At 39.8% G+C, this 144179-nt stretch overlaps 3 protein-coding genes and 1 non-coding gene across 6 annotated transcripts; 2 read left to right on the top strand and 2 right to left on the bottom strand.

Annotated features, from left to right (window-relative positions):
• Positions 1 to 50414: 50414 nt before the first annotated feature.
• LOC131223033 (peroxisome biogenesis protein 2) lies at positions 50415 to 80736 on the bottom strand. Of its 2 annotated transcripts, none has more exons than XM_058218313.1 (8): positions 80489 to 80736; positions 79189 to 79302; positions 78925 to 79081; positions 66245 to 66381; positions 66054 to 66154; positions 54925 to 55042; positions 52075 to 52241; positions 50415 to 50852 (listed from the first exon to the last, which is right to left on the bottom strand). In XM_058218313.1, exons 1-8 carry the CDS (start codon positions 80612 to 80614, stop codon positions 50726 to 50728), a joined length of 1047 nt encoding a protein of 348 aa, XP_058074296.1. In that variant the 5' UTR covers positions 80615 to 80736; the 3' UTR covers positions 50415 to 50725. The 2 variants fall into 2 exon arrangements, with proteins under 2 accessions (XP_058074296.1, XP_058074297.1); XM_058218314.1 differs by having other exon boundaries at positions 79189 to 79321; positions 80489 to 80624.
• Positions 80737 to 94795: 14059 nt separating this feature from the next.
• Positions 94796 to 111948, bottom strand: LOC131223032 (eukaryotic translation initiation factor 2 subunit alpha homolog). Its single transcript, XM_058218312.1, has 7 exons — positions 111372 to 111948; positions 107339 to 107395; positions 107171 to 107257; positions 106930 to 107076; positions 106733 to 106837; positions 97441 to 97539; positions 94796 to 95179 (listed from the first exon to the last, which is right to left on the bottom strand). Exons 1-7 carry the CDS (start codon positions 111753 to 111755, stop codon positions 95027 to 95029), a joined length of 1032 nt encoding a protein of 343 aa, XP_058074295.1. The 5' UTR covers positions 111756 to 111948; the 3' UTR covers positions 94796 to 95026.
• A 3403-nt stretch (positions 111949 to 115351) lies between these two features.
• On the top strand, positions 115352 to 115433 carry TRNAS-CGA (transfer RNA serine (anticodon CGA)). Its single transcript has one exon. It is a non-coding gene; the product is annotated as a tRNA-Ser (tRNA).
• A 5338-nt stretch (positions 115434 to 120771) lies between these two features.
• On the top strand, positions 120772 to 134923 carry LOC131223031 (uncharacterized). Of its 2 annotated transcripts, none has more exons than XM_058218311.1 (12): positions 120772 to 120932; positions 123003 to 123130; positions 123658 to 123720; positions 125565 to 125686; positions 125830 to 125945; positions 126123 to 126930; positions 127938 to 128669; positions 129478 to 129699; positions 129827 to 129922; positions 130416 to 130610; positions 130770 to 130883; positions 134493 to 134923. In XM_058218311.1, exons 1-12 carry the CDS (start codon positions 120829 to 120831, stop codon positions 134751 to 134753), a joined length of 2961 nt encoding a protein of 986 aa, XP_058074294.1. In that variant the 5' UTR covers positions 120772 to 120828; the 3' UTR covers positions 134754 to 134923. The 2 variants fall into 2 exon arrangements, with proteins under 2 accessions (XP_058074294.1, XP_058074293.1); XM_058218310.1 differs by having other exon boundaries at positions 125830 to 125951.
• Positions 134924 to 144179: the final 9256 nt, after the last annotated feature.

Genomic DNA, 144179 nt, shown 5'->3' with positions numbered 1-144179 from the left:
CGAAGCTAGAGAACATCTATGCGAAGAAGTCTCTTAAAACTCGTTTGTATCAGAAGTTACAGTTATTCAATTTAAAGATGGTGGATGGGGCTGACGTTAAGGCCACATCAATAACTTTAATATGCTTGTTTACAACCTATTATATGTGGAGGAAATGATAAAAGATAATGATCAAGCATGTATACTACTGAATTCGCATGGAAAATTGGATCTCCTTGCATAATCCCTCTACTTGATTCAAAGAATTCTACAGGTTTTCCATTAACAAGAACAGAATACCAGCATTCCTTCCAACAATTTAGAATCGAGCTAATCCACCTGTCATTAAACCCAAACTTCCACAAGACCTTCTCGATGAAAGACTATTCCAATCTGTCATAGGCTTTCTCCACAACTAGCTTTATCACCAGATTGCCTACCTAATTTTCAAATAAATCTCATTTTCAGCTTTTATGGCGAGCATGAGAGGTAGAACATTATGGACGGGGTAGATCGGATGCATAGTAAACATGGGCCCCATAGAATCTGGGTACCATCACAGGTATCATATGAGTGCACCTCTAACATATATGACAATGATACCATGATACTCTACTCTTCAAGTGGGCTGCACTCATTTTATAAAAATGGATGGTTTCAATTCAAATCACAAATGGCCTTTAACCAAAGTACACTTGTAGCCCCTTGAGGATTAGACCAACCTTTCTTTGGGGACATGAAATCTTCGCTTAGAACCCTATTGTTACATGTTCGGATCTCTCACCCATATGCACTATATTGGCATGTTTCTTATGATTTGGCTCTTTAAGATAGCGTGTTTAGAATTAGCATTATTCCTTGCTTGCTGCAACACATTATTGCATTAATGAAATGCATCAGTCGATGCTATAATAATAGCAATGTCCGCGAACCTTTCAAATGGCACATGGGGTTACCTATTTTCGATCTGAACCATTCATTCATTCATACAACTAGGAGCAAGCTATGGGGCAAAAAATAATGTTATTAAACATATTTACACCTGACCAATCACAGCCAAATCGAATGGTTCAGAAGGTGTCACATGACAGTTGTGCCACACGTGGTGTAAAAGGACTCCAAGAGGAAGAGTTAGAGACCTACACATTTGGGAGCTTCAAATGCTAGGGTATAATCAAAAGTATAACTTTATAAAGAGTAACATTAAAGTAAGTCTTTCTATAGGCATTAAATGCTAGTCCTATATATATATATATATATATATAAAAGCTTTGCAAAAGGAAAAGTTCAATCACGTCAAGACTCTAGCAAAGCTTCTTACAGATATTCCGGAATGGTAAGGGGTCTTATAATCTCTTGCACATGTGGCATGATACAATTGGCGATGCTTACATAGAAATTAAAAAAGATTTAGATGACTAATTATCCAAATCTTTCACAATGCAGAAACTTTCAGCGATCACTGCCCTTCCTAGTCTATATAAAGAGCACTCGACGAAGAGCTAAAAGCACTAATCAAGCAATCACAACCCCTCTCATAGCACAATGTTGTCTTATCTTAGTTTTAGTTTTAGTTTTCTTATTTCTTTCTAGCCCCATTGTAAAAAGTCTAAAGTTTAATATAGCTTAAATCACTGTTGTCCAACACCATCATTATAGTATGCCTAAAAGTAATTTAAATATCCACTACCAACCATTATCAGATTTCAATTAATCGAGTCCATACTTGAAAGATCACATTGGTCACGTCTTGCTGACCATCCATCCGCCTTGATTGTTTGTCCACACAGGTGATTGTAGGTATTTATCTTTTATTCTTTTTCTCTGCATTTTTATGTCATCATTGATTATTCTAGCCTTTATTTTTAATTTTAATAGTTGATTATTGCACTACAGAGAAACTTGAGAACCGCGATCGCTATTGAAAGAAAAGTCTTTAGCTCAAGGAAAAACAATTGCATTTAGAATGACTAACCCTCCCCTTCTGAATCACATGATTGTTACAATATTGGTAGGTCGACAATCACGTCAACCTTCACAAGTCTGGTCCTATAACTAATTTGGCACATGGAATCACAAATGTTCAATTGAACTCGAATCAAGTACGACTCTGGCATGCCCAACACTATTTTAATCACCTTGTGTCTGATTTAATTGTAAGAAGACAATCCTACACTTCCTATCAATAGCATGAAAATGGACAGTTAAGATTGACTAAAGAAAAAATAGGTCCAATCATCATCTTGAAACATCCAGTAGATCTATGCCAATCTATTTTTTTATATTCCAAAGTAACACTTTGATTCAATGAGCTAGTCTAACCACGTAATTTATGACTTGTAAAATAGTCAATTGAACAAATTGTCCCCATTCAAAGGTTAGGATCATCCAAGCGGTGTGATTCTTGCACCATAGCTTACTCCTAGCTGTTTGAATAAATGAATGTTCAAATGGACAACAGGTCACCCTATGTACCACTTAAAAGGTTTGGGGATGTTGTTGACTCCCTTGAAAGTGGGGACATTAGCAAAACTTTTGCCCCACAAATAGTTTTTGACAATGCATACTTCTTCACTTAAGAGATGTGAAAATGGCATTTTAAATGAAGTTATAGGAATTTTGAAATTTTAAAAATATATGTTATTAGCATCACGTAGTTAAGATTTCACCTGCAAATGCCACTAAAAAAAAAAAAAAAAATCATTATGCCACCAATTTTCACTCTCCCCGAAGTGGCCTAGCTAGTATAGTCTACCATATTGTTTTACCAACCGCATAAAACTCCCAAGATCTATGGAACCCACCATATTTTATATGCAAATTAATTTGTACATCGGGCGAGAACACACATTTTAATAGTACATGCAAAAGATCAGCCTGGTAAAAATTCTTATAGGCGATATAAATGGAAACAATATATAAAACCTCTAAGTTCACACCGAGTGATCAACCTAATATTTGGGTTAGGCTGATTTTTCTATTATGACTTCATCTTAGTGAATTACACTTGATTAATGGTTTTCAATGAAAGATACATACCATAATAGCCTAATAAACAAACCCATAGTTAGCATCCCATCCCATTATCTCCCGTGGTGTAGCCCATCTGAGTTGCTGATGTCACTGATTTTTTATTCGATTGACTAGAATGGAGAGAAGAACTTGATGGATGAATGGGATTTTACAAATACAACATGATTGGCTCTACAAGCTTTATTACAAGTGCTGAGTAAAAGGTAAAAGTGGCGATTAGAGGTGTACACGAAACAAGCTAGCTCGGTTAACTCGCTCGACTCAACTTTTTTTTTTTTAATGAGAACCATCCATATATTATATAAACAGAGGAAATTACAACCTGACACCCCAAGGCCCTCCAAAAATGAGGAAACTTGGCCAACAAAACAAAGCCGAACCTACACAAACAAAATCTCCATGGGACCCAGAAACACGTGACCCGAGCCCGAGAAGACAAAATCTAGCCTATTGACATTCGGACTACTTAAGGAAAAAAGGACCTGAGAGAAGCCTATCATAAGACTAAGAATAGAAAGGAACCAAAAAAACTAACACCGATCTAACCACTAGGAGGACCAAGGCGAATCGCCCCAAGGCCCAGCCTATCAAGGAAAAGGCTACCTTTGACATGTCTCGGGAGGAGTGTCGAACGACGAAAAAACGAGGAAACTTGGGATTCATTGCGCATATGGGCCATTCCATCTGTAGAGCCGTTTACTTCTCGAAAAATGTGCTGAAAAATAATTTGGCCTAAGGATCACCATCTAAGAATTCTCTCTATCCAATAGGCCCATTTCCAGGAGGGGCATGCCATGCCATTCAGAAAATCAACCACCAATTTTGAATCTGATTCAACTCGAAAAAGCTTAATTCAACTTGGTTCGAAGTTGAGTTCGAGCCGAGTTGAGCTGATTTTTTGAGCTCAAAAATGAGTTTCAGCCGAGTTCAAGCTGGCCCTAGCTCGAGTCGACTTAGATCGAACCCAGCTCGAATCGAACTCAGATCGAACCAATTCAATGACTCAGTTACTTTGATATTGATGTTGCTCACCAAGTGTTTGATGAAATGACTCAAAAAAGTGTGGCCAGTGGCAAGGAAGGTATGTATATGAAACCAACACCCAATTTTTCCTGATTTTTATGTTGCTTAGAAGGTGTTTGATAAAATACCTGTAAAACCATTGTTGTTGTCTCAAATACTGTGAGATTTTGAAGGTGCAATCCAGGTGTTTGTGAAAATGTTGTAATGGCGAACTTGGCTCGATCTTGGGTTGAATTGGCCCCCAGCTGCTGACCAAATCGAGCCGAGTTGGCCAGTCAGGCTCGAGGACCGAGCCGAGCCGAGTTCGAGCTGAGGTTAGCTAGTGGCCAAGCTGAGGGCAGCTCGACTCAGTTCGGTTCGGTTCGACTCGATGTACACCCTTATTGGTGATGCAGAAGATTCCAACCTCCAAGAGTTAATTTTCCAATTGTGTTTGGGTAAATGGCAACTAAATTACCTACCTGGGATTCATTCGCAAACCAAAACCTACCTAGTATTCATACACTGCTCCATTTTATTGTAATTCAAAACTAAGGTACCCCTTATTATAAAGAAGCAATTAGGTCCAACTCCATGGTTCTTTGGTAGGTAAAATCTGTTTCAACATTGAAATCATGAGATGGAGTGCCCATGTGGTGTGGGTGTGTGAATAAAAAGGAGAGGGAGGAAACAGTTGGAATGTGATGCTTACCATTAATTTATACAAGGGATATTATATTGTTTATATGACATCCAATCTATTCATTTGATATTTCTTGTAATGCAGGAAAAATTATCCAAAAATGACGGTATTGTAATACTTGGGTGGGCCACATCATGTAAATTTGGAGGCTTTTGGTATAAGTTTAGGAATCAAGGTCAAGAAAGTATGGTTTACGTGATGTACAGTGTGGATTTTATGTACTGCATGGATTTTATGGGAAGCAGATTGGCTAGTGTACCACACACCAGTTATCTAGCCAGTGTATTGACGTCAGCAAGTTCTGTGAGTCCCATCATGAGGTATGTATTATATCCAAACCGTCCATCCATTTGGCCCGCTCATCGTAAGGCTTGAGCCAAAAAATAAGATAGATCTAAAGATCAAGTGGACCACATTGAAAAAAGCAGTGGAGGAATGAATGTTTACCATTGAAACCCTTTTGGTGGTCACAGAAGTTTTGAATCAATATGATATTTGTTTTTCATCTTCATCCAGGTCTTTGTGACCTTACGAACAGATTGGATGGAAAATAAACATTATGGTGGGCCCTACAAATGTTTTAATGGTGAAAATCAATGTCCCACTACTATCTGTGGTGTGGTCTAGTTGAGCTTTGGATATGATTCATTTTTTGTCTCATGCTCTAAAATTATCTCAAAAAATGGATGAATGGTGTAGATATAATAAATACATCATTTTGGGGGCCATGCAACTTTGATCTCCTTTGAACCATTCATATAACTCAGAGCTCGAGGAGCATCAACGCTTGTCTTCACATGACATGTACCCACACCAGCTATATAGCTGGTGTCTGGTACACTAGTCAATCTGCTTCCAATTTTATGGGAAGAAGATTGGCTGGTGTAGCACACACTAGCAACCTGCTGATGGGCAAACATGTCATGTGAACAAACGGTTCAAAGTAGATCAAAGTTATGTGGGCCCCACAATGATGTATTTATCATATCTACACTACTCATACAAGATCATTATAAATATGAGTAATTTCCAAGGCTTAAGTGGACCACGCCACAAATAGCAGTGGGATAAAAATTCTCACCATTAAAACATTCATAGGGCCCACCGTAACGTTTACTTTCCATCCAATCTGTTCATAAGGTCACACAGGCCTGGAGAAAAAAAAAAACAAATATCATATTGATCCAAAATTTCTGTGACCCCGAAAAGGGTTTCAATGGCAGGCGTTTAATCCTTCACTGCTTTTAACCGTGTTGTCCACTTGATTTTTAGATCTGTATTATGTTTCAGCTCAAGCATTACCACGAGCTCACCAAGTGGACGAACGGTTTAGATATAACTCATACCTCATGATGGGACCCACATAACTTGGTGACGTCAACACATCAGCCAATCCGCTTCCGATTTTACGTAGTTTCAGTCGTCTACCCAACGTTAGTGAAAGTAACCCAGCAGTACCCGCGCGGTCCCATGCCTTTTTTAAACTTTCCCCTCTATCCGATCTTTCTCTTACCTCCTTTCCTGCATGTGACTCGCACGTGCCACCGTAGCATATGTACACACGCAGACATCCAAGGAGAAAATGCCGGAGATGTGCAAAACTGCACATGCCATTTGAGAAAGAGACGGCACGCTTTTCAATAAGGCAAAAAAACATTTTCGGGAGTTATTTAATACTCTGCATACTATCACACTTGATACTCAGGCGCTCGAAAATGTTACACGTGGCATACATGAATAGGTAGGAACCGGAATAGACATTCTCTGGCCTAAAAGATCAACCTGTTCCGGTCACCATCAGGTAGGCAGACTTGTGCAGTGAATATAGAGTAGGACATTTTCCTTAACAATCCAGTTTTACTCAAGAAGTGGGGCCCACCTTAGGTGTATGGCCCACAGGATAAATGGCCTGATCTATCATATGGTCTCCACGTGTGGCTGAACCGCGAAACATAAATCTCAATCTGACGCAAGCGATTAGACTTTAGAATTCCTCTTGCAATTGTCCATAACGTGAAATGGATTTTGGTAAGCGGGAAGTGTGTCTCCTGCTTCTCTGAGGACAAGGACTTGATGTGCATGAGATCCAGACCGTCCATCAGGTACCACATCTCTATTTTCACCTTGATCCCGAAATCTGGATGATCCGACAGTTACGTAGGCCATCCGAGACGGAATCATACCTAAAACCTCTAAAATTCACATGTTATGGCCTACCTGTATTTCAGAATAGCTTGAATTTTGGATAATGCTTTCATTCTGATGATTTAAGTCAGATGAATGGACTTGATGAAATATAGACACCAGAGTTGGACTTATGTAGAACTAACGGTGAGCATTCCATCCAAACCTTTTCCTTATCTGTTACCTACCTGAGTTCTTTTTCATCATGAATTCAATGTCACAAGATAAATGAGAGACAGAATACCTGATGAACGGTTTGGATCTACTGAAAGTTCCATCTACGTGGCAGTAAGAGAAGTCCCGGCGTACGTACGCTAATTACTGTAGCGAAGTTGATTTATATATATTTCTCACATTCCTTCACTTGGGCATAAACAAACGGGAAGCCGTACTCTGCTAAAATCTTTGTCGGAGGCGCCATGTCTTTTCCTACGCACCCCCTCTCTCTTTTCTCTCTCCTTCTCTGCTCCTTTTCATCCTCCTTTTTTTCCTTTGTCTTCTTTCGCAACCTTCCACGAAGAAACTCCTCTCCTCTTTTGTCTTTTCTTCCTGTTCATTCTCTCTCTCTCTCGTTTTGCTTAGTGGCAACCCACTGGGTCCCACATTCTGAATGATCCAATGATCGGAACCGTCCATGTTATGGATTCTATAGTATACGGGTCACCCAAAATAAAAATATCATTCATGAATGGTTGTGACAGTCACCATCTGTAGATGTGTTTTAAAAGTCAAAAGAAAATTTTCAGTGGCTCGCATTGGACTCTAAAATCTGATCCTGAGTGGACCGTGGTTATAGTATATAAGTTACTTGTTGTACTGACAATAATTGGACGGCTCAAATCGTCTATCTCAACATGTGGGCCTAGTCAATACTCTGTGGGCCCCACTGATGTAGTGTTTTATCCACGATGTATATTCATTTTGCCGAATCATTTTAGAGCACGAGCCAAAAAAAAATAATGCATATCCAAAGTTCGAGTAAACCACGCTGCGGGAAGTAGTGGAGTGATGATTCTTACGTCTGAAGCCCACCATGATTTTTATTTTCCATCCAACATGTTCTTCAGATTACAAAGACATGTACGAATGTAAAACATAAATATCATCTTTATACAAGCAGCCCTTAAAGATGTTTTCAATGGTAGGCGTTTAATCCCCTCTATTTCCTGTAATGTGGTCCACTTGATCTTTAGATTTGTCTCATTTTTTGGGATCATGCCCTAAAATTAACTGGAAAAACGGATGGACAAAGTGGATGAAATACATACATCATGGTGGGGTCCACAGAGTTTTGCCATGTATACACAGTACGTAAATTGGTGTTGTGATCGGTGCGGTGTTCTACACCACGCAATCCGAGTCCGCATTCATCACCGTTCCAGTGATTGCAATGAGTGATCCACGTCATGGATAGGGCATGGCCAGAAAATCGTACTCATCTCACAATCCTAACCGTTTGATCAGATGTAAGTTGAAAAGATGTCAGCATTCCAAATTCAAATGGAAATATCAGATGGTTAAGACCGTCCGTCGGTGCGATATTTTGGCAAAGCTCTATCCATGTTGGGGTATACGATTTGGATGGTCTAGATTGACATAATCTATGCCACGATACATAGATTGTTAGGGGGCCTTGTCATTTAAAAGGAATCTTGGCATTATCCAACCGTCTACATTGGATGGTTCACAGGCAAAAATTGACCTGAACAATCCTAAACATGGGATCGGCAACCCCACCAAATGGACGGTAGAAACATGAGCAGCGGTTCCCCATTCAGGTCCTCAAATCAGGCGGTTGGATCGTCCAATCTGAATGTTTTTTTGGCAATGACCCATCGGTGATGGGGCCCACCAGATGTACAATCCCGATCATCCTTACGTAACATGGTTGAGCCCAATCCTCGCATGTCGTCCTGTATAACAAGCATGTGGAAGTTTGCGTGAGTTTGCACGAGTACACGTGCCAACCTAGCAGCTTTGTTGTACATCTGAGCGAGCATGAGGTAGACCTAGCTACCGTAAAAATGAGATGGCACAAAACTTAGATTGGTCAACACAACAGGTGGGCCATCCAATATATTCCTAAACCACGGACAGGTAACAAAAACTTGCCAATGGTCTCCATTCATAAGCATGCCCATGTATCCCAATTGAAGAGTATACTGTCCTTGTCTTTGTGCTAGGTCATCTTCATGGTGGCCCACCTTATGCAAGGTTGAGATGTCACCCGCACATGGTAGGTTGGCAGGTGTGCTGTACGTAAAGGTGCATGAGTACCTATATTTTCCTTTTCACCTATTATTGGCTCTGGACTGATCTGCACTCGAGACGTTTGCTACCCGGCATTGTGTCGATGGATCACGTATGTAAGACATCTGAGCCTGCAACAAGTGGGATGGATGGTGTATATCCTCGCCAAAATATCAGGCTGGTGTTACATTAAACCCTCCACAGCAACCGCACCACATCCGAGCCAATACGTGTTGGTTTAAGCCGGCCTAGAAGTAAGAAGAGCTCGATGCCCCACTTAAATACAAATCCGCTTCCGATTTTACGTAGTTTCAGTCGTCTACCCAACGTTAGTGAAAGTAACCCAGCAGTACCCGCGCGGTCCCATGCCTTTTTTAAACTTTCCCCTCTATCCGATCTTTCTCTTACCTCCTTTCCTGCATGTGACTCGCACGTGCCACCGTAGCATATGTACACACGCAGACATCCAAGGAGAAAATGCCGGAGATGTGCAAAACTGCACATGCCATTTGAGAAAGAGACGGCACGCTTTTCAATAAGGCAAAAAAACATTTTCGGGAGTTATTTAATACTCTGCATACTATCACACTTGATACTCAGGCGCTCGAAAATGTTACACGTGGCATACATGAATAGGTAGGAACCGGAATAGACATTCTCTGGCCTAAAAGATCAACCAGTTCCGGTCACCATCAGGTAGGCAGACTTGTACAGTGAATATAGAGTAGGACAATTTCCTTAACAATCCAGTTTTACTCAAGAAGTGGGGCCCACCTTAGGTTAATGGCCCACAGGATAAATGGCCTGATCTATCATATGGTCTCCACGTGTGGCTGAACCGCGAAACATAAATCTCAATCTGACGCAAGCGATTAGACTTTAGAATTCCTCTTGCAATTGTCCATAACGTGAAATGGATTTTGGTAAGTAGGAAGCGTGTCTACTGCTTCTCTGAGGACAATGACTTGATGTGCATGAGATCCAGACCGTCCATCAGGTACAACATCTCTATTTTCATCTTGATCCCGAAATCAGGATGATTCGACAGTTACGTAGGCCATCCGAGACGGAATCATACCTAAAACCTCTAAAATTCACATGTTATGGCCTACCTGTATTTCAGAATAGCTTGAATTTTGGATAATTCTTTCATTCTGATGATTTAAGTCAGATGAATGGACTTGATGAAATATAAACACCAGAGTTGGACTTATGTAGAACTAACGGTGACCATTCCATCCAAACTTTTTCCTTATCTGTTGCCTACCTGAGTACTGTTTCATCATGAATTCAATGTTACAAGATAAATGAGAGACAGAATACCTGATGAACGGTTTGGATCTACTGAAAGTTCAATCCACGTGGCAGTAAGCGAAGTCCCGGCGTACGTACGCTGATTACTGTAGCGGAGTTGATTTATATATATATTTCTCACATTCCTTCACTTGGGCATAAACAAACGGGAAGCCGTACTCTGCTAAAATCTTTGTCGGAGGCGCCATGTCTTTTCCTACGCACCCCCTCTCTCTTTTCTCTCTCCTTCTCTGCTCCTTTTCATCCTCCTTTTTTTCCTTTGTCTTCTTTTGCAACCTTCCACGAAGAAACTCCTCTCCTCTTTTGTCTTTTCTTCCTGTTCATTCTCTCTCTCTCTCTCTCTCTCTCTCTCTCTCTTGTTTTGCTTAGTGGCAACCCACTGGGTCCCACATTCTGATTGATCCAATGATCGGAACCGTCCATGTTTTGGATTCTATAGTATACGGGTCACCCAAAATAAAAATATCATTCATGAATGGTTGTGACAGTCACCATCTGTAGATGTGTTTTAAAAGTCAAAGGAAAATTTTCAGTGGCTCGCATTCGACTCTAAAATCTGATCCTGAGTGGACCGTGGTTATAGTATATAAGTTACTTGTTGTACTGACAATAATTGGACGGCTCAAATCGTCTATCTCAACATGTGGGCCTAGTCAATACTCTGTGGGCCCCACCATGATGTAGTTTTTTATCCACGATGTATATTCATTTTGCCGAATCATTTTTGAGCACGCTCAAGAAGTCCACACCGCGGGAAGTAGTGGAGTGATGATTCTTACGTCTAAGTCCCACCATGATTTTTCTTTTCCATCCAACCTGTTGATAAGATCGCAAGGACATGTGCGAATGTAAAACATAAATATCATCTTTATCCAAAACTTCGGTAGCCCTTAAAGATGTTTTCAATGGTAGGCATTCAATCCCCACTATTTCTTGTAGTGTGGTCCACTTGAGCTTTGGATTTGTCTCATTTTTTGGGATGGTCTAGATTGACATAATCTATGCCATGATACATCGGTTGTTAGGGGGCCCTCAATACGGCTATGTACCCATTCGACCTTTATTGCATTTATTGACCACCGAACGATTATAAGTACCGACCCAACTAGCCTCAAAGAAAGGCCCAACCACAATCAACAATTCAACTAATCAATAGTTCAACTCGGTCTATAGGACATCGGCCAATCTGACCTGGAGGTCAGCCTCGACCGCAACAATTTACTTCTCGTATCGACGAATTAGAAGAGATGTCAACAGGCAAACATATCTGGAAACAACAATTAGTGGATATTGGTATTGTCACTACACAACAAGCAAAGGATGGGGGATTCAGTGTCTACCGCAATCTCCTTGGAAGCCGACCACTAGGAGATCTCCTTTAATGCAAGGAGGATTATTCATTGAGATCTTCGCCGAGAATCAAGCTGAAGATAACACCTTGGGTTCCAGGGATGATCCCATCTATGATACACAACTAAGTGGTAGATTCATTGCCATGTACATAATTAGCATTGAATGTCAACTATAAATAAGAGCCTTATCAACAGTGAAAGGTACATGCACAAAAACTCTAAGTTCTGTTAGACCTAGATTGTCTTCTCTAACTTTGGCATCGGAGGGTCCTCTGTTGTAACTAGGGTCTCCATGGTTGTTTGCTTTTGCAGGTGCGCGGCGATTTGGTGAAGACATCTAGATTACAACATCAACAACTACTGTCCAACGTCGATCGCTACAGTACCATAGAATTAAATTAAATGTCCACAACTTAAATTGATGGATTCTCGATCAACTAAGTTCTTACTTAGGTAATCACACTTCTCTGGATACATCATGTCTACCATTTACTTAAATCATAAGATCTTATAAATGGATTAGGTATTTATCTCTTGTTTGTTTATTTCTACATGTTACTTTTCTTAATATGTGGATTGTAATGTTCCACATGTTTAAATATTAATAAAAATCAACATTGTGTAGACTTTCTTTTATTTATTTGTTCATTTTTATTCTCTTGAGAAATTTATTGCAATTACAGGTGAAAGAATAAATCTTTAAATATAAGTAAAAAAGAATCTATCAAAAAAGACCACCTCTTACCCTTTCGCAAATCATCGAACCATTGATCACAACCGATGGTTAAGAGAATAGCTGAATCGTACATCGAGTCCCTAATCAATATAACTCAACGATGGGCACTAGCGTTCAATCAAACATTAAGTTGAGTACAACTCTGGCACGTTTGCACAAGCTATTGATCACACATGTAACCTTGTATTTGATTGAATTCAGCCAACCAGGTGGGTCACAGCATGCCAAATAAATGAACTAATGGCTAGAAAAATAATTAACGCTCAGTTTGCTTTGTACGTAGGGCCCACCGAGAAAATGGAATTGTCTGATTTTTTTTATAAGAAAACTAAGCATTATTTCCAACCTCGAGGAACGCTCAGATCTCACACACGTGTTCTTCTTGTGGATGCGTAGGGCCCTACACGCGTGTGGAATTAGCAAACCAAAACAAAATATTTTCAGACCTGAGTGTCTGGCCAGACGATCTAAACTATGGCCTCACCAAAAAAAAAAAAAAAAACACTTTAGTCCACCTGAACAGCTTGGATGTGCTGGTGGAGGGATGCGGGCCGCCTCCGAATCTTCTAGAAAATTGTTGCACGCAGAGAGTGCAACATCCGAGCTCTGTGGGACCCACCTTGTTGTTTTCGTGATATCTACTTCGTCCATCAGGTGCTCACCTTCATTTTCATCCTGCATCCAAACGTTCAGTCCTATTCAAAACTAAGGTGGGCCACACAATTGGAAACAATGTAATATCAAGATCCAAAATCATGTGGTGTTGCCCCTCCTGAGTTTTGGATCAGCTTACTTTTAGTCACGTACTTTTATCCTGAGGGAGCGCACCAGAATAAAAGGTCGAATGGGTACATAGAAAATACAGTGGGTCCCACAAGCAATGCATGGTGAGTCTCCATCCCCACTGTTCCCTGTAGCATGGCCCATCTAAGCTCTGATTTGGCTGATTTTTTGTCCAAGTGTCTAATATCAAGTATTCAACCTGATAGACGGAATGGATTTCACATAAACAACACGGTGGACCCACAGAGCTCAGGTATTCCACGCACTGCGTGCAACAGGTGTTGCAGATATGACTCAGTCCCTTTATTTTCTGTCTGGTTCCACTTTTTTTTTCTTTTGCTTGCTTTCCTCTCATTGCTTTAAATCACAGAGGACAGTGTCTTTTGTTCTTTGTACCTGAATTTAAATAAGTTTACATTGATGAAAAGAAATATTTTAGCAGAGACTTTAAAATCCAAGGTCAGGTGGTGGGGATCTCGTGGTCCTTTATTCATATGGACTTAGATAAGTGTCACGATGCACATATACCATGCAATCTTTGCTGGATTCAAACCGTTGATCGGCACTATATATAGTGCATGGGGCTGGTCCCAAAATCCTTCTGGATTGAAAGTTCCTAGACATTCAATCTTTGGCCCATTTTTCTAGATCATTATTGATTTTTTCTTTGCTTTCTGTTTGTGGACCACTGATTGAATGGTTGCTACCTTTTGATGTAGAAGATTCTTTGTTATACCTATCCATATTGGGTCCCATCGTATCAATGATATGGACTACATCCATGGGCCGCGTTTGCATGGAATTAGAACGTCAGAAGGGATTGTTAAGTAGACACAAGACTTGTAGCTGGGATATATATATATATATATATATATATATATATATATGTGTGTGTGTGTGTGTGTGTGTGTGTGTGTGTGTGTGTGTAGCTCATTGTAGTTCTAATCCGATCACGTGAGAACCTTTTAAAAACTCATCACACATGATGTGAGCCTAAAATCTAAATGGTCCACATGATGCAGCATCCATAAAACTCCCAAAGCCCAACTGTTACATTGATCCAAATTTTTAATAGACCATGATTATAATAAAATAGTTTGATCCTTCCTTGATTTGCATCTCTCTTTAACATGGTACAATGGAATTTTGAATAAGGGTAAAAATTGATCCTGAGAGGTTCATGAGGTGCTGACTGTGTTAGATTGAAATCTCAAAAATCAGCCAATACATAACTTAGCTGGGTCATACCAAAGAAACAATTAGGGACAGGAAGTGATCACCCACCAAAGAAACTTCAACATGGATGTGGGGTCCACCATGGTGTGTATAAGCGATCCTAACTATTCATCCGGTGAAACCCACCAGGATGACAGGACAAACCAAAACTAAGGCCATTCCAAGAATTAGCTGGGCCACACCACACGAATATATATGTTCTAATAGTAATTGCGCATTTCTCCCTGTGGTGTGTCCCACCTGATTTTTGGATCCATATGAGTTTTGGTCCATAGGGGTGGGCTCTACCTCTCCAGATTCATGGTTTGGATTCCACATAGACACCACAGGTGGGCCCCAACAGCTCAACGGTATGGTAATTACCATAGATTCGGACGTAGGTGACACTGCCCATCACCATTATCAGTACTCCACAGTCCACATGCATAATTGCACGAAATTCAAAAATAATAATTTCTATTGAAAAAGTTTTTTAAACTAAGCCACAATGTGATGTACGCTACCTCCATACGCTCCTCTGCATGCTGACGCGCGCGTGTCAACCTGACACATATATAGGGCATCCGAGCCGTGTATCAGATGTGACCCATATTAGCTAATGGTGAAAGATTCAAGGACGCCAACTATCCCGTGGGTCACACATGCCCAGAAACAAGATACAACCAGAATTTTCTCACCGTTCATTGTTTTGATACATACATGTCCCATCTGACAGTTCAATGGCCTCTTCTTTAATCAAGTCATGATCTAAACAATGAATCCCACTTGATCCACGGTTGAGATCTCCTATACATGCACTAAAAAGTTGGCACGTGTGTCCATGTGTGGATATGCACGTGGAAGGTTGGCATTGCGACCAACAAACCTGTGCTGAAAGTGTAGGTACGACTGAAAGAGCATCCATTTTACACCAGCAGCTTTGGATTAACCCATGCATGCGTTGCTTACAGGATTCCTCTGCAAACACTTTCCATTTCCTAGATATTCTCTATTCATCTTTATCATCTCTAGGACACTGAGGTGAATTGAAGCACACGTGCCAATGTGGCACACGAATGCCAGATTCAAAGCAAATACTTTGTGGGTCCGCCTGAGAACACTCCCTGGTCCATAAATCAGACCAACCCACTTACCAGGTGGGCCACACCTGAATGAGGAAAATGGACATTTTGAAAGAAAATCACCAACAGACTGTATTCAACGTCCCCCACTTACTGCACCTGATGAGTGGACAGGGCTGGGTTTTGGGATTGGGTTTGATCATGCATGTTAAGCCCCGGACGCCCCATATCTCATACACGTGTGAAGATTGCCATGGCTTCCATGACCCACCTCTTCAATCTCCCCGCACGGCAATCACTTTAGCATTTCTCTTACACTTTTAAGACTCCCTAACCCTAAAAACCAGATTAGACATAGCTAGCATAGCTACAAAGCATGCTATAAGTAGCCACTTTCTCCCTATTTGAACAAAGCACAAAAGATCATTTGTCCCTTGCAACATTTTATAGGGGTAATACACAAATGGGGCCCATGGTCCAGCAATCCAAGCCGTTTATCTAATGAACCCCACTGTTGATAGCCCATTAACCAGAAACCTCCCCAATTGAAAAACTCTAACCTATCTATATAGGTGGCCAGTAATTAGACGGTTAAGAGAGAAAATACAGAAACTGTCCACATTCAGCCAAGAAAAGGACCAGTTTTGACAATTTTTTATTTATGGACCATATATGTTGGGTCTTATCATATGGATATTGGTTTAGTGAACCATGGCCACACTTGTACGGACTAAAACCCGAAAGTCACCATACAAACTCTCAGCCAAGCATTGTATCATATCTCGTTAAAAGTCTATATGAGGTTTGATCATACCTTTGTGTAGGTCTACGTGACTTCCATTCACCTTATTCACTTTCTCTTTAGTCAAGTGCACGAAATTCATATGCTTGAGAATCTCTAAAATGCTAAGCATCTTTTTTATTTTTTCCATTTGATATCTCAAAAGATCTATCATAGTCCTTTAAGTTTTAATGGGCATTAGTGATAGGAATGTTGCTACTCTAGTGGACAACCATACGACATGTTAATATCAAACCATGCCCTGTATCTTGCTATTGTCGGCTCCGTAAATTAGGGTTACCATGTTTATCAAATTCCAAATTGATTTGTCAATACTTGAATTAGATAAGTTCCAACCTTTCAATTTTCCATGTTTTGAGGTGCGCCACTTGCTATAGAATCCGTGACTCATCGATGCAACATTTGGGTCACTGGTCTGGTTGATTTTACTCGAGTGAAGAGTTCTTCGGCTATCGTTAAAACCCTAGACATAGGTATGCTGGTGCCATTCACAAGCTAGGGAGATTTCATTAAGGTTGCCTACTAGGATTTGCTAGCAGTAACGACAAAAGCTTGATCACTAACCAATCCTACAATGAGTATCCTACAATGAGTGGACAACCATATGACAAGTTGATATTGAACCATGGCTGGAATCTTGCTATTGTCGGCTCCCTAAATTAGGGTTACCATGTTTATCTAATTCCAAATTGATTTGTCAAGACCTGAATTCAATAAGTTCCAATCTTTCAATTTCCATGTTTGGAGGTGGGCCACTCGCTATAGACACCGTGACTCGTTGATGCGACATTTGGGTCACTGGTCTGATTGATTTTTACTTGAGTGAAGACTTCTTCGGACATCATTAAAAACCCTAGACATATAGCTACACTGGTTCCATCCACAAGCTCTGAAGATTTCATTAAGGTTGCCTACTAGTATTTACTAGTAGCAACGACAAAAGCTCGATCACTAGCCAATCCAACAATGAGTGGCAAATTATTCAATATTCTTTAATTGCTAAAACCCATAGCAATTCTAAGCTCTGTGGTGATTAGTTGGTGTGTTTTGGAATGATGATCACATTTACTTAGCTAACCAAATTAATGTAGCCCAATATTGAGAAAAGGTTATGCTGTTCTTAAAACTGATTTTGGTATTGAAAGCAACAGTAGATGCTGGGTGTCGGAAGATCACTTGCAATGATGAAATGACACAGTAGCGGCATCCATACAAAATACAAAATAGTATCTAGGAATAGACTTTACTAAAGCATATGGAAGAAAATGACATGTCAGATATCCGAAGCACTACAAGTGGCTTGTTTGATGGCTTTGCAATCACGCTTGTTGAAGCGTCTTAATTAAAGTTAAATTACCACATTGAAAAAGACTTTTTCCCTCTCTCTCATATTTTTTATGACCCTCATTGTTATAGAATCACACTGTTAAATCTCAAATATTTAGGTGTATTTGATTGCACCAAAATTCATGAAATTTGTACCAAACTAGACTGATTAATCATGAAACTTCATGATATTTGGTGCAACCAAACTCATATATGTAAATTTTGCTATTTGAATTTGCAAATCTATCACCATTGTTAGGTAAGTTATTCCTTTAGAAAATCTATATGCACTTTCCTTGAGATATGGAGTAGCATGTTAGCAATCCCAAGTCACATTCAAGGAAATGATTTTTGGCTATGTAAAGAAAGTTGCACCATTTTACGGACACTAGGGCAAACACATTAATGTTACAGGCAAGATTAGATAAAGAAACTCCTTGAGAAGCAGGTAATGGCCATATCTTGCAGATTTTTGCCATACAAGAGCAGTATTTTTATTTATTTATTTTCACTTTCCATAAAGAAATGACCATATCTTGCAGATTTTTGCCATACAAGAGCATTTAACAGTTTTGATAAGCCTACAATATCTCCTCTACATACTGCCATACTTGTGTAGAGAACATCCAAGCCATGCATTTAATAGACCCACCATGCGGATTGGCCTTAGATATGAAAAACAAAAAAAACAAAAAAAAAAAAACAAAAAAAGAAAAAGAAAAACAAATATAGACCACTGGCATCATCGGCACAATGGTCATCATGGTCATATTGTCAGGATCCATGAGAAAAAGCTGTGGCCAAAGTCTGATAAGGACTACTAACCCACAACTTGTTATGAAGGGTCTTAATTTCTTACATCTGTGGCCTATATAATGAGTTGATATATGTGGCTCAGTTAATCTACAGGTGAGATAACATGATGCACGACTCAGATTTACCACACGTGGCCTGCGTGAGGAGGTGTGTGTGAGCTTAGCAAACCTTGTAAAAGTCTATCAATCATTTTCAACCTACAATAAAAATTTCTACCTGCACAAAGCCAACTAAAATAACTGATCCCAAGGTCCTACGCCATTGCTTTTTTATACTATTATTCTCTCCTTCCTTTGTCTTTTGATGTAAAAAGAACTTTCCAGTTTCCACCATTCAATATAAAAACCATTTCTTCAAGCACTCATTTCAAACATCTAAGATGGTGGGGAGACTATCACTTTCCCTAGCCTAAAAAATACTCTATACAAATCAGTACATTATTTAATAGTGTGATGAGATCCAGTGCCTCATCTGTACCTGTGTATGATGATCTGAACCATTCGTCATGTGGGCTTTTCTATTTATCAGATTAAGAAAATTTTCCTTAGCTAGATTATCTTGATCATCTAATAAATGAACTCTTCTCACACTGAATGTAAACCGTTGACCATTGTCTGCAACTGTGTAAAGGGTTTGGTTTGCTAAAGAGTGTGATTTTTGGGTCTATTGTCCATTTACTATTGGGCCTACAAAATGAACGGTTCTTTTCTCATCCACGTATGCCAGGAATGCGGCAATGACATCAAGGACACGGTACTTTTCATGCTTCCATATGTACTGGATCAGCTCCCATATATATTAATTAGATTACTATATATAAAAGCAGAGACTCGTTGCAATATTGGCCGGATTTGTGCTGGAAACCCTAATATTTTTCATGATCCAAATGCTGGTTTTCTTTTTTTAAAAAATAAAAAATAAAAATAGTGGGATACACGTGAGTGTCACAGGCATGTTTGGACACATGGGTCCGTGACTGTTTGATTTTATTGAAGGATAGAGAGAAATGGGAACTTACTCTCTCAGTACTGTATTTATTGGCATTAGAAGTGATCCTAAAAACAAATAAAATCTAAGTGCCTGTTTTGGGCAGATGAAACCCAATTTTGCTTTTGGAAATGCATTCATTTCCCTTGGAATGACAACCAAATGGGCGAGGTGGGGAGGCCACAGGCACCATATGGTCAGTTGTTGTCTGAATCCAAAATCCTATTTTGTAATTGTCTACCCAAACAGGCCCTAAAGTTCATTTCCATTTATCAGTATTAGTACTATAGTTTGGTGTTTAAGTTCAGATGTGGTACTATCGTAGGCATGAGTCAAGGAAGTGAAATTAGAATCTTTGCAAATTATGACACGTGGGGCCTAGGTTTCATAATCCAGACGACTGATCCTACACAAAATCCTACTAGGCTGGAAGATCCCAGCGACCCATCTTGAAACTTTTTTCAGTTGAGTGTGGTAAGTTTGTATTTCTGATCTTCTCAACAATCTATCTGAGGACTACAAATTGAGTCACTCAGATTGCCGCTATCAAAGAGCTTTTTTTCTTTATTTCTTTTCTTCTTTTTTCTTTTTCTTTTTTTTTTTGTTTATTGGACCTTGTGTTTTCCAAACCCAAGGTGCAAGTTAGCATGTCATACTAGGTAGTTTTGTTTTTCCTAAAAGTGTTTTTGTTCCATATGGGATAGAAAGAGGGTTTGGGAAAGCCTTTATATTAAGTTAGGTTTGGCAACGCCTTTATATTAAGTTCTTCTCTTAAAATTTTATAATGAAAACTAAGAGAATATAATGATTTGGGAACATCTTTGCACGCTCATGTAGTGGGGGTCTTTGATCTAAGCCTCTTTTAGTGTTTTTTTTTTTAAAATAAAAAAATAAAAAATAAATCTTTAGTAACACCATGTATGTATAAAACATAAAACTGTCGTGCGTGAGTTAAAATTTGTTGTGTGCAGATATATCAGTGTGTGTGTCATGCATACTCCACATTTCTTGCCTGTCTCTTTTATTTCCAGTTTGTTTTTCCATTTTTAGAACGATAACACACACAATTGCTACTTTGCTCTCTCTCCTCTTCTCCATGTACTCTTTATTTCTTTAGACAAATAAAAAGATAACTATTTTTATTTTTTTTTCCAGAAAGGTGACTATGACTTCAAGCGGTTTTTTTGTTTTAATTATTATTATTTATTTACAGAAATCTTATTCGTAGTATTAATATAAGGAAAAGATTACAGCCATTCGGGTGGGGCCAACAAAAAACCCGGACTTCAAGCGGCTTTGAGTGTGAATGCACCTGATTCAAACCATTATTTAAATGACAAAACTACTTTAACCCAGTGCATCAAGGATCAAATTCTTGCGAAGGTAAATTTAGCTTTAAAACAATTAATATAATATAACTAACTCTCCCACTCTCATTTTCATTTTTGACTTTCTCTAAATTTCTATTCTTTTAGTTCTTTGTATATTGGAACCAACACAGATTACCTACAATGTGCCTCTTCGTCGGAATTGAAAACACATGCAGAACGTGGATAATTACTTGTAGAGATCAGTGCTGCTCGATGGATTGTTGACTTGTCTAAGTCTAATCTGGTTTGGCACCATGGGTTAGAAGTCAGATTGCCCAATGAGTTACTCAATATGTTTTTATCGTACTAAGTAAACTCCATTGGGCCCACCATAAATACATGTGGTTTATCCACGCCGTCCATCCGCTTTTTTATCTCATTTTAGTAGTTGAGTCCAAAATTGAAACATATCCAAAGCTCAAGTAGGCCATAGCATAGGAAACCGTGGGAATAATAATTTCTACGGTTGAAACCTTCCTAAGGCCCACAATGACATTTATTTGTCATCTAACATGTTCATAAGATCACGAGGACATGATTAAAGGGAAAACATAAATATCAGCTTGATCCAAAACTTGTGTCACCCTAAAGAATTTTTCAACGGTAAATGTTCAATTCACACTGTTTCCTGCAGTGTGATCCACTTGAGCTTTGGATATGCTTGATTTTTGGTCCCATATGGTAAAATTAAATTATGAAATGGATGGACGGAGTGGATAAAATAAATACATCATGATGGCCCCACATAGTTTACTCAATACGCTTAGCGTAGTGAAAATGGCCCCACTTGACCTGACTCGGCCTACTAACTCAGCTGAGTCACCACAGGACTCAAGGCCGGGCAAGTCAGTCGTGTTTGCCAGGTCTGAGCAAGTCCATCCGAGTCGCTGTCTTAAAACCATGACAGCACACGATGAGTTTCCCGAAACCCAAGGTGCAAGTTAGCATGACCCCTTAGTACTGTAGTACTAACGAACTCTGCACGCACTCATATGTAGAAACATGATAGTACCAAACGCATGCCACGGCCTGATGGTGCATGGACCCGACGACTCATGTACTCCTCAGCAAGACGCACATGATAAGTGGTGGAGCCCTCGGCGTGCATGTTAGCACAGCCCTTCCAAATAGGTACAAGGCCCCCTACTGGCCCACACCTTAAAAAGTGACCATGACCTCCAAAGATTACAATTAGCCAGGATTACAATTTGCAATGATTGCAATCTGCCAGAACTTCCAAACGTGCCCTCTGTTCTTATTGGCAAAGCTGCCAATGCATGGAAGGTGGACCAAGGAACGTACAGCAGAGCAGCTTAGTGGCCCGTTTGGGTGTACCGTCAATCAAATGGCGGAGTGTAATCCGTTCCGATTTGCATTTGGGACACTCAGAAAAATGGACACCGTTCCTCTTTTATGATGGATATTTGTCGGAGACCAGGTTTGATCTTGTTCGATATTTGGTGGGCCACAGGCAAGATTACGCAAATGGGCCCATAAAGGATTCGATGAGTACAAAATCATTTGGGTGGCAAAGCAACCGTGCTGCTCTATTTTCTCATAAATGATAATTTTAAAGCACAAACTGTAATTGAGAGGAATTGAAATTAGTTTAGTTCAAAAATCTATGGCCGTTGATTGTGGGAGATTCATTGAGAGTCGTCAATGTACAGTTTGCTGATAATTCCATACGTGGGCTCATGGTTTGGTGATCCAAACTGTTGAATCGATAGGTCCTACTGTGGACTTGAGAGGCCCCACAATCCACAGTTGAGTGGGACGGTTTTGATTGCCGTACAACTATGCCATATTTACTGTTGAAACCAAGTTCCACCATCCACTGTTGAATCAGTGATTTGAATGGTTTAGATTGCCTTACTACTATGCGACGTATGCGTGGTTGAAACCAGCTGGTCGACAATCCAGTATTAAATGTCTTCACAACCTCTCTTGAATATTTTGAAGTCTTTCGAAAATTTCTAGACATTTTTAAATATTTTTAAAATTTTTTAAAATTTTTCTAAAACTTTTAAAGTTTGATAGAGTTTTCTTGACCTTTCCGAAATGTTTCGAACTATGCTAGAACTTTCTAAATTCTTTTAAAATGTTCCGGAATATAATAAAACTTTATAGGATATTTGGAAGTTTCTAGAACTCTACTGATTTTAGAATTTTCCATAGCCCTATATAAATATAGGAAGTGTCTCATTATTTAAACACATAAATAAAAAAGAGTGGGTTTAAGAGTGAAAGCAAGGTGTCTAAATACTAAGAGTTTAAAAGAATTTTTCCTTACACGTGAAAGTTGACATTTAAGAGTAATAATTTGTGAGTATTGTAAAGTGTATTCTTATTGTGTACAAATACTTGTAATAAATATAATTACATTTACTTGTGTTCAACTCTTCTTCTAGAGTTGAGTCTACAGTATGGATGGTGTACTGGGTTGCAATACAACCATAATGGACGGTTGGAACCGAAGCGTCTCAGCGTCAATAGTTGAGTCGATGATATGGACGGTTTGAAACCGCCGACGTTTGCGTGGTTGAAACCAAGTGGCCCACCATCGACAGTCTGTCAGAAATTTGGACGATCTCGATTGCAAAATAACTATCCCGTGTGAACGGTTGAAGCCGAGTTGTCCACCATCAGAGTCTGGAGTCATCAATAGGACTGCGACGCATGGGAAGCTGACCTTCACTCGTTAGCATGCGACACGAACCCAAAACCAACGGTCATGGAAAACGGCTACTTGTCGTTGCGAGTAGACCGCCGTGGAAGACCCGCGTCAACGCACACTCGCTGGGAATGAACGGCCCACGTCCGCATGAAATCACGTACTCCGCATCAGATGTGTTAATGCACTCGTGGAACACGTGGGTGTGATCTGATCCATTCATCGGACAGAGAATCTTGGGCATATATGCCTCACAAAAGAAACGGTCAGGAATACTAACCAACGGTCAATATTGTAGGTCATGTTTGAACAGTCCCCAAACCTGCGAATGGCTCGGATCTTGCTCAAGGGTTCAATGTCGTACGTGTGAGGATGCCACGTTAGCTCACGTGAGCACGTGCAGCCCAGCAAAGCAGGCGGCTTTTGGTGTGCGAATCCAAGCGCTAGATGACGAAGTCGAACTCAGGCAAGTCAGCGACGCACATGTCCCCACACGTGTAAAAGCAAGGGAGGAAAATGAAAGCGAAAGAGAAAGACGAAAAGAAAAGAGCAAAAGACGAGATTGACCCTGTTACCCTAGGCTGCCCGTGACCGTCCGCTATAAAGAGATTATGATCTTCGACCGGAGTATATGCACTGATACTAGGTTTTGTGTCTGTACAACCTGAGATTATGTTTAAGTTATCCAGACCATTGATCTGATAGGGACCACTGTGGATGAATGATACTTCAAAAATCTCCTCGATAAAAGAACCTTGTGGCTGTGATTGCCGACTTTAAAATAGACGGTTGAGGAAAAGTACAGCAAAAGCAAGTTCAACTAATGAAAGGGTAGCGGATTGCGTACTGAGTAACTCAGTGCGCTTTGTGCACTGAGTAAACTCTGTGTGGCCCACCGTGATTTATTTTTTTAATCCACTCCGTCCATCCATTTTTGCCATATTATTTTAGACAAAAAACAAAAATTGAAGCGTAATCTAAGCTAAAGTAGACCACACCATAGGAAACAGTGTGAATTGAACACTTACCATTGAAAAACTTCTTGGGATCACAGAAGTTTTGGATCAAGCTGATATTTGTATTGTTCCTTCATCCGTGTCTGTGTGACCTTATGAACAGGTTGGATGACAAATAAACATCATTTTGGGCCCTAGGAAGGTTTCAACGGTAAACATCATTATTACCACTGTTTCCTGTGGGGTGGTCGACTTGAGCTTTGGATATGCTTCAATTTTAATCTCATGTCCTAAAATGATCTTTAAAAAAGGATGGACGGAGTGGATACGCCACATAGATTCATGATGGGCCCCACTTACTCGGTACACAATCCGCTTGCTGATAAATGATCACATATGTTCAGATGTACGGTAAATACCATCTGTTCGAGACATGTGGGTCCCACCATAAAATTAAAATTCCATCCAATCCATCCATTAGATGGTCCTCCCAATTTTAGACATACATCCGAAAATTCAGCCTGATTCATAACTTATGTGGTCCACACAAAAGAGAAAAATGGGGAACATAGGGGAGGGGAAAGCCCTCATTATAAATTTTCATATGGAATGTAGGGTCCACCATATTGTTTATATGTCATTCAACCCATCCATCAGGTGCTCCCCGTCAGGATGAATTGACACGCCGAAGCCAAAGCCATTTCACGATTTAGGTGGGCCAAAGCGAAAATATAGGTTGTAGTCGTGATTATATATTACTCCATGTGGTTTGTCTCACCTGAGCTTTTTATAGGGATTATTGTTAGGATGTGCGGTGGGCAGGAAGCAGCGCACCAGATTCACGGTTCGGATTCTACATACACATCATAGGTGGGTCCCACACCACCCGAACGTATGGAATTTAACTTATGTTCGTACAAATGTGATTATTCTAATAACAGAGAATTTTGGGGCATCCAAAGAGATTGACGCACGGGTCCCACTTGTACCAACTGAGAACTTGACAGTTGGTCCGATGAATGTGGTCCGTTTCTTTTATTTCTCTTCATATGAATCGTCCGTCTATATTCTCTGGTCACAAAATGAAAGGCCAGGATTATTCTGAAAAGTGGGCCCCACCTGTACGAACCAAACAAAATCCAAGGGAGCTGTGCAATATATATCATTGGGTCGAGGATCACATAATTCCTCTTTTGAAAAAGGAAGGATGGGTTTTCGGACGGTAGCAGGGGGTGTGGGGCCCACCACGGAACCAACCGACCCACGCCCTTCCGCTGAGAAAAAGCTCGGCTTCTTGACACTGACTCTCAACAACTACCGTGTTTTTGTTTTCTCTCAGGAACATCATGGCCCACCTCTAAAATTAAAATAATCATTTTCCTTTTTCCCCTTTTTTATTTTCTATTTTATCACTATTTATAATATTGTAATTTACTATTTTCAGCGTCATGCTCACGTCATCCATGACTCACCCATTAATACTCTCCTAGACTGCGTGGATGATACGCGGGCACTTTAACAATGAGATCAAATCTGTTACGTACTCTGAAGAACGATATGCAGCCACTTTTACATAGAAATTGCGTACGCAGACTACGAGCAATCCGAATTAAACCGTCCAAACTATACTAGTTTCGTGCACACTATGCTTAGTTGATCACAGGAGCAGGGACATTTAATGGAGGGTTCAAAATAAAAACTTTCCGAATTGTCTTATTTCAACAATCAAGTGTGCTTGTGTAATCATTTGACCATTGGCAGGTTTGATTTGTTTTAGATTAGCACATACAGCACATGTGAGATGCTTGAAGATAGATAATAGCACATGCCACATATAGTACATGCCGGCACTTACAGTTGAATCGTAGTACATGTGGTGCATGTGAGGTGTTGAAGATGTGCGATGGTATATTTAGCACTAGATAAAGATTGGCACATGTAGCACATTGGAGCATGTGGAATGCCTTGCACATGCGAGGTATAAGAAAAGATGAATGGTGTTATGTACACTTATAACATTAGTGCATGTGGCACACAGGGGAAGATGAATGGTGTCATATGTGGCACATTAGCACATGTGGGATGACTTATACATGTAAAGCACAAAAGAAGATCAACAATGACAAATGTGACACATCGGCACATGTGGTATAGTGGCACTTGTAGGGTGTAATTATAGATGGACTTGTGGGAGCAATTGAAGATGGATATTAGTGAGTAGGAGCTGAACTTATGAAATTTTCATTTTACTTTTATATTAATAAAATGACTTTCTTGAAAGTTGTGGTGGAAAAGTAAATTTCCTTATTTTTTAATAAGGATGTGGAAAGTAATACTTTCATAATACTCACGAAGAATTATTGATAAATAAAATAAAGTGAGTTTCATGGAAAACAATGTTTTCTTTTCTTTTTATAAATCTAACAAAGTCTTATTACATAGAAATTGCTTTCATGGCGTTGAGGTTAAAACGTAAAATATCCAATAGTTCTATTTCAAGGGACTGTACATGAAGAGTAATTTACAGGCGCTCAACCAATCTAATTGTGGGTCAGTTTAGTTTTGAGTTAATATATTCCACGTGTATAGCAATTAAATGTCCAAGTATAAGTGTGACTTATTGCTATCTATTTTATATTATTAAAAAATTAAAAATTAAAACCACCTTTTTAAAAAGGTTTTCAATAAACCATCACATTAGTTTAACCAATTATCATTAGACTACCTTTCTTTAGATTTCTTACCAGTAGTGGGTGGGCTCCACTTTGATGTTTATGTGAAATCCACCTCGACGGTTAGATACATCACATCATATTAGGAGCAATGCCCAAAACTCAGCTCCATATGTGATTCAATTAGACCATGTAATTGGAAAAAATGTACAGGACATTAATGCTCACTCTCCAAACTGTTTCTCTTGAGATGGCCCACCTAAATTACAAATGAGCCTGATTGTTAGGCACCTAACACTACTTTTGGTGTCTTATCTAATATTTGGAATAGATTTTATATAATCATCACAATGAACCCGGTAAAAATCAAGGATAGACATTTCTTCTAACTTTTTCCTTTAAGGTGTCCCACTTGAATCGCAGTCTAATTTTTTAGCCGGGAGCCCAAAATGGAATTACACATCTAATGATGAGTAAAAATCTAATGGTAAGAGCAAACATTAGGGTGTCATCATAAAAATAAATGTGGGCACCCCATATAATTCCCTTCTTTTCACTTGAGACCAACCATTGGGCCACAAGTTACTATACACTATAACTTTCAACCTATTAAGCGAGTATGAAATCCAACCCTTCCACTAGGTTGGACCCTCTTGATCATTCTTTGGTGTGAAAGTTAGTCCTACCTACTCATCAACTGGGCCACACCATATAAAACAATTCTCAGTCGTTAGTTAATAAATTGTAAATCACAAGTGTTGTACATCAATGAGCGTTGTTTCTAAGCTTTTCCAAAGGTAATGCTCGTAATGGGGCCGCCTATTGGACAGCTTGATTGTCGTACACATTAAAGCATTGAAGTTATCAGCTTCATAGATTTATAGTCAAACCCATTGGACTTAAGACCTCTTTTTCTAATATACGACGGAAGCGTCGGTTTTGAGCAGGAGATGATGCCCCTAATTTTGAGGGCGCCACCATCATGTGTGCATGAGATCTACTCTGAAGATTATATGTCTAATCATACGTTAAGCTTAGGATAAAAAAGTAGTACTATGGCCTCTTACTCAAGTAGACCATACTGGAGAAAATGGCTGGAAGTGAAAGGCACACTCTTGATTTTGTTAAGGCCCTCTGTAATTATTATATAAAATTGATTAATTTAACCATTATATGGCACATTAAAATTTAGGTCTAGGGCTCAAAAATAAACCCACCCGTGATTCAGGTGTGCCACACTTAAGGAAACAATTTGGAGGGTAAGCATTGGCTTGTATACTATTTTCAATCATGTGTTTCACTTTTGAATCACGGATATGGCTGATTTTTTTAGCCTTGTGTTTGACATGAGATGACACACCTGATATTTGGGGTGAATTTTACATAAGCTTCACGATGGGCCCATTTGAGCCATGATCCCTTTTTCTTGAACACAATAAAGCCTTGATATGGAAAGATTTGTATGGTCTAACCCTATGTGACATCAGCTGAGCTGAGTATGTACTTGATCGGTGATGCAGATTGGGTACTACTCCCACCTATGCCGTTTGGGTAATACCCCCACATGCACTAAACAGGGATGGATAGTTACATGACGGGATTTGATTGGCCCACAAACAATTGTTAGAGATGAATCTCGATGCTCGAAGGAACAACTTTTAAACCCATCATTGAATTAAATTCTGCCACATTATCGCCTGGCTCTCTTGGGTATTAGCGAGGGGCAGTACCCAGTTCGAGTCCCTCAGCCAAACCACTTTCAAGGAATTGAATTGGGTACCACCTCTGCCTATGCTCAACAAGATGGGCTGCAACGTGACAAGATTTGATTGAATGGAAGGCATGTGTCAAACATAGAGCCCATGCAAAGCATGTTTGAAATTTGCTCGGGTAGAGTTTGCACTTGACCGAGACCAGCCTGCAAGCCAATCAAGTCCCACCACATCGTTGCATGGCCCTACTCAAGCAGGGGTAGTACCTAATAAGCCACTTACTGCTTCCAAACATGCTTTGCATGGCTTTATCTTTAGCTGCAAGCTGCACCTTACATAATCAAATCCCACCACATCACAGCTTGCCATGCTTGCGTGGCGTGGGCCTCACCCAATCCACTCCCATAATTATTATTTAAATCAATACATGCGCGTGCGTGAACACACACACACATATAAGAGAGTTGGAATCTAAATTCTATATTAAATATGTCTTTATTGTAAAATTTTCTAATATTTTTTGAGCTACAATTCCATGTGTTTTTTTTCTCACAAATCACATGCAAAATTGTCTCACTAGCATCCAGACCGTTTATCACATATTTCACTAATCGGACTTGCCATTGTAATTTGGATGGCTAATCTTCTTTTTCGTCTCTCTCATTCATTTTGAACTGTCATTGTGTTGTAGACCACACAATTTGGACGGTCCCGAATGTCATCGTGGATATGTTGCCTCATTTTCGTGAGTTATGGTGGATGTGCACTGTAGTATTTATTTGACATACATGGCCCCACCTCATGAGTGGACTGACCTGATTTTGGGGCAGGAAATCCATACGGTGTGTCCCACCTGATGAGCGGCTTGGATCTTGCAGATGTTGCATACAGTGTCACGTACCTGCATGGGGAGATATCTGTGCACCATCGGCCACTGCCCTAGCTCCATCACATGGAGACCATATACTAACATGCCACATGTTAAAAATCAAAGCCGTTCATCGTGCCCAAAAATAAGAAGGGCATCTCATCAAGTGAGCTACACGTGCAGTGTACAGTTTTTTTAATAAGATCATCAACACTCCATGGTCAACGAAAATATGTTGCCGATTTTAGTGATAAACCTGATGTTTTAGGGCAGGGCATTAACACATTATCTTGGCCCACTTAATGGATGGTTTGGATCTCATACATGTGGAACTCATTGACACGGTTAGCATATGCACGTGGGCTTACAAAAGCTCATCTCATAGTGTGATTATTGTCTAATCTTAGAAAAGAAATGGAAATTAAATATTTGAGTCTTTTTAGATCACGAATTTGTTAGGCATATCTTATATTGCTTTAGGGATAATTGTCAACACCTCCCTACTGGCTTTGACGATTGTAAGCAATGCTCTAACTTGGGTTATTGCAAATACGTCCTCTCTACTTAGAGATGTTACAGGAATTTGTGTACCCGATGTCTTAGTAGTTCATTTTGGGATGCAAATTTCCTGCGATGGGAAGCTAGGTAGGGCCCACTGTGATGTTTGTGAGAAATTTATCATGTCCATCTATTTTTTCAAATCATTTTAGAAAATGGGTCCGTGAACACTTAGGAAAACTTTCCCTCGAGCTTCCTCTTATGCATCCAGGTCGAATCGTCTGTCTAATGGTTGCATGAGTCGAACAATGAGTGTATGTGTGTGTGTGTATGCGCGTGTGTACGCTCACGTGATGATAGATATAAGACTAGAATTTACTCAAATTTCTGATGTGACAGGATTCGAATACCTGAAAAGTAACAAAGCATACGTCTTTTGTAAACCTAAAATATTGTGTGTTTAGTTGATATAAGCGATAGCATGTGAAGGTCTAGATCCAGTGAAACTCATAGTTAAGACCTCCATACCTGAACTTCAAAGAAGGGTTGAGATGAGAGGTTAATGATTTTAAGTACTTGGTTGATACGAGTAATAACGTATGAAGGTCTACATCCAAAGTCTATCTAAATCTAGTAAAACTTATAGTTAAGACATTCATACCTGAATTTCACAAAGGTGTTGAGAAGAGAAGATAATAATTATACTTATATCATTTATAACCCCTCATACAACATGCTTATATACTCAGATGCTGGTCCCGGAAGAGGGGAGTGTACTTAGTTTGCAATAACCTCGTATGGTTCTGGATTGTACACTACCTTTTACAAGATGTATAGAATAACTCAACTGAGCACTGTTTTGGAATCACCACTAGCCAAAATAAAGGCTCCAAAATCCATGGTAGACTAGAATCTGTTGAATTGTCTTGTGATCAGAAAAACCAAAGAATTCCTAACTCAAGTGACTCTTAGATAGGCCTGCGCCATGAATTCCAAGTAAGGACTTTTTTTACAAAAAAAGAAGATGTTATGCATTATTTTACCGCTCGTGTCAAACAAGGTCTCTAATTTGCCAGGTTGTACGTTTCTAAAGAGAATTTATAGAACTTCCAATAAAATACTAAGTTTTATATGTCTAAACTACAAAAGATAAACTGAAAACGAAATAATAATGGTAGAAAAAGAATTTTTCGATGGAAGTAAAAAAAAAAAAAAAAAAAAAAAAAACATACTGAGTTTTCAATTACTCATTTGATCACATTTTCTGATACAGAAGATCTTTAAGAGAGGCAACTGTAGAGCATACTTTACATGACGTTAGAGTAGAACCTACTATCTCAAGTGTTTAAAACAATGGAGTTGGAATATACAGCTTGAAAAATGATAGATCAAGAATACGAAGTTGGCTTTAAAGTTAAAATAGAATAAAAGAGATTGAAAGAATGAAGAGAGATCAAGGAACAGAAGCCTCTGCCTCGACTCTGGCGGATCGCTCTATCTCAAATTCTATCTAGGGCTCTCCCCTGCTTCTAGTTGTGAGGGCGGGGTCCCTTTTATAGGCAAAAGGAGAGGGACATGTAAAATTGAATGGATAAGATTAAGCATGTTTGGTTCTCTAGATCCTAGTGCTTTGGCATCAATGTTAGACTTTTGCAAACCGAGCCACTACTAAAGAGATAAGAGCAATGGAGCCTCCGACTGCTGAAGAGACAAGAGCAATCAGGCCTAGGTCAGAGCCTGCGTGGGAGCCAATAGATGAAACCCGTTGAAACTTGCAACCGGCGGAGCTCGGGCCAGTTTTGTGCAAAGGTGGCGATGGCAGCGCCTACTCTGGGCAAAGCCGGCATTCAGCTGCTCAATCTGGACCGTTGGTGTTGCCTTCCTGTGGTGATTTTAGCCGCTCAGATTGAAGGCCTACCAGAGTTACAAATCCAAGTGATCGTATTTTGATTGTAGGGTGTCTACTGGGACTAAAAATTAGGCATATCCAAAACTCAAGTGGGCCGCACGGCGGGAAACAGTGGGTAGGGAAATGTCTACCGTTGAAACCTCTCCATCATGATGTTTATATATCATCCATACCATTCATACGATCATTCTGGACCAAAACTCCTATGACCCTACGAATGTTTCAACGGTGTATGTTGAATCCTCACTGTTTCGTATCATGCAGCCCACTTGAGATTCGAGGTTGTTTGAATCGAATAAGTCTTTTCTCTTTTAGTTTCTATTTCATAGTGGATCTCTATCGCTTTGTGCCGTGGTTTTTCCCGCAAGGGTTTTCCACATTAAATCTGTGTATTCTCTTGTATTTTCTTGGTGTCATTGAATTGCTATCCTAGATCTAGATCTGTGTGATTCCGCAGCACAAATCCCCAACAAGTGGTATCAGAGCAATCGTTGGGGCACAAATCTGAACCTGCATGATTAGTAATAATTGGGAACAGTAAGTTTGATATTGAGAAGTACTCCAGCAAAAATAATTTTGAGTTATGAAAGGTTAAGATGATTATCCTGTTAACCAAGCAAGGCGAGATTAAGGCTCTTGAAGAGTGAAAATCTACCATGAAAGATAATGAATGGAAAAACCTTGATAGCCATGCTTTAGCTTCTATTTGTTTATGTCTCACGGATGAGGTTCTCTATAATGTTTTGAGGGAGAAAACTGCGGCTGGTTTGTGGGCGAAGTTAGAGAACATCTATGCAAAGAAGTCCTCTGAAAATCGCCTACACTTGAAGCTACAGTGTTATACCTTCAAGATGGCAGAGGGTGGAGATCTAGAAGCCCATATCAACAACTTTAATAAATTGATGTGCAAATTGCTGGATATGGAGGAAGTGGTCAAAGATGAGGAACAAGCATGTATATTGTTGAATTCTCTTCCTGCATCATATGAGTCTTTCAGGGACACGATGTGCACCGCAAATAAAACCCTAAGTGTTGACACCGTTATCTCAGCCCTTCAAGGAAAGGCTATGAGAAAGTTAAACGGTGACATGGGGGCATCTTCCGATGCACTGATTACGAGGGGCAGAGATTCTGAGAGAGGTACAGGATCCTCAAGACCTAGATCCAAATCCAAGGGCAAGGGCAAAGGAAAATTAAAGTGTTGGAATTGTGGGTTGTCTGGACACATGAAGAAGGATTGTAGAAATCCTAAAACGAAGAAAGAAAATTCAGCGACTTCTTCCAAGGAGGCCAATGTGGTCACATCTGATGAAGAATTAAATGGACTATGTTCTGTCCATTTCCATGATTGGTCACTTACATGACAATCATAAAGATGAATGGATACTTGACACAAAAGTATCTTATCACATGATTCCTCATTGGAGTTGGTTTACCAATTATGAGGAATGCGATGGTGGACAGTTTTTATGGGCAATGACAATGCCTGTAATATTGTGGCTATTGGTATGGTGAGCAATAAGATGTTTGATGGAATGAAGCGTACCCTAACTGATGTCAGACACGTTCCTGATATGAAGAAAAGTCTGATTTCTCTCGGTACACTCGAGGCTATAGGGTGCAAGTTCACTGGTATTTATGATGTCCTTAAAGTTTTAAAAGGGGCACTCGTGGTTATAAGAGCGCAAAGGTACGGAAACCTTTATAGGTTGATTGGGAGCACTTCAGCAGGTGGAGCGGAAGCAGCTATTGCAAACTCCACGTCTCTACGTATGTGGCATGCTCGTCTTGGTCACATGAGCGAGCAGGGCATGAAGGTACTTTCTGATCGATGTTAGATTCTAACTTTTGAAAATTCTAATTTAGATATATGCGAGCATTGTATATATGGTAAATAATTTAGATAATCTTTTAAATCTGAAAAATATGTTTGTAAGGGAGTGCTTGATTATGTACACTCTGACCTATGGGGGCCCATTGTTAGAAGTTTCCATTGGGGGGTCGTCATGGTTTATTTCATTCATTGACGACTACTCTAGAAAAGTTTAAGTTTACTTCATGAAACGTAAATCTGAAGTTTTCACCATATTCAAGCAATGGAAGGCAATGGTGGAAAAACAATTAGGGCGAAAAATAAAGGTTTTAAGGACTGACAATGGTAGAGAATTTACTTTCACTAAATTTAATGATTATTGTAAGGACGAAGGGATCATCAGTCACAGCACAGTGCGCCACATGCCCGAGCAAAACGGTGTGGCTAAGCAAATGAATCGGACTCTCCTGAAGAGGGCCAGATGCATGTTAAGTAATGCTGCGTTGGGCAAGGACCTATGGACTGAGGCCGTTAACACGGCTTGTTATTTGGTGAACCGGTCTCCTTCAACGGCAATTGAATGTAAAATCCCAGAGGAAGTATGGAGTGGTCAGAAAATCGACTACTCAGATCTACGCATATTTGGTTGTGAGGCTTACTCTCATGTACCGTCAGTTGAGAGAGATAAGCTAGACCATAGAGCCAAAAAGTATATCTTTGTTGGCTATGGCATTGGTGTGAAAGGTTACAGGTTATTCGACAAGGTCACACGCAAGGTCATCACTAGCCGTGACGTCAGATTCGATGAAAGCTCCCTATTTCGTAAGAATGATCAAAAGGAGCAAGAGGAACCAGAAAGGGTGATCGTAGACGTCCAGATTGACACAGATGATACTCAGGCAGAGACAGATGCGAAGACAGAGGTACAGGATCAGGTGGAGCAGCCACCTGTGAGAAGGAACCCACCGCGTGATCGCAGGTTACCGGCAAGATACAGGGACGACTCTAATATTGCATATGCCCTCATTACAGATGAGGGGGACCCGTCTACTATTCAAGAGGCTCTTGATGAGCCTGATGTAGAAGAATGGAAGGCGGCTATGGATAATGAGATGGATTCGTTGCACAAAAATCACACATGGAGCTGGTGGAGCTTCTTGTGGGCTGAAAAGCGATCGGATGCAAGTGGTTATTCAAAAGGAAACAGGATAGATACAAAGCAAGGTTGGTAGCAAAGGGTTATGCTCAGAGAGAAGGAATCGACTTCACAGAGATATTCGCGCTGGTGGTTAAGCAGGTGTCTATCAGATTCGTGTTGGCACTGGTTGCCCAATACGATCTCGAGTTGGAACAAATGGATGTCAAGACTGCATTCTTGCATGGGGAGTTGGAAGAGCAGATCTACATGAAGCAACTAGAGGGTTACGAAATTAAATGGGTAGAGAAAAAAATTTACAGGTTAATGAGGTCGTTGCCTAAAACAATCGCCTAAGCAGTGGAATAAAAAATTTGATTCTTTCATGGTGAGTCGAAATTTACTCGGAGTGAATACGATCACGTGTCTATTACAAGACATTAAGTGATGAAAAATTCATCATCCTAGTACTATATGTTGATGATATATTAATAATAAGTAAGATATATCTGAAATCAACGTACTGAAGACTCAATTATCAGGGACATTCAAGATGAAAGATCTGGGAGCTGCAAAGAGGGTTCTCGGCATAGATATTCATATAAACAAGAAGTGGAGCAGACTTTGGTTATCACAAGCAGAATACCTTGAAAAGGTATTGATCAGGCAAAGTCGGTAAGCATTCCCCACGTGGCTTACTTCAAGATTTTCTCAGAACAATGTCCTAAATCCAATGAGGAAAAGCAGGTTATGTTTCTTATGCCCTATTTGAATGTGGTTGGCAGTTTAATATATGTCATGGTCTATACGAGACCGGATATTTCATAGGCAGTTGGTGTTGTGAGCGGATACATATCAAACCCCAGCAAACAATATTAAGAGGCGGTGAAATGGCTACTTTGATACATTCGATGTACGAAAGATTACGTCTTAACTTTTGAGAAAACAGGGACAAAGTTGGTAGAGTCTGTGGATTCTGACTACGCAGGGAATATAGATTCCAAGAAGTCTACTTCAGGATACTCGTTTGTACTATCGAGTGGAGCAATCAGTTGGATGTAAAGCTTCAGATCGTGGTGGCTCTTTCCACTACCGAAGCAGAATATATGGCGATGATGGAAGCATTTAAAGAAGATATTTGGCTCGGAGGCATGATAAATTAGTTGGGACTTCAGTAGGATGCCACTTAATTGTGATAACGGGAGCGCTATCAATTTGGCTAAAAATTTTGTTTATCACTCACGTACTAAACACATCAATGTTCATCACCACTTTATCCGATGTGCTCGAGGAAGGAGGCGTCACATTGAAAAAGATTCACACCGGCGTGAATCCAGCAGACATGCTCACCAAGGTGGTTTCTACAGAAAAGTTCAAGTTCTGTGCAACTTCTCTAGGTTTGGCGATGGTGTAAAAGGAAGGCAAAGTGCACGAAAAGCTATGATGTGATGCAGAAATAAGAGAAGATGTCAAAGCTACACGATTGAAAATTGAAGACATGGTGAATTGCGATATGTCTTAAATGCAGGTCCTTTTGCAAGGAATGCGAAAGGGTCCCTTTCGTGGAGATGCGAAAGGGAAGTTGCCTAAACTATAAATAGGTGTTCTTAGGACTTTCTAGGGTATGGGAAATAATTCTAAGGATTTCTAAAGGGGTTTTAAGGAAATCAAAGGGTGTAGCGAGGGTGAAATTCGAGGTTGTTCGAATCGGGTAAGTCGTCTCTCTTTGCAATTTCTATTTTCATAGTGGAGATCTGTCGCTTTGTGCGTGATTTTTCCGTAAGGATTTTCCACGTAAAATCTGTGTTCTCTTGTGTGTGCTTGGTGTCATTGTATTGCTATCCTAGATCTAGATCTGTGTGATTCCGCAAGCACAAATCAGGGAAATGCCTACCGTTGAAACCTCTCCATCATGATGTTTATATATCATCCATACCATTCATATGATCATTCTGGACCAAAACTCCTATGACCCTACGAATGTTTCAACGGTGTATGTTGAATCCTCACTGTTTCGTATCATGCAGCCCACTTGAGTTTTGGATCTACCTTATTTTTATCCCATGTCCTGAAATGATTTAGAAAAATGATTAAATGGAGTAGATTTATCACAAATATCACAGTGGACTCCACCTAGCTTCCCGTCGCAGGAACTTCCGGCAAAAGAAATCCTCATCCTTCATTTTGGCATGTGGGGGCCACCATTATGTATAAATGGTGGTAAGCTCGTCCAGCAGGGTACCTCCATCGTAAATAGTGGATGCACAAAAATTCAGGCTTATCCAATCATACGGTAGGCCAGACCCTGCTAAAAACATCCAAATTAACCTGATTTTTAAAGTTTCTCACTTTACAGTTTTAACCATGTTGAACAGTTTCGATGACACAAGCAGTGTTGTTGGCCCATTTATCTACAACTATTTAGGGATAAGATAGAAGTCAAACAATCAATTCCTAAAAGAAAAATGTACTAATCACCCACCGATGGCAGGTATTTACAATTATCAAGAATCAGAATGGATGTGTTTATAATTTCCCATCGCTTTAGTGCATCGCAAGCATAAGTACCCTACCAGAAATGCTCAACTAAACTCTTCTTTTTCTTTTTTTTTTCTCTCCTCAGCTGATTTGGTAGAGACATAACGGGCTTCGGGTCCCAGTATCATCCCGCCTTTGAATAAGAAATCCTCCAAGGCCAAAAAAAATCAAATAGAGAGAGAGAAAGAAAGAAAGGAATATATATATATATATATATATATATATATATATATATATATATTATGTGGGCCCCACCAAGTGCTTTTATATGTTTTAGGCATGTCTTCACACAATTTTAGATGGTATGGCCCACCTGAGTTCCATATACGGCTGATTTTTGAGATATCTCATAATTTAAAGAGAACCCATCAAATGCACGGTATCATTGTTCGACACGCATCACGGTGGGGCCCACACAGCTCGACCGCATGGGAAGTTCTCATGAGAGGAAGTCCCCATGAGCTCAACGGCATAGAACCATTTCCCACACACGCGCACGCGCACTTCTGGCCAACATGTCACTAGTTTAATGTCCAGACATACAAATGGTGGGCTGCATCGTAATGATCACTTTAGATAAAAACCAAGATGGCCCATTCATCAGGGGCCTACAATGGAGAAACCAAAGTACATCTCGAATTATTGCTATTTTGTACTTTCAAATTGTAGCCCTTGGTTATTTGGGAAATTTTTCAATGTTGGGCACCATTTGTATGATGAGCGGCTCAATCCATGGTTGATAACCAAAAACAATACTCTAGATTGAAAGAACTTATGGATAGTCTGCCAAAGAATGTTTCAAGGAGATGATCCATTTTGAATGAAAAAGAGTCAAATGATCAAAGGGTGGAAATATTCTAATTTGAGAGACTTTCTTTCGGGTAGTCCCCACCCAAAATGAGACCCATGATATAAACATTTTTGGATCATTGAAAATTAATATCAGATCAAGAACTTCAGTCCCAACGTAAAAATAGCAATACCTTGGGAAGTATTTTAGCTAACCCATGTGAAGAGAGCTTTTCACAAGGATTTCTCCTCCGCTTTCTCCCACATCTTGCAAACTACTTCCACTCTCAATACAATGTGTGTTGGGTACGCCATACTCACTGATTTTGTTGATTTGTATAGAATGTAATAATTAATTGACAATGAGCACTCAACAGCACTTAAAAACACCCTAATGCTTCTAGTCATGCAAGCAATCACACCCGTTGATTAGGTTCGGTCCAATCTTCATGGCCATTACTATAAACTCACACCAGCCAAAGGAACTTTTCCATCTAATTAATCAACGCCATACAAGATACAAGATGAATGGTTTGGATATGTGCCACAAAAGTTCCAATTACTATAAACTCACACCAACCATAGGAACTTTTCCATTAATCAACGCCATACAAGATACAAGATGAATGGTTTGGATATGTGCAACAAAAGTTCCAATTACTATAAACTCACACCAACCATAGGAACTTTTCCATCTAATCAACGCCATACAAGATACAAGATAAATGACTTGGATATGTGCAACAAAAGTTCCAATAACCAATATGAATATCCCATTCAAGATAATCCATTTTGGATAATATAGATATCTCCACACAGAGCCATTTAACCGTTTCATCCATGGATTATAAAACCATCAGCTATAAAATAGATGGCCAATGTTTGGAAGGTTAGGATCATCTTCTCAACATGACATTTTTATGCCCAAGTTGAGAAGACTTTTTTTTATATATATAAAGGTAAAAGCATACCACCATTAACTTTGTTAATTTGAAGAAAAAAAAAAAAGAAAAAAAAAAGTTGTACAATCATTCAAGCGGGTACCAAAAAAGAAATAAGCCTTAACTCAGCCTCTCTTTTTTCAAACAACCAATCAAGTGGGCCCAACAACTTTTCATGCATCCAAAAGCAGCCCGCGATAAAATCACTATTTAAGTGCCACCCCCCCCCCCCCCACGCACACTCGTGATCCTGACGTCCCCACCAAACAACTCATGGAGTCGATGTATAAAGTCATGTAGCTAATTTGGAGTCTGGATTAAGAGTATAGACTTGGCCATGCTTAAGTTTCAGACGAAGGTCTATAGACATAAGCAAGTGAGCTCACTGAAGAACATAGATGATAAATGTTAAGGTATTGCTTTTAGAAAGTGTAGAATTGATTGGCAAAAAATCATTTTGTAAAACAATTTATTAAGAATTACTTATGTTAAAAGAAACATATTTAGTAAACATGCATTATATACCATCTCACAATTACCAAATAGTTCATTAACCGACAAATTCTATTACTCCATTGATTAAAAGTAATCTACCAATATTGGAGATTCGAGGCGGATGCCATCAGTCATGTGGTGCATTATATAAATGGTATGGATCACCGAACATTAACACCAATTGAATGTTGTGGTCCTTATATATCCTATAAAACTATTGAGGGAGAGTAGTCATTTTCAAGAATATTGTTGTGATTTAGTGAACAGCCCAAATGGGAAGAAGTGCTCAAAATACATGGTTATGGCACACTTAATAGATATTCATGAAGGCACATTGAGAACATGCCATGGACCCAAAATAATGTGAATTTGCTTGTTAGGCAGGTCTAACTAATGTGAGAAAAAATGGTTGGTTAAAAAGTCCAAATTCAGCCCAATTCTCTGACACATGTTCCGCATGCATAGATCTCTAACACATATTCGGCTCCCCCTAGTCACATGAGTGGTTACTTTGTTGAATCACAACCCTTTTGAGATAGCAGAAATAACTCCTTGAAACCCCTTGTGCTTAGGCAAGGTATGTTTTAAGTCATGTTAATTTTCTTTTTCAATTTTGACTATCTTACTACTGACTTCTCCTTTTTATCTTCCAGGCATTTATTCCACTTCTATATATGTGTGTGTGTAAAAGGTTCTATGCGGTCGAGCTCATGGGAACTTCCCATGAGGTCAAGTTGTGTGGGCCCACCGTGATGCATGTCGAACATCTACCCATAAGTTAGATGCACCATTCCATTGTGGGCCTAGGGCTTAAAAATAAAGTCAATCCCTGACTTGTGTGTGCCACACCACATACAAAAGTTGAGAGCCGTTACCCTCCATTAAAACATTCATAATCATTTGTTGGGCCCACCGAGATGTGGTTTACAAATCCAGCCCATCCATTATGTGTGTCCCATTTGGATAAGGGGTCAGACTAAGTTTCAGACTCATCCAAATTTCATGTGGGCCCCACCAAGTGCTTTTATATGTTTTAGGTATGTCTTCACATGATTTTAGATGGTATGGCCCACTTGAGTTCCGTATACGGCTTATTTTTGAGACATCCCATACTTTAAAGAGGACCCATCAAATTCACGGTGTTGATGTTTGACATACATCATGGTGGGGCCCACACAGCTCGACCTCATGGGAAGTTCCCATGATCTCGACCACATAGAACCTTTTCCTATATGTGTGTGTGTGTGTGTGGGAAATTGTACTATGAGCTCGACCTCATGAGAGCTTCCCATGAGGTTGAGCTGTGTGGGCCCCACCGTGATGTGTGTCGAACATCAACACCATGTATTTGATATAAAAGAGGTATGAGGGAGGTTCATCTAACCTTAGCCTTCTTGAAGAAGTTATGCCCGTACCCACAACGGAGGAAGAATATACAAATAACGGGAATTTAGAGCAGTGTCACCTCTTCTTCTATGGAGATAAAGCCTTTTGACACACCCCTATGCTTAGGGAAGGTGTGTTTTTAAGTAATTATTTCTTATAAATAATTAATATGGTCCCAACCAAATGTATTTAAAACTTAGATTAGTGATTTTGAGAATTACACGCCCAAAAACATTGATTTAAGCAAGACCAATCCAAAATATTGATGAGGGCATGTGTGACAGGACCTTCAAAATAAATAGAATTTATCTTTCATACTCGGGTGCAAAACTGATGCACGGATGGACGTGATGAGGTGCTCGAGGGGATAATTACTTTGAATTCACAGAGCTTCTCCATACTCCTCACATAGATCCCTTGAATCCACAAGAAAGATAGCAAATATAAATAAGTTCTAATAAATTTGAAATAAATTGATTGATGATAAAAAATTAAAAATAAAACCAATTTACTATCCTTTTAAGTAGTGATATCAAACCTAAGAGAAAGTTTTATAATCAAACTTCAACTCAAACTCCCTAAAATAATGTAACTTATTATAAATAGCAAACTTACTATTTATATACCATCATAACTTCTACTAAACTTTTTGGTTTTTGGCTAAAAATAGTAAGCGTCCAATTTGGCCTAACCATGTTATTCTCCTAATTTTTCCAAGTCATTTTTATGTTGGGCACGACTCCTAGAGTTTAAAAGATCAAGAGTTATAAAAAAAACTAAAACTTAGTATAAATAATAAAAACGAAATTAAAATAGAGTTTCAACCGCCGATTCAATGAAATGTCGCAAATTTGACGTTGTCAACCTAGCATATCAGGTTGGGTGGCTAAAGTAGCTTCCCTTAACCAAAATCATATATGATACGTCGAAAAACCCATTCCAGTATGTAAAAAACGCCTGCTTTAGGGTTTTGACAGTCCTGATCACTTCTGCCTTCTCTGTTCGATCTTGGACATGAAAGTATCCGCAACCCACTCTACATCAAACATGGAATGGATCTCCCAGTCATGTGCAACATGGTGCATCTCTCCATGTCCTGCCTCGCTAGGTTAGCCCATTCATGGTTGGCCTGGGCCCCAGCACCTGGCCTAGATATTAAATCTAGGTTCAGTGGCAGAGGACCAGGCCACATGGTCAATTGCCACCCACACTTGGGAATTGCTTCTTCAGTCTTTCCCAACCAATAGAATTAAGGCCTGTTTGGCATTGCTTCTAACAATGGAAAAGTGATTCCCAACGAACAATAGCATTTCTCAAACGTAAGGAACTCTACTTGCAACTAAGCAACATGATTTCAGAAAGGGACGTCACCTTTTTCTAATTTCCACGCTCCAAGTCAATTGCAGTTGTCAATTGTAGTTATGAAGCGTCTTTGTAGAGTATTGTCGATTACAAGTGAGATCCATGCTTTAGTAATCCAAACCATTGATCTGTTGCATCCAATTGTAGATGAACATACCCTAAAAATCTCCTTAGCAATATTTTAATATATTAGTCTAGATCATTTAAAAGAAAAAAGAATTAAAAAGTATTCAAACTATTTTCTTATTTGTTAAAAATATACTTTTATTTTAAACTTTTGTAGATTTTCCATCTCTTCTATATATTCAAAAGCTAGTCTCTTATGATTTAACAAGTTCCAAACATTAATAGTTAGGGTGCTCCAATCTAAAAGATTTAGGCAGAAACGTGGTCTACAATAGAACACAACAGACATATGATCTACTGAGTGGACCCCACTTACTCAGAATTGCAAGCCACGTCACCATATCATATACAAGTTCAACGCACGTAGAAGAGCTCATATTATCACACCACACATGTCAAAGTAGCACATGTGTATGCAATCTAATCCATCAATCATATGGGCCCAACCATGTAAATACTCTAACAAACATAGATCTAAAGAACCTGTAGGTACCCAATAGAAACCCCAATCCAAAAATCTTTATGGATTTCAGAAAAATACAAATAAAATCTCCTTCTCAAGGAATTTGTTTCGTGGAGAATGTAACCTTTAAAGTAGAGGTTACCAAACGACCACCAATTCAATTATTGCATTCTCTTTCAAGAGATTATTGAAAAACACGTTTGGTATAGAATAATACTACATTTAAGCGATCCAATCAATGGTTTTAACATTAAAAAAAAGGACTAAAGAAACTTTAACTTTTCAGATAAATTAAGTGCAAGTTCAATGATCTTAACAAGCCTTTTTCTTTGCCAACCCTAGTTTTTTTTTTAATTATTATTATTAATTCATTATTAAAATCTTACTTGTCAAAACACAAAGCATGATGTGGATGAAATGATGGAGAAGTTTGTACAATAGGACACTTTGTTTTATTGTGCTTGAGGACTATGTTGACTTAAGTGCACCACTATCCAAACATATCCTATTGATTTACCCTAATTCAAGTTTCATTACCATGACATGGAATGTGTTGCATTCATTTAAATATTTTTTTTTAAATGGCAGCTTTCTATGCATTTGTGTAAGGTACCAAAATCAATTGAATGAGTTTGACTTCCTTGGACCTTTGGGAATATGTACATAAGGAGGTTTTTGGTAAGCGTACGCGCTTCTGCAATAGAGCTGATGTATGTACCGCACGTGTGTGAGTATGGTGCATAGGTGCGAGATCCAATCCATCCTGTGTTTTCTCAAGAATAAATCTGGATTACTCGAATGTGGGCCCCAATATTGGAAACAGATGGAAGGGTTGGAAAATTGTAGCCAAAATTTTTTGGGCCGTGCATTTATTTTGCTCATTGTGGCTACCTTGACCAATGGATTAAACTAATTCTTGGGATAGAGTAACAATATAGTGTTGCCATTCTGATGGATGGGTTAGATCTCAGATTATTGCGTCATGCCGGCACATATATAGCGTACACATGAGCTCTATTGCACACTCGTATGAACCTAGCCAAGCTCTATGTATATAATAAGATAATAGCTATGATGACCTTAGTAAAGAAAAGAAAAGACGAAAACCCCACCGAAAGAGGTCTACCTACCTTAAGCTGGGCGCGGATCAGGTACTTCCCCCACATGTTCGAGCTCGAGACAGGCCGACGCTCTGAGGGATACTGAGGGTCCACCGTGATGTTTTAATTTTATCCAAACTGTCCATCCATTTTTACATATCATTTTAGAGAAGTGAATAAAAAATAAGATAGATCCAACAGTCAATTGGACCACACCACAGGAAGCAGCGGTGCTAAGGATGTCCACCGTTGAAACCTTCTTAGGGTCCACCATGTTTTTTATTTGCCATCCAACCTGTTGATATGGTCATATGCACCTGTGTGAATTGAAAAAACAAATATCATCTTGATCCAAAACTTCTGGGGTCCCCAAGAATTTTTCAAGGGTAGGAATCTAATCCTCAACTTGGAGTCCATTTAAGCCTTTGATATTCTCCATTTTTGTCTTAATAATTTAAAATTATATGAAAAATGTATGGACGGTGTGGATAAAATTCAAACATCACGGTGGACCCTCAGTTGCCCACAGAGCATCTGCCTGTCCCGAGCTCCGAACAGGCGGGCGAAGTACCTAATCCGCTCCCGATCCAAATATCAGCTAGAAAATAGCATTGATTGAATGTCTACTATTAAAAGCTTCCTGAGTCGGCTATTTCTTTTCGTTTTTTTGTCATTTAACCCGTTCATAACTTTACATGGACCTTGATGAAAGGGAAGTAAATTGCGTAATGAGTAAACTCTCCATCCATCAATATTACCAAATAATTTAAGGACTTACAATCTAAAAATAAAGCATTTCCAAAACTCAAGTGGACCATACTATACAAAACAATGTGAATTAAGTGTCCACTGTTGAAGAATTCCCAAGGGTTATGGAAGTTTTGGATCAAGCTGATATTTGTGTTTTCCCTTGATCCGTGAGAACAAGTTGGATGAGAAATAAACATAATTATAAGCCCTAGCAAGGTTTCAACCCATGTGGTATGGTCCACTTGAGCTTTGGATATGCTTCAATTTTGGGCTAAGGGGGAAAATGAATGTACAGTGTAAATAAACAACATACATTCAATGTGAGCCCAACAAAGTTTACTCCTTGGTAGTAAATAACTTAGTACATATTCTGACTTATGAGGAAAACACAAATATCAGCTTGATCCAAAATTAATATAGCCCACGAAAGTTTTCAAAGGTATGCATTTAATCCCTTCTGTTTCATGTGGTGTGGTCTACCTTAGATTTAGATTTGCCTCATCTCTGGGCTCATGCCGTAAAATGAAGGAGCAAAATAGATGGAAAAACACATACATCATGCTGGTGTCACCAACCAAACCGCGTCCTCTCACTCCTCTCATATATTTCTTAATATAAGGTGGAACTTGAGTCCTAACCCTTGGATTTTGCACCGCTGAATTTCTACGGTCATCCTTTTTTCTTTCCAATCATCCATTTAGGGCCACCAGATGACCAGGATCATCAAATTAGCGTGATTTTTGGTCACGGAAACCATGTATTGTGGGGCCCACAATAAGGTGAGGGAGTATGGGACGTAATGTATGTATGGTAAGTAGGCAGTGGAAGACCACCAATCTATCAACATAATCATGGCATGGGAGCATTTTTCCTCGTGTAATTCCTTGTTTTCTTTTCTTGATAGAATTTTGAGGGGTTGCTTGATAGGCCAGCAACGTGTGAGAATCCATATGCATGCACATAGCCATATACTAAATCATGAGTCCAAATTAAAATGGGGCATAGCCCGAAAATCAGATTGATTGATGGATCACACCCTCTGATTAACGGACATTTGTTTGTTGGACAATTGGCTCTTCCGTTAATAATAATAATATTAGGGAACGATGAATTGATCATACATTAGTAATGAACGCCAAGGGGCCGACCATAATTTGTGCAAGTCATCCAACCCGTCCACTGGATGCACCCTCTCATTTTAGGCCTAGACACCAAAACCAAGCCTGATCCATAACACAGGTGGGCCAAACAAAAGGAAACAAAGGGCGCTTGGGATGGAAACGCCAACAATAGAAACTTCTAATGTGGGTCCACCCTGTTGTGTATATGTCATCCAAACCACTCATCAAGTACTCTCCACAACATTTAAGCTAAAGACCTAAGCTCAAGCCATTCCAATATTCATGTAGGCCACGAGTGTGTGTGTGTATGGGAAAAGGTTCTATGCGGTCGAGCTCACGGGAACTTCCCATGAGGTCGAACTGTGTAGGCCCCACCATGATGTGTGTTGAACATCTACACCGTGCATTAGATGAGTCCCCTTTAAATTATGGGATATCTCAAAAATCCATATACGGAACTCAGGTGGGCCATACCATCTAAAATCATGTGAAGACATGCCTAAAAAATATAAAGGCACTTGTTTGGGCCCACCTGAAATTTGGATGCGTCTGAAACTTGGTCTGACCCCTCATCCAAGTGGGACACACATAATGGATGGGCTGGATTTATGAAAAATATCTCGGTGGGCCCAACAAATGATTATGAATAGTGTTTTAATGGAGGGTAACCCCTCTCAACTTTTGTATGTGGTGTGGCCCACACAAGTCAGGGATTGACTTTATTTTTAAGCCCTAGGCCCACCATGGAATGGTGCATCTGACTGATGGGGTAAATGTTCAACTTACATCATGGTGGGCCACACCGCTCGATCTCATGGGAAGTTCCCATGAGCTCAACCTGGGATGCTAGGTGGGTCCCACCAAGATGTTAATGATAAATCCATGCCGTCCATACATTTTTAAAAATAATTTTATTATATGAACTCAAAACTGAGGTAGATCAAAATCTCAAGTAGGCCACACAGTGTTGATTGAACTCTCACCATTAAAAACTTCCTGGGGCTACTAAATTTTTTGATCAAGCTGATATTTGTTTTTTACCATCATCCGAGTCTGTATAACCTAATCTACAGGTTGGATGTCAAATAAATATGATGGTGGGCCTTAAAAAATATTTAACGATGAGAATAGTTATCACCGCCGCTTCATGTGGTGTGGTCCACTTGGGATTTGGATCTACCTCAGTTTTGGGGTAATGCCCTAAAATGATAAGAAAAAACAGATGGACGAGGTAGATAAGACCCCTACAATACGGTGGCCAAAGCTCCCGCCTATTCCTAGAGACCGGCGGAGGCAGGACACAATCTGCGTCCCTCACCTTCCTAATGGAAAGCGGATTGGCTGGTGTACCTCACACCAGCTATATAGCTGTTGTAGGTACGATGTCGTGAAAAGACGAGCACTGATGCTCCTCAAGCTCCGAGTTGTACGAACAGTTCAAAGTTACCGTTCACCTATTTTTAGAGATCATTCTAGGCTATTATAAAAAAAAAACAAATCATATCCAAAGATCATCTAGACCACACAACAAATAGCGGCGGTGATAATAATTTTCACCGTTAAAAAATTAATAGAGCCCACCATAACGTTTATTTTCCATCCAATCGGTTCATATGGTCAAAAAAAAGCTTAATTAAGAGGAAAAACAAATTTCATATTAATCCAAAACTTCTGTGACCCCAAAAAAGGTTTCAACGGTAGACGTTCAATCCACCACTGTTTTTTGAAGTGTGGTCCACTAGATAGTTAGATCTGTCTCATTTTTCGTCTTAAGCCTTAAGACGAGCTACCCAAATGGATTGACGATTTGGATATAACACATACCTCATGATCAGACCCACAAAACTTGTTAACGTAAATACAGCAGCTATATAGCCGGTGAGAGGTACACCAGCCAATCCGCTTCCTCCGTAATGACGGGCACGGATTAGCCATTGTCAGTAACCAGATTCCCTAATGAAGTGACGTCACCAAGTTCTGTAGGCCACACCATGATATACGTTTTTTATCTACACCGACCATCCATTTGAAGAGATCATATTAGGGCATGATCCAAAGAATGAGTCAGATCCAAAGATCTGGAGGACCCCACCACAAAAAATAGTGGGGAGAGTGAAGCCCACCATTAAAAAGTTCCGAGGGCCACAAAAGTTTTCGATCAAGCTAATATTTATGTTTTCCCTTCTTTCATATCTGCCTTAACACATGAACAGATTGGATCTTTAAAAAAAATCATGGTGGACCTTTTGAAGGTTTCATCGGTGGGCATCACTCTCACTGTTGTTTTCTGTGGTGGGGTCCACCCCAGCCTTGGATCTACCGACCATATCCTAAAATGATCTCTCCAAATGTATGAAGGAGGGGATACAACACATACATCATGGTGGAGCCCACAGAACTCGGTGACATCACTTCATTAGGGAGTCTCCCTACTCAACATGTCAGTGTCCAATCCGGCACCATCATGGTGGGGCCCATCATGGTGTTTGTGAGGAATTTGGTGGGGCCCATCATGGTGTTTGTGAGGAATTTATCCCGTCCATCTGTTTTTCGAGCTTATTTTAGGACTTGACCAAAAGTGAGCAGGATACACTACTCAATCCAGCCATACCGAAGGAAAAGGGGTAGGGAAATTCCTACCATTGAAACTTCCTTGGGGTCGACCATGATGTTTACATGCCATCTATACCATTCATAATGCCATTCCTACTGGGATTAGGTGAGAACACAAATATTATCCTGATTCAAAACTTATGTGACTTACCAATATTTCAACTGTGTAAGTTTAATCCCGGTATGTCCCACTTAGGTTGCCAGAGGAAGGGCTTCCGCGCGAATGCAGATTTCCTGCCAAAGCCTTTTGCCTACTGGAAACTTAGGTGGGGCCACCATGATGTTTTTGAGAAATCTACCCCATCCATCCGTTTTTCCTTATCATTTCAGGGCATTATCCCAAAACTGAGGCAGATCCAAATCTCAAGTGGACCACTCCACAGGAAGCAGTGGCGATAATGATTCTCACCATTAAATATTTTTTAGGGCCCACCGTCATATTTATTTGACATCCAACCTGTAGATAAGGTCATACAGACCTAGATGGCGGAAAAAAACAAATATCAGCTTGATCCAAAAATTTGGTAGCCCCATGAAGTTTTTAATGGTGAGACTTCAATCAACGCTGTGTGGCCTACTTGAGATTTTGATCTACCTCAGTTTTGGGTTCATATCATAAAATTAATTTTTAAAATGTATGGAGGCATAAATTTATCATTAACATCTTGGTGAGACCCACCTGTGAAGAGGCGTGCCAAATAAGGGAACTCAGGGAACTACTCTTTCAAACTCACGCATTCATGCCTAATCCGGTTGATAACAAAGTGTTCCCTTTCAAACTCACGCATTCATGCCTAATCCGGTTGATAACAAAGTTCGCACGTGCTAACCGTTGCATTGCTGAGCGTCTCTCTCTATATATATATAGAGAGAGAGAGAGAGCGAATTTCGGAGTGATAGCACATTGCTCCCTATGGTGTCCCACCAGAGTTTTCAAACAGGATGTACGGCGAAAATAGGAATGGCACTTTATGAATGGAGAGTCTACACAAACGTCACGTGTTCAGATGTATGTGATCATTCCCTGCAATAGATCCAACGGTTGTTCAGATGTATGTGATCATTCCCTGCAATAGATCCGACGGTTTTGGCATATGGATTCCAATGCAGACAACCTGGAGGCTGTCACATTCATGTGATTGGCCATGTGTTTTAAGAGTGCTAATTGAAAACAACCAGAACAATAACCACAGCAAGCATCCCAAACCGACAAGATGGTGTCCCCTAACCTTCATTTCTCTGAAACAAGAAATTATAGGATCCTAACAAGGTGAGTGGTGCCCATGATTCAATCATCCTGGGCATTGGATTTCGGCCATCACTGTCGATGGGCCATGTCCCAAAAGGCTCCTCAATGCAACAGACCAACGGCACAAGATTGGGGGCAATGAGCCTCAACTACAAAAGGGAATCCTCAACTGGTTAGAAGCAGGAGGTTGGAGGCTAGGATCTACCAACGAGGGGATCTTTTGGGGGGCTCATTCATCCACGGTGGGGCATACCCTAAGCTTTAGACAAGAGAGACATGATCCAAATCCACCAGCTTCGAAATCCCCAAATGAACAGGCACTAAAAACCCATTCATCTATTTCGTTGATGATGGACCCAACATTACAAACCCATACCCCACATGTAGGGGGTATATCCTCTCTCAGCCATGGTGAGGACTATTTCACATATTGTGCCTTTTCAGTGGCTGCAACAAGAAGATTCCAATGAGATGGTACACTGAGAAACAAAACCTGTGAGAAAACGAATCTGGAGAAGACCACTATTTGAATGTTGCCTATGGCTGAGAACCGTATCGCCCCCTGTTTTCCTGGCACTTTATACATTGTATAAATGCACGCTATTCGTGTATCCTTCAAAATCAATTGTTGGGAATTTTAGTGTCGATAGAGCCGTGTCGTTGCATGGCCATAACTGCCTCATTGCAACGTATGCACCGGAATGTGGGGGTGGCAGCACACCGCGTCTGGAGGCAGTAGTAACAATACCTGCACCCAAGTAACATGGTTTCAGTCATGATTTATGAAAGAAAAATTCGTCAATAATCAGTGCCAAAAATGATAATCTCGCATGCAAGCCGGCTAAGAAAAAAGGTTGGCAGGCACTTTAATTGCTTCACATGGCAGTAGGACCCACATATCGAAGCAACGGACCATTTCTCTACTGGGGTTGACTAGCTATATCAGTCAAAGTGATTACAGCTTTCTAAATAATGCCATTTGGAAATAACAGCACAGCTGATCTTTTACCAAACTGTTTCTACCTCCAACGGTCACTCCCATTGATTGGAGCTGTAAAATCAATGGTGTCATCCCATTATATGGGCACAACCTAAAAGTCACACTGACGGGATGCTCCTAGGAGTAGACCTGGTTTCAAAATTATTGTGAAGTCATGCCCTGGGCCAGGTTTCTTCATAGTAGGATTGTCAATCAACCGGGTAGCCCAACAGGAATTGGCTGAGGGGATGCTAGCAAGGAAACACCAATTTACTAAATTCTGAAATAGATGCTTTCTGCAGCTCACACCGATCAATATTCTGTGCAGATACATCCTCAGTAAGACTAGGCAAACATATGCAGTTCTCAGGACTGTTGATCTGGTGGGCCACCAAGTGGATAGGACATCCCAAAAGCAAGGGGACTGGAGGGTGGTGGCCATCAGGCCATGCCTGCAAAAGGAACAGTTAGCCAAAATGGAGCAATGGACCACATCCATCCAGCTAAACTCACAATGGCATAATCAGAGTTGTCCGATCACAGTTGTTTTGGGCCCATGGCTTATCCATGAAGTGGCCTACTGAGTCAACATTCCTGATCATAACGCACGTTTGCCATGTTGTCCCATGAGGAGGGAGGTGCATGTAATGACAACATAAGTAGCATATTTTGAAAATACCAATGAAAAGAAACCAATGATAGGTTTTTTCCTTGATAAAAGAAGAGTCCTCCTTTTGGTGTAGTTACGATTGTAAAAACCATGGACAGGACTAGGCTTTGATCATACATCCTCGTAGGCTGAAACTGGGTCACTTGTCATAAGCACTTTACGTGCTTAAGCCTTGATAAATTGATAATTGTTTTATGGTGAGGTACTGTCCAGGCCCCTGACCCTAGCATTCTGATACCCTTATCTAATTTAGCTTACTTAAAGCATGCTTTCAATAGTCAATATTTAAAAAAAGAACTCCATCACAGGGCATATATATACCTATGTTGGCAAGGGAGAGCAACAAATGGAATAGTCGGATTCGCCTGGCAAACAGGGCAGGCAGTTTCGTCACCGGAAGAACCAGAAGATTGATCTTTCGAGAAAGGTAGAAGAAACTTCCTAATCAATGATGAGTTGAGAAGAGGAAGAAGCAATAGCAACATCTCCTGCACATCAGCAGCAACAGCATGTTCAAAATAAACTCTTTAGTAACCTTCATAATCAAGGAATCCGGCATTCCTCTTAAGTCATACAGCACAAAGCCCAAGGTTACGAAAATCACATTAGCTTGAAGTATCAAGACGCTGGATCTTAAGAAAATTTATATATTTTATTACAGCAAAAAATGCAAACAATATCCAGCCACATTCTATACACTGCACCAAATTTAGTCTATTGATTTCATTTACAGCATTTTAATGATGTAATGAGATGGAATAGTGGGACCCATCCAATATCAAAGATTAATCATAGTTGTTGTGTGCAAGTCCCTTTTGTATCCTTTCAGATTACTGAATAGAACAAGATTTAAAAACATTAACCATCATTAAAGCCTATTGCTTTCTTTTTCAAGCCACTCATAAATTCATTTCAAACTTCTCTTTAATATTGAATAGGGTTCGAGTTGAATTGTGAATTGATTTTCTATTGGATGAAATGAAAACACAAATTTGAATGGTAGACCATGGTCCATGAGATTCCATCAGCCATGCACTATATTTTATAGACAGCCAGTTGCATCCAAACGGGTTGTTTGCATTTGTCAGCTCCCATAAAATATGCCAATTAATTCAATACAGACTTAATTTCCTAAATCTGGGGCCTCAGTAACGGATCTTCATGGCCTGTTTGGATAGGTGGAATCCAAAATGTAAACATGGAAAAGAATTTGGGTTTTCAGGCAAGTTTAGTTCTTCAATTTTTCAAAATCTTGAAAGGCTTTCACCAATAGAGGGATCTTTTTTTACTCTATTCTGATTGGCACAACAGAGGGAAGTTTGTCATGGACCTCAAAGATGACCTATTATAACACATCATTCATCAGATGGGTAGGCGCCTTTACCATTTTAAATTATCAAAGGGAGCCCAAAACTAAGGAATGCAATTTGTTAAACTGGCATGCCTGACAGGAAGTTTTAGTAAGGGCGACAGCTATATAACCAGAAGTGACCCATTACCATTGAGATGGACTCGCCGCAGTTCAATGAACAAAACCTCTCCTTCCATCCATGGAGATATAGGAGGCAATCTTTTATGCAATTTTTGACCTATCATTCCTTCGTGGAACCAGGACATTTGTAACACCATTTGTGTTAAATGGTTGGACATCTTTAACATCATGAGAATTCTGTCGGTTCTTGATCATGCTACAACATTCCTTGGATGTCAGAAATACTGAGGATGTGACTTCAATAAGAATCATTGGTGAAACAGGTGTTGTAAATCTGACCCCAAAGAGCTGGGACAATGTTATGAGGATCATGAAATCTGCTGTGACAACACACATTTCAAGATGTTCAACAGTTCAAGTGTTCAGTGTGAAAATGCTGAGAGAATGCTTTTACTGAATGGGCAAATTAACAAAATAAAGTCTGTGACTCTGTATTCAATTAACTGGCCTTTTTTACCAGAATCGATAACACTATATCAATATTGGCAATGCTGGGAAGTTACATGCAACCTGAGCAAAGATTGAGTGTTGCAAAAATGATTTAAAAATAAATAAATAAATCTTGATATGTTAGGTCATGTGCAATGTAAAAAGAAGATTGGCTCAGGTAAGGAGGGACATTGATTAGGATTGAAGGACCTGCCAAAAGGATGAGAGGAAGATCTAAAAGGACTTGGATTGAAGTGGTGAGAAGGAACATGAGAGCTCAATCGCTGAGCAAGAATAAGGTCATCGATGGGATTGATTGGCAAAGTGATGACGTTGTTGGTGACAGTGACGATAATGATGATAATGTAGTACATGTGCATTGTACCTAAGGAGCTTGTCTAACATGCCATGCTAGAGACTTTATTGCAATGCACAATAGTTAGGCTCAAATGCAGTGTTTGTCATGATTGTATTGGCATGTGAGTGGTATTTGCTAGGAAATGTACAGCCGCCTCCCTGCTAGTCCCTACATCCAACAACTGGAGCATGAACATTCCACTTTTGGTCCAATGGTGGCACATTTGTATTCCTTGGTGCCAACTTGGTTGGTTGTGTTTATTAGCTAGTACCCAGCAGCCAGCTACTTGAGCATGTCCTTTCCACTTTTGGTCCCTCCCTGTGTGTGCCGGCTACTTGAGCATGTCCTTTCCACTGATGGTCTATGAGTGTGTGTGTGTGTGTGCCGGCTACTTGAGCATGTCCTTTCCACTGATGGTCTATGAGAGTGTGTGTGTGTGTGTGTGTGTGTGTGTGTACAAGTGTAGGGGTGCGTGTGGGGGTGCACGTGGGTGTGGGTGTGCAAATAGCTGCCTGTGGGGCTCATCAGTGTTATAATGTCACCCTATCCTTTCAACAGGGTTGCCCCATCATGAAAATAGGATATAGCCCAAGAATCTTGCCAATCTAATCATCAAGTTAGTTGCATGACATAAAACAATGGAGCATGACATTAAACAATGGAGCGCCCCAGAAAACCTTGAAATTCACATTGAGGACCACTTGATGGTTGGATCGGCATGATATTTGGGGCAGCCAATTTTCCTTACAGGGCAATCAAGTTAGACCACTTAGATGCTAACACGCACGCACGCACACATAAACCAAAAGTGGACCTCCAAAATTTCCACTTCTAACTCTAAACCACCACGCATTAGATCTCTACAATTCAGAATGAAGGGATGAAGATTTACCGAGAATTCATTCCACACCAACTGACGATTCATGTATTCAAAACTAACAGCTCGGTTCATATGGGGGCTTCCGTACACAAGCCTTGCTCTAAGAGCTCTCTCAATAAGACTCCGGTACCTGCATTACCAACATCAGCTACTTGAGGGACTCAAGGAAAAAAATATATATACAATGCAATCAATTAAATGAGTTCTGTGAAGGAATATTTCTAATATTACACTAGGAACTATGCCATGTCAAAATTAAGCTCAAGAGAGTTTTCTGCATCAATTGACAATGATTCATATGCATGCTATATAGATGAACAAACAAGACAAAACTGCATAACAAGTTCTTTTATCTTTTCTTTTTTTATAACTCGAATTTGAAAAATGAAAAGGAAAACAAGGGAAACAACCAGGAATTTATTGATCATAGGAAATTTAAAGCAGAGAACAAACATACACAAGGAGAAAGGCATAGATTAATCCAGCAATCAACTAATATATAACTACAATTACACTAGAATAGAATTCTCAGCTAGTAACTAGCAGAACCACTTTTTTGGTAAATTATCCGCTTCATCATTCACTCTAATAATATGGTTGAAAGATGCATGAAGATTCCAAAAAGGGTCCGAAGTTTCCTCCACAACAACATCTGATCGTGACATGAAGAAATGGAGTGCTGACCCATCAAATCTCATGGAGTCTCCTACCAACAACCATGGCCCTTACATCATCATCATCATCTAAGAGTTATCCCAATTAATTGGAATCATGGCCCTTACATAAGGATGGAAAAGATGTGGATACCATGATGAAGAGTTGAGTGTTCTGCTTCGCTAGAGTCATTAACACTAATCAGCCTCGACAAAACTTCACCCTTTCGTTTCAAATCAAACCTTTCAATCCCAAACCAAGTTCCCAAGAGAACTTTCACCAAAACTCAACTAAAAGCGAGAGTTTCCATCTCTCAATGATCTAGTCAAATTTACCACACTCCAGCCTTGCATTCAGATTTCTCAATATGTTTTCCATGTCTCTCTTTTTGGAAACTTTCTTAATAGTGAGTTCACTTTTTGTATGCTAAGACAAGAAATGACCAAAACAAAACCAAAAAAAAAAAAAAAATCTTGAATATGGTCCCTTGGTTCAGCATTGCATCTTCAGTCCTTAAAAACCTTATCTATACCAAGGTTTTAAATGGGTGCATAACATAACATATCGTTCACCACCAATACCATTACATATCACCCCGTACTGCACTGTTTTCGGGCCGATATGAGGCTGATGCACCCATATTGTGCATAGGCAATACGTACCAGTTTTGGATGATACTTTAGACCTCGTTCCATACACTCCAAAATTCCCCCTGTAATTGCTTCATACAAACTTTCCAGAAAATGCAACCCACTGACAGAAAAGGCTCAGCAGGCCAAGTCTCAAATAAGTTCACCAGAGAAAATTACAGAATCTGTATCACCTCAAATAGCTGAAGAAGAGTGCTTCAAATTTTCCAAGTGAAAGAGCATGAACAAAAACATGAAATGTCTTCTCTGACTGGCAACAAAGAGCACAGCTGTTGACAAAACAATACACTTTATATTGAAGGTGATTGTATGTACACTTTTTTTGTTCTTTTGAAAGACAGGAAGATTTTGCTAAGAAAGAAAAGGCAACAGACTACACCAAGAACGAATGGATAGACACAAAAAATCATCACACCCATTTCATGTAAGTTATCAACTAAGTCAACTATAAGAAATACTCATAACTGCCTTCTAAATTTTCTAAGACATATTCAAACAGAACCAGGTGCTCCTTAGAAACAAATGCCCATATGCCACTCAAATCTTTGAATGCTTTGTTGCACCAACACTTTCTATCACTGCAACTGACATAATGCTCAGCCTAGGTTAACACAGTAAAGGAATGGGAATTCACTACAGAAAGGATTGGATTTTGTGGCAGGAGACGGGAACAAAAAAGATTGGTGACTACTAACTACTCATAAGTAAAATCGTGTTAAATACATTCCAAACATGTCACAAGTTTTATTTTTTGTTCAATTGGTACCATTCACTATAAACTCTACATAACAACTTTAGAGTTCAACCCAGCGAGGTTTGGGTGAGTGGCCATCACCATAGGTTTGCTCCTTACAGGTGTGGGTTCGACTCTCCTCCTCGGCATAACCCGATACATGGGGTTGTGGGTGATTGCGTGTATCCGCAGGGAATAGTCCCGCCTCAAAAGGAGCGGGGATACCCTGTGTCTTCAAAAAAAAAAAAAAAAAAACAACTTTAAAGTTCAAAAGATCAGCAGATCTGGATTTCAAGCCTCAGGAAAGGGAGAACTTTTGTCGAATACTACTCTTATCAAAGTGTCCAACTTGGGTACTCCAGTTATTTTATTTTATTTTTAAAGTAACAATGAAATATAACAGAGAAAAGAAGCATACAACGCAGGACTGCTGAGATAGCAGAACCGGACAACCTAGAAACCTAAGAAAGCAAGATTATAATCTTTTAAGCCCAATACATTCGTCACCCATTCAAAAATCAACTTTTTAGCAAAGGATCCCACTGATTTAGCCATAGACTGAGAGTCATTGAAACATCTTTCATTCCTTTCCTTCCAAACCGCCCACCAAATGGCGATAATCGCCATTCTCCAAATGCGGGTTTTAACTTTACCCAATTTAAGACCATGCCAAGCCGATAACAAAGCTGATGCAAAGTTTGGGAGGCAGCCGACGATATTGAATGTAGACAAGAAATCCCACCAAATCTGAGTGATAAAGGGGCAGTGGACCAACAGATGGTCGATAGTCTCCTCACTTCGCATACAACAGAGATAGATGTTTACAAGCTGCATCCCTCTCTTCCTGAGATTATCGATCGTAAGGATCTGGTTCATAGCTGCCAACCATCCAAAGCAGATGTATTTCGGGGGAGCAGCATATTTCCATATAAAAGGGAAAACCTGCATTGAAGAGGTAGAATTGGGGGCGAGAACAGAGTAGAACGATTTAACCGAAAATGTGCAGGACTTATCTCGTTTCTAGATCATATTATCCGTGGAAGACTGATCCAGAGTCACATTAGATAGGCAATGAAGCAGATCCACATATTCATCCACCTCCCGATCATGCAGGTTTCTGACACAATTAATTTCCCAAACCCCGCCGGTTGCTGTTTGGGAGAAGTAGCTTGCGATCATACTCTCTTTATCAGCTGCGATTCGATAAATACCAGGAAATCTATCTCTCAGAGTGTAATCTCCCATCCATTGATCTTCCCATAATCTAATTCTCGTTCCATTTCCCGGTTCAAAGCCTATATTGCTAATCACAGACGTTTTGTGACGGAGGATGCCTTTCCAAACATAAGAGGCCCTATACGAAGAATTGTCCTTAGTCCACCAGCCACCAGGAGACAATCCATATTTGCCTTTTGACGATGATGCTCCACAGCGCCTTTGATTCCTTACCCAGCCTCCAGGACCACTTGCCCAATAGAGTCGAATTCATTATCTTAAGACTTTTTATATTAGCACCCCCATTCCGAAAATGACTACACACTTCCTTCCAATCCATAAGATGAAGTTTCTTATGATTCTCCTTACCACACCAAAGGAAGTTACGTCTGAGATGATCAATACATTTCAAGACTGAGGTCGGGCATCTGTAGAGAGACATTAAGTATACTGGAAGGTTAGACAACGCAGCTTTAATGAGGGTGATCCTGCCTCCGATCGAAAGATATCGGCATTGCCATGTAGCAAGTTTCTTTTGAATTTTGTCCACGATTTTTTCCCACATCGCTAACAGAGGAGGCCCTACAGCAAGGGGTAGACCAACGAAAGACGTAGGAAAAGAAGCCGCAGAACATCCAAGAATATCAGCAAAAACAGAGAGATCCTGATCCGAGACATTCACCCCATAAACTTTGGATCTGGCTATGTTGATTTTCAAACCCAACACTGCCTTAAAGCATCTTAATGCCGTGTGGAGGTTATCGATAGATTCAGCGTCGGCTTCAATCATGATGAGAGTATCATCAGTGAATTAGATGTGGGAGATAGGAATGGCCACACCTGATATCGATATACCTCTAAACATACCTGCACTCTACCCTCTAAGGATCATTTGTGACAAAGCCTCGCCAATCAGGAGGAAAAGGAGAGGGGATAGGGGATCACCTTGACGTAATCCTCTCCAACCAGGAAAGAAGCCTTTAGGAACACCATTTAAAAGGATAAAAAAATGAGCGGACTCCACACACGATCTGATCCTTCTGTCTCCAAAACCCATACGAAGCAGCATGTATTGCAAAAATTCTCAGTCAACGTGGTCATAGGCCTTCTCGATATCCAGTTTACAGAATATGGAGTTCCTTCCAGATCTGTGACAAGAGTGAAGGCATTCATTAGCGATCAGCGCACCGTCAATAATCTGTCTCCCTTTGATGAAAGTGTTCCGATATTTGGATATTAGCCTCCCCATGACTGTCGAAAGCCTAGAAGACAGGACTTTAGCCAGGATTTTATAAGGGGCTCCAATGAGACTAATAGGCCGGAAATCGGACAGCGAAGAGGCACCAGCAACTTTAGGGATCAAAGTAATAAAGGAGGCTCCTAGGCTTTTTGACAGCTTCTCCCTCTCATGAAACTCGAGGAGAAAGTCCATAATATCTGATCTAACCATGTCCCAGAACACTTGGAAGAATAACATTATGAATCCATCAGGACCTGGGGATTTATCTCCCGACAAAGCGTATATGGCAGCTTTAGTTTCTTCTTCTGAAAAAGGAGCCTCCAGCAAATCAACCTCCAATCTTTCAATGGCTAAGAAGGCAATCCCGTAGAGGCGAGGTCTGGCCCACGCTTCAGAAGAGAGAATGGTCCTAAAATGGTCAATCGCACAATCAACAATCTCGTCTTTGTCATTAATCTGTCTTCCTTCGACTGTGATGTTTCGGATGGCTTTGACTCGAGCTCTCCTATTGGCAATATTGTGAAAATATTTGGTATTCCTATCACCCTCTGCTAGCCACTTCACTCTCGATTTAACCTTCCAAGAGATTTCATCTTCCAAAGCTCTGGATGATAAAGACTAGATAATCTGAATCCGTCTAGCCAGAATTTCTAACGGAATCTCCTCACCATCATTGGACACATCGATCTGCTGCAATTCTGCCAATAGGGTCTCTATTTCCTTCTCTCTTTTCCTGAGTTCTTTCTCCTGGCAATCTTTATTTTGTCTTTGAGGAGTCTGAGCTTGCACATCAGTCTATGACCAGCGAAACCATCCACCTTGAACGAGCCCCACCATTCCACTACTAATTCCTGAAAACCTTCAATTTTGAGCCAAGCAGGATTAAATTCAAAACGGCTTGGGACCCCAATTTACTTCCTCCATAGAGAGCATGATCGGGCAATGATCTGATGTTGTTCTAGGAAGGGCAATCTGGCATACCGAAGGAAACGCCTCCAGCCACTCAGTCGATAAAAGAAATCTATCCAGTCTCAATTGAATGGGCGATCTGAGACCAAGTGAAGGAAGTACCAAACAGTGGTAGATCTACCAGCTCCTATGCTTGTATCCAGTCAGAGAAAGCTTCCATAGCAGAGGACGTTCTCCTTGGGCGAGAATGTTCCTCAGGGAAACGAATAACATTGAAGTCTCTCACGATACAAGGACCTAAAAATGACTGCCTAGACGTAGTCAGTTCATTCCAAGAGGACCTGAGAGAATCGTCAATAGGACCATATACAGCAATAATATTACAGGACAAACTAGATGACTTATCTTGAAGAATGACTAATATGGAGAAGACCCCAGTAAAATAGGATTGCAACACCCAATTGGAGGATTTCCAGGCGATTATGATTCCTCCCGAAGAGCCCACAGCATACAGGGTAACAGGACGAATATCTTTCTCTCCAAATCGACGCCAACAAACTATCAGAGAAATGAGGAATCTCCAAATCGACGCCAACAAACTATCAGAGAAATGGGGAACTTTAGTTTCCTGAAGACAAACTATGTCCGGATTCTTTCTTCTAATGGATTCCTTAATCAGCCCCCACTTTTGTTTGGAACCAATCCCCCTTACGTTCCAAGAAAAAATGTTCATTGGAGAACAGTGCTGCCCCGGACTCCGTTTCGACTTCGTCGAGCCGTTGATGTAGACGTTGGTTCTAGACTTGGTTGAAGACTTAGCAGCTCTCTGTTGCTGGAGGACCGCACTACCGCTTTGGATGGAGTTCTAGGAGGAGGAAGGGGTCTACCTCGATTTTCAATGAACTGAAAAAGGCCAGTATAGTCTTCAGTTTTATTCCCAAACAATAATCCGAGGGATCTGCCCACTTGTCCAACCGCACCTCTAATCCATTTCTTGTTTTGAATTTTATCAAAAATTTCCTCTCTACTCTTCCCTTCGGAATTAATCGTAGAGATGTGTTCCTGCTAGGGCTGGGGAAGTGAAGAGTTGTTATCCTGGTGTTGTTGATGGAAATTGGGGCACACCTGCATGGGTTCGGCAACTAACACTTCACTGGAAGAGTTCTCCTGAAATAAAGTGAGAGGGCCCATATCATCCAATCTCTGGCCTCGATAGGGGAGTCAGGTGAAGACGCAGGGCTGGAGGGCAGGCTCTGGGATAGCAGGCTTTCGGAAGCAGCCCCCTAGATGAGACGTCTCCCCAGTTCTCAGGGGGGTGAAACCAAAGAGGAGGGTCGGGGAGACTGGGGAGGGCGGGAATATTTAGAGTATTAGGGTATCGGGAGGGGAAATGAGTTGGGAAGGGGTTAGTGGGAACTGACTCGAAAATATTAAGCGGGCCCCATTTTCCTAGCGAGAGGTGGATACGGGCCGAAACTGGACCTGCTTAAAAGGACCCGAATTCTATAAGTGATGTTAGCCTTGGGTGGGACTCGCGATCAGGGAAGTGGACAGCTCGGATGGAATCTACATCAATATCAGAAGGCACGTGGCGGGATATAGTGGGCACGCCTTCCTCATTAATGCAAGAGGGAGACAGGTGCGAACGTGGCCGATCCGGAGTCATCTGATGAGAAGGGAGTCTCTTCTTTCGAGAGCCCGACACAGAATAGATGCCACGTGTAGACCTCTCCAAAGCTCTCGGTTCCTTGACGGCGAAGCGAAAAATAGCGTCAGACGGTCGAGTCGCGGGTTCGGCGGAGAGACAGCCACGTGTCTCGATTGGGCGACTGCTGAAGGGACGCTAATGGATAGCTGCAGACATTCCCACTTCCCAATCGTTCGGAGTCTGTAGGAGAAAGGGAGATGTGCTCCTTCTATCCTCGTCTCCTCCACAGAGGTCAAGCCTTCCGAATCTCTGGAACACCAGATGTCTCCCCATCGTGGTTGAACAGCAACAGGATTCTCCTTCTGGACTGGAAGCAGAATAATTTTGTTGTCCACCTTCACCTTCACGACAGCAAGCATGGGGATACCTTTCTTCCTCCTCACCCTGGCTCTGATGACCCCTAGTTTAACTCCAAGCTTCGTCTTAGGATCCAATTCCAAAAGAAAACCAAGGGATGAAGAAGCCGATATTAAGAATTCGTCATACCAACATTCCAGCGGGATGTCCCAAATAAGGACCCATATATTTTCTTTTCCGAAGATGGAGAACTCTTCCCATGGTAGAATCTTGAACACCGGACTGAAGGTATGCAAAAGGCCCTCCGTCTATACCACCTCTGGATTTAGACCCGCACCCGTCCTAACCCAGAGGGTGTTAAACCCCAGAGGTTTAAACTCAGACATTCCGAACTTAATCCCCGTACTATTAAAAACCCATCTCTGACTGTCGCAATGGAAGCACCCTCTTTTGTAATAAGAACCACCGACTCGGCCAGATCGGCTCTACTTTTAGCAAAATTTTCCTGGTCAACGATGACGGATGCTTCCAAAATATCATCTTTTTCTTCACATTGAGTGGGGGAACGATGGGCCCTGTCCATCCCCTCCATGGCAGGATCAGGCGAGGAATTGAGGGAAGGGGATGAAACACTAAGAAGAAGAGCATCTTTAAACGATTGTTCTTCAGACATTCTAGGATGATCGCAAACAGGAAGATCTGCCGACCTTGGTTTTTAGAGAAGGATAGCAGTAGGAATGAAGGTTTTGGAAGGGCCTTGTTTTACAGACCGGTCTTAGCAGAGAGCGTTTCTGGCATGGAATGCCAAATCGGTTACGTATCGGCCGTATCGGCCGATACGTAACGGTAACGGTGCAAACGGCCGATTCGATTTTTTGTACCCGTATCGGCCGATACGGGACCGATACGGGCGTAACGGGCCGTTACGGGCCCGTAACGGGCCCGAAACGGTAACTTTTTTTTTAGCTCTGTTTTTGCTGTTTTTTTGAAACATCTTGCTTCCAAACTGTTTCTAAGTCCTTCTACTACTAATTTCGACCAACCTTAGCTAGGTATTTGATAGAAAAACACATTATATTATAGATTTTTTTGAATCAAAGCTCGGTGGGCCATTTTTCAAAAATTCGTCAAAAATAGGTATTTATACTTTTTTTAATATATTTTGTTGTTTTAATCATGTCATATGATGTGTTAATCATAGTAGAACATGTTAATGTGCATTTTACAGATTTGGGGTGCCATTTAGTAATTTTTTAATATTTTTTTCTATTTACGCATGAATTTTGGCCCCTTTTTTTAAAATTCGAAAAATCAGTTTTTAATGGTTGTTTTGCTGTTTTAATCATGCCATTTGATGTATTAATCATAGTAGAACATGTTAATGTGCATTTTACAGATTTGGGGTGCCATTTTATATTTTTTTAATATTTTTTTCTATTTACGCATTTATTTTGGCCCTTTTTTTGAAAATTCGAAAAACCATTTTTAAATGATTCTTTTGCTGTTTTAATGATGTCATATGATGTGTTAATCATAGTAGAACATGTTAATGTGCATTTTACAGATTTGGGGTTCCATTTTATATATTTTTTATATTTTTTTCTATTTACGCATTTATTTTGGCCCTTTTTTTGAAAATTCGAAAAATCATTTTTAATGATTCTTTTGCTGTTTTAATGATGCCATATGATGTGTTAATCATAGTAGAACATGTTAATATGCATTTTACAGATTTGGGGTGCCATTTTATATTTTTTTTATATTTTTTTCTATTTACGCATTTATTTCGGCCCTTTTTTTGAAAATTCGAAAAATCATTTTTTAACGATTCTTTTGCTGTTTTAATGATGCCATATGATGTGTTAATCATAGTAGAACATGTTAATGTGCATTTTACATATTTGGGGTGCCATTTTATATTTATTTTTTATTTTTTTCTATTTACGCATTTATTTCGGCCCTTTTTTTGAAAATTCGAAAAATCATTTTTTAATGATTCTTTTGCTGTTTTAATGATGCCATATGATGTGTTAATCATAGTAGAACATGTTAATGTGCATTTTACATATTTGGGGTGCCATTTTATATTTTTTTTCTATTTACGCATGAATTTTGGCCCTCAAAAATAATTGCAAACACCTAAATATAAGATATTTTCATATTACATTCATTCTAATATATCTATCAAATGATAGTAGATAGCTAGAAAATTAAATATATGAATTTTGTAGTCAAATTCAGGTTATCTGGTTCATAAATTCATCAGACAGTCCGATACAACTTCTCACTAAAGAGTGGACCGTTACACCACCATAAACATGTTCCAATTTATAAATGAATGCATATTTGGAATGCTTAGAATATTCCGGATTTAATCCATATTTTTTCATATTTTTTTGGCAAAAAAAAAATTTTGCGCCGTTACGGGCCGTTACGCCCCCGTATCACCGTTACGCCCCCGTATCCGTATCGGTTTTGGAGGTCACCGTTACGCCAACCGATACCGATACGGGACACCTTGGTTTCTGGGCCGTAACGCGCTCTTTGCACCGACATCTTCTTCCCTCCAACGCTTAATCCATGAATCATACTGACTGCTCTAGCCAACTCAGCCTCACTACCCATGCGAATGAGAGCGAAGCCACGATAAGCCCCACTCGATTTATCCCTAGGCATCACCACATCCATCACGACCCCTGCTCGTCCAAAGATCTTCTCTAGGTTAATAGGGAACCACCCATGGGGATATCCTTTGACGTATAAGGTAGGACATGAAGTGTATTTTCTACGTCCAATAGGCACAGGGTCCCTCTTACTCCTTCTGTACTGAACCTAAACCCATTCCCCTTCATCTACTCCACAAGCTACCCCAGGATTATCATCAGCTTCGTTCTTTCCTTTCTCCGCAACAGTAAGCTTGTCCTTTCCGGTTATCGTAGTCATTGCGGTCGGCGTCAGCTTGCGGTCGTCATCGTCGTCATTGTGATCTTAAAGTAATTTGCAGTAGTCGTCGTCGCCGTCAGCTTGATACTTCAATGAGACTTGCGGTCGTCGTCGTCAGTCGTCGTCAGCGTCAGCTTGCGGTCGTCGTCGCCATCAGCTTAAGGATCTTGGGAAGAAATGCATTGAGGACATGCTCCAGTTATTTTGAGGACACAAGAATCCAAAGCCTCAGTTCGAGTATATTAACAGAAGTGTAGATAGCAATAACTACTAAAATAAAGTCTGTCAAAACTATTCGACTGTCGGAGAAGCTTCATCTTATCAGAACTTTTTCTTAGGGAAACTGTATCCTCGTAAGTTTAAGAGTTGCTTGTGCATTTCTCCAAAATTTAACAAGTCTTGCTGGACGCACATCTGCAATAACTTCTAAAATAAAGTCTATCAAAACTATTCGATTGTCAGAGAAGCTTCATCATACAAGAACTTTTTCTTGGCGAAACTGTATCCTTGTAAGTTTATGAGTTGCATGTGCATTTGTCCAAAATTTCACAAGTCTTGCTGGACGCACTTGTCTATCCCTTCCAAGTTAAAGACTAAATGATGATACTTGACAGCAGAGTGCACATTATATGTATATGCTGATTTTGCAATTCTAGGATATAGAATTCACAATGAAAATCACCTGGTGCCAGTCACCAGAATAAACAGTTAATAATATAAATAAACATTTTATGACTAAAAAAATGCCTTTCCTATATAATCACCAAAAAAGAAAAAGAAAAAAGAAGATACCTTCCCGTGTAAAGAAATATAAGAAGGTTACTAAAGGATGCAGCTTTATAGAAGCCCTCCGCACGTTGTATTAAAACCCAGGCTCGACGTGCAAATGACCTCTGAAGCATATGTGATAACAAATCAGTATCTGCCTTTCATACCTTGACATTGACTGTACTTGGATGAATGGACCAAGAGGAGGGAAGTACCTGTTCAGAATCACCCCATCTACGAAATGCAGAGAAAGATTGTAAACGGGCCCATATATACTGACCACCGACTGTGGCAAGGCAGTACCAAATCTTCTGAGGAACAGTAAGCCCAGGTCCTTCTAGCCCCGTTCTCACTGAGTAGCAAATATGAATACAAGTAACAATCAACAGATGTTCAAAAAAGGAAGCAATTCAACATCTTTCTGAAACATGGCATAGAATGATTTGGACATGGCTGGAGACCTTTTTAGCTAAATCAAATGCAGTTTGATGAGTATAACCAAACACTTTCATGGTATATAGCATAACTGCCATTAGTATCACTGTCAGAATTTGGATAGGTGTCCTCCCTCAACCCATATTCTTTTTTAAGGGTATTATTCTTTTTTTCTTCTTTTTTTTTCAAAAATGAAGAGCACAATCATATTCGTATTAGTCAGTCAAAAAAATCACATTCATCTTAGGAGCTACTCTACCATATATAAGGCAAGTAGCTTTGGACAATTTTACCCACAGAATTAGTTGCAGAGGGAGTCATATACTTTCAATGTTAGAAAGAAATCAGATGCGTCTGCATCTTCACCAAGGGGGTGTAATGGCGGAACGGGATTCATGTAGCCAACCCCAATTCGTCGGGAAATTGGGATAGGGCTTAGATGATGATGATTTTTTTGTGTGGTGAGTAGCATGATAGCACTTCCTCTTCCCCTTGTGTATATCCAGCACCCACCTCTCTTGACCAGGAATGCTTAGGGAGCATGTGCAATAAAATCTCTATGAGGCCAACCCCGATATCTGTGTGACATCCACTCCATCCATCAGTTGCAACAGCTCATGTTAGGATGTGAGCCCAAAAACATGGAAGATCTAAAATTCAAGTAGACTACAACACTCAAAAGAGTGAGATGGGATGCCTGCCATTGAAACCAGCCTCCCTCTCTCTCTCTCTCTCTCAACCATTGCATATATGAATTTGTAGGCATCATGCTAATCGAGCAACAGACTTTTACTCTACAGTCACAAAAGGCACCAACCATTGCATATATGAATTTGTAGGCATCATGCTAATCGAGCAACAGACTTTTACTCTACAGTCACAAAAGGCATTCAGATAGACAATACTTCATAGCCAGTTTTTCTTTTATGCTTAACTATAAATTTTATTAAAAGTAGAAAACGTCAAACAAGAAGGAAACCATTCCCAAATCCCAGCCAAGGTATTCAATAACAGTAACAGTGGCTGTAACAGCCAACCGTACGGCTGTTATGATACAGGCATAATGCCCATTATTACCATGTAAAGACCAAAATTTTTTAGAAGGAAAAAATGTATAGGCTGTGTATCAGTCGTTACGGGCCCATATCAGTCCATTACAGCACCATCATTACTGTTACATGACGGCCGTTGCATCTGTTACATAACCTTTTTTTTAATACCATTATCCCAACACAGCCTAAAGCACATGACAAGTCCTCTAGCCAAACCATCCGGCCACATCAATGGCCTCCACTGAATATGAGCCAACAAAATGTTAGCCTGTCAATAAGTTCATAAATTTCTTCAGAATTAAAGCACCCAGAAGAAAACATTTATAAACACCTTGAAGTAATTAGGTTACTAGAGAACAGAACCTCAACCCTACGGACGAGCTTCTGCATCTACCTCATTAAAATCTCCCCATCGACATAGCTCGAAGAAAGTCATTAAGATGGTTCCTTCTAAGAACACTGCCCAACATGGGTGAGACTGAATTGCTAACAAGTTACCATCAAAATTCAACTCCAGTGAGCAGGCAATTCAACCTCCATCTTCCATACATTAGCTCATTCTCCTGATAGTTTTCCAATCCCTCCAAAGGCCTGACATCAAAACACCTTCAACATCCTTTTTACAAAAGCCCATTTTATCTAGTTGTTTTGTGATTTATATATATATATATATATATATATATATATATATATATACACTTGTTTGTGTTGATGCTCATGGTAAAGTGAAATGCAGGCAAGTATTGCTCTTCCTAAGCAAGCTCCCTTCATTTACAGATTAAATATAAACAGAGAAACACCCTTCCAAAATGAAGGGCACGAAAGCTTCATTACATACATGATCACTGATTTTCTAATGATAGGTTCAGTAGAACTTTCTTTTCGATAAGCCAGTTGAGCTAGTAATTAACATACAAACAAACTTTTTTTTATCATTTTCAAGCAACCCATTAGGGGTAAGGAAAAAAATAAGGACAAATTTAAAGCTTTTTTGAGAAAGTTTTTTTTTTTTTTTTTTTGAAAGATGAGATTATATTAAAAAGAGGCAAAACAAACACAGAAATACCAACAACAAAGAAAAGAAACCTAAAGACTACACACTGTACAAAGAACCAGCATGATGAGACAGCCCTACGACTTGCTGGAACCCCAACCCCCTATGACCAGCATGAGAAAGTATATTTACATGTAGCTTTTATGAGAAAGTATATTTACATGTAGCTTTTATGAGAAAGTATATTTACCGACCATGTTTACAATATATTATTTACTTTTTGTTCTTATTTTGAATGTTTTTAAATCCGACTTTTTAACAAATTTGAACCACACAAGATAAATCATTGTTCCATTCATGTGGGTTTTGGGAGCATGCTTTTCTATTGTTATTAAAATCTCCACTTGGATAGAAATAACAAACTTTCTTTTTTTTACCAGACCCTCTATTGTGGAGGGCTAACCATTTCATGCCATTAAAAATGTAAATAAGGCCCGGAGTATTCTCCTTCAAGATCAACAACTTGGGCTGGCAGGTGAAGAGAATTAATGGAATAACATAGGTTCTTTTTCTTATGCATTTTTACAAGGCTAATTGATGAATGACCAGTGTTCAATTTATCTCCAATACTATCTTTATCTCCAGCTCAGCAATACCAATAACACTGGTAGCGATACCGATAACACTGGTAGTATCAGAAATTCCAAGTATTAGCAATGCATCGCTAAGTACTATCAATGTATCAATATCGCTAATGTAATCGCTAATATTTTCAACAACGTAAATTCTAGGTGCCGCTTGTAGTACCAATGCATCAATATCACCAACGTATCGCCAATATTTTCGACTATGTAAATTCTAGGTAATGCTTGTATCATAAGTGTATCGACAATATTTCAATAATATCAGCAATGAATTGATATCATCAAAATTTTGTTTATTAGAAAATTTTTTATTTCAAAATTTTTTTCATGGGCACATGGTTGTATGTAGTGTTCAATTTGTCATTGATAATATCTATTATCGATATTATCAATATCGCAACATGAGTGATATTAAGACCATAATCTTCCGTTTCATTTCCAATTGTTGATGATTTCTTGGTGAAATGTCATGCGATGTTGATATTTTACAATATCGATGGATGTTTGGATGGAAGGTTGGATGGTTAAATAGGCCGGATGGGATGGTTGGACTAATTTCTTACAACAACACATGCTTTTAAGGCCTCATTAAATGGAAGCTTGTTATGTATGCATTCTTTTTGCAATTTTTTTTTATTTTTAAATATGCAAATATGTACATTTTAACATCTCCCAAAGTTTCACTGAAAATTCCACTGTTTTTCCCTTGTTTCCTCGCATTTCCGGTTATCAGCGATATTATCGACGATATCGATATTGTTTCCGTATCTCTGGCCAGCGAAACTTATAATGATATTGATACTTCGAACACTGTGCATGACCATTTGATCATCCATCACGTCCTCAAGCGAACCTTACTGGCCAATGGAAGCAAGGTATTCCATAATGGTTACATAATTGCCCTTACGTAACAGTAAGGGTGGTAAACGTTACGTGTTATGGGGTCGTAATGGCCGTTATGGAAAAAAAAAAAAAAAAAAAGGCCCATAACAGCCCCGTATGATCTGTTACGAGGCCAAAATAGGTTTCTTCAAAAAAAAAAAAAAAAACCATTACAGCCATCATGGCTTGTATCATAATGGTAGCCATTACAACCATTGTTACCATTATGGAATACCTTGAATGGAAGATCAGACCAAGATCTATCATCTGATTGGACTATGGCCAATAAATCTAACCAAAAGAGTGCATTAACTGGATTTTGGGGCCCATAAGCCCATTCAAAAGCCAGTATACTTTTTTTTTAATAAACCTTTATAATCATCATCATCTAAGCCTTATCCCAACTCATTGGATTCAGCTACATGAATCCTATTCTGCCATTCCACTCTATTAAGGTCATACCCTCAGTTAGACCATAGGTCATCAAGTCTTTTTTTAATACATCCATCCACATCCTTTTGGGCCTTCCCCTTGCCCTTTTAGAGCCTTCAACTGTACCCACTCCTAACCGGTGCGGTTCTCAATCTCCATTGCACATGACCAACAATCTAAGGGGCTCATTTGGATGGGAGTAAATGGGAGTAAATTGCTTAAAAGTGTGTTTGTTAGGCGGTAATTGGGAGAAAATGAAATTGAATTGAGAGGAAATAGGTGTAAATGGGGGCCGAAATGAAATCTTAACGAAGATAAGAGATTTGGGGAGTAAATGGCTTACAACAATCGTATTTTCCACTATTGTTGGCTCCATTATTAGAAGGGGAGAAACGAACCTGCATTTCATCACCCACCCATATAGTGCACTAGAGCCTTGGTCAATTGTTACTGGAGCCATTGTCGTTCAAAACCCCTGCTGCCATTGCCATCGCCAAAACCCCCTTCACTGTCGTCATCGATTAGAGGTTAGCATTCCATTTCATTCCTAAACTTGTCTCTAGCTTAAAAGGAGAACGAAACAGGGTAGAAACCTTAGCTTTTGAAAGAGGGAATAAGGAAACAAGGGAAGAACAAGATGTTAATATCTCGTTTTCTATTTTCTGGTAGTTAAGATGGATGGGGATTGGATTGGGTGTGGCCCTAACAGTGGGGCCCACCTTGATGTATGTATCCACATTGCCCGTCCCTTTTGCCAGCCCATTTGAGGGCATGAGGCAAAAAATGAAGCTGATCTAAATCTCAAGTGGACCAAACCATAGAAAACAATCGCCATTGAACGCCCACAATTAAAACCTTTCTAAGGCCCATCATAATGTTTATTTGCCATACAACCTGTTGATAAGATCACACAAACCTGGATGAAGGGAAAATACAAATATCAGCTTGATCCAAAACTTTTTGGGCCCACAAAAAGTTTTTAATGGTCAATCATCACTATTTGTTATGTTATGGTCCACCTGAAACTGGGATCTTATTCATTCTTGGGCTCATGCCCTAAAATTAGCTAGCAAAACAGATGGAGTGGATATACAATGCATCCATCAGCTTTTGCTAGATGTCATTGTGAGGCCTACTAATTTAGATTTGCACAATCTCCACACAATTGTTTTCTAATGCCGTGAGATAAATATATGTTACATTTGTTGATCGTTGCCCCAACATTTATATGTCATGAGAAGAATGTTACAATGAGGTGAATGAATTCATTCATAACAAATACAAGTCGTTCACCTCTTTAGTTGAGGCCTAATGAGCATTTACGGACTTAATGAAACAACAAGAAAGTAAAGCGAGTGGCCCTCAATCGAGTGGGAATGCACTATGTCAATACTATGCCGTATTTGTAGATCATTGCCCCAGAATTTATGGATCATGAGAGGAATGTCTTACACAAGTTGATGGATTTTCTAGTAGTTGTTACAAGTCATTTAATACTTTAGAGGAAGCCCACGATGCCTTGATGCAATTTTATTCAAATTGAAGGATTGATTGCAATAATTAATGGTTTCTCATTCAATCACAATTTGCATGAAGTATTGCACTAAGGCATACTGAGGAATGGATATGCTTAGATATGAGTATTACTTTTCGATTCCAAAAATAGTTGGCCCACTTTTGTGGTCCACTTGAGGCTCAAATTATCCTAACTTTGGGCCAAATTGTATATTTCAGTAGGCTTATTGCAATTATTATGTCAAATATAATATATATGCGCTAATTTGGGGTGTTTAAAATGATTTACTTAATGAAGCTCAGGTTCCTTTGAATATAATAAAAAATTCCAATGCATTTCATTTATAGGCTGCTAAACAGAATATTTTGATTCTAGTGCATTTCATTTACAGGCTACCAAACACAACTAAGGATTCCATTTACACTTGATTCAAGTGTAAATGTGAAATGGATTTCATTTACCTCCATTTACAAGCTCCCAGACGAGCCATGAGTCTACTTTCCCTCATCTTATTACCTAACTATTGGTGTTACTCCTAAGTTCCCTCAAATGCATTCATTTCTGGTTCAATCCTTCCTCGTCTTGCCACTCATCCATCTCAACATCCTCACTTTAGCTACACTCATCGTATGAACATATTGTGTGTTAACTACCAACCTTTTGTCCCATAAAGCATGGTTGGTCTTATAGCTATCCTATTAAATTTCCCTTTCTAGAGGCACATCTCCATTTCTTCCACCCAACTTGAATTCTATAGGCAACATCTTCTCAATAAGTCCACTCATGAATTCTATAAACCTTTATAACACACACACACACACACACACACACACACACACACACACACACATATATATATATAAACCATATAGTTTTTTCAAACTCGCTATAAAAACCTTTTATTTACCGCAAGTATATAGAAGGGATTCCATATGGTTGATATATAAACACTAAAAGTTTAATTAGACCCCTTCATTGAAGTTCCTTAACTTAGAGATATTTTGGAAATGTTATGAAAATAGGTAGGGGTGTACATTGAGTCGAACCAAGTCGAGCTAGCGGCTCGGCAACTAGCTGACCTCAGCTCGAACTCGGCTCGGCTTGGTTCGGTCAGTAGCTCCGGCTAGTTTGAGCCGAGTTCACCATTGCAACATTTTCACAAACACCTGGACTGCACCTTCAAAATCTCATTGTATTTGAGACAGCAGCAATGGTTTTACAGGTATTTTATCAAACACCTTCTAAGCAACATAAAAATCAAGAAAAAAAGGGTGCTGGTTTCATATACATAACTTCCTTGCCACCAACCACACTTCTTTGAGTCATTTCATCAAACACTTGGTGAGCAAATCAATATCAAAGTAACCGAGTCACCGAACTAGTTCGATCCGAGTTCGATTCGAGCTGGGTTCGATCCGAGTCGAGTCGAGCTGGGGCCAGCTCGAACTCATTTTCGAGCTCAAAAAATCAGCTCAACTCGGCTTGAACTCAGCTTCAAACCAAGTCGAATCGAGCTTTTTTGAGTCAAGTTGAGCGAGCTAACCAAGCTAGTTGGGTTCGTGTACACCTCTAATAATAGGCCAATGGTGTTTTAATATTAGCTTCTTGATTTGGGTAGGATTTTGTTGTTTGTGCATGGATATATAATGTCATATGTGTGGATCACTAAAGTAAGGTTTTGTTGAGAATTTAAATGAATAAAGTTATCGTTGCTTATGACCTGCTATCGTAAACAAAACCCTAGAAGACATGTCAATTATATCGCACCCTTAGGATACAAATACATATCGATTATCGCACGGGATATGTCGGTTGTATCGCATAATTTATCATTGTTGTTAGGAAACATGGGGAAACGTTGGGAAATTGATCGAATTTTTCAATGAAGCTTCAAAGATTTTTTACTTTATTTATTGAAAAAAATAAAAAATAAAAAAACACCAATACACCTAGAAATCAAAAAGTCGCAAAAAACAAGTGCACATAATAGGTTTCTTTTGTATAGGGTCCTAATCTGTGCATTGTATGACTGAACTAATGCAACTATATTCAAAGTCAATTCATAAAATTTATAAATGTAAGAAGACATGTATAGAAACACAAGCGTTGCATTCAAAAGCAAAAGAAGAAGTAGAAAAATAGAAATATACCTATCGATTTCAAAAATTGTATTTTGTTTAACATTTTTCAACTTTAATTAAAAATTAATTTTTCCCAAAAAACCCCAAATTGCCAAGAATGTGTAGATCAGGTTATATACATGTTTGATTTCGTGTTTAGACACTAAAAATTGCAACCGATATGGGAAAAATGAGGAAATTTCTATTTTTCCTCAATTTTTCACAACTTAGCCCGTCTCCCCTAAATCTTGAAATCGAAGCTCCAAATCCATAATTTTTCCATGCAAACATGAAGAATCATGGATTTCTTACCATTTGACATTATTTACAACATATAAAAATGAATCAAAACTCAAAAACACGCACCTTTTAGAATCTTGCTCCAAGAAGCTTTCGATCATGAGTACGGAGAAATTTCGAAGATTTTCTTCCAACAAACTAGAATGGACTAGTCAAAATCACCTCACAATGCACTAGGAAGAAGTATTTTATTTTATTTTTTTTGCCAAAAAAAAAAAAACGATTTTATTGATTTTTTTACGATTTTCCAGACAAAACAACGTCAGTTTCCTTTTATCCCTTTCGATATTACACACAATATTGATATATCGCACAATACATTAAGAAATTTATAAAGGGGGAGCATGGATATATCGCACGATATTGCGACTCTCTCTCTCTCTCTCTCTCTCTCTCTCTCTCTCTCTCTCTCTCTCTCCATACCCACCAGTATAAAGGTAATAATGTGATGTAGAGTGGGTCGCAGACAGTTTCATGGCCAAGATGGATCAAAAAAGGCCCGATCGACGACAGAAGTGATCCGGACCGTCGGACCTTAGATCGGGCGTATCTCACAATCCAGATTGAGTTATCAGGCGCAAAATATATGATTTTGGTGTAGGACGTGCTACTTTAGCTAATCAACTCGGCGTAAGCCGAGTTGCCCACACGCAGGATTTGCGAAATTCCATCATATTGACGGTCGAATTCCATATTTAATTCCGTTTTTACTATAAATAGTAGAGGTGTACAGGAGTCGAGCCGAGCTGAGCTTTGCCCAGCTCGTGTTCAGCTCGGACTGCTCGAGTCTCAGCTCGTGCTCGGCTCAGCTCGGCCTTCGTACTCGGAACAGCAGCTCGTGCTCGGCTCGGTCGAGTTCGAGCCGAGTTTGAGCCCGGCCAGTGGTCGTTGGTCGGATGGGTTCCGCTACTCAGATGGCCGGAAAAAATGGCGAGAGTGGAGGATAGGACTCACTTTCGAAGAGAAGCTCATCCGGACAGACGCTGGAAGATGGAATGTTGTCGGGCGGAGAGTATTGGGCGGAGCTTGTCCGGACAAACGCTGGAAGAAGGAAATGCTCGTCCGGACAAACGCTGTAAGAAAGAAATGTCGCCGGACAATCACTGGAAGAAGGAAATATAACCGGACGGACGACCGATTTGGGTGATTTGGAGGGAGAAATGGGGCGATTTGGGCGAAAGGGAGGGAGAACAGGTAGGGTTGCTGGTTTGGGCATACTAGGTAGGGTCGGGCGACTGGGTAGGGTTTTTTTTAAATCCTTTATATACTAACTTAAAGTCGAGTCGAGTCGAGCTTAATACCAAGTCAAGCCGAGTCGAGCTACGTCCAACTTGGACTCGACTCGAAATGTTCTGAGCACCCAAAATATGGCTCAACTCGGTTCGAACAGCGTTTCGATCCGAGTCCAGTCAAGCTTTTTCAAGCCAAGTCAAGTGAGTTACCGAGCTTAGGCTGCTCGTGTACAGCTCTAATAAATAGTAAGTTTTAGTTTGATTATAACTCTTCATCCGTTGGGCTTTAGGAGTTGTGTCCAACATGAAAAGTGCTTAGAATAATTAGGAGAATAACGTGGTTAAGCCACATACGGAACTTACTATAAAAAGTAAATTTACTATTTATAGTGAGTTCCGAATTCTAGGAGTTTTAGTTGTAGTTTGCTTCTGATTTTTCTCTCATTGATCAATTAAATTTCGAATTTATTTCTATTTCTTGCTTTCTTTCCTCGTGGATTCGAGAAGTCTCTGTGAGGAGTCCAGAGAAGCTCCGTGGATTCGGAGTAGTTATCCTTGAGGAAGACGATGATCGACCTCATCACGTTCATCCTTACGTCAATTGGTATCAGAGCGAGGACTCCCCTCAGGTCAATGGCAAACAACGAAGGTATGAGCCAAAATCCTGTGGACGGTGATCCAGGGATTCGTGATCTTACGGAAAGAATGGCAGCTTTCCACTAGAGGAGTCAGTTGACCATGCAAGGGCCACAGGCAACCCTCGACCGTCTTGCAGATGCGCTACTTCCGCCCCGAGCCCTAGGCGGTGCTCCACCGCCTATGGGTGCTCCACCGCTCATAGTTGTTATACGGTACAACCCCGATTCCCAAGATAGCGCACTTTATCCCATGCAAGAAGACCCTCGATGCAACACACGTGGCGAACCTATTCTTCTAGGAGGTCGTACGGCTACACGGGGTCCCCAAAACTATTACTTCTGATCATGACATGAAGTTCATTAGCCACTTTTGGCAGACTTTGTAGACTCGATTCGATACATGACTTCAATTTAGCAACGCCTACCACCCACAGACTTATGAGCAGACCGAGGTTGTGAATCGCACGTTGGGAAACCTCCTTCGCTATATTTTAGGGGAAAAACTGAAGCAGCGGAGTTTGCATTCAACAACATTGTGAACCGCTCGACAAGAAAATCACCATTCCAGATTATATATGGACAAGTGCCTCGCCACACACTTAACTTGGTCCCTCTACCCAAGCTCCCAAGCACGAGCATTGCAGCAGAACATATGGCAGACAGGATCATAGGGATCCATGCGGAAGTGCAGACTAAACTACATGCCTCGAACGAGAAGTACAAGCGGACAAGCATCGGCGACAAAAAGTGTTCGAGGTAGGCGACCGCGTTACGGTCCATCTGCGCAAAGAGAGATTTCTGACCGAGACGTACAATAAGTAGAAGAATAAAAAGATTGGACCCGTCCCAATCATCCGAAAGATCAATGACAACGCTTATGTTGTTGATCTTCCAGATGACATGGCGATCTCACAGACTTTCAACGCCGCAGACCTGGCCGAGTATCATGAACCAAAGCAGGATGAGAACTCCAGGATAAGTTCTTTTGAAGTGGAGGGGACTAATGTAGAGCAGGTTGCGGACAGTTTCATGGCCAAGATGGATCAGAAAAGGCCCGGTCGACGACAGAAGTGATCTGAACAGTTGGACCTTAGATCAGGCGTATCTCACAATCCGGATTGAGTTATTTGGCGCAAAATATATGATTTTGGGGTAGGACGAGCTACTTTAGCTAATCAACTCAACATAAGCCGGGTCGCCCACACGCAGGATTTGCGAAATTCCATCATATCGACGGTCGAATTCCATATTTAATTTTGTTTTTACCATAAATAGTGAGTTTTAGTTTGATTATAACCCTTCATCCGTTGGGCTTTAGGAGCTGTGTCCAACATGAAAAGTGCTTAGAATAATTAGGAGAATAACGTGGTTAAGCCACATACGAAACTTACTATAAAAAATAAATTTACTATTTATAGTAAGTTGCGAATTCTAGGAGTTTTAGTTGTAGTTTGCTTTTGATTTCTCTCTCATTGCTTGGTATCCCTATTTAAAGGGTTGTGAACTCGTTTATTTCATTGATCGATTAAATTTCGAATTTATTTCTATTTTGTGCTTTCTTTCCTCATGGATTCGAGAAGTCTCTGTGAGGAGTCCGGTCCGTGGATTCGGAATAGTTATCCTTGAGGAAGACGGTGATCGACCTCATCACATTCATCCTTGCGCCATGATGGCTTCCAGTTGGACCTGTGGGCCCAACTGTCTAATCGTTTCACTGTTTTAACCATCTTATCACATTTGTCTGCCCAACATGGCACGCCCTCTATAGCCATTGTCCTAGTTTACAAAGGATGTGAATAATCTAACAAACCTCCCATGGAATAAATATTGCTCACCATAATTATTACCATGTATGAATAGGGGAATAAAAGGTAATAATAGAATGTGATTGTCAAGATAACTGTGAATCAATACCTAGAAAGAGGAATGCAATCCCACTCATAGGACTGATCTCAATCCATAGATGTGCCCTCGCAGAAAAATCAGGCCAATTGGATGATCGTAACTGCTGGATTTGAGAAACAGACAGCTAAAAACACAATGACCAACAGTCCACATTCAATGTTCAAATCCAACAGTCCACCTGATGAGAAACGGGGATCTGTACCATGGCACCAGTACAAGTCTACAAGAGGATAATGTGTTAGTTGGGTGAGTAGTATTAGCATTCTCAGAAAACTGAATCAGACTATCAAATCAAAAAGGGCAAGATCATACTGCAACTCGCATATAAAAGCTTTTTAATCTTTAAGAAAAATAGCAAAACCATAAAACGCTTAAAATAGGAAATGTAAGATGTGGCCAATTTCTAATATGTAGCAACGGACCATATAAGTAAACTGAAATTCCATTTTAACAATCCATAAGATAAAGCTGGATCTGAAACCAATAATGACCAAGAAACTGTTATATTCAATTTTTTGGGTATATTCTATGATTCATGTATGATTTTAAAAGAAAAACAAATGATACATGTTCAATTGTTATTTGAATTCCAATCATGAATGGTAGGGTTCACGTTTTTGAGTTCCAATCCTGATTCATAATAAGATTTGAAACGTAAAGCATAAGATCTTAACCACACAACTACGGACTTTGAGATCTCAGCAGCTTCCATCAAGAGAGCAGAGACAGGCAAGAGCAAGCAAACCTTCTTTTCCTCTCATACTCGCAGCACGCTCATCTCTATACCTCAGATTCATAAGTGTGTTTCCTGGAGTTGGCTTATCTACCCATATCGAAAACCTCCAAATCAGAAATTCCAGAAAAGCGTCAAGTTCCGGTTCATACTGAAATAAGAATCCTGGCTAATCCCAACAAGAGAGAAAAAGAGTAAATGACATGCCAACAGACAGCTGCCCAACAATACCTCTGATGAAATGAAATCAATAAAATTGAAATCAGGTAGAAATACCTTCATTAAAGAGAAGACTTTAACTAACTGTTCTTTCAACATAGCCGACATTTCAACATCCAACCTCGCTGCATCAAACTGATTGACCCTAGATATTGAAATCGAGATTGAAGCCTGTTTGGAAAACCCCAGCCTATAATATTAAAATTAAAAAAGAAGTGTTCATTTGCAAGACTATGGACTGATTGGAAATGACCACACTGTGAAGGGTGAATACCGCAGTACTCACACTCCAGTTGAGTTGCAATAATGAATCTAGGGCCCCTTTGGATGCAACTGTCACCAAGGGCTTTTCCGCAGAAACCCTTTTCCCGCAATTTCCGTACCATCATTTTGTCAAAAACCAATCAGAATGGTTTTGGGGGAGATGTTGATTTCTCAACTAAATCTTCAGGTGGGTATAAAAAGACAGTTTGCAGGTGACAAGCCAAACAGGCCACAAAACCAGGGTTTCAATCCGAAACCTTGTTTTGATGGTGCATCCAAAGAGGCACATAGTGAAGTGTTGACCAAATTGCAGTTACCCATCCTCTTACATTATATTGAAGTAGGTGTTTGTGTGCATGCATCTCCATATTGCAATTTCATTACTTTCAAGTTGGACTTGAAAGGAACCTAACAGCAATTTGAGGGCTCTTCTTCATTAAGGATGCTTCCAAACACCATACTACAAATCTGTCATTTCATCTCGTTTTAAATGGAATGTTCACAATTCTATTCACTTGTGCATCCAAACACAACAACGAGAAGTAACTTACCAGTTGCGGTTACATTCATTCAACTCCAGATTGAAAGTAACATAATAAGTTGGAAGTCCCTCAACATGACTGCTAGTGAAAGCAATCGCAATTTGGCCATTCTCACTACCTCATGCTATAATTGCAATTCAATTCAACAATGCATCCAAACAGAGCTTAAAACCAATTAATGAATTCCAAAAATTTTAAAAATTAAAAAATTAAAAATTAAACTAAAAAGAAAATAGAAAAGTGCACATACATCCCTAACAAGAAAACCCTAAAAATACAAACCGTACAAGGGATTATACACATGAAAATCCTAACGTAAAAACGAAGTTCAAAAAGGAAAATACGCAGATTGCAAGCGAGAATCTATAAAGTAAAAAAGAAAAAAGAAGGAAGTCCATTAGGATTTTGAAAAAAAAAAACGAGCTTTCAGCGTCAAATCTCAGTAAATATATAAAACTGATGTATGATCAAAAGCATGATTCCGGGGTGAAAATTACAAGAAAAGGAGGGAAATTAGAGAAAAGAAAAAATTGGGAAATGAAGGAGAGTGCCTGAGAAGATTGCTGGAATGATTGCCATTGTGGGGATAATCTGCGATAGGAATCGATCCAAGCGTCTTCTGGCGGAAGGTCGGGATGATTCGAGGAAGAAGAAGGAGCTAGGGTTTCTTTCTCCATCCGTTTCGATGCCCGCCTTCGTCTCGAACAAAGGAAATGACAGAGAGAAGCAGCGAATTTTAGCGGTAAAAGAACGATCGGTTCATTAATCGATGGGCGAGGGGTAATTTGGTCATGTTCAGGATAAAGGGCGTTTTCGTCATTTCGTGATTCCATGGGGGCGGGAACTAGGGTTGGAAGTTAAGTTCAGCGTCCCAACTCCCAAGCATCGCCGATATTTTTAAAAAGGTATAATATCGCGAGAAAATACTAAACGATTATGCGATATTATCGTGGTATTTTAAAATACCGGAAGATTTTAGGATAAATATTATTGCGAATATATATATGTGGGAAAAGGTACTATGCGCTCGACCTCACGAGTCCGTCCCATGAGATCGAGCTGTGTGGGCCCCACCGTGATGCGTTTCAAACATCTATCCCATCAGTCAAATGCACCGTTCCATCGTGAGCCTAGGTCTCAAAAATCAAGTCAATCCGTGACTTGCACATACAGAAGTGGGGAGGGGCCGTGCACCATTAAAACATTCATAATCAGTTTTTTGGGCCCACTGAGATGTGGTTTTCAAATCCAGCCCATCCATTATGTGTTTCACACTTGCATGAGGGTTCAGACCAAGTTTCAGCAGCATTCAAAACTCAGGTGGCCCCACCAAGTGCTTTTATATGTTTTAACGGTGTTTCACATGATTTTAGATGGTATGGCCCACCTGAGTTCCGTATACAGGTGATTTTTGGGATGTCCCATAATTTAGAGGGTACCCATCAAAAGCACGGTGTTGATGGTCGACACGCATCACGGTGGGGCCAACACAGGTCAACCTCACGAGATCTTATCGTGAGGTCGAGCGCATAGTACTTTTTCCATATATATATATATATATATATATATATATATATATATATATATATAACTCATCTCAACCTTCTGCACATGTATTGTGATAGAGAAAATAAAAAGATAATATAGAGATATAACGGGAGATAATATAAAAGATAAAAATGAGATACAACGTTTCTTTCTCAGATTTGAATTTTCACAAGCGTTGGGCATAGCTTAAGCAATAGTAGCATTTAATAATTTGCTAGTGTAACTAACTCCCCATAAGATAATGATACGACTTTTTGAATTGAAAGGGTGCTAAAGTAGTTAGAAACAAAAATAAATAATAACATAGTTTTAAAAGGGAAAACCAATGACTATATCATCATCCAATATGAGTTTTGCCAAGTTCTCGAATCAATTGGGATTATAAATTATCTCATTTTCATATTTGGTAGTAGTGGTGGTTCTGGAGTTGAAAACCATCGTTGAAATTTATTCACTTACAAACATCTTATTCATGATTTGCCTACTAGTTATTCATGTAAAATCAATTATAAATTTTATTTTTTTTTAGTTTTAGTAAAAGTTTATATTGACTCTACAAATTTGGAGACTATTTTATCTTTATTATAATATCAGTCAATAATTATTTTGTGGCTCACATGTGCCAACTTCACTCACTTGCACACACAAATCGAAGTAGATTGCATCAATCTAAGCAGGGGAGCTCTTTAGGCCTCGCCATAATGAGTAGGTTTTATCCATTTTTATAAATTTAAAATATCAGCTAGAAAATGAAACAGACCTAAAGCTTAAATGGACCATCCCATAGGAAGTAGATGTGATAATGACACATATGGGTGAAACCTTAATAAGGCCTACCATGATATTTGTTTACCATACAACTTGTTCATAAGGCTATGGAAAATAAAAATACCAGTCCAAAACTTTTATGTGCACCGCTAAGTTTTTAATGGTGGGTGTTCAATCCCCATTGTGTGGTCCACTATACCATTTGATCTGCATTAAATTAATTTTTTCTGGCTCATATTCTAAAATGATATTTAAAATGGACTAAGGGCGTGGATAAAAACCATGCGTAACGGTTGCCCACCTAGACGCAATACGCTTTTGATATGGGTGAATGTTAAAGGGCATTTCAGTAATTTCATAAATCCAAGTCTCGGGAAGCGTAAACAGTGATGGATGCCAAAAGCGATTTGCGCGAGGAAAGATTGAATGGATAAGTCTCGGTACACGTGCCAAATTTGAAAACGTGTGCATGATCCTAGACATATGTCAGGTGGGGATCTATGCTAACATCTTCAGTTTAAAATATTTTCTGTTCCTCTCATCAGGTGGGCCACGTTTGTATGTTGAGTACAGGCCGTTCGTGATTTTCCTTCTAGCCATCCATTTTTCTCGTACGAGTGTGGCCCAAACGACGACCACATTGATCTAACTGATGGACAAGATAAGTTGCACGGTTTGGCCGACCGACTTAATGGCCCGGATATCGGACAATTGGCAACCGTGCGACGATTAAACACTTCAATCTCTCCACGTGCGACGTGCCTTGCCATTCGTGCAAGGTCTAACTCGTTGACCCACCTGATGGAAATCTTGGATCACGCAAAGACGTGCCATACGCGCACGTATGATTGCAAGTGCATGATGATTCACACGTGTCGGCTAACCAAAGCTCTGGTTCATAGATGAGTAAAATATTGATACTCTGGCGGTGTGACGGATGATATGCAGGCACTTATATATTACTTAAAAATTCTATATATGCCATATAATTAATACAGATTAAACCATCTGAAAAAGGTTTAACAGTTGACATGTATCATTAACAAATATTTGCGTTTATTTGATTGTATGGTTATTAGATCAGGAGAAATTTACCACTGTAGACGCCACCTTTTATTTTATTTTTTTACAGGACATACGAAACTTAACTTACTAACTTAGACCTTGTATGTACAGACAGCAAATATGAGGACAAAAATGTTCTTGGTTTTCAAAGTAGAGCTATAGCTACGGATTATATCCCCAAATGGAACCCGAATTGGGGTGGGCTTGGCGAAGTGGTGGCCCTCCTATGGCTACGAATTATAACCGTAGCTATGGGTAACGTCAGCTGGTCTAACGACCTCCCCACTCTTTATATATATATATATATATATATATTCTTTTTTCACACACACTCATGATAGGTTTTGTTTGGTGCCCCCCGACTCCTCTTATTTCAATTGTTTTGCGAATTCCATGTAATGACTCCCACCTCCACTATTCATTGAAGATAATTATAAGCAGAAAAGGAGATCTTTTGACTAGGCAGAATGATCAAAAGAATACCAAGCCAGCCCACAAAAATAAGAAAAATGGATCTTGTGACTAGCATATCGAGATACTCTTCATAAATCCTAGCACTTTTCTAACAAGAAACAAAAATGTTTGATCGTTGCCATTAAGCATTTTCTATAACCCTTTGACTATAAAACGTTGTGTAATAGTTTTTTATGTCCGCATTAAAAGTTAAGAAAGAGAAGGTGAGAGTACAAGTTTACTTGGAATAAGATGGTGGGATTTCAAAGGGGTAAAGGTAAGCATTATATAAGTATAAGATCCAGTTGCTTGATATCATAACAGATCATCAATTTCTTCTAGGTTGCCTCGCTAATTTCCTTGTTCGTCTGACTCAGTCTTCAGCTTGCCTTGCTAATTTCCCTGTTTGTCTGACTCAGTCTTCAGCTTGCCTCGCTTGATTCATATGTTGCCTCGGTCAATTTTCACCTTGCCTCGCTCAACTTCATATTTCCCTAACTCAAAATCAACCTGACTCGCTGAAATTTTAGCTTGTCTCACTTAATTATTAGGTTACCTCGATCATGGCAAGCTTACCATCTTCTGAATTTAAGTGAGGCCTTGCTAAATTCCTTGTTTGCATAGTTCAATTTTCATCTAAGAAATTGAGCGAGGGAACCTAGAAATTGAGCAAGAGAATATAGAAATTCAACAAAGCAACCTATAAATTCAGGAAGAGAACCTAGAAATTCAGCGAGGCAACATAAAAGTTCATCGAGACAAGCTAGGAATTGAGTGAGGCAAGTTAAAAATTCAGCGAGGCGACCTAGAAATTCAGCGAGGCAACCTGGCAATTGAGCGAGGCAAACAAGAAATTGAGCGAGTCAAGGTGAAAATTGAGCGAAGCAAGCTAAAAATTGAGTAAGGCAAGCTAAAAATTGAGCAAGGGAAACATGAATTTGTTTGAGGTAAGCTTGAAATTGAGTGAGGCTAACTTGAAACTCAACGAGGCTAACATGATATTCAGTGGGGGAAACATGAAATTCAACAGGGCGAACTTGAAAATCAACGGGGCAACCTAGAATTTGAGCAAGGGAAATAGAGAAATTAAGTGAGGCAACCTAGAAATTGAGCAAGGGATATAGAGAATTTGAGCTAGGCAAGCTTGAAATTGTGTGAGGCTAACTATCCAAATATCAATTGGACCACACCAAAAAGTTTCATAGGACCCACCATAACGTTTATTTTCCATCCAATCTATTTATAAGGTTACAAAGACCTGAATGAAATTGAGCGGGGCAACCTAGAAATTGAGCGGGCCAAACTGATACATGCATTTGGTCCATGCAGGATTTTCGTGGATTTTGAAATCCATTATAAATGTGGGCCCCACATTGATGCATGCATTTATCGATGTCGTTCATCCATATACACCATTTACATGTGACATTTTAGTTATATATGTGTACTGGTCCCTTGATTACAATTTCATGGTCCACTAAACATGATTTTACAAATTTCAGTTTGTCCCGCTCAATTTCTAGTTTGCCCCGTTCAATTTTCAATTTGCCCCACTCAATGATCCACTAAACATGATTTTACAAATTTTAGTTTGTCCCGCTCAATTTCTAGTTTGCCCCGCTCAATTTTTAGTTTGCCCCGCTCAATTTTCAGTTTGCCCCACTCAATTTTTAGTTTACCCCAATCAATTTCTACTTTGCCCCGCTCAATTTCATTCAGGTCTTTGTGACCTTATGTAACGTCCTGTCCAACCGGAACAGTGTTCTGAGGCGTCCACGTACGATTTGCCGCAGGATCGTTCGTTTAAACTACTCGTGGTGGTGTAACACAAGTAAATTAACCTAGGATTAGCCCATTAGAGTAGACTAGTCTGGTTATGATTGAACCAAGTGTGGACCGTCAAGCCAGATGGCCCCTTTTACACTTAACAACAGGCCGTGCGGGTCATACAGTGACCAAGGAAGGTCGGAAGAATCTAAAAATTTGGGAAACCAAAGATCTCACTGAGCTTGTGGTCCATCGCGGACCACGGACTCAGTGGACACCCAGAAATTAATTATCCTCGCCGTCCCAGTGGCACTTACCAACCGCAACTCACCCAAGCCCAAGATTGAAATCTGGCACTTGTAAAAAAAATTGAGATACTAGGCTTTCCAGCCATCGGATTTCTTTTACATTTACGGTGGAGGTCTAATGTATTTTTTTTACACCCGTCCACAAAATCTGGTACCCGATCATGGAACGGTGACCGTTGATCACAAATCGGACCCATACGATCAAACCCCACATCTGATCGTTTTCAAATTTTGCATGACCCTTCATCGGCCCATGGAGCACCTATCCTATAAGTTTCATGGCCAGAGGGCCACCAGAACCGCCCTAACAACTAGAGTGGTCCTCGTAGGGCCATTTAAAGGTTGGAGTCATGTAGGGAAACCCTGTGTCCGATTGTCTTCAAATTTTGCATGGCCCCTCATCGGGCCATGAGACACCTACACACCAAAATTGGTGACCAAGGGGGTGTTAGGGCCTCCCTAAAATCAATAGGGAGTCCTAGAGGGCCATTATGGGCATTTGAGGAAACTTAAGGTCAAATGGCCCAAGTCTAGGGAATAAAGCCCTAAGGCCCTCTTTCTCATAACTCCCCCATTACTCCAACAACCTAAGAGAAGGTGAGAACAATGAGAGTAAAGAGAGAAAAAGAGAGTGAAGAAGAGTGTGGGTGAACCTTAGATCGAAGTGAGGCCTAAGGAAACCCAATCTTGCAACTTCCTACCTTTTCTTCAAGAAAACCCCTTACGACAACCGCAAGAATTGTTTCCATTGATCGTATAAGTAAATCTCGTATCCCTTTCTTGAAACCCTTGTGTTAAGAAGGGATTGGCTTGGAGTTCTAACATACAAGTACTTGCTTCAGGGATTCCGGTCAATTGATCCCAAAATCCACGCTCCTAGGTTGTTTTTCAAGTCTTTAGTGATCCATAGGTGTGGACTGTTAATCTTAGGTGGCCTAGCACCAATTTTAGTATGAGTCTAATGATTTTAATTACTTGGATGATGTATTTGGAGGATCTAGAGAGAACCTAGGAAAGACCTTACCTTGATCCTTTTAATCAACATAGAATAGTTATGGAATGTTTATTGTTGCTCACATGATTGGGTATAAATTTAATGTTTGCATGTACATGTCTTGTTGATTCGTGTATGATGTTACCCTATAGCATGTATGATTCATTAACCTTTGTGCATTTTGTTCCTATGACATATATGTTATGCTTAGCTTCCTCACTAACCTACATAACACACATGCACCTTTATTTCACAACATTGTTAGTTTTACTTGGTAGAAAAATTTAAGTTTTATGTTGAGAAGTATGAATGCATAATATTGCTTACACTAGTTGATAATCCTGATTGTTTGGCATGCTATGGACTACCCTCAAATCCTTAGGATGGTTAGGAAACTAAGGTGAGAGAAGGTGGCCCATTGGTAGGATTACCTTGAGGCTAGGTCGACGGATGTGGGCGAGTACGGATGGACAACAGTAGTTGGACTACATGGGTCGTATGTCCCCGATGTCGTTCGTCTTGTACACGCATGGACTCGCAAGGTCTAGTCCATGTACTAACCATTCATATTTATTAACCATGTTTGCCCACACCTGTATGGAACCTGGAACACCCTTCAATCGTTGTAGCCCATCGATAACCAAATTGAAACCGATCCACTACCTCGTGAGCCGGGCATGGTGGAATGGGACACTATGTCTGAGCTGTCGGCCTATACTGGGGTGATGACTCTCCCCATAGTGACTGCAAGCGATCCCTTTTCTCAGCACTCCCCGTGTGCTTGAAGTCGGGAATGGAGAACCCGACAGGATCAAGGATCGCGGGGTCTTGGCCTCACACGTTGGGAGGCCTTAGCCTCACAACCAGTTCAAAGCATTGATACGAGGGGTGTATCAGTTTCCCCAACCTGGTGGACGAATGGAATTAACTAAGAACTCGGCTAACATTATCATCGTATCACACTAGCTAGGTTGGTGACTCGGCAGTCGAGGTCGCAATGAGGAAGTATTGTTCATACGCGATCGTTAGACGGAGTCGCTTGAGGGAGTGCTGTGGCGATGGCTTGTATCATATCATCTATCATGCATATGCATTAATAAGATTAGTCAGGTGTTTATGAATGATTGTCTTTCATTAAGTTCATGATATAATTGATGTTTGTTACAACTTAAGACTAATAGCACCCACTGAGTTGATCATTCACTACTACTCTGGGACGGTGTTTTAAAACACCAACCAGACTCTCATGTAGATGCAAGTGATGTAGAGTATGAGGAGCATGGCGACGCGAGCCTTGAGGAGGAGGATGAGTTGTCCTACTTCCAGCTGATGGACGGTTCCCTGTCGGCCCAGTAGACGGGATTTGGATTGCTGAGTAGTGGACTCAATCTTATTCTTTTGGACCTGGTATTCTTTTTGTGATTTTGTGGGCAACGCCTTGTGCGACCTATTATGTATTCTTTTGGACTTGTATATATATTTTACCTCCGTCATTTTAATAGACTAGATGTGATTGTGATTCATGTTCCAAGTAATTCCACGCTACGCATTTAAACTTGACTAAACGCAAAATAATAAAAAATTGGTTATAAGTGATACTCAAGAACATGGGAGTCAAGTGTATGCACGACCAACCAATTTCCAGGACGTTACACCTTATGAATAGATTGGATGGAAAATAAATGTTATGGTGGGCCTTACAAAATTAATAATGGTGAAAATCAATTTCCTTGTTGCTAATTGTAGTGTGGTCCAATTGATCTTTGGATATATATATATATATATATATATATATATATATATATATATATATATATATATATAATGCTCCAAAATGATTCCAAAATATGGATGAACGTGGTGGATATAACAAATACATAACTGTGGGGCCATGTAACTTTGATCTTTTTTGAACCGCTGGTACAACTGGGAGTTCAAGCAGCGTGAGCACTGGATGTGGATTCCTTGTTAAAACCTTTTGTATGAAGATCTTGTGTTGGGAACATAGGTGGGGCCACTGTGATGTTGGTGAGAAATCTGCACCTTTCATCCATTTTGTAAGTTAATTTTGGAACATGATGCGAAAATTAACATTATCCAAAGCTCAAGTGGGCTGTACTAAAGGAAATATGGTTGGGGAAATATGGTTGGGGAAATTCTTACGGTTGAAATCTACCTAGGTTCAACAGTGATGTTTACATGCCATCCATACCATTAATAACTTCTTTCCTAATGGGATGAACTTAAGTCACAAATATTAGCATGATTCAAAACACTTGTGGGCTAGAAATATTTCAACTGTGAACGTTCAATTATCACGTTTTCGGCTCACTTGAGCTTTGGAAACGGTTCGTTTTTAATAACATTTTCTAAAATGAACTTACAAAATGGATAGACGGCGAGGATTTCTCACAAACATCACGGTAGGCCCCACCTGAGTTCCCAGCGCAGGAACGAAAATCCGCGTCCGTCAGCGCTCGTCTCTGCCCACCAGCCAATCCGCTTCTGAAAGGAAGGCAGGGGTATTTTGGTCCTCAAATGCTCGTCCGTACGTCCAAAGCCTAACAGATCCTCTGTTTGCATCAAGCTGGATATTGCAGTGTAATTAGACCGCGTGATGGTGGAATGCATTGATTTTGCATCTGACTGCGACGGACAAGTGACTATACAGCGACGGAGGAAAGTCTTGGTTTTGGCAAACAGAGGATCCGGACTAGTCTAAGTTGGTAAGATAAGTTTAGGACTCTCCAGAAAAAGAAACAGGATAAAAAGTTGCGTCCACAGTGGTTAATTTCTCTCAGAGATGGGTGGACATTTAATGGACGGTTAAAAATGAAAATATCCAATGGTCTCATTCCGACAAACGAGTGTTCATTTATCAAAGGCTAGGATTATTCAAACAGTCTGATATTTGGATTCTAACTTAGTGAAAGTGGATTTCGCAATCTAGTCTGTTTCATTTTAGTTGCTATATGACACGTGTACCATTTTAAGGTACTTGCGTATCAAGCATCATACTCATCCAGATTATCAAATAACGCCGCGTTACGAGTCTGCAGCGGGAAAGCCGGGACGTTGGTTGATACTCTGGAGAGTGAGATGGTTCATACTCAGGTACTCAGAAATGGTACATTTCACACATACTAACTCAAGTTAAACCGTCTCAATTGCGAGAAAAGCTGTAGACAGTTAATCACCCCAAAATCAGATTGATTAAATGATCTCAACCCCTGATTAACGGATTCTTGACTATTTTCATTTGGAGCGCATAGACATTGGGACCCACCTTTGGAAGGATGAGAGCTACGTTTGTTCTTGGGGCCACAACTGAACCCAGATGGTTCCTGTCAAAAATAATCCATCCAGGATCACGTGACATTTCCTTATGTCTTCAACATGGTGATGTACGGTCCCAACACCCTCATCCATAGCTCAAGTGGTAGACTGAGCGAAAGATGCCTCGTTTCAACACTGAGGTCTTAGCATCGATCCCTAGTGGGGGTGGGTAACAGTGAAGTATGAACTGGCAGTGTAGGGTACTAACAAGATATATATATATATATATATATATATACATATATATATGTGAGGTCGAGCTGTGTGGGCCCCACCATGATGCGTGTCGACCATCAACACTGTGCATTTGATGGGTACCCTCTAAATTATGGGATATCCCAAAAATCAGCCGTATACGGAACTCAGGTGGACCATACCATCTAAAATCATGTGAAACACCGTTAAAACATATAAAAGCACTTTGTGAGGCCCACCTGAGTTTTTAATTCTGTTGAAACTTGGTCTGAACCCTTATGCAAGTGGGACACACATAACGGATGGGCTGGATTTGAAAACCACATCTCTGTGGTCCCAAACAATTGATTATGAATGTTTTAATGGTGCACGGCCCCTCCCCACTTCTGTATGTGGTGTGGCCCACAAAAATCACGGATTGACTTGATTTTTGAGATTTAGATCCACGATGGAATGGTGCATCCAACTGATGGGTTAGATTTTCGAAACACATCACGGTGGGGCCCACACAGCTCGACCTCATGGGACGGACTCGTGAGGTCGAGCGCATTGTACCTTTTCCCTATATATATATATATATATATATATATATATATATATATATATATATATATAGAGATGTACGGTCCCAACTACCCTTCCATCATCAACGTTTACCACGAGATGCTAGGGAGAGGATATGAATTTCAACGGTTCAAGCAAGCCATTCTCATTTTTAACTCTGAGAACGCGTTTTTCTTGCGTGCTTTTTCTCATTTTGCATTAAGATCTCCTACTGTCGGTCAATCGAGTGATCTTGAACCGTTGATATAATGGACCCACTGTGGATCTCCTATGCACCATACGGAAAATCCCATCCCTTCAATAGGGGCCCAGCAAATGGATTGCTAAGAAAGAAAATACAGCAACGGTTCAGATTCAACTGAAGAAAGGCAGCTCTTTCGATCTGAGCTATTTTCTTGAACGGGACATCTAGGCTAAGGCCCATCTGATTGACGGTTTAGATCACAGAAACATGGGTCCCATCCGACGTACTGTACAAGCACTCGCCCAAACGTTGTAAAATTAGGGGTTTGATCTCTACTTCTCTGCCTGACCTTCAGTAGACCAAATGGATGCAATCAAGGTGGACCCCACATTCCACCGCCCAAGTGTGTGATGGGCCTTGCTCCTTAGCTAATGCAGCCTAAGAGAATGTTGAGAGAGAACAGTCATCCATGAGCCGTTCGGAACTCATTGCGATCAATGATCATCTACAAATAGGCCTACCACAACGGTACAGTTACTTTCTTTGGACACTTGAGATAGTCAGATCGTCAATTGGACCGTCCATTCATTGCAGGCAACGACTTGGCATCCACTGCCCCATAGTGCTTTCCAGTTTTAGCACCATTCATCAAAGGCCTTCATTAAAAGATTACTAGTACAACTTCACATCTAATTTACAACTACATGATAACATTTCATTCACTTTTGGGTGCGTTTGGATGCACTATAGAATTGAATCTTGATTATCAGTAGGGCTGTACATCGAGTCGAGTCGAGGTGGGCCAAGCTTGGCTCGACTCGTCCACGTTGTACTCGAGTTCTCGAGCTTGAACTCAAGCTCAAGCTCAAGCTCGCCCTCGAGCTCAACATTGAAGCTTGGATTGTTTGCCAAAGCTGTCGAGTTGAGTTCGAGTTCGAATTGAGCTAGTGGTTCGAGTTGAGTTGAGTTTACTTTGAGCCAAGCTCGACCTTGTTCATATCATCAAGGATACAATACATACATGAATTGGCCCAATCCAATGGTGGTCCACTAAGTGGATGAACGGCAAAATCGTCTCATACATCAATGGACCAATCTAAAAAATATTGATCCACTAATGGATGAGTGGCCAACAACATATGTCTCGAATGGGCCATCCCAACAAACAAAAATGAAGAATGAAGGAAAAATAAAATAAAATGAGGAAGATGCATGGTGATCTACTGGCTATTTTAGAAGTGTTACACGTGTATGCTATTTTCCACCTTCAATCGGAACTGTCCAATGCTGTTGACCTACTTTGATGGCCCACCAAAACCTCCATTTTCAGTAATACTATCTTCCGCCTTCGATCAGAATTGGCCAATTGGGCGCGGGTTCGTTTAGAGAGATCGGGGAGTTGAGAGAGTGAGAGAAAGATAGGTTTGGTGGAGTCGACTCCATGCGGGCAGCGTGCTGGAAGCCCTAGAGGTCTGATGGATGTTGGCCGAGCGGGCGTGCGGGAGTGGCTGGGTGGGGTAGGGTAGTAGAGAGAAAGAGGAGAAGAAAGGGAAAGCCCCAAAAGTAGGGCCGGTCGGGTTATCTAGGTTTTTTTTTAAAAAAAAAGGCTTAAAACTTTAGTATATATATTAAATATATATAATGTTTTTAATATATATAATATTTTAAAATTTTCATATTTATTTATCAAGTTGAGCTCGAGTTTGAGCTTTGAGTCGAGTCGAGTTGAACTGACCCATGCTCGAACTCGGCTTGAACTCAACTCGAGCTTCACAAAAATAGCTTGACTCAACCGGAATCGGCCATCAAGCCGAGTCAATCCGAGTTGACTCAAGCCGAGTTGAGCGAGTTTGTCGAGCTACCTCGACTCGTGTACAGCGCTAATTATCAGTCCAATACAGGTGGAAGCAACCAATTTGTGGTTTCCATAGTATCCAGACGGACTGTTTATGCTCCAAATTGCAATTTGATCATTTCCAAGTTGGACCCCAAACACAATCAATTTTCTCATTTCCACTCGGTTAAACTGAATGAATGTTTGCAATTCAATTCATTGTGCATCCAAACATAGCATTAATGTTAAAGAAAGTCAAAATACAGTTAATAGTAGAATCCACCAATGGCTCATGACAGGTTTGGCCTGTCTCAGAGCAAGTTGCAGCTGTCGTATTAATTATTCAAATTGACCCACCTAACCAATGAAGCTGACCCATGTAGCCGAAATCGATAATAAAATCAATCTCCCAACTCAGGATTATGCAGTTCAGCTCCGGCGACCGAGTCATGTGCTTCAAATTCCTTGAAGGTAATCCAAGACAAAACGAGACCGTCCCTTCACTTCCAAAACCACCAATTTGAACCGAGGCATTAGAGCCAGTACAGCATCAACAGCTAGATTCAGCAGCACGCATAGAATCAAAACAAAACCCAACTCTAGATTGGCATGTAGTGTATGGATTACCCATGAGAGCGGAGAGGTAACGTTGTAAGCATCAATGAAGACGACAGAGAACAGGGTGAGAACTGAGGCAAGCACAAGGCAAATCAAGAGAAATGAAATGCACAAAAGAAGGATGCAAGAGATGATTGAAGCATGCAGTAAAGAAAGGAGGAGAAGGTCCAAGTTGGGTACCATTGTCACAAGCAATGGGGAGAAAATAGCAGAAAAGTAGGAGAGATGGCCTGGTTTTGCTGAATGATAATGGAGTGGGCTGCACTCATTCCATTGGCAAATTACCAAAGTGCCCCTGCATTAGGGGCAGATGAAGGCAATTTTTAGTAGAGAAGGAGCAGGCAAGACTAAACAAATGAATGAAACTACAGAAATACCCATATGGATGAACATGTGGATTTCAATAAAAGCTTGATAATCCAAGATCAAAAGCTCTGGGGATTTTTTTTTTCTTCACATCAGTCCAATAAAATAGAGAACATCTTGATAGCTTTGAAAATATTAAGATTCCTGAGAGTAGCTTTTCTTTCTTAGCAAGAAAGAGAGAAGAAGCTATTCTGGAATGGCTTGGGGGAGAAAAAGCAGCAAAAGGGAGAGAGAGAACAGTACAGACCATCTCCAAAACCTTTCTCAGCGACGGCGGTACCAGTGTCCATCCAATGAAGAGAATATATCAGGTTTTGATGATGGGCCTACTTCGTACAAGTGGGGCCCATGGTTACACAACAAACTGTTGATCTGATGGGCCCACCGAATTACAGATGCCATAAATGATCTTTCAGAATATAAGATGCTTCTACTTGCCTGCCACTGACCAAAGGATTAAGAATCTTCCAACCTGAGAGATTTGGGGCATGCCCCTTCCACAACTGTACCAATCAGATCAACAGTCTGGATCACCTAACCATCGTCCCACTAGCACGTACTAGTGCATAAGGACACTCCCATTCTAACACACCAAGACCCCATAGTTTCTCCACACAGAATATTTTTTTCAGTCAGTTTCGCAGTGACACAAGAATGCCACCAGATTCAGATGGCAGAATGCATGGTCTTAAGTACCAACATATGAACTGAGTCCTGGGCGGTCCCACCATGGAACAGGCATGGCCATGTGAGGCAATTTCAAATGACCAAATGCCTAAATACCCTTTTGAAGTCTACCCTAGCAGTTTTCAGTGCTTTATTTGTACGTCACTATTTCTGATGTTAAATAACAGCAAATAAAAATAAAAAATAAAAGTTTTAAGGGATGAAATATCCACCGAATGAATTCAGGCAAACATGGCTGCCTCTGTGAAGCAAAATCTGCAAAATGGAACACTATATCTGAAAAATGCTCAATAAAGATACACTCATTCACCAGTTCTATACAGCTAATCTCAAACATGGTCAAAAGTGTAAAGTCGTTTCTACTTGCCGGATTTCTTTTTTTTTTTTTTTCTTTTTCTTTTTTTACTCTGTGATCCCAATGGCTGCATTGTCCAAATCAATTTCCCCCATCCCTGTATCTTCCTCCTCTTCGGAGCCTTCGTCATTGTCAGCATCCTCAGCTGCTGAATTCAGTTTTAACTGATCAGCAAGTAGTTTATCATCCTTTTCACTCACCTACACCAATAAAAAGGGGGTATTAAAACCTGAAGGGTGCGGATGTGAATGCACGTGGGAGCAAGAACAAAGACCCCCGCACAAAAAAAAAAAAAAAAAAGAAAAAAAAAGAAAAAGAAAAAGAAAGAAAGAGTCATCATTGCAGTCTTCATGAAAAGCAAGCTAAAAACTGCAATAAAAAAGAGGCCCTATCCTCTACAATTGTAGAAAAAGCTTAGTCTACTATACTTGTGGCACCCGCTGTGGTTGTGTACAAAACCCAACCCATCCAAAATGGCCGTCCCACAAAGAAAGTGGGACACCACAAAAAATAAAGGCCAATACAACCATCGCATGAGCCAACATGCGAATTTGGAAGTTTTCAGTGCATGTCCATTGTTTTCTAAAGTGTGGCCCACCTAATGATTGTATAGACCTGATTTTTGTGCCATCCCAATGTCATTCTGTAACTCACTTGATGTGCGGGTGGATATGGTATACAAGACAATGGACCCCACACAGACGGTTGAATAACATTTACACAGGTGATCCATGCATGTTAGTAACTTGTACACATGCATGATAATAACCTTTACATGCAGATGAATAAGAGTTGTAGGAAAAGCTTTTTCTACAAACATTCGTAGAGGATCTGGCCACCCAAAAAATTTGTTTGTAGCCCACGACGACTAATATTTTCATTATTGCTCCAATTTTCATCCCAAGGGATGTGATTACAAATTGGTCAGTTCTTCAATAAACTAAGGAGTGTTTGGGAATTGTTGACTTCTGGTAGGGTGGACAGCCCATGTCCCATGATGCATCCAGGGCCATACATGATGAATTGAAAGATGCACCTAGGCCACACAACCTGGCTGATAGATCACCTCAATCCAACGGTCCCAACTCAAGATGTGAACCACTTCAATGGTCCTGATGTAATATCCAAAACCAGTCAATGGACTAATCAGCCAGTAGGCCCTGTAAGTCCATAGGTTTATTATTTGATTAATTGTTAGGGTGAATCTCAACATGTACACCAAGTTTCCCCTAGTATTGCCATAAATCCGTCACTTACTTTCTGAGCCACTTTTGGTGTATCAAATGATGTTTGGATTGTACAAAACTGGTCCCATTTGAAAGTCAATTGACTAGCCTTTAAACGAGCCTAAGATTTTGCAATTTTGATAACAGAGGTCGAGTTCCCTCCTAGTAACAAATAGGAAACTTCCCTGTTGTGCACCGAGTTTGTGCATTTGGTGCCCGTGGTTGGTTTATGCAAGCCATTGATCTGATGGCCCTTATGGAGGGACCATGCCCAAAAAATCTCATCAATTTTTTAACTTTAACCTTTCCACTGTTGGGATGTAAATACATTGTTAAGAAGAAATGCACCAACAAGCCACATTTGATGGAGGAAAGGCCTGGTGAGGATCTTCCAATTAGATCTTTTTGGCATGACATATCCATGATGAGGGTTGTCAGATCAACGGCTTGAATGAACTTAAAAAGGCTCCATATGTACAAGCTCGGTGCAAACAGGAAGTTTGCTCTTCATTACAAACAGGGAATTCTACCTCCTGATATCATTGGAATGAGGGCTCATTTGAAGGCATGTATGGCTGTGATGGGTTAAGGGATATTCTGGTCATTTTTATTATCTTATTCAATAGATGCTTAGGGTTAGAAGTAACAGATGACTAGTCTTATATCAGGCTTTGGATCCAATCCATGCCTTGAGGTCTCAGGTTCAACCAGTCCATTCTTACCTATTAAAAGAAGTGTTATATTTTGGTTTGCGAAGTTTACTGCAACAGAAAATATTTTTTTACTAGTGTAATGACTTAGGGTGTGATGCATTAGGCTTGTGTGGAGCGAGCCCAAGACTTTCTTTTGTGATTATCCATGACTCTAGATCTGACACATAAAACTTCAGGTTCCAGCGATTAGCTTCTTTCAACTCTAGTTGCATCGGCCTACTTGGCTCAACTCCCATTCAGCTCTTATTATACAAGAACAGAGATGAATGGTGATTTCAAACTGGTTTGCCGGATTACACACACACACACACACACATCAGGTGAACTGTCCATTGCACATTGTCTTTTTCAAATGGTTGCAACCCTCAACCTCAATTAGGCATGGTGGAAACAGCGCCGAACATCAATTTTGGAGCTTTCCAAAAACAAACTAATTATTGCAACATAGTTGAGTAGTGCATCCAAAAGCAGCCTGAAACTTTTTAGTTCAAATAGAGATTTATCGATGAGAATATAACTCACAGCTCTAGGTGCCTCCTTCACTACAAGTTTCCCCTTGTGCCGGTCTATCTCTTCCGTGCAAGCTTTAATTGCATCATTTAGAACTGATATGCCTTGTTCCTGCCAAAATGAAAAAAAAAAAGAGGCAAATTTTGAAGAACAATAGACATCGGGAAACAATAAAATTGATCCACAACCAAAATATAGCAATTTTCTTTTATTGGCAACATACAAAAAAGGAAACCCCATCCATCAGCTAAAACATTGGTGATTGTGTTGGCCACTTGAATGAATACTGATAGGTTGCTTCTCTAGAATATGCGAGATATCCAGAGATTAATGAAGAATTACAATAGACGACAACAGAGGAATCCTATAATATGATAGACACTACAGATAAGCATTGCAACTTCACCTACTAGTGACACTCCAGCTGGTCCCAAGCCCAGGTAAAGGAGAGTTGATGTTAGGTGGACAGCCAGTGGTAAAACCTTTGCCAAGCAAATCATGAGAAACCGACCTCGAATAGCTGGGACAAGGTTATGATAAGGATAATGACAACGATGGCACCATAGATAAGTAAATGGTTAGAAGGTTTTATGTTCGAAGGAATATATTTCTAAATGGAAAACAGATGCAGGAAAGGAAACACAATCCATTAAGATAATGAATAAATGAATCCGGTAACCAAAAGAGGTCTAGAAGTTCCATCCCTTAGCTAACACATCAATGAGCATGTTGCCCTCTTATAGAGAACATCTGAGAGGCTAGTTCCCCAAAGCATACAAGATTATAGAGATCGGAGAAGAATTACAAAATAAAATATTAGAGGAATCCAAATGGTATGATAGACATTAGTTAAGCATTGTAATTCCACATGGTAGCGACAGGCCAACCATTCCCAAGCCAGGGTAAAGTGGGGTTGATGCCAGATTGGCAGCAAATAATCAAACGTGGTCAAACAAATCAAGGTAATCCAACAAAATAGTCAAGACGAGACTATGATAATGATGATGACGACGACAACATAGATGAGCAATCAATTGGTAAGTTTTATCAATTATGTCCCAAGGGAGTATATTTTACAAGTGAATTGCACAAAGGAAACTGACCCCCAATAGCTGGGATAAGGCTACAATGATGATGAATTGCACAAACAACATGATGAAAGCTGACATATATATGTGGAAACATGATATGAGCATCAACCATAGAAACATATCAAAGTTATAGTAACAATTATTAGCTGTTTTCCATGGTGGAAAACCATACCACTCAGTAAATTGATCTTCATAAAAGTCTACCATGATAGTGTTAGTAGTAGTGACGGCAGAAAAGAAAGATGCGGTTCATGTTTGAGGCCTACACTTCAGCCTGGATATCAATCAGTCATGCAAAACCCATATTGGTGTAGAACACCTATGTTCTCCCCTTCTGGAGCAAGGTTCATCCAAACGGGACGAACTGTTCCAATATTCTTCATTAAAGAAGGCATGACCAAATCTCCTATTTGATGTCATTTCTTTCTTCTATCATAAGGAATGGTCACAGAGTTCCCCTGCCTACCACCCAGCTATCTTTGTGCAGTGTGATGCCAAGGTACAAGTAACCTGGGCATCCATCAGAGGTGGCAACTATCACTCTGAAAGGGTTAAAAGGTTGGTTTCCCCTTTGGAGGAAAGATGACCGCAGGTGATACCATTTAATTTAAATGGAGCTCGTATAGAACTTGATAATTTAACAAATTTATGTACCTCATATAGAACTTGCATTATAGTGTAGAAATTGAATTTATTAAATTATTAATCATTTATTTTTGTTGATATTAGAATTGTTCATGTTATTCATGCTTATCTATTGATTAGTTAAATTGTAAAAAAAAAAAAATGTATATATGGTTGTATTAGCAAGTAGGGCGATCGTGTCCCTTGGGTGAGAGACCCTAAAGTCAGCAAGTAGGGCAATCGTGTCCCTTGGGTGAAAGACCCTAGAACCCATTGGATCCTTTGGAGTCTCCTTTGTGTACGGCGTATGAGTACAATTGTGTGCGTGGACATACGTCAGGAGTACAACTGGAGCAGTAGTCTGACCAGCTAACGTATAAATGGGTCCCTCACCATGAGGTACCAGTGCATGGGCGTTAATGCAACGTGACCATCCACTTGGATACGGTGTTGTAAGAAATAATACAAATGTTAGGAGTATTCATGGAAATATCACATGTATTGCATTTTATAATTCTGTTGTTAAATTCCATTATCTGTTTCGATTCCTTCTTTTAAAATTGATATTATCTGAACATGTTAAATTTTGGGTAAGAAACGACCCTACTGGGCTGTTATGCTCATCCTACTAAAACAAATGCACAGGTGCAGAGCTGGAATATTACGAGCAGGCGGGTCTCTACTATTAGCTTTATTTTTATTTTTTTTATTTTTTTTATCAGGTTTAGTTTTAATTCAAATCATTTTGTTATTAGGTTTAGTTTATATTCAAATTTCGATGTAGAAAGGGTTGAATTAAATAAACATTTCAGTTGTATTTCCTTTTAGATGATGTTGAGTGTTGATTGAATTTAATTAAATCAATTAGATTGTAATTAATGTATTATATTTAACTCACACCTTGAGATTCGGGTCCCGAAGACCTTATTCGGGTACTCGAATTTCGGGGCGTGACAGCTTGGTATCAAAGCCAGGTTTTGAGTTGGCTTTGATGTTTTTTGTTTTTTTAAAGAAAAAGAAAAGAAAAGAAAAGAAACGATGACTACAGATGAGAGAAAGGATTAGAAATAAGGCTAGCAACCCTCGACCTATAAAAAAGTAATCCCTTCATCCTTTACAGACCAAATGGGTTTGAATCCCATCCAATCTGTTTCTTATAATATTTTCTGAAGATCTCCATTTGTACATTTTAGGTATTTAACTGGATTCAGATAGGGGTTCTTTTTCATTAAATCACATCCTAATCTTTGCATTTTTAAGTTGCAGGCTTCGAAAGGGGTATAAAAGGACATGGGTAGAGGTACTAAGAAAAGACTTGATGACCTATGTTTATGGTCCTTTATAGAGTGGAACGGCGGAATAGGATTCATGTAGCCAACCCAAATTAGTTGGGATAAGGCTTAGATGATGATGATGATTTTTTTAAAAGGATAATAGATTTGTTTTATTGAAAAGCTAGTAAGGAAACTCAAAGCAGCAAAGAATGCAACCTAAAATTACAACCCAAGCATGGGCACAATACATAAACATTTACATTTTTAATCCCAGCTGCCCATTCTAAAACAACTCTCTTCGACTTCCATAAAACTTCTTCCCACAAGCCTTGTTTGTTCATAAAACATCGCCTATTGTGTTCCCCCCAAATATTCCATAAAGCAGCTAGTAATACCAGACGCCAAATGTCTAACTTTTCCTTAGGGAAAATCATGCCATGCCAAGCCAAAAATAGATCTTCTACGAACTTTGGCAGTACCCAATCCACTTCAAAAGATGCAAAACCGCACACCACACTTGCCTTGTAAAAGAACAATGGATGAAGAGATGATTGATTGATTGTACATCGTTCATACGCATAAGGCAAATGTGTGAGGAGGATCTTAGCCCTTTTCTGTATATTGTCTATGTATGGTCAAAATCCTCTTTCTTCCAATCAACCAAGCAAAAGATACTACTTGGGGGGTGCACCATAGAACCAAAAGGCACGAAAGAATACATTTCTTCTCAAATCCAATGGAGCCCGAAACATCTTGTAGAAGAATCGCACTGAGAACTTCCCTGATGGTGAAGTATTCCTAATGCAGGGGCATTTTCACACCGAGCTCAAGTGGGGTGGCCTGTGGGATGCAAGGGCACACTCGGGGTGGGCGGCTCGTGTGAGGCGGGTGGCCCATGTGAAACGGAATCCTATGTGATGTGGAGCTCATGAGGGGGGTTCGGCCGAGGACCTAACCCATGGGAAGTGGGGCCTAGGCTATGAGATAAAGGGATTGATTTGTCAGGCTTTATCAGTTCGAGCTTTTAGAGCAAGTGGTTAGTTGTCCTGCATCAAAGTGGTATCAGAGTTGGTCTCGTGTTCGAGACTCCTTACTGGAGGTGATTAATGCAGGGGCATTTTCATACCGGGCTCGAGTGGGATGGCATGTGGGATGCAAGGGCACACTTGGGGTGGGTGGCCCGTGTGAGGAGGAACTCATTTGATGTGGGGCCCACGAGGGGGGTTCAGCCGAGGACCTAACCCAAGGGAAGTGGGGCTTGGGCTATGAGATGAAGGGATTGATTCACCACGATCTATCGATTCGAGCTTTTAAAGTCAGTGAACAATGAATGTTGTGAAGGATTGAAGCCACTCCAACAACATGGAAAATTTTGCCGCCCCCTGCTCGGATAAGGCCTTATGGCATGCAAGGCACCAAATACCTCTTCCTCCAACAATGGAGAAGCAACTAGCGACTAATATGTTCTTCATAGGAGCCAAATTTACCAAGGAAGGAAATTCTGTTTCCAAAGGCATATCCCCACACCGACAATCCTCCCAAAAATGGATGCGTAATCCATTGCCAAGAGAAAAGGATACTCCAACCTTGAACATTAGAGCTATTGCATTTATAGCCTTTCATATCCTCCCATCCCCTCGCTTAGACACCGTATTTGATGCGGTAACCTCTCTCCATAGCTTGCCTTCTTCGAATCCAAATCTGCATTGCCATTTTCTTGATAGTGTCATATTCATGAATTCCGACAATCTATACCACCATCTGAAAAAGATTTGCACACCTCTTCCCATTGAGCATGTGGAATTTATGCTTTTCCATGACTCCTCACCATAAGAAGCCACGCCTCAACTTCTCCAGTTTATCTAAAACTGATTTGGGGCACTCAAAAAAGGACATGAAGTATAGGGGAAGGTTAGAGCCACTTTGATAAGAGCGATACACCCTACTATTGATAGATGCCAACTTTTCCACCTGGACAGTTTCCTCTTAAACCTTTTCACCACCATACTCCACAAATGCTTTGCCAGTTACTTAAGCATAGCAGAAGGCCTAGATAGGTAGATGGGAAGGCTCCCACACCACATCCGAATACATCAGCAAAGGCAGAAAGTTCCTCCTTAGATGATCCAAAGCCTAGCATTTCACTTTTTCGCTACATTGACCTTGAGACCTGACACCTCTTCATGATAATGATGATGACAATGACGATGAATCAACTAGAAGTGCAAAGATTGGACAATTGACATACTGCTTTTGAGGATTTGAGTATTAGTATTCAGTATGTTACACAATATTAGCAGCATTACCTCTAATAGCATAACTTTTTGTAAAGATTCCACCATTCAAAGGCCAATTGACTTTCAAAGGTGTTCTAGGGTGGGTCCCACCATGATGTATATGTGAAAATCCACCCCCATCATGGCAATTTAGGTATATAACTCAAAAACCATGTGGATTTGTGATTCAGGTGGGTTACACCAAGGAAAACAGTGAGAGAGGGGAGACCTACCGTTAAATTTTTACAAGGCCCGCCATGATGTTTATATGAAATCCACTCCAATCATTAGCTTCCTCATGGAAATTCATGAATGGGGACTAAATATTAAGCCCTTATATAATTCCTGTAGGCCATACCAAGTAAAATTGTTTGGATGGTAGGCATCCCCTGCACTATTTTCACTCATGTGACCCACCAACATTATAGATATGGCTGAATTTTTATCCCCACAGCTAAATTACCATCACACACCTTATGGTTGGAATGGATTTCAAATACAAGTCAATGTGGGCCCATTCCCAACCTCATCCGGCCCTTCCATTGGACATTGTCTCTCTACCTAGGTTGCATGCTGCCATTATAAGTATTTGCATGGCTGGTCAGTTCTTATGGGCCCAATAATGATGTATGTATTTAATACAAACCGTTCATCTTTTTTTTAAGCTCAATTTATGGCATGAGCTCAAAAATGAGAAAGATCCAAATCTCAGGTGGACCATACCATAGGAAAATAATGGTGATTGAACGTCCACCATTAATAACTTTCTAGGGTTCATTGTAATGTTTATTTTCTACCCAACCTGTTGATTAGGTCATAGAAAACAGGATGAAGGTAAAACATAAATATCAGCTTGAACCAAAACTTTTGTGGCCCCAAAGAAATTTTTTATGGTGGGTGTCCTTTCACCGTTTCATGTGGCATGATCTAACTGAGATTTGTATCTGACTCATTTTTGGGCTCAAGCCATACAATGATTTGACAAAATAGATGGACCGCGTTGGGATTAAAATATATCATTATTGGGTCCATGAGCACGGACCAATACCCATGTAGCTGCTCCTGGTCTCGGCATGTGTAATCCATGGACCTATGTAAAATCCACTCCGCCCATTAGGAGCATGACAATAATTTAGCCATAGGGCCCCACACATTCATAAATTTGGTGGGCCACATGAGTGGAAACAGTGCAGGAGATGTGCACCATCCAAATTGTTTCACCATTTACATCACATACGGGCCTATTGTTTGGTATCCATACATTAATTTCCAAGAAGAAAGTAATGATCGGGGTGGATTTTACACAAACAACATAAATGGCCCACTGTTTCCCTTTTCATGCCCACATGAATCATAAATCCACCAGATTTTTTCACCCTACAGTTTAATTGTCATCATGGACTTGATGGCCGGAGTGGATTTCACCAACGCATTATGGTGAGGCCACCTTGATAAGGACATCGTGCACACGCACGCCCGCACACCACCACCCCTACGCACGTACGTACGCAGAAGGAGGACCCCACCATCGATCTGGCTCGATGACGACGTCCAAGGAGGGCCTCCTAGCTAGAAGACAAGTTTTGGTTCAGAAAAGTGGCCCGATAGTCAAGAAAAGCCCACCATGGGATCTCATGATCGTGGCCCACTCGTCGGATTGGTTTTATATTTTAAGTTTTGCTTATTGTTATTATTTAGAACATCGTGAACGCTTTAGATTTCCTTGTTTGGTTTTTATTTTAGTTTACTTCATCGCCAAGTAATAGGTGTCGCACATGGTGCGAGTTTTTGGGTATAGGGTTCTCCCTATAAATAGGCACCCTTTGTAGTTCTTTTGATTCATTGAAGTTAATAAAAAAATTCCTGCTTTATTTTTCTGCTCTCTTCGTGAGTTGTGGAAGAATTCAAAAGTGGGTGCGAAGCCCTCCCTTTTCAAAGGGCTAACTACCATGGTGCGAAACCACATCGATCCCCATTCACCTCCATCTTCCATCACCTTTTTTTCCATCTTCCCTCACCATCCGTACTTCGAATTTGTCCTTTTGTTGCATCAGATTTCTTCATTACAGCAGGTTTCCAGATTTCGGCCCGCAGGCGAGCTGAAACTTCAGCGGAGCACCACGCACAAACCGTACATTGGATCGAGCTGAGATTTGAGAGTTTTGGAGTCCATGCCTAGTCGACCAGGGCCAAGGTGGCCTTTTTCTGAATAGTGGGCCCCACACACGTGCGGCCGGGATCACATGCACGTCCGTCTGGGCCATTGTTGCTGTCCACACGCGAGATCATCTTTTGGCTCAGGTTTTTATCCTCTTTTATCCTCTCATAGCCATTTTTCATGAATTCTAACCCTAGATTACATGATCCCTAATTGATTTGCCTCTTTTTATCACCTTAGGGTTCCTTGAATTGAAATTAGGGAATCCCTTGGATTAGGGACTAATTTTTATGCATGAGTAGTTGATTTTATTTCCCTTTGACATCGTTTGGTTTATAATTTTTATTGGTCCAGTTCTAGCCTGTGTCGGCTTGGACCCGCATAGATTCCCCTTTAATTGAATGTTTGGATTTTCATGTGGGATGTGGAATTTGTGTGATTGTTTCTGAATTGGTGTGATCTAAACCTGAAATCTAGCATATCATATTTAATTTTCCATGTCCTGCATCACACCTCTAGCACCTTTGTCCAAGTTGGCATGACCGGTCCAGAATTCAGTGCGCAAAAAGTCTCCTGCGGGATGGTGTGCAAGAGACCATTGCTCTCTCTCTCTCTCTACCTACCTACCCTTCCCTATATATATATATATATATATATATATATATATATATATATATATATAAGGGAAGGGTAGATTATTTTAGTAAAAAGAAATGAGAGAAGGAGAACATTAAAGAATGGGGATTGAGTCCCCCATTACAAGATCAAGCATCTTGCTCCTTTCATAGCTAAATCATCGGCAACAGCATGTCTCTCTTTTTACATGAAAACCAGATACCGACACGGTGCTTTCAGTTCTCTATTATCTTCAATCCATCAGCCAAGGTGCCACGGGTAGTTGTTTGAAGAAACAGTCTACCTAATAGCATTCACAGAATCACCTTCTAAAGAATAAGGTGGAGAATTTCTACTAAACAGTTGCTTCAACCCAAACCAAAGAGCACGCACCTCCACCTCATTAGATTCTGCAAACAAGAATGTCAAAAGGGAAACTACTATTCCATCACCACTCGACAGCTAAAAGGATGGGAGAAATTTGCTATTGCATTTTTTGCAACTAGAACAATTTGTTCATCCTCCGCCCATGCAAGAACTACCACATCAATGTCCATAATGAATTAGGAAATGGAGCTTTTCGCTCAAGTAGTAAAAATGTTATTGTAATGCGGGGGCATTTTCACACCGGGCTGTGGGATGCAGGGGCACACTCAAGGTGGGCAGCTTGCAGAACCCATGGATTTGGGGCCCGTGTGGGGCGGGTGGCTCATGTGAGGCGGAACCCATGAATTTCGGGCTTGGGCTATAAGATAATAGGATTAATTCATCATGCTCTATCAGTTCAAACTTTTAGAGCAAGTGGTTAATTGTCCTGCATCAAATTTGTATCAGAGCGGGAGGTCTCGTGTTAAAGAATCATCACCGAGGGTGATTAATGCGAGGGCATTTTCACACCAGGCTCGAGTGGGGTGGCCTATGGGTAGTAGGGGCACACTCGGGGTGCGCGACCCGCATAACCCATGGATTTGGGGGTCGTGCATGACTCATGTGAGGCGGAACCCATGGATTTGAGGCTCATGAGGAGAGTTCGGCCGATAACCTAACCCATGAATTTGGGGCCTAGCCTCATGAGATAAAGGGATTAATTCTCCATGCTCTATCAATTCGAGCTTTTAGAGCAAGTGGTTAATTGTCCTGTATCATATTGCGATAGATAATCATATATCTAAAGATGTAAATTGCACTATGATTCTTTTTTTTAAACAAGTGAAATCTGAGCAAGCAATAGGGCAGCTCTAGCATACCGTAAAGTTTCTAACCAACCTTGTCAAGAGTGTGAGTAGTCAGAACATAAAGAGGAGGAGCAACCAATTTAATTTTCACTGGACAATCATTATTGCCAGCGGCTTCAGCTTTCCTCATAGCTTCCTGCAGAATCATAGACCCAATTAAGTCGGTAAAACTTTGGGATGAATAGTTTCACTCTTAATGCAGAAACCATACGTCATGGCAAGAAAAACCTTGATATGAAGAACCCCATCAAGCTGAAAACATTTAATTTCAACATCTGCACGTATCTTCAGTGGCTGTGGGGTCATTCGCCTCCTAATGTTTTTAATCAAAGCATCTTTGACCTCCTCTGACATAGCAGGTACCACCTTAGTCACCTGTAAGGCATGAAAATGAGAGGACAGCAGCATACCAAAGTAAACACTCAGTATCAAATGTAACTAGCAGCATCAAAACTGGATCCAGCAATACCTCCTGTCCATCAGGACCAACTTCCTTAACTTCACGAGTAAGGGCGTTTAGAACTGAATCAGGGTCCGTCACAATCAACTTGAATGCCTGTTCATGTAAGAAAGAGTAAGTTCCATTGCAAAATGAATAAGATATTAAACAATTGCAAGATATCGTCAGTGGCTTCACCTCAAAAGCATGTCCATATTTTCTGTATAAAGGCCAGCCAACATGGATATACAGATCCTGTCATGAAACACGCGTGTTAGAAGATGGACCGTGAAGAGAATGAAAGTGGACAATTTCAACAAGACACCCATTAATGTTTCGGCACAATGCATGCAGAAGGGGATGGATGTGATGCTCAGCGGTAACTACTGAAAAACAAGCTTTGAAAACTTGACCGGACCAAGTTAACTAATCCAAGTTCACTCGTTTAACTACCCTCCACCCCCATCTCCACCCAGAAACTTCTATAGATTTGGACAAGCCACTTTAGGTGATTGTTGGTTTCAGCCGAAGCCGAATGATTCGCAACGGTTTTGGCCCTAGGCAAGCTGCAGTCCAAAAAAAGCTTTAAAACCTTGCTAAAAAGAATGTGCATGAATCATCATTAGTTCATTTGGCTGCAATTTTGATGGGGACATCACCCGCACGTGCACACGCACGCCCCCTCTACGCACGTACGCAAGGAGGAGGAGGGCCCGACCATTGATCTATATTAATAAAGACGTCCAGGGAGAGCCTCCTAGTTAGAGGACTGTGTTTTGGTTCGTTGAAGTGTACCCGATAGTCATGTGAATCCCACCATGGGTTCTCATGATCGTAGCCCACTATTCTAATTAATTTAGTTCTTTGGGTTTTGCTTATTATTGTTATTAGGAGTATCATGGACGGTTTAGGTTACTTTGATTAGTTGTTATTTTTTATTACTTCGTCGCCAAGTAATAGGTTGCGCACAAGGCGCGAGTTTTGAGGTATAGGGTTTTATTATAAATAGGCACCCCTTGTAGTGTTTTTGATTCATTGAAGATTAATAAAAATTTTACGTTTTTCTGCTCTTCTAAATTTATGAGTTGTGGAGATTTAATTAGGTGTGAAACCCTCCCTTCCTCGAAGGGCTGATTACCGTGGCGCGAAGCCACATCTATCCTGATTCGCCTCCACATTCTTCCATCCATATTTCTCTTCTTCTACAATCAACTAAGCTTCAAATTCATCCTCTATTGCAGCCGTTTTTTCTCTACAGTAAATTTCAAGAATCTAGCCCTGCAGGAGGGCTGAAACTTCGGCGGAGTATCACGCACAAACTGTGCATCGGATCGAGCTGAAATTTGGAGGTTTTGGAGTTCACCTCTAGCCGACCAAGGCCAAGCTAGCCTTTTTCTGAATAGTGGGCCCCACACACGTGCGGCCGGGATCACACGCACGTGCGTCTGGACCATTGCTGTTGTCCACACGTACAATACTTCTCTAGTTCGTCTCTCTCCTCTCTTTCGCTCCTTTCTCACCTGATTTCCCTAACCCTGACCCTAAACTGTCCTAAATCCCTATTTTCATGCCCTTTTTAAACCCTAGGGTTCCTCAAATTGAAATCCGTGAATCCCTTGGATTGGGGAAATATTTCTGTGCATGTGTGGATGAATTTACTTTCCTTTGATTATTGTTTGGTCTATAATTTTTATTGATTCAGCCCTAACACACTCGCATAGAGTCCCCTTAATTGAGTGCTTGAATTTATGTGGGATGTGGAATTTCGTTTGATTGTTTCTAATTTAGTATGATCTTAAACCTGAATTTTTTTGCATATCATGTTTAATTTCCATGTCTTGCATCAAATTTGGCTCTAGCCACAAAAAAACAATTCACAACTTTTTTGGGATTTCTACTCTTAAAAGAATTTCCAAAAAGCGCAAAATGATACTTGGGTGGATGCAAAAGGAGCTCTCTTTCAAATGCAACATAAAAGAGCCTCATTTGCAACTTTGGAAACTCTACTAAGATTCGAAATTCCGAAATCACAAAATATTTTTTTTTACACTGCTGCAATGGCCATGACCCATGAACCAAATACCAAAATGCTTCCTTTTCTTTCAAAGAAAGAAACAAGTCACTAAGGGAACAAAAAGGGATTATGGGATTGGTTATATAATGATTTGTCATTGGAAGAGGACAATTAACAAAGTGCATATAGGCATTATACAAATCCCAACTTGCCTCAAAAGTATTCTTGTAACAAACTCAAACCTATCTTAAGATGATTACATGATGGTATTCGTGGTGGCAAAGGCAATCAACGTAATCATGGTGAAGCAAGAGAAGGTCATAGACCTAGGATGTGCACCCACTATAGGCTTACAAATCATTCTTTTGAAAAATTTTGCATTCATCATGTAAAGCCAGCATGGGCTAATCAGGCATCTCACATTAGAAAAAGTTATGGGTCTTATCCAACTAGTTCTAGATCTATAACCCAACAGCCAATTAGCCACGAATGTCTAGAGAGATAGTTATGCTTACTCAAGAAGAGTACACATTGCCGAAAAATCTAAAGAATCAATATGTTCATGCTATTTCTGCAACTACTCTCACTCCTACGACTGCATTTGTGACCTCAGGTATGGCATATTTAGGATCCAAATTTCTTGTTCCATGGGCCATTGACTCTAAAGTATCTAACCATATTACCCACTCCTACAACTGCAATTGTGACCTCAGGTATAGCATATTTAGGATCCAAATTTCTTGTTCCATGGGTCATTGACTCCAAAGTATCTAACCATATGACCAGTAAATCCAGTGCGTTTTTTGCTATTAATACATTGTTAACAGGTTCATCCATCATTTTGATAGATGGTACCCAATCCTATGCGGAAAGTGGAATAGATATTGTTGATCCAAGTTCTTCCTTTTCATTATCATTTTCCTTTATGTCTCTAAATTCCCTTTATGTCTTGTATCTGTTAGAAAGCCAGATCTCTTAACTGCTTTGTGACTTTTCTATCCTTCACATTGTTTTTCATGATTTAAAGACAAATAAGAAGATTGGTGGAGGACGTGAACATGATAGATTGTACTATTTTGATAGTAACATTGTCGGCACAGTAGCACAAAAGAAAATTTCTCCATATTAGTGGCATTGACGCATTGCCATCTCAGTCATCCATCCTTGAAGATTATCAAAGGCGTTATTTCTTCTTTATCATTTGTGTCAATTCTAGAGCATAAAATGTATGAATTAAGTAAACATCATCATGATAGCTTTTCACCACGTATAGAAAAGCGTAGTTCAATTTCTTTTTCTTTATTCTATTCAAATGTTTGAGGACCGGTTAAAATTTTCAGTAGGGCCCACGATCGCAATCATGCTTATGCTTGTGCTCGTACTTATGCACAACGAAACTTGCCTTACTACATGAACTCGACCTTGCTCAAACCACACTATCTTAACTAAAGGCAAGACCATCTCAAATTGAGGTATAGAACTAAACAAGACCCGTCTTTAATAAACTCCTACTTTAATCATGACTTCGAACAAGCCCAGCCTCGTATCTCTTTCATAGAATGCTACTTTTGATGAGTGAGTAACACTACAGTAACTCTAGCCTAGTATTTTTAGACTCCTAATGTTGTTTTTAAGTCTCTAACTAGCTGTTTTCCCTATTTCCCAGAAAGGTTCAAGTTGGATACAGTTTGAGCATGACTAGGATAGTTTGAGATGAGGTGTTAGCACCAACTAGAAGTACTCGACATAGCATGGCGCCCCTCTCTACTTCCTCCTATAAAAAGGCACACAATTCCTTGTGTGGAAAACAGATTTTGTGAAATAGAAATAGAAATTGTATTCTTTCTTGAATTTCTTGTGACAGGAACTTCTCTAAAGTGGTGTGAGCCCTAGAAAACCCATAGTGGTGCAACAACATTGTAGCCTATGTGGAGCGATCCAACACAGTTATCCCCCCTTTGTTCTCTGAAAATTCTTGAATGTAATTTCAAACTTCCCAAATTAGGTACTTTTCCAATTCTGCCCAATTTCTCACAATGCGTGGGCCCACCTTCCCGGCTCAGACACCATACTTCAACTTACCTTCCATTGAGGTGTAAATGAACAATTCTCACACTATCTTGACACTACAAAAACGTTCAGGTGCCAGTAATTCAATGTGTATACCAGACAAGCTGGGCCCACCGAATAGACGGTGGGCAGGGTCGGGAGGCATACCTCGAGATCGAGCAGCATGGTCTCAGCAACGTGGCGCATGATGGAGTGGACGAGCTTGCTCTTGTTGTAGCGCTCCTCACAGCCCTGGATGTCCTCCTCGGAGACACGGCGCTTGCTGAGGTCGATGTACCCCTTCTCCTTATCGACGCGAAGGACCATGACGGGCTCCTGGCGGCCCACCTTGATGAGGCTGCTGACGCTGCGGATTCGACGCCGAGACAGCTCGGAGAAGAGGATCATGCCCTCGATATTGTTGTACTCCAGAAGCGACACGTAGGCTCCCATGTCAGCTATGTTCTTCACCTGTATCATCACCGCCATGTCCACCTCTGGGTATTTCGCTTCGTACATCCGGCACTCCAGGTTGGGTTGGTTCGTCGCCATTTTTTAGGGTTTTCTCAAGGGCTTTCTCGGTATTTTAAAAAATAAAAATAAAAAATTGCAGAGAAAGAGGGAGACGGGGGCGCTCTTTCTGCTTTGAAGGATTTCTCTTGGAAGGTCGAGTTGCAGAAGAGCAGCGCCCAATCTCAAGTGGAAGATGGATGCGTTACACTGGAGGTTGATGTGATACACGACCGTACAGGATGAGACATTGAGGAGGTGGATCGCAGCATGCGTGCCAATGGCACGTGCAAGATCCTGGCTGTTTACGAGGAGGGGTCAATGAGAATTGAGATTTGAGAACATGCTGTGCCCCGGAAGTCGAGCTGGAACGTTCATCACGTGGGCTGCACATGTGCATAGAATATAAGATGCGATCACCGTGGACAGTTTCATGGTCAAGATGGACCAAGAAAGTCCCGGTCTACGACTGAAGTGATCTGAACTGTCAGACCTTAAATTAGGTGTATCTCCCCCATCCATGATGAGCTATGGGGCATAAAATATATGTTTTTGGAGTAAGATTAGCTACTTTAGTCATCCAACCCGACGTAGCGTGAGCAGGATTTGCGAAATACCCTTTGATCAACAGTCATTTCCCTTTTTTAATTCTGTTTTTGTTATAGATAGTAAGTTTTAATTTGATTATAATCTTTCATCCGTTAGGCTTTAGGAGTTGCGCCTAACATGAAAAGAACTTAAAATAATTAAAAGAATGGTTCGATGAAGCCAAATAAGACACTTATTATTTTTGGTTGAAAACCTTACGCACTAATAGACATCACGACTGTTTATAAATAATAAGTTTACTATTTATAGTAAGTTGTAAACTTTTTAAGTTTTAGTTATAGTTTGCTTTGGATTTCTCTCTTATTGTTTGGTATCCATATTTAAAGGGTTAAGAACTCGTTTATTTAATTCATCAAATAATTTTGAATTTTATAATTTTTTTTTTTTATTTTACTTGCGTTCTTTTTCATAGATTCGAAAAGCCTTTGTGAGGAATGCAGAGAAGTGTCATGGATTCGAAACAGTTATCCTCTTGAGGAAGACGGTACTCGACCTCATCACATTCATCCCTGTGTCAAGATGTTGGTGGTTTTCTTTCTAATTGTTCTTCTTTTTCTTTTTCTTTTTTCATTTTGCAAGTGTGGCCCACCATATGAGTGGATTGAGTTGATTATGGACCAAAGAACCGTTTATCAACTTAACTACTGGCTCAGATCACAAACACGTGTGGCTTGTGGACATTTAAGTACTCACACTGTTATATAGTGGTTTACTTGAGCTTTGATTATGCTTCAATTTTAGGCTTAAGCCTTAAAATTATAAGGTAAAATAGATATATGAAGTTGATAAAATGCATAAATTGCAATGGCCTCTACATCATTTACTCAATATGCTAACATTTAGCATACTTAATGACTCGGCATGCATAAGAGATTATTTACGAGAAGAAAAAATAAATAAAATGGCACATGGCTCTGAAGTTTGATGGGCTTATTACAATGTTTATGTAAGATGAACTCTAGCCATTAGATATTTAATCTGTATACTTTTAAAGAAGAACAAAGAAAGAAATAAAAATATATTATCCTATGATTTTTTGTAAGCCACGCAAAGGGACTCTTGTTAAAGCCTTTTGTATAAAGTGTTGATAATAGATGTCTTAAATCTGTATTTTTACTGTTCGATGACATCAAACCCGGTTGATGACATCGAGTATTTTCGGGATTTTCACTTCTACTCACTGGATCGTTTTTGTCTTTTTTTATGACATCGAACTAGGTTTATGCAAATTCGTTTGTGGAAATATAGATTCTGCGATTTTTGTTTCCTATTTCGTTTTGACTTTTTTCTAAACCCATATAGAGGGGTATATGCAGGACTGGAAAGTATTAAACGAAAATTCTAAGGCATTTTAGGGTTTCTAAGAGAGTTATGGGGTTTTAAGGGTTGAAGAAAATAAGAGGTTTGAGGATTGCTTAAGCCGGGTAAGTCCTCTATTTTTATAATATGTGGTTTTTCATAATGAAATTTCTGTCGCTTTGTGTCGTTGTTTTTTCTCACAAGGATTTTCTACGTTAAAATTTTGTGTGTTCTTGTGATTGCTTGGTACTTTGGATTGTTATCCTAGATCCATAGTTGTGTGATTCCGCAACTCAAGCCCCAACATAAAGTTCCTGCTCTGCGAATTTAGGTGGGGTCCACCATAATGTTTGTGAGAAATCTATTATATTCATTTGTTTTTTAAGCTCATTTTATGACATGAAGTCAAAAATGAACTAGATCCAGTACTCAAGTGGGTCAAAAATGTGAGGATCGAATGTCCATAGTTGAAATATTCATAAAGTCATATAAGTTTTAAGTCAAGCTAATATTTACATTTTTAGTTCATCCCAATAGGAATGACTTTTATGGATGATATATAAACATCACTATCGACCCCAAGAGATTTCAGCATTATGAATTTCCTTACTCACCTTTTCCTTTAGTACACCCCACTTGAATCTACAATGGTGTTAAATATTGGTCTCAAATCCTTAACTTAAAAACGGATGCATAGAGAGAACTTCTAATAAACATCACAATAGGTCCCACCTAGGTTTTGAGTGCAATAACTTTATGGGAAAGTCTTTCACAGGAAATCCCCATATGAAACAATTGGGAGAGGCATCCACCCTCATTTTTACAAGGCTTACTGTAATAATTATATAAGATTAACTTCAACTATTAAATATCGCACAAAAGTTTAACCCTTTAGAATAAAAATTATACACATTATTTATTATTTACATGGGCCACATCAACTGAAAAAGTTTGGAGGCCCAGGCCAGAATGGGGCTACGCATACTCATTCCATTAGAAACTCTTGAATTTGTGCCACTTTATGAAATTGATGACCTAATTTTTAGAACAATACATTAATTAGCCTGATCGTGATGTAATGGACATCTAAGATCGCGTGTAGTATTCCATTCAAGACGTGCACCAACGTTTGAAAGAGCTTCTTGCCACCAGTTGTGTCAGGATCAGCCACATTCCACAAAATCTACGGCTGACAATTCATTTAAAATTATCTATTCTGCATGCCTATTTCAAACATCATGACACACCTGATGGGTGGATAGGCCTGATTCTTTGGCTAGAATACACACATGATCAAACCCACCTGATCGATGGCTTGGGCATTACGCCTATTCACCACCCACACGTGCAGATGGCATACCTTGTACATGGTGTGAGCGTAGCAAGAGGTTGGTAACAATAGGCACGGGGAGATTATCTCTTGGAGCTGAAGTTGTGTTTCAATGATCTATAACCGTTTGTTTGATGGGCCTAATAATAGTTGGGTTATTCTTAAAAGTATTGAATCAGAAAATTTGAATCTTTGATCGTTTAGGACTTGGGAAAATCTGAACCATTGCTTGTTGGGCATTCATCAAAAGCATAGGATTTTCTTGTTTGAAATATTTATATGGCGGATATCATCAACTGAGTTCCTTGTCAAAAATTAATGGTTTGGATCGATCACTGGAAGAGAAACTGTTTATGTAATACATTATAATATAGTATTCATCTAAACAACATGCATGTTCGTCGATATGTCCGAGTGGTTAAGGAGACAGACTCGAAATCTGTTGGGCTATGCCTGCGCAGGTTCGAATCCTGCTGTCGACGATTTTTATGTTTTTTAACTTACAGTGCTCCCAGTTCAATCAGTTCAGATAGACAGGCCAATTAATTCGATCTGTACCGTCCACTCATTTCTAAAGTTACCATGCAAAGATGGCACTGATCTAATGATCTGATCCATCCTTGATTTTTCCCTATTTTCTCTAGTCTTTTTTTTTTTTAATTTTTTCCTAGCCATGGATGGGATGGTTATAATTGTCTAACAAAAATATTTCTTTAGAATTATGAGCAATCCATGACTGTTTCTAGCAAATGGATGGATAGAATTCTTGATTAGACTCTTTTTTATATACATGATCTTGACCTTCAATATTAGACACGTTGATTGAATTGTTAATATTTGTTAATTTGGTATGATGATTGTATGGTTGCCCATGAAATGTGGGTCCATCCCAATTGTTTCTTATGGTATAGATTACTCATGTGTTGGATTATTATGATTTTTGAGTTCCATGGTGAACTCGAGGTAGCTTATCTAATTAACAATGCCGATCGTATGACAGTTCCACCCACGATGCCCTCCATTAGTTGAAGCAATCGATGGCAATATACGCTAATTGTGGTTCTTCACAAATATGGATGAAAGGTTCCAATAGATATCACCTTATATAATAGTCTATCAGAACCTTCCATCCATAGTTGTGAATAACCATAATTAGTTATATAAAAAGATGTGTGGGGCCCACTGTCATGTTGGTATGGATTTGTCATGTTAATTTGCTATGCTAGCTCGTGTTGGGAAGTGAGCCCAAAAATCAAGAAGATTTAAACTCGAGTTAACGGCACCGTGAGTAAGAAATAAATTATTTCAAAAAATTTATTTTGAGTCCCTATTAATAGTTGTAAATATACTTGTAGCGCAATGTTTTACATATGTGAGTTTACCATGCATTATTTTAAAATTTATTTAATTTTTAAATATTATACAACCTGTGTCTATCTATAATTTAAAGATTAAATGCTTATTAAAACAAATGATATATTTTCTTAACTAAAAAGACCAAAATTATTAAATTCTACATAATTATTATGTAGAATTTCTAAGAGGTGTCTCAAATTAAACTATCTAGATGGTGGATTCATTATAGATGTGTACATAACATCCATATGTCATAGGTTGGACCACCATCTCATTGTTTATATGCTATACAATTCATCCATATATCATATGGTGTGGCCACCATTATAATGGTGACGAAAAAGAATTTTAGAGAAATGAATTTCATTTTTTCCTATTTCTTGTGTTAAGTACTAATATTTTGAATATATACAGGAGGAAGGGGGCCAAATCAAGAAAATTACTATCAATTAATAAAAATAATCTAATTAAATCACAATTTAATTATATATATATATAATGGAAATCAAATCTTTCTAATTTTCCTAAATTGATGGGATGCCTGCAAAATTAGACCTATGTGATCATTAGGCAAAATATTCTAAGGCTGATCTTCAAATTGTAGGTTTTTATTTTTGTGATCAATGTCCCAATTAAAGTGCCACTACATAAACATCTTGGGTCACTGAAATATAAATCCCACTTCTACAGTAATAAGTGCGAAAGTTACTGAACAATCACTGCACCCATAGCATTGTACATTATACTTGAGCCAATCAGAAGCATTTATAACAGGCATGGCATATCATTGTATATCAATGGAATTAAACAAACCATCTGCACGATGCCTCATGTAAATAGACCAGCCTAATTTTTAGAGAGAGAGAGCATTTCACCTCCTCTTGGAGAAATGATAAAAACATGTTGCGAATCACCATATTGTGTTAAACATCGAAGACGACAGTTAATGTCCAATGTGTGGCTTTTAGTGGCGTATTTTAAGCACAGTTTACTGATTATTAGATCAACTTAACTTTTGGGCCCAAGCATGTAAAAATGGTCATGGACAACAATGATCTGACGTATGTGCCGCTTTGTTCCCTATAAATACATACCATCCACATGCATGTCCTCATTGCAAGAATCAAAGCACAGTTGCTCATTGCTGCTCAAGCCAGGCCTATTCAAAATATTGATTTAGCCAGGCCAATTGCTAGAGATGAGTAACCTTGCCTAAGGAAAGAGTGAGCTGTTGCCATTAATTATGCCCAAAGAAATACTGAGATGTTACCATCAATTATCATTACCTTGCACAATGCAGCTACTATGTTGATGTAGATCTATTACAATTGTTGGTTGTTGTTTTTTTTTTTTTTTTTGGTTTTGAGAGAGAGAGAGAGAACAATAAATATTTACCAAAGACTACCAAAGCAAGAAAAAATATGGGTATAAAAAGAAAACTATGAGGGCAAATCAATGTGCATAGCTGAATTTACTAAAAAGGCCCAGTCCGAAACAATGTTTGTAAACATATGGATAGTTTCATAACAAAGCATTCCTTGTCATGAAAATATTGACAGTTACGATCTCTTCGTATAAACTACAAAATATTTCCATCGCAATGAGTCTCCAAATGGATCTTCAGGACTTTCCCACTCTACTCTCAAGCCAACCCCACGAGAATTGATCAACCGACTTTAGAATCACCCACAAGATATGAAACATGAAGAAGAAGAGCTCCCAAGCTCACTAGGTGAAATCACAATGAATTAAAAGATGGTCAATGGATTCTCTTCCTTCGTACACATGAGACATATTGGGAATGATGAAAAACCTAAACGAGAATTAAATCATGAGTCGTTGCCACATGACATGGTCTCATGCACCCATTTGCCTCCCTTTATTAAAATTTCAAAATTCTATGTAATGCTTATAAAATCATCAATTTTTATAACTCTTGCAGCAATGTATAAACCAATTCATGCCATGATTATTTTATTTATTTTTAACTAGGCCGAATTGGATGGCTAGGGTACAGCCTTAAACAACTGCTGAATTGTTCATCATTGCATCATTAATCGATGGTGATCAATGGCTATGATTAATGGGCATCCCCTTCTTTCCTGATTTAATATAAAAGGCTTTTTGTAAGTCACTATGCAACTTCATGATTTAGTAGGGTGCCAAAATGGACAAGAGGGTCCATGAGTTGGATCCTGAGTTGAGTTATGGGCTTGATTCCGCTTGACCTAATTAAGCTTGCATTTACCCATAATCCAACTTATTTGGTGCGGGAAAATTATTCACGGGATCAAGTCGACTCAGCCTGGATCATTGGTTTCAGTTTAAGGAGGAAATTGTGATTTCAGGGGATCACTATAGTAAAGTTTTTCTTCATTCTTACACGACTTTTCATACCCTATTGTGAAGACACTTGTGTACCTTACTAATCCATGCACCCCAATCATTTATTTCCTTTCACCATTCATACTGTCATTCTTAGGCACAATTTATGCCGCCGGAAGGTGTGGACTATCAGATCTTATACATTGAATATTCATTAGGCTTGTTTTAAACACAAATCAACAACTAAATTTTAAAATTGATAGTTGAAAACCTTTAATTACATTATTGGAACCTTATAAGTGCTAGCGAGTCCTTAAATCACTTGATGGTAGTTTCAAACCTTAATATCAAACCACTATTTTAAGTTGATGGAATAATCAAGTGGATCTCGTATTAGATTATGTGATCCTCATTGGACTTGCTTTATAAAAGTGAACTAGAGCATCCATTATCAAGCTACTTCAACCTGCACATCCTCAGGTTCTAAGATGTGGACAAAATTAATGCAAATCGACATGTATTATTCTAATATGGGTATGATGGACTTTATAGTCTAAAAGCTTGCAAGCGATCCTACCAATGCAAATGATCAAAGACCCGACTTAGTGGATCATTTATGACTGACATGCATACTTGTGACGAAGGCACATAGACACTAAGTCAGGGCTCAATAGTGCATATTATCATATCAATATCAAGTCAGTCTCCTCCCATAGGATGAACATCAATGAACAATAAGTCATGTTCCTTTTATCGCCGTAGCTAAGGTATTGGGATCCAGGGACTGTATATTTCCTTTGCACTTGCTAATGTGTCTATAAGAAGTCTAAGGAGTTAGAGGCTATGTTGCGGAAACGCATATGAATATTAAACATGTTTACACACATAATGAGCATGCAATAAAAAAAAAGTCAAACACCAAGCATAACTAGGTCATTAAAACCATGCATTAGTCATCCCATGTATTGATACTACCATCTTCATCTCCACCATACATAATGTGAGTAGCTTTTGGTCAAATGTACATTCATAATCGGTCATCAACATAGATTTTAAACAAAAGAAGTGATATATTGGCACTTTGATATTCTCTTTTTTGACCATCCAATCTTCTCTCCTTTTAGCAAGTAGCTTACACACAACTTAAATACATAAGTGGCAGCGGATTGAGTAGTGAGTAACTCACTATGCTTGGCATACTAAGTAAACTTTGTGATGTTTATCTGCTTCGTCCATCCATTTTCCTAAATAAATTTAGGTCTTGAGCCCAAAAGTTAAGTACATTCAATGTTTAAATGGACCACATCACAGGAAACAGTTGACTTGAACTTCTACCTTGAAAATTTCTTGGGAGCCATGTAAGCTCTGGATCAAGCTTGTGTTTGTGTTTTCCGTTCATCCATGCCTGTATGATCTTATAAATAGGTTGGATAGCAAATAAACATCTCTTTGTGGCCTAACAAGTTCTCAACAGTGGAAATCATTATCCCCACTGTTTCCTGTGGTATGATCCACTTGATCTTTGCATATACTTCGATTTTGGGCTAAACCCCTTAAATTAAATGGAAAAACGGATGGACAGCGTGGATAAACCACTTACATTCAAGGTGGGCCCAACTGAGTTTACTCAGCACGATAAGAGTGCACTGAGTAACTCAGTACACAATCCGGTTACTACTTTAAGTAACCTAGTAGTAAAAAGCACTCCAGGATTCTAGGATATCTTTGTAACATCCGCTATATTTATCAGTTGCAGCTAATCATGCTAGGTAGGACAGGAAACTAAAAGCCAATAAATATTTAAAATTTAAGTGGGCCGAATCAATTTCACTTAGCAAGCTTTTTGCCCGTAATCATGCTTTAGTGATAATCTTAACCATTGATTCATGTAGGTGAATGTGGCCCATTGAAAGTTTTCCTTTCCTTTGTTCTAAATGGTTCCACAGATGGTGATGGCCACGATCATCCGTTTGTTGTCATTTTGTTAAGATGGCACGTATAGCATAGGGTCCAAAACATGTACGGTTTCGATCGTAGAAATACTAGGAATGTGGGCCCCAGTGTGCGGCGACAGACGCTGGATTCTGAGTCGCGACAGACACAAAAGAAACTCCTAAAGCCGGCCCTAAGTAGCACGACTCTCTCCTCTCCCTCAGATCTGTCGGCTTCCTCTCCAGTCGCAGAGGGGAAATCGCCATGGCCATGGCGATTAGGGTTTTTCTGGCATCGGTTCTCTTCCTCGCGTTATTCTCATACCCTAGCTTCTCTCTCTACGAAGATCAAGTAGGACTCATGGATTGGTGCGAATACTCTACTAATCTCTCTCTCTCATCCTTTTCGTTGAATTTCAGTGGGTTTTGATCTTCTACTGTATTAGGGTCTCAATTCAAGCTCATGCTATCTGTCCTTCCATATAATTAGATTTTGATCGTTACTGCGCTCGTCTGATTTTCCGTCTTTCGATTTCTAGTTCGAATATATTGGAAAATTTTCTCAAAATTTCTGATTTTGTGAAAAATTATTTTACAAATTCCGTTGAGAGTTTATACTGTTTAGCATGCAACAGAAGGAATTGAGCTCACAAGTGTAATAAGATACTCAAGCTGCGGACAATTCAAGTTATCGGCACAGATGGTTTTATTTTGATGAATGCTACTATGCGTGTGCTCCATGTAGCACTCTGAAGTTCGCATCAGAACATTTTTGCTGTATGTGTGGCACCTATGATGAGTGATCAGGACTAGTGATTTGGTGGGACATCATGTGGATTGGATGTAGTATCTAGTGCAGAAATCAAGGCAATTGGAATATGCTATCTACCCAGTCAGTGGCTGAAAGCGGTCAGTAAACGAAAAGTTGGGCAAAAGATGAGCAATGCCAATGCTTGAGTGGAAAAGCTCACAACGATCAGACGGTCAGGATTCAAGCATTCTAATTATGGGGCCATGGCTCCATCTCTATGGTGGTGTACCATATCTAGGGTCAGGAATCAGGATCACTGCACACATTTTGCTAAATGTATGGTGGAGACTGGATTTGGCTTCTAACAACTAACAAGCAACCTTTAGGGCCTGTTTGGATCATGGACTACCACAGTAATGTGGTGTAAAACTCACATCATTATTTCTTACCTTTGATTGGATATCGCCAATTGTCAAATCACGGGAATCCTTCCGAATCATCACTGCATGACATGGATTGGTGGATGTATGTTGACGTGGCATAGTTTCGTGGGTCCCATCATGATGTTTTGTTACACACATGCACTGTCCATCCATCTTGTATGATCATTTTATGGTATGAACCAAAAAATGAGGCAGATCCAAAGTGGAAATGCACCACACCATAGCTAGCAGTGGGGATTGAATGCCTGCCATTGAAAACTTCTTGGGGTCCACGGATGTCTTGGATCAAGCGGACATTTGTGTTTTCCTATTTCTCCAAGTTTGTTTGACCTCATGAACAAGTTGAATGGTAAATAAACATCCTAGTGGGCCCTGGGAAGCTTTCAACGGTGGGCGTCATTGTCCCCAATGCTTTTTGTGGTGTGGTTCACTTGAGCTTTGGATCTTCCTCATTTTTGAGGACACACCCTAAAATGATATTGCAAAATGGATGGACGGTGTGGATATAACACACATTGACGAAATTAAATCCAAATGTATCTAACCAGTGAAAGTACTCTACAAATCGGAACTGGAGATGTGCGAGGAGTATTGCGTGCATCGACTACTTTGTTTTACATCCGACTATGGTAGTCATGGTAATCATTACTCATTTACCACATTACAGCACAGTACTGCTGTAATCGGTAATCTAAACAGGGCATTATCTATAAAAGAAAGAGAGGTAAATGCACAAGATTTTTATCTTTTTGCCTCTCTAATTCAGTCGTCTATAAGAAAAAAAGCCCAACACTGCCTGATTCACAACTTCATCACAATAACCAAACTTGAGAGAGAGTTCGCCAGAATTGTGCACCATTGAAACGTTGCATGCTTGTGATGAGTCTTGAACCGAAATTGCCTACTTATTTCTGTATCTGCACTAGTGGTATTTTGGGAGTTGGCGATGATTCTCAATTGCTTGGGGAAGTAATGTTTGAAAATGTGTCTATTTCCTTGACTCTAAAGAAAACAAAGAAAAAAGAAGAAGCTTACAAGTAATATCTGTAAGCTTTACCTTTAATATCATTGAAAAAAATTTAAGGCTTGCTTTGTTGTTTATAAAAAATAGATTGGACTGTATGCTAGTTTTAGCTCAAATCAGCTGAGTTATAGCGGCATGGATGTTATCAGAATTAACAGTCTCCGGTGATAACAAATTCTCCTGTACTAATGGTTTCAGTGATTTTTTTTTTTTGGTTGCAGGCATCAGCAGTACATAGGAAAAGTAAAGCATGCTGTGTTTCATACACAAAAGGCGGGGAGAAAGCGTGTAGTGGTCTCTACAGAGGAGAATGTTATTGCCTCTCTTGATCTCCGCAGTGGAGGCATCTGTATGTTGTTCTGTCCCAATTGAAAACTTCTGGTTGCTTTTAGTTATCCTGTATTATATAGCATCTGTCGTGACTGAAGGTTCAAATCAGCATACTGCATATCGTATTGTCCATGACCAATACCCAATACATGGTGGATGATATGTAGATTTTTTTATATTATTAATATTGAAAACAGTCGTAAAATCCCATAAAATGTTCTAAAATATGTCAACCATCATTTCTAAACTCATATCTCCCTCAAATATTGGATTATAATAAGTAAATTTGGAGGTCCTTGGTGTAACTCATCCGTATTGTTGTGCATCAGACCAATACTTAACGGTTTTGGACGATACTTCAAGCCTTCGTCATGACACCTATGCTGCGTAAAGCTGTCTTTTGGTGGTCACGTTCTTCAAATAATTGTACATACATACTCTCAGTCTCCATATGTGTTGGAGATAGAAAAGCTTAAGGTATTGAATACTTGCATATGTCAAATTAATTGATTTACTGAATGGTTTTTTGGTTTTGGTTGAATGCAGTTTGGAGACGTGTTCTCGGAGACACAGATGCTTTGGATGAAATTGACATAGCAATTGGAAAATGTAACTGTCTTCATTGTCTAATAGGGTCCTCAATTTCTGAAGCTTTATAAAGTATCCTGAATCCTACTTTTGTAAAAGTCAGATAAGTGTTGGTTTGCTTCTATTATGTAGTCTTACAGTATTTTTATTTTTTATGGGACACATCTGTAGAGAATATCAAGGTTTATCTAATTATGGAACATCATCACCATCGTCATCTAAGTCTTATCCCAACTAGTTGGTTTGCTTCTATTATGAATCCGTTTCCACCGTTCCACTCTATCAAGGGCCATAACTTCAGTTAGACCATAGAGTTGACCCCAGTTAGTTGGGATAATGCTTAGATGATGATGATGATGATATTCCATAATGAGATATCTACCTTGATATGTCTCATTATGGAACTTGATAAACAATACAAGAACAAATTGTTCCGAACAAATTTTGTTCCATTACAAAAATTGAAATCAACTCAGTAAACATACGACAATTTAGAACAATTTTGAACTTTTTTTTTTTTTTGAAATGATGTGCTATTCTTGAATTGGATGGTGGCCTTGTTTTGAAGTCAAGGTTGAGGGAAGGGACACCCTAATCCATAGCTCAAGTGGTAGACTGAGTGAAAGATACCTCGTTTCAACACTTGAGGTCTTGGGATCGATCCCTAGTGGGGGTGGCTAACAGTGAAGTGTCAACTGATAGTGTTGTGTACTAACAAGCTAACAAAAAAAAATAAAAAAAGGTTGAGGGAAGGGAAGAAGAGATGAAAATTTTAACCAGCTGGAAATAACTCTTTTTCTTGGTTTAATATTTTAACCAAGTTAAAAACTTTTCCACTTCCCATCAGTTCTCCAAACACGTTTAGCTAATGGACAATCGTATAAACTTCTAAGTTACCTAGTTATCCTTGCAAACAGCCCCTAAAAGTAGAACCTATTTTTCATCATCATTACGATTGCCATAACATTGTGCTAGTTTTTTGGGGTAAGACTTTGGACTTCTACTTCGGCCAATCATATGAGCTTTGATGATTGCTCAGCAAAAGTTTTATGACTGGCTTCCTTTACCATGAACTAGGAGTCTTTGTTCCTTAAAAAAAAAAGAAAAAAAATTTAAAGCTAAAATGATTTTTTAAAGCAATCGTGCTGGTTTTCTTAGTTCTTTACTACATTTTAACGGTAGAGCTTATTTCATCATCATCATAACCTCCTTTCTTACTCTTCCAAAAGAAAAAAAGAAAAAAAGAAAAGGAGTCACCAGCTATTTTGTGGCGTGTTTCCTGAATCCTGTTTTGCCAGTCACATGAATTCTGGTTTAGGGTTGGCTTTTTGAATCCTGTTTTGCCAATCATCATTATCATCACTTTTGTAGCCTTATCCCAGCTACTTGAGTTAGGCTTTTTGAATCCTGTTTTGCCAATCATCATTATCATCACTTTTGTAGCCTTATCCCAGCTACTTGAGGTAGGCTTTTTGAGTGCTGTTTTGCCAATTGTATGGACTCAGCTATATGGGGTAGGCTTTTGAATCCTGTTTTGCCAATCACATGAATCCTGATTTAGGGTAGGCTTTTTGAATCCAGTTTCACCGATCATTATCATCTTCCTAGTCATATTCCATCTTCCCAGGGTTGACTTTTTGAGTCCCTTTTCGCCAATCATATGAACTCTAATGATTGCTTGGTAGAATATTTTCATTTGCCTCTTCTCCTTTACCTGGATGTTGGTGCGGCATTATCTGATCTAAGTTTCTGCTTTCTGCAATTACTGGAGGGCATGAGCAATGTGTACTGCCAACTTGTTGAGGAACCTAAGTTCAACATGTATTAGCTCATTGAATACCTGAATCAATCATTACTTCTTTCAGATGTTGTGACCCTTTCATCGGAGGGCAGTATTTTGAGAGCGTGGAACCTTCCTGATGGGCAAATGGTTTGGGAGTCTTTCCTTCAAGGTTCAAAGTCCTCGAAGTCTTTGTTATCTATTCCGGTTAGTAGACAAGATTTCTGTGGTTGCTGATTTTATGTGGTTGTTTCTTTTATCTCTCTTATTTTGGTCCATTGTTCTTAACTTAGTCCTATATACCTTGCTTAATCTTATAATATAATACCAATCAAATCTCGACCTTGCAGACAAGAACTAAAATCGAGAAGGACACCATAATTCTTGTTTTTGGTAGAGGGTGGCTCCATGCTGTTTCAAGCTTTGATGGTGAAGTTCTTTGGAGGAAGGATTTTTCTGATGAAAGGTTGGGGTTAGAAATTCAAAAGCTAATATGTTGATGTTGTTCTTCCTTTCTGAAAGCTGCTATAGCTTTTTTTTTTCAAGGATAAGTTGCCATGCCTTTGATGTTTACACCTCTTTGTTATTCTCCTTTCCCAACAGATTCTCTAATCTCGATATCTTTTGTCTACTATTCTTGCAGCTTAGAGATCCAGAGAATTTTTCAGCCTCTTGACAGTGATGTTATATATGTTGTAGGATTCTCTGGTTCCACACAGTTTGATATATATCAACTTAGTGCTAAAAGTGGGGACATAATAAACCATAGCAGCACACCCTTTCCAGGTGTCTTTTCCGGTGAAGCATCGTTTGTTTCTGATGGCATGTTAGTGGCATTGGATGCCACTAGGTCAATGATAGTTTCAATTAACTTTGAGAATGGAGAAACCAGCTTCCGCAAGACATATATATCAGATATTGTTCCAGATTTTTCTGGGATGGCGTCTGTTTTGCCTTTAAAATTTAGTGGGATGTTCGCTTTAGAAGTTAATTCACGCATAGCATTGATAAGAGCGAGAAGTGGAAGCGAGCTAGAGATGATACAGAAATTTAACGATCCAGCTGCTGTTAGTGATTCCCTTTCACTCTCAGAGGGCCAACAAGCTTTCGCAATAGTGCATCACGAAGGAAGCAAGATTCATCTTACTGTGAAGCTTGATAATGATTTGAAGAGTGAATTCCTTAAGGAAAGTATTAAGATGGACCCGCAAAGGGGTTTTCCGCAGAAGATTTTCGTAAACAATTATGTTCGAACAGATAGGTCTAATGGGTTTAGGGCCTTGATTGTTATGGAAGATCACTCGCTGTTGCTGTTACAGCAGGGTGAGACTGTGTGGTGTAGGGAGGACGGGCTCGCTTCTATTGTAGATATGACAACATCGGAACTACCTTTGCAGAAGGAAGGTGTATCAGTTGCCAAGGTGGAACACAGCCTCTTTGAATGGCTCAAGGTATGATTGTTTATTTTTGGAATGGCTTAAAGCATGTAAAGGTGATAGAGGAATTTAAATATTGAACACGTTGGTTGAATGTTGGTAAATTGCGATATTCTATTGGTTGGTGAACATTACATGTACCTCTGGTTTTCATGGAAGTCCCCAAGATGCCGTGATGAGTGCAGCAGAAGTTTTCACGAATCAGCAATGTACTGATCTAAACATAATTAGTTCAAAAAATCATTTTCTTATTACAAGAGCAAAACAATTTGATGATTAGTTGGGATAAGGCTTAGACAATGGTGATGATGATGATTAGATGAGCAAAACAATTTGATGGGAAGATTGAACAGCACATCACTTTGATTGAACTGAAATCAAGGGTATTATGCAACAATCTTATCTCTGGGCCATTAAGTGAGTTTGACCAATGGGCCTTTGCATTTAGAGTTCACGCCTTGTGGCCTCTTTCAGGAAACAATCAATATATATATATATATATATATATATAGAGTTTGACCAATGGCCTTTGCATTTAGAGTTCACGCCTTGTGGCCTCTTTCAGGAAACAATCTATATATATATATATATATATATATATATATATAATTGCTAAAAAGTCTTCATGTTTCTGGAAGAGCCTAGCAGCCTCTTCTATTGAGGGGTAATGCCTTCATTATACGCACAAGTTAGGATAGTTTAATAAGCAAACACACATCAAGATATTGTTAAGTTTTATTTCTCTTTCTGTAAATTTTTTTTTTCCATTGCTTATGTTGTCTGGGATCACATTCTTGGAAGGAGAACCAAAATCCTTGGGAATTGTGGCTATTTTCATTTTGTCAAAGAATAGGCATCCTGGCACTAGAGAATGCTGTGCAAATCCTGTGATTATTCTCTGCCTGGCAGACTAACTGATTTTGTTTTCTCATAATCTGTCAATCATCATGTTGAACTAGATCTACCTCTTCATTCAATTGCACTGCTGATGTATTTTTACCATTGTGTCTTGTTATGAGAAGGGACATATACTAAAACTTAAAGGAACTCTAATGCTTGCAAGCCCAGAAGACATGGCAGCTATACAAGGAATGAGGTTACACAGCTCTGAGAAAAATAAGATGACTCGAGACCATAATGGTTTTCGGAAGCTGCTCATAGTACTCACTAGAGCTGGGAAGATTTTGGCACTGCACACTGGAGATGGACGGGTTGTGTGGTCTCTTTTACTTCCTTCCCTTCACAATTCAGAAGGTTGTCGATTTCCGACTGCATTAAATATATATCAATGGCAGGTTCCCCATCATCATGCAATGGATGCGAACCCATCCGTTCTTGTAGTTGGTAAATGTGGTCTTAGTTCTGATGCACCGGGTGTTCTTTCTTTTGTTGATGCTTACACTGGGAAGGAGCTTAACTCTCTGAGGCTTACTCATTCCATAGCACAAGTTGTTCCACTGCCCTTTACTGATTCAACAGAGCAGCGGCTTCATCTTCTCATAGATTTTGACAAACGTGCACATTTGTATCCAAGTTCTCCTGATTCTATCAATCTTTTTCAACGTGAGCTTCCAAATATATATTGGTATTACATTGACGCAGAGAGAGACATTATCAGGGGTCACACATTAGGTGGCAATTGCGTCCTTGAAGTGGCTGATAAATACTGCTTTAACACCAGGGAGATTTGGTCTGTTGTATTCCCTTCAGAGTCTGAGAAAATTGCTACCACTGCAACAAGGAAGTTGAATGAGGTTTGCATTTCTAAAAATGTTATCCTTGAAAGTTTCTCTATGTTGTGTTGCATTATACAAATCACTTTTTGTCGATAAAGGAACTTAACACATGTTGCTTCTTGAGAATTGCAATTCACAGTTCTCCTCGATACAAAATAAAATATGTGTGTATATATATATATATATATTCTGGAAAAAGGGGGAAAAATGTATCTTTACTTTGCCATATGGGTAATCCCACCCTTCAAAAAGAAAAAAGAAGAAGAAGAACATCTTACAAGTCACCCTTGAAGTGAAGGGTTGAAAGACAGTGCCATGGATGATTAGGAAGAGTATTATACTGGTCCTCTGTCCTTCCTAGTACAGTTGAATTTTTCAGGTCTATCTAGTGGATCTTCTTCAAAGACCTGCTTCTTTTGACTTGTCATACTAGTCATTCTTTCTTCCTAGTGTTGTTGAATTTTCATTGCCTATTTTGTTTTCCTGGTCATCCTTTTTCATTCAAAATTTCACTCTTGATTTTCAACTATTTATCAAACAATGACACTGAATTTTTATATCGGTACTTATTCTTTCAAATATGCATGCTGGAGTTGTGTGGGTCATTTCTTAGAAATCTACATACTGGAAGACCATGGAATCCTGTAATACTCTCTATGGGATGATTCTTTTATATTGTTCATTCTCTACAATACAAGAACATGGCCAAAGTCAAACATGCAACCCTTTGTTACTAACCTATTCAGTGTTTATTAAATGTGAAATCAGCAATTTAGTGTTATGTATAGGGATTGTGAAGTCTGTTTCAACACCCTCTATTTTGTAGGTGGTCCATACCCAGGCCAAGGTAATAGCAGATCATGATGTGATGTATAAATACATATCGAAAAATATGCTCTTCGTGGCTACTGTTGCACCTAAAGCTGCAGGTGAAATTGGATCAGCTACTCCAGAGGAAGCTTTGTTAGTTGCATATCTTATTGATACTGTCACTGGCCGCATACTGCACCGTGTGACCCACCCTGGTGCACAGGGTCCTATCCATGCTGTAAGTGGTATCATCTTGCATTATTATTATTTTTTTTAATAGCTTTCATTCGTTTTCATCTGCAATTACAATTGGAATTTTTATGAGGAAAAAACTTGAATTTTCCTTTGCAATATTATCCCTGAAGGTTTTCAGTGAGAACTGGGTTGTCTACCACTACTTCAATGTCAGAGCACACAGATATCAGATGTCAGTCATTGAGATCTATGATCAATCACGGGCGGTGAGAACCTTTTAACATATTTTTTTTAGGGCTAGGCTATGGTGTTTGCAGTGTTCTTGATGAATAGCCATAAGTCACTTTTTGTTTATGTGGCAAACGTGTACAATATTTGACAAATCATCAAATAAGCTATACCTTGGATTGGCCATGCCCCAAAAATCACACTGATCGGCAATCCCGACCATTCTATGAGGACTTTCAAAGAAACAAAATAGATGGTTATAAGAAAAAAAGGTAAATGAAGTTCTGTTGATTGTCCCTTGTTTCCCAATCCAAGGTTGGGAATGTCCAGTCAGTGTTAATTTAGGCCTACCTGATGATAGGTTCATATTTTGAACCCATTTTCCCACAATTGTGAAAAGTTAATCGCTGATAAGCAAGCAAGCGAAAGTGACAGACAGTCAGGGTTTACTTTCCTTTATATCCCTTTCTTACTGATCAGAGTTTCTGCATATTGTGATACTAAACTAATATGTTTCACCATCATCAATAGGATAACAAAGATGTCTGGAAACTTGTACTTGGAAAACATAATCTTACTTCACCCATTTCTTCATATTCTCGGCCGGAGGTTTTCGTGAAATCACAGACCTATTTTTTTACGCATTCTGTGAAAGCAATAGCAGTGACATCAACAGCCAAGGGCATCACTTCTAAGCAGCTTCTTATTGGCACCATTGGTGATCAGGTAAGTTGAGGTTTGGGTTCCATTTAAGAGCGATCCTTGTATTTAGCACTGCTGCTGGGGTTGTAATTGATTTGATCAGATTGTAAGAGGTACTTATTATGGTTCTGCATCCATGTTTGTGTGTGCATAAGTTAACTGATGGTAGGAATTATTCTACAGGTGTTAGCACTTGATAAGCGTTATGTGGACCCTCGTCGTTCTGTCAATCCCACACAATCAGAGAAAGAGGAGGGAATTATGCCGCTAACAGATTCACTGCCTATAATTCCTCAGGTGCATTTCGATTTTCCCATATTTGTTGCCGTTAACAGTTGCCATCTGCTTTAGTAAAAAATAGGGTTTTTGGCCATCTGCTTTAGTAAAAAATAGGGTTTTTGCAGCTAAAATCTCCTGTTCTGTTCTGTTCTTTCTTTCTTGCTGTCTTTCTTTTTTCTGGATTATTTCTATTGAACATTTGGAGATAGTTGTCTCTGATCAGAAAGACAAATTTCAGGAACCTTGATCTTGTAATAAGTTATTGAAAATTATCCCTACTGGAAATGTTCAGTGTCTGACTTGGATAGGGAGATTTCCATACAAGCTAAAATGTTGGGTACTTGGAACCATTTAGGAAAAAAGATGTTGGGTGCATGGCAACAAGGGGGCTGTTTCTAAAACTCAAAATCTGTACTGTTTTTGGCCAATTTGGAGCTGAAATTTTTTTTTTTTTTTTCTTTGCAATTTGTCATGTTTCATAGATAAAGAAAATTATAATAATGATAACATATTCCCAGTCTTTAACATAAAAGAGATACATCCTCTCCCTTTTTGAAACTGTAAACATTTCCCTGAAACTAGCTAATATATGGATAGTTTTGGAGATAACTGCACAACTGCTTTTTCAGTACTCCCAATGATGCAGGATGGGTGGCCTAGCCTAGAATGATGCAATGAGATCATCAACGGATTAACTAGAACAATTTAAAGCACAAAACAATGTTAATCAATCACAAGCTTAATAAATTCAAGTATTTAACAAATGCTCAGATTCAAGACTAAATCACAACCTGCTAGTTAGATCTTATAAAACATGATTAGATATGACGTATGGAAGGTAGGACTTCCATCTAGCATAGGTACTAATCATCATTCAAAGGAAATACTTGTCTTTGTTAGGGTTGATAGGCTAGGGATGATTTAGAGGTTTAAGGAATTGGAAAATAGGTTCAGATTTTCAGATTTGGGGAATATAACGTTTGAAGATTTGGGAATTTTGGATTTAGGAATTAGGGTTTGTGGTTTTAAGGATTAGGGTTAGGGTTTTAGGGATTTTAGGTTTGGGGATTTAGGGTGTTGAGGTTTAGAATTGAAGTAAAGGACAAGGGATAGATATGGAGATTGTTTGTTGATGGGGAAGAAGGGAATAGAACTAGAAAGAAAGAGAGAGAAGAAAAGAAATACCTTTCGATGGAAGAGAATGAAGAAAATGATATCTTGGAATCACTCCATGGCATCACACCAAATTGCTCCAACCACAAGAGGTTTTACTTCATCACAAAGCAAAGAGAATGATTTTCATTTTTTTATTTTTTACTTGCATAAAAAAGACGCTCTCAAATAAAAAATTTCACATAAAGATGCTCAATGAAATAAAATTTGGACCTAACTCCCTAAAATCGGCAAAATATAAGCTAAACGAAAAAAATAACAAACATATAAACAAGTTAAATAAACTAAACTACTTTGTGGCCCGTGGAGTCTACGATCAAGATGTCCAATGGCGATGATCCAACGGTCCAAATGATCCAACTAAGTAACCCACACTCATCTTCCCAGTGTGGGGCCTTCAAAGATGCATGTTCATGCATGTGGGGTCTTTAATGGGCTAGGCACTTGAATTGGGCCCACGTGTATGCATCACCTAGCCATAAAAAAACGGGAGCTCTCATCCTCCTTTGGTATACTCTGACTGGTACTCGGATGTCCTCATCACCCAAGGCTCCTAATACATGGTTTGAGAATCCCACCGGTTCCACGTGTTTCTGAAGGTGATGGAACTACCCATGGCAGATTACTTCCTGTTCCAGACCATGGTGAGAGGTTAGTCATATTCCCATATCTGGTCTTTTTAAAGACCAGTGATTCAGTGTCACTGCTGTAATGTTACCAGAAAAGAGTATCATTTAGTTCTCCCAGTTTGGTTCTCAGTCAAGTCTACATTTACCATAACATAGTTCAGGAGATCAACCTTAAGCTTCTCACCTGAAGAGAAGGTACGGTAGGATAATCTTCATCATAGCTGGCGATTAATTACACCTTGCTTTATTTGCAATCATTGATGCCTTTTGGAATCTTGTGAGTTTCAATGCATATGGTATTATGCATTGTAAGCATCTCTGATGCTTGTCACTGATTTAGTGGTATGGTAATTTATTACCTTTTCTGCTACCCACAAAATTCACCTAACCCATTCGAAAACTGATATGCAAACCCACTGCTCTAAGGTGCAGCAACCACCTCGGATGTTCTGCATGGTTGAATGATCTGAATCGACTATGTCCGGATGCTATTATCGACAGTTCGTTTTTGCATCATGCTCATGCTCCTAAAATACTAATGCATCAAACATTGCAATGTTGGAAATTATGATGGAAAAGCTGATGAATATCGTCATTTTGATGTTCTGCTGCACAACCCTGCTGCCTTCAGTCACATAACCATCTTCTCAGATGTTCTGCATTGTCAAATGGTCCAAATTGACTTCACCAGATACAGTTATTGGTGCTGTTGTTTTTTGTACAAGCATCTACCACTAAATTACTAAGATGTTAAACAACTGCAATGTCAGAAATTGTGTTGGATGAACTGAATAACACCTTCAGTTTGATAATTATGGCATAAATAATAAGATAGGGGTTGAGCCATGTGCTCAAGTAGATAGGACACATGGTTCACATGTTTGAACATGTGGGATTGATCACAACCCCCCTGCCCACAAAAACAAAAGAGAGGTGCTCATTCAAGGTCAACCATATATCAGAACCTCTAAACTTGATAATAGTCTATTGGAGTATTGGATGAATATGTGAATTGCTGCTCTGACTTGCAAGTGTTATGGAGTTGCATGATGTGCACAAGTAGGCATCTCTATCATACATGTGGCAATTGAGTATGGTGATCAGGACTGTTGATCGAGTGGGACACCACATGGATCTGCCATATCCAAAAGGCAAGGAGATAAAAATAGGCAGCCATCTGGCCAGTGGAATGAAACATGAACTGTTTGCTCAAAACAGAGCAAAGGTTCAGATTCGATGGGCAAAACTCCCGAATGGATGTCAGAGTAGTGAAATCACTGTGGTTTTGGACCTGTAGCCCTCCATGTAGTGGCCCACCAGGTGCACAGTCATGATCAGCATAAGTTCAGTGAGGATGAAACAGCATTGAACATCTATGATACACGCATTCTGGTAATCATAGGGTCCTGCTCATCAGAAAATGTACAAACTCACTACATGTCGGACCATCATTCCCGCCTTAGATAGGGTATTCCCCAAATCATTCTGATTTCAAGTTGCCAACCATTTGATAGTTGGTCTATTTTTTGGTTGAATGTTGACCAATCCTATATTGTCCACTTGACCTTTATAACTGTAGGCCATTGATCAAAGGGCTGGGATCTTTCAATACAAAAGTTTCCAGGGCGCGCCCCATGCAATGTGGGAACTATTGATGGTTTTTATCACCAAAAGTTGATGGTTTTGTACAGAATCCTCAGCAAATTATGTGTGCGCTCATCAGTTTGTTGATGATGGGGATCCTATTATTCCTCTAATCTTTTTCATATACTCTCTTCTGCTCGATTATGAGGTGTTTATGTGCTGATATGATTTGTGTTTGCAGTCGTATGTGACACACTCACTTCAAGTGGAACAGCTGCGAGGTATAGTAACAATTCCAGCCAAGCTTGAGTCAACCGGCTTGGTCTTTGCATATGGAGTCGATCTCTTCTTCACCAGGATAGCACCATCACGAACCTATGATTCTCTAACAGAAGATTTCAGTTATGCACTGCTGCTCATCACAATCGTCGCCCTCATCGCAGCAATCTTTGTAACATGGATTTTGTCCGAGAAAAAAGAACTGCGAGAAAAATGGACATAAGTCCATCTCTTTTTTCTCTCTTTTACCCCCCTCCTTTTTCTGACTGAAGTCATGTTTCCTACATCAAGTAGCACATTTTTTTCCCTTTATCTATAGATTTGGGAGTGTTTCTCCCAACTTGTAATCTTGCTTTTATTCTTATTTGGCAACAAGCCTGCCCACTTTTTCAATGTTTTGGCTCTCTACGTGAATGTGAAGTTGCCTTGATGGTAAATTCAATCAGTCCTTGACCTTGATTGGGTGCACTTCAGCAACAGAACTGGTCTGTCCAGTTGGCGGACCACCTTTTCGATGAGCCATTGCTGGACAATCAGGCTATTTGGAAGTCATCATGCCCACTTTTCCAGGTTAGGGAAATTCCTGAAAAGATACTTGAGATTTAAGGGCTAGGCTCATATGCTAGTTTTGCACAACTTAAAAAAAAAGTTGGGAGATCGTCAACATTGATAGTTGCACGGCAATCCATACTGTCCAAATAATGCAGGGGCATTTTCACACTGGGCTCGAGTGGGGTGACCTATGGGATGCAGGGGCACACTCGGGTGAGTGGCCTGCATAACCCATGGATTTAGGGCTCGTGTGAGGTGGGTGACTTGTGTGAGGCGGAGCCCATGGATTTGGGGCCTACGATGGGCCGGAATCCATGGATTTGGGGCTCTTACAAGGGGGCGGAATCCATGGATTTGGGGCCCACGAGGAGGGTTCGGCTGAGGACCTAACCCATGGATTTGAGGCTTGGGCTATGAGATACATGAATGAATTCACCATGATTTATCAGTTTGAGCTTTTAGAGCAAGTGGTTAATTGTCCTGCATCAAATTGATATTAGAGCGGGAGGTCTCGTGTTTGAGATTCCTCATTTTCACACCGGGCTCGAGTGAGGTGGGGGATGCAGGGGCACACTCGGGTGGGTGGCCTGCCCATTCAGTACCCATTAATTGTTAGGATTGGTGGACCAGTGTGATTTTTAGAGAGATGCTTCATCCAACAATGAAAACCACAAATTGGATGGGCTGCATAGCTGTACATCAGTGCCGCATGTGAGGAGGATTAGTTACTTCAATTTTTTAAATTGTGTGTAACTGAAACATAGGAATCTGCGCCTAGATGGAATGGCCGGTAGCAAAGCGGCATCATCTGTGAATTGATCGGTACGCTCAGAAATCTGATCTGCTTTACAGTTGATAGGGTTTACCAAATGATATTGAATGAGTGCGCCCACCTTGAGATGGATCCCAGCCTTGTTGGTTCTCCCCATCAACAATGGAAATCTCTGAGAGCTGCCTAGGAAAAAGACGCAACAGCTCCCTGGCAAAAATTTCTACGAGAGAAGGGATCTGACATAAGCGATATTTCTTGCCATATATGAGGTCGAAAACCAGCATATGCTGGACGGTTTCCTGCTGCAAACTACGTGCAGTTGCTTTCCCAAGACTGGCTTACAGAAGGCTCGATGTTTCCATCAGTCGAGTTCAGGAACTTGAATCCTGGGACCACCAGAGGGGCGCTGATTGCGTCGGAGCAGGGCATTGGATGCACTCTATCTAGCATCAATATTACGTGCAGCATGTGTGGGACCCACAGTGAAAAAGTAAAGATTCATGGCAGAGTAGATGTGACCCGAGTCCATTGAAGTGGGCGTGGCCCTGACTGTCGGGCTCACCTTGATGCATGTGTTGTACATTCATGTCAATGATCAGTTTTGGCAGATACAAATCTCACGTGGACCAAACTGCAGCAAAACAGTGGTTATTGAATGCCCACCATTAAAAGATTCATAGGGTACAATCCAACTTGTTCATAAGGTCACACGTACCTGAATGAAAGGAAAGCACACATAGCAGCTTGATCCAAAACTTTTGTGGCCCCAAAGAAGTTTTTAATGGTGGGAATTCAATCCCTACTGTGTGGTCCATCTGAGATTTGTATCTTCATTTTTAGAACCATGACCTAAAATGAGCTGGCAAAATTGATGGACGGTGTGGGTATGCAACACATACATCAAGGTGGGCCCCACAGAGGCTGCATCTAATCTGCATTCAGATCCCATGCTTCCATGTTGGTGCTTTTTAATTGGCAGTGGATAGAGTGTTCACCGCCCTGCTGGATGCAATCGACTTTCCCACTGGAGTCGCTTCATATGACATCCTACAAATCTTGCAGTTTACACTGGCTACCAAATTCTGAGAACATCTACCCAGAATGTGGTTGATATTAAATCCTTGCCTATGTAAGTAATTTTCAAATTCAGCCGTATAAATTGTGGACCTCACTTCAGATGGGTCATAATGACTGAAACTGATGTCCTAGACATCCAATGTATGGTTAAAATAGATAATAATCCCAGGCCATTTCTCTGTTTACTCGGCAATTTGGATTTATTCAATAAATCCAATTTGGTGTTTATAACCTATATCTAGATGGTTTACTTTGATTTTACGCGTATACCACGTGACAGGCTCGCACACAGGTGCCGGCATGGCTCAAGTGTTCAGGGTCCAAACTGTCATCAGGCTGATAGCCTGGCCCAAAAATATGGGTCGTCCAGCCGATTTAGTGAGCCTGGCCTTAAAAAGTTCTTATACTGGGAAGGGAGGTGGGCCCCACCTTGATATTTGCGAGGAATCCACCCCATTCATCAGTTTTACAAGATCATTTTATGGTAAGCGATAAAAAATGACATAGATTCGATATAAGGAAATGCCTACTGTTAGAACCTCCTTAGGTCCACTATAATGTTTTTATGTTATCAACACTGTTCATAAAGTCACTCCCACCGGTATAAAATGAAAATTAAAAAAAAATAATAATAATAGCTTGATTCATAACTTCTGCAACCCTACAGAGTTTTCAATGGTATACGTTCAACCTTCACTGTTTTTGTCATGAGACTTACTTGAGTCTTGGATCTACCCATTTTTTAACGCATATCCTGAAATGATTTGGAAAAATAAATGGACAGGGTGGATTTCTCACAAACATAACAGTGGGCCCCACCTAGCTTCCTGTTGCACATGAGAAACCCTTTATATTCAAGTACTGCATCAATGTACAACGTGTGCCCAATTCGCCACACGTGAGAATGTGACACCCACCTTCAATACGACACATGTGCCACCTATCACGTGTGAGAAATATTTTCATGGAAAATTACGTATTGCCAAACAACATACTGGGAGATGGGGAGGAGTTTTTACCAGAAATCAGCTTTTCAAGAACATCGTTTTCCATTGCAGGGTCCCAGTCCTAATTACAGGCATGCACGCGTATTCATTTATGATGGTATAGGTGTAAAGGTGCATCTGGTGGGCCCCACACATCCAGCTGTCACCAGCTATTCAATCCCAGCTGTCCAATTACATCCAATGGGACCCCTCCCCACTCATGGGTTGTTTGACTGAGTTGGGATTTTTGTGTTCTCAGTCTCATTTCTAATCAATGCGTACCCCAACAGACCATGAACAGCTGTGTACTGTATCATTGTGTCTACACCGTCTGCATATGATACTCGATCGAGGATATGAGACTGTACTCGGGTTTTTTACTTTTTGCACAAGTCAGACACATGGTTCAGTCATGGGCTGGTGGTCTTATGGGACCCGCATTGGATGATGGGCACCACAAAGATATCTAAATTGGAGGATCCTAGCCACACCTTTGGGCCATTTTTCTAGGTCTTTTACATACATCGTTCATCAAAGGTGGGGCCAGTAGATGAATGGCTCGGATCATTCATCCCTGGACCCCACTTGTACATATTGCGGGTATCATTGCCATGTGGACCATCTACGTGCGGCGAATTAAGGAGATTTACGCGAGGATAGGTTTAAGAGAGAGAATTGTATCACACATGCCAACCAATCATGCACGTGTGAGATCCTGGCCAATCAGCACGTGGAGGGCTACTGTGGTCCACTCACCAACTGGGACACACTTGGTTAAGAAAAATAGAAGGTTGGAAAAAACTGACCGTTGTATTCAATTCAATGGACGAGATTTCCACCGGGTTTGTGAGGTGACCAGTCTGATTTTTCTAGCCTTGTTCGAGGTGGGCCTCACGTTGTGGTTGGACCGGATCTCGCACACGTGACCTGATTTGCACGTGTACTGCTAATGTAATCTTCAGTATTTTTCTCCCGCAAAACGCCATTACATATCTCAATGTGAATCGGGAGGAACGTGGAAATCACAGACGGGAATCTCTCATCAAATTGCTGTCGACGAAATAAGAGCGATTGAAGTGCGCAGCTTACCGTGCAATGCCACGTAGCTCATTGTAGCCTGTGTGCGCGGCAAGGAGGGCCCACCTCTGACAACGACGTAAAGGTATCCTTAGATGCCCTTAGCATATATAAATGCAGTATGGGGCTACGGAGTCATTCTCGACACGTCTCACACGTGGCAATGTGACACGTATATAAGATCCAAGCCGGTCATCACATGTGAGACAGAGCTAAGTCTCACGTGGGTCCCACATGTTAAAAAGGGCGGTTAGAGGAGGTTGATTGGTCAGGTTTACGGTGAGGCACAAATGTCAGACTCCCACACGTGAGATACAGTTAGACAGTAGTTGTACAGCTACTCTCGTCAAAAATTTAAAATAGAAAAAATTTATTTTATTTTATTTTATAAATTTTAAAAGCAATAAAAACTAGTTAATTTATCTAATTAACTTCATCTCTTTTTTATTTTCTTTTTTTTTCTTTTTAAAATTCAAAGTTTGCTGCCTTATCAAAAAGTCACCATTTTAATTGGCGAGATTTGACTGATTTTGGTTAGCATGTCCTTGGCTAACAACCTTACAATATGTACGTGACTCCATCTTAATAGGAATATGTGACCCAATCAAATCTTATTGTAATCCGCTAAGTTATCGTTTTATTTTAAAATGTCCAGCCATTTTATTATAGACCCAACATGTTAACCTATGTTAAGGGTTGTTTGGTAGTTAATTTGAAATAATTGAGGGTATTTTGACTTTAAGGAAGTATAAATATCTGTCTCTGTTGAGTTTTGCCATCTTTTCTTTTTGCTGTGGTTATCCATCTTTTGCTTTTTTGCCTTAGTTTTGAAGATAAGAGAGTTGTAAATGTGATATAGACAGTCCAAACTTAGAGCATGTAATCAATGGTTAAAATACACTTGGTTGTAATCCAATGCTTTTGGTCCATTCAAAGCTTTAAATTTTAACAATTTTGGCCAAAGTATATATTTTAATATGCTTATTATAATCATTATGTCTAACATAAGACATGTACACTAATTAAGGATATTAAATTTGATTTAGTAATCAAATTAAAGCTCTTGAAAATATACTACATAATTCTAATACATTGGTATTTTTAGATTGCATGTGATTTTGAATACAAGCCGCCAAATACAATTGAATGATTTAAAATTGCTATTGATTCCCAATCACCTTAATTTAAGTATTTGAAATCCAAGCTTTCAACTAGCTAATATTTTGAGAGAATCTTAGTAACTGGTTTTCCATTGTTAGATGGCATTTTAGATGTAATGTATTTAGTGTGAAAAATGTATTTCAACGTTGAGATCATGGGTTCAAGTGTCAATGTGATGTGTGTGCATGTGCATAATAAAAAAAGAGAAAAATATATGCATATGACATGGCAATCTAAATCTGTAATTGACTGAATTGGGAAATGGGTGCCACTCATCAGAAGCACTTAAATTGATCATGTTTGCCCCAAAAAAAATATTGGTCCCCTTCAGTAGGCATATAAGCCTGGCATAAAAATGGTAGGTCTAAAAAGGCATTTAGTCACAATTCAATGTACCTGCATGCTTATCCTATGAATATACCAGCTTAATTAATTATTTTTGGCATGTTGCCTAAAAGAGGCAATGAATGGCCAAGATCTCTCACACATGTCATGCTGGCAAATTAACTGCTAAGAACTCGGTTGAGGGAGGCTAAAATCTCTTGCACGTGTGTGACATTGGCCCAACATGGCATACGTGTTAAAGACCTGAGACACTCATCAAGTGTGCCTGTAGTTTTAGACATCGAGATATATTGGGCCTTCAGCAATGTGAAACACCAAAAGATCTGGAACCAACTACACTGTCCATGTAAAATCCACTCCGTCCATCAGGTTCCTTCCTTGATTCTAGTCCTTGGGGACAAAAATCAACACGATCCACTACTCAGGTGGGCCATGCCATAGGGAACAAAGGAGATGGGATGCTAACTTTAGGTTCGTGCGGGGCACTACCATGGTATTTGTCTTTCATCAAACCCATTAAATTCCGGGGATGATGAGAACAAAGAAAAATCAGCCTAATCTAATGGCTAGCCAAGTGATTTTACACTGTTGCTTTAGTAGGGCCCACATGAGTTGTTTATAAACCTTTTTTTTGTTTTTTTTTATTTTTTTAAAATTTATGGTGCAAATAATCTTTCTCATTTGATACACGGAGTAGATTTCATGTATATAGCATGGTGTGCCCCAAAGGGGTTGTTTTAAGCTGCCTATATTCGGTATTAGGGATACTTCCTGTCCATTTCATTTTTTGAAACTCTAATTACTATTTGACAGTCTGTTACCGGTTGATGGATGATACTTGGGCATTAAGAAATTCATAGTTATGTCAAGAATCTAGTCCCAGCAAGTAGTAAAATCCTACTAGTTGCAATCTCATCAGACTACATTATCATACATTGCATTTATTTTAGCAATACTAGTAACAATAGTGGTTTTGTGAACCAATCCCAATGTATAAAAATAGAATTCTTTTACTTGTGGCAAGTAAATGATTTGTGTTATAGTGTTAAATGTAAATTAAAATAAATGGACCAAACTGAAGGAAACTACGTGTGGCCCACTTGATGTCTCCGTTATACTAATGAAATCATTGGATCATTTAAAGAAAGATGAATTTAGTTTAGAAACTCAAATTAGCCTCAATATAATAAAAAGTAAAACCTTAAAAGGTTGCTGATGAAACCTTCATAAGGTTCACCTGCCATCCATCCCACCAGTTGATTAGGAACGAAGCAAAAACACACCAACACTTCTCTACCCTTTAAAAAAGTATAAATACGGAGCATTCAATCCCTACGGTTTCATGTGATGTGCCCCATTTGAGAATTTAATCTTTTGATCTCCCTTAAAATGATCTGGCAAAACCAATGGAGTGAGTGGATTATAACACATAGATCACGGTGGGCCACACAAAATTTACGGTTAGAAGGGATTCTTGGACCCATAAAGTCCTCTCCTTGGACAGGCATTTATCCAAACGGTGGATGGACTGAACGGTATAGATCTCCGACTAATAGGCATTTATTTGTCATTTAGAAAGTTGATTACTTTTACTTTTAGCCGTCCATAGATATCCACCAATCAGAGAATCTTAAAACTAATTAAGTGTAATTTTTGTTTTAACACCACGTAAATTTCGATCCACAATTTTATAGTACATGCGTATCAAGCACCGTGTTCATCCAGAGTATCAAAGTTTCTTCTCCCGCGTGGAAAAGAGTTAAACGAGCGGCTGTCACAGGTTCCGTACAGTCCGGAGACGTCTCCCACCGTCAACTCGGAAAAGAACAGAACGCCGCTATGTCCCCTAACAACCCACAAAAGCAACGTGCGTGACTGGACAGACTATTGCTGCACAGCTCAATAGCGTTTTGATACCCCACCGAGGACATGCACACGGTCATTGGGTTTTCAGCTTTTGCAAGTGGGACCCACCATAGATGGACCATTGCTTAAATATCTCTTTGATTGGATGAATCCAGCCGCTCAGTTTCTGACCTGAAAATAGACGGTTGAGGAGAAAAGTACAGCAATGGTCCACAGTCATCTGTAGAAAAGGCCCAGGTTGTTTTTGTGACAATGTCCATCCACGTTCGGTCAGACCAATGGTCTGGATCAGTTGACTAAAGGTATCCGGCTGTAGAAAATGAAAACATGAGGACAGTGTACCCTTGTCCGTTGGACTACGTGGACCATAGCTGTGGATGGCATCTTAGCATATGGCCCACCTTCGATGATCAGAACAAGTTCATGAGGTTCTCACTGGCACAGTGGCGAGAGAATGGGATCGCATTCGGTAGTGACGGATACTGGTCAGTGCTGTGGGACCCACGATGATATATGTGTTTTATCCATGCCATCCATCCATTTTGGCAGATCATTTTAGACCATCAGCTAAAAAATCAGGTAGATCAAAATCTAAGGTGGACCACACCATGGGAAATAATGGCGATTGAATGATCACCGTTAAAAACGTTTTAGGCCACAAAAGCTTTGAATCAAGCCGATATTTGTGTTTTCCTTTCATCCAGATCTGATGTTGGATGGCAAATAAACATCACAGTGGGTCCTAGGAAGTTTTTAAGGGTGGTCATTCAATCACTACCATATACTGTGATGCGATCCACCTGATATTTGGATCTCCCTCATTTCTGGGCATATGCCCTGAATTGAGCTCAAAAAATAGATAGACCGCATGGATTAAAAAACACATACATCATGGTGGGGCCCATATCACCAACCAGCACTGAGGCCTCAGTACTGGATGGGTCACCACCGAATCTGAGTTTCTGAGAATGCACCAAAGATGCGGCCCATGGCAACGTACAGTAGAATGAAATTTCACATCTGGTGTGGATCTTCCTTTGGACGGTGGATGCACAAAAAACTCCCCGTTCGGAAGGTACTTATTTACGTGTGTTTGAAAAACAGCGTGTATTTTCACATTAAAACTGGATTTAAAAAAAAAAAAAAAACTGATTTATATTTATGGGGTCCATCCTGACGTGTGTGTGATATCCACGTAGTCCATTCGTTTTATTTGAATATTTTAAACATGAGGCCGAATATGAGACAAATCCTTTGAAACGTATACTCATGTTTTGTTTTACCACAACCGTCTATTTGCTGGCAAAGGGTCCTAAGGGTCAGGATCATCCAAACTGGGAAATATTTAACTCTATCAGACAAAATGTCTGCATCACCTGATATTAGGAATGCTATGATATTAGGTCCCTAGATATGAGCAGTACCCTCGGCCCCGAGTTTCTATATGTGGGGCCCATGATCTGGGATTCGAACTATCAATGTGATGGACCACACCTCGGATGAACCATGACCCAAAAATCTCCAACCGGTGCACAATCCTCACCCTTAATTAGAATCCACATTAAAAGGGAAAATGGCCAGGTATTTGATGAACGATGTGAAACCATGCTGGTCTGACATGGACTGGTTTAAGAAATAACAGGGATGCAACACATGCATGCGTCTGTTAGCTTAATGAGAGCATTTATGTAGGATCCTTACTCTTGCCTGGTGGTAGACTCTCAGGCGTTCCAACACCCTCATAGGTGGTGAAGTTGTTCATTTATTTAAATACTTAGAAGTTGTTCATTTATTTAAATAAATAGGCTACTAA

Source organism: Magnolia sinica, chromosome 13 (assembly GCF_029962835.1).
Source record: "Magnolia sinica isolate HGM2019 chromosome 13, MsV1, whole genome shotgun sequence".
In the NCBI taxonomy this organism is placed as follows: domain Eukaryota; kingdom Viridiplantae; phylum Streptophyta; class Magnoliopsida; order Magnoliales; family Magnoliaceae; genus Magnolia; species Magnolia sinica.
This window is presented reverse-complemented; position numbering and strand designations above follow the sequence as displayed.

Coding starts and splice junctions, on each gene's coding strand:
- LOC131223033 (XM_058218313.1), bottom strand. CDS start 80,614: ATGGAGAAAGAAACCCTAGCTCCTTCTTCTTCCTCGAATCATCCCGAC. Junction 79,082..79,188: donor AAGTCTTCTCTTTAATGAAG/GTATTTCTACCT, acceptor TGTTGGGATTAG/CCAGGATTCTTATTTCAGTA. Junction 55,043..66,053: donor ATATTTCTTTACACGGGAAG/GTATCTTCTTTT, acceptor TTGGTAATGCAG/GTACCGGAGTCTTATTGAGA.
- LOC131223032 (XM_058218312.1), bottom strand. CDS start 111,755: ATGGCGACGAACCAACCCAACCTGGAGTGCCGGATGTACGAAGCGAAA. Junction 107,396..111,371: donor CCATGCTGCTCGATCTCGAG/GTATGCCTCCCG, acceptor GTTTCATGACAG/GATCTGTATATCCATGTTGG. Junction 95,180..97,440: donor TGAAGGAGGCACCTAGAGCT/GTGAGTTATATT, acceptor TTATTGGTGTAG/GTGAGTGAAAAGGATGATAA.
- LOC131223031 (XM_058218310.1), top strand. CDS start 120,829: ATGGCCATGGCGATTAGGGTTTTTCTGGCATCGGTTCTCTTCCTCGCG. Junction 120,933..123,002: donor CAAGTAGGACTCATGGATTG/GTGCGAATACTC, acceptor TTTTGGTTGCAG/GCATCAGCAGTACATAGGAA. Junction 125,687..125,829: donor AGTCTTTGTTATCTATTCCG/GTTAGTAGACAA, acceptor TCGACCTTGCAG/ACAAGAACTAAAATCGAGAA.